The sequence below is a fragment of the Protopterus annectens genome, chromosome 7.part0 (assembly GCF_019279795.1).
Source record: "Protopterus annectens isolate FY-2018-M chromosome 7.part0, PAN1.0, whole genome shotgun sequence".
In the NCBI taxonomy this organism is placed as follows: Eukaryota; Metazoa; Chordata; order Ceratodontiformes; family Protopteridae; genus Protopterus; species Protopterus annectens.
The window spans coordinates 1,023,363,731-1,023,507,909 of NC_056739.1; positions in this window are offsets into that span (position 1 = coordinate 1,023,363,731).

Consider the following 144,179-nt stretch of genomic DNA (forward strand, 5'->3'; position numbering starts at 1 on the left):
CTCACTTATCCAAATTATAGAAAACGATAATAGAAAGAATCCACTAAGTAGGAAGGATGGGAGGAATACAAGGAGGACACCTGAGACACATATTATCATGTCTGCACAGTTAGACCTAAAGATGAAATTCTGAAATAAGTCAGAGCACTTAAACTTGTACTTTTTAATGGCATGTTTGTAAAACTGGTGTAAGATTATTCTGATTTGTTGCATGAACTAAGAAAAGGGAAGGCTGACTTCTTGGGGCCACTGAAAGCCCAAGGAATTCCTGCATAGATTAACTACCCTGCTATCTTAACTGAAGTATGGAAGAGGAAACACACAAATTCCATACAGAGGGAGAAGCACAACCTTTTGTCATGGAGACTGTGCACAGTGGAAGCTGGAGCAGCAGACACAACAGATACATTCAAATATCACACTAGAAATGGACTTGCAAAGGGCCAGAGATGATATAGAATTACAAGGGTCACACAAACCATCTGATGTAGATACACCTCTTCGAAAAATAATTAAAGAGGAAGTAAACAAAGGCATATAGAGCAATGTTGACTATGTAAGTGGGGTGGAAAAGATTCTAGGCATACCAGATGACAGAAAAAGGAGGAAAGAACACAGAAATCAGGAAATATGAAGGGAGTGTACAAATAGTTACACTAAATGTAACAGGGTACTGGTCAAAGCAGACATCCAGCATTTAGTAAATACAACAGAAGTAAGTTTAGAGATACGAGGAGCATAAGAAGAATATACAGTCAAAGAGGAGACACTGCAACAGAAGCCCCAGAGGATTCTAACATCCAGTGCTATGTGCGAGAAGGCCCAAGTAGGCCTGACTGGTCAAAGGAGGAGGGAAGGAAAGTGAAATGGAATAGTGGCATTAAGAAAAGACCAAAGGAAAAAGCCAAAGAGGAAGCCATCAAGAAATGAGCCTCCTGGCCATACAGGGAGAGATGAGAGAAAGCGAGAGACAGTTGAAGAGAAAAAATTGAGCAGTTGCACTCTGTAAATTCCATCATATGCTAGCATAGGCTCATGAATGCCTGTCAAAAAGACTGAGAGACTAAAGTTACAGAAGTGACATGACAAAAGGGTACAAATGAGACTGAAAAGGACTAATGGCATCCATGGAGAAGTGACCCTATTCAAAGGTAAAAAATATATATTTTGAATTCATTGTGCTTCAGCAGTAACACAAAGATATGGGGTAAAAGGAAGGGGCATGAACAGGTAAATAGTTGTTATATGTTTTCTTATTTTATAATGTTTATATTTTTATATAAAAGTAAGCAGTAGACAAATGTATTGTTGTACCTGAATGAAACAAACACAACTAGGTGGAATCAATGTGATCGGAATGATAATGATTCATCCAGTTAGTGTGTATGTAGTAAGTAACCTGCCAGTGGTCTTGGAGGAGACCAAACTACTAAAGGTAGATAGAGAAAGGGAAAAGTTCAAGGATCTCAAAAACAAGCTAAGACCGAGTAGGAAAAAATGGGGCTGAGGACTCCCACACATACCCATATAAGCCTTAGCATATAATCTATTTAGTTGGATAGAGAGTAAGGGGGATATGAAAAGGCAAGAGGAGAGAGAGGACAAACATGATGGTGGAAAAATATAAAAGAATGAATGGGGAGACACTAAACCAATGGGGAAACATGATATGGCATGGGGACATATGGGATAAAAGAGAATAGGACACTTTTATAGGGAAGAAAAGGTAGAAAAATGGAAGGAAAAGAAGAAAGCAGGATTTAATGAAAGAATGCAAAGGAGGACAGACAGCATTTAAAATTAATACAGGAATCTGGATTAACATCAAATAAATGGTGGGCACACACCAGACTGCAAAAGGAAAGAAAAGAGAGAAAGGAAAGCCGCATGGGGAAATGGGAGAAACAGGGGAAAGAGTAAAAGCAGAAAAATGTATGAAGACCTGGGTGGGAAAGTAGAGGAAAGGCAATGGAAAAATGAAAGAAGGGAGAAGGGTTGCATATCGAGGATGCTGAAAGGCAAAATCCTCCTCAAAATAACATCAAATATATAGAAATACATGGAGTGTGAAATCAGATATTAGGAGTGTTGCACAAATGTTATCTCATACCAAAAAAAAATTGCATAATGAAGGAAGGTAGAAAATCAGACTGAAGATGCTGGATATGTATGACAGAAGAAGCAGGCATAAAACACATGTTTTGAGATTGTGCCCAGGCACAAAAACTTCGGTCAGAGACTCTAGAAATCTGGAAGACAATATATGGAAAAGAGGGACAAAGCTGTTGGTAATTTTGCATGTGGAATATACGGAATGAAGATGGAGGCAGGCAGGAAAAATACATACGGGCAATAAAACTGATGACAATAGAGGTGAAGTGCGTAATAGGTAAAAAAAAATGGAAAAAAGGGACAAGTGCCAAAAAGGGGAGCTGGACAGGAGATGTCCAGACATTGTAAGGAAAATAATAAAGCAGTAGAAAATGAGGGCTGATGGGAGAAAAAGACAGAGAAGAAAGGAGGCAAGTGATGAGCTACTGCCAATTAAAAGGGGGGATGGGAGAGAAGTGAAAGTAACTAGAATAGTAATGAGAAAGAACACCACGCATAAGGATAAAAAAAAATATTCGACAATTAACAGCTAAAACATTCTGGCACCTACAGTCAGTGTCTAAATAATTTGTTCTGGTACTCAGATAAGTAAAGGGAAAAAAAAAAACAGACTGGTTTTGCCCTAACCAAGGACTTCCTCTCTGTATGACAGAAGATTATGATCGAGTTGTCAATCATTACTGGCTTATTATGTGTTTGAGACATGCATGCCAAAATATTCACCTCGAGAGCAAAGCTTGAGTACTGCATCTTGGCATCCAGGTTGAGAGCACATAATTAAAGATAATTTATAATTTTTTGCAGTGCATCAAGCTTTATATCCTCCATGTACTACTAGTTACTGGAAAAAAAAACTGTTTTGCTATCTTTCAAAGCTGTAAAGCACTTAGCAAGTGCTGCCAGAAAGGAAGTGTAACACAGTCCTTATGCTTACACTCACCTTACCATGATTCTCAAATGTCTAGATTTTCACAGAATGTCCAGATTTTGCCTCATATGTTTGGACTGTTACTGACAAAATATTTGGCTTTTCAACGAATCACTGAGGATTGAAGTCACTAAATAATGAGATTCATTTCAGATTCAGACTTCATGCCATGAACACCCTATGGGGTCTCCCCACAGAGTCACCATGAGTTGATTTCAATGTGGGGTCAGTTACTTGCTTTATTCTTCAGAAAATGCAGGTGAACACACATCCTATTATTCTTGCTACTTTCTAAGTTTATAAAAGGAAGTCAGGGTCATGTTACAAGTATAGACAGCAGGCAGAAACAAATCTGTTTTTATTCCGCCTTTGTCTTTGCTGTATTCATCTCTGCAAGGCAATAAATCTGTTGTATTCTGCTAACCATAAGTACAATTTTATACTGTATTTTGTACTGTTAAACTGTATTTTTGCTGTATTGCTGATTTTTTAAAACTGTTCTTGCTGATTTGTTGCCCTTTTTGTCTGCTGTAGCATAGATTTTATTCAGACCTACTGAACCTGGTTCTGTTTGTTAAACTGAGCCCTAAACCAGGCTCTCTTTTGTTGGAGAGCCCCCCCCGCACACTTGTGGCAGAAGAGTGCAGTTAGGACTCATCTGATTGAAGATTGCTGGCACAAGGCTCCGTTTTGAGCTTTTGTATTGGTTAAATTGTTTAATTCAGTTTGCTCACTATTGATACATAAGCCCTGTGTTTGCACGGCTTTGTGGTTGTTTTATTACAGCTCCACAAAGTTAGGCTTAATTGTGCTTAGCTGATCAAAGAGCACCTCAGCAGCAATTTTGCCCTTTAAACAGTCCCACCACCAAATCTACAATACTCTCATACCACTTAGAGAATCCCCGCTAGTATAGACCCTTTATAGAGCACTCCATTAGTATGGACTCTGTTTAGAGCACCCATTTATATCATACCCCTCCATTTTCTGTGAAAACAGGATTTAACCTAGCATTATGGATGGTCAGTTTCCCTCCATTTCTCTTACCAGCCTGATTGACATGGGTGTCCTGAGGCAGTGTAGCAACTGAGTCATGTACCCTGACAAACCTCTACTCCTAAATCACCCAAGGACAATTTGTGAGAGATGCATCTGCACTAAGAATCTGGAATCCTTGCTCTCTCATTCACAGAAGAGTATCACTGAACAGGTTGTCAGCTCACATACTACAACTCCTATGCAAACCGTGCACTCAACACATAAACCATCATATTCAGAGGTACTCACCAGAAACCTACCTAAATACCATAGACCTTCCAAACACAAACATGCTACAACTAATACAGCAACTACAGCACTCGATAGACATAAAAACACAAGCACCAGTGTCTCACCAAATAAACCCCTAAGGCAAAGCAAATCTAAACCAAATTTTTTAGTCATCTTAAAAAAATCTGAGCAGCACCACCACAGCTGTAGTTTTGCTGTTCCACTGTGTGAAAGAAATGAACACTGTTCAGGTGACACCACCAAAGATAAAAGTTAAAACTCTTTAATATAATATATTCATAGAAAAGCAAACTCTCTTAAAAATGATGAAAAGAAATCTCTCTGCGTAGAATGTAGACAGGAGCTCTATTAGATGAAACAAAGTCCCTTCCAACTATAACAAATGATAAGCATTTTTGAAAAACATCAGATCGTAATCTTTTTTTTAGTTCTTTTTTTAGTCATAGGTGACTTCACTGTGAGACACACAGATATCCCACTCACTAGGGTGGACAAGGAGAAGGTTATGGTAAGCTGTATTTCAGGTGCCAGGATCCATCAGATCACACAGGCACTCAAGTCTCTCAATGACAAGTACCGTTATGACTCTGTCATAGTTCATGTTGGTGTGAATGACTTGAGACGTACCTTACTGGACTATATGAAGAGAAATATGATTGAACTCTATGAATATGTGTCCCAGGTAGGTATGTCCCTAACCTTGAGCAGTATTTTACCCTCACCCAGGATGATAACAATATAAACAAAAAATAATTGACTTCAACAATTGGATTAGTTTCTGGTGTCATTCCAAGGGGATCCAGTTCCTGTCACCCTGGGATGACATGGCTGATAGACCATGCTGCTTTGCCAGATATGGTCTTCATTTACCACCTCTAGGCTTTTGGTTACTGGATAAGGCAGTTGCATCCCCGATAGTGCCTTTTTTAGGCAAGGTCTCAAGAAAAAAATTTCTGATGTGAAAATATCACTCATAAATAAATTGAAGGTTATGCAGCTAAACACTACAAATTTATAATCCGAAACTGCACTGTCTGGAAGCACTTCTCTTCCTGTAGCATGTTGACATCTGTGCAGTCACAGAAAATTAGTTCAGGGCCACAGATAGTACCCAGGGCTTTCAAGGCTACAATGCCTTCTAAGCTTTCCGACCACAAAATGAATGTGTGAGAAGGAGGAGGAGTATCTATCTTCATCAAAAATAAATACATCTCTAGACTGGTTAGACAGGAAAACTCCATGGAGTTACTCCAGCTGTAGGTAAGACCCTCCTTCAAGTCATTATTAGCTATAGGCCCCTTGAATGAACTAGGATGTCCATGCTGTTTATTTGTACCTACTTGAGTCACTCAAATTGCAACCAAACATTCTAATCATGGGCGATTTTAACTATCCCTCCATTGTCTGGGAAACTTATACAGGTACCAACATGATTGCACAAAGGTTCCTGAACTTTAACACTAATGCCCTGGAACAAATAGTGTGCAACCCCATAAGGGGCTCAAATATTCTCAACCTGGTTCTCACCAACATGGGTAACCGCTGCACCACCACAAGTATAGGACCCTCACATGTTAAATCTGATCACAAACTAGTCATATTTGAAGTAGCTATAACACCTGAACTCCTCTTAGGTGAAATCAGGCTAAACATTTTCAACAAAGCTAATTATACCCTCTTAAGGGATGGCATATATAATTTCCAAGCTTTTGTTCCCACAGATGGCATCAACAACTATACTAAGGTATGCACGAATGCCCTGTACAATACTTATACAAATGTACTGACACATCTGTACCTGATGTGATTCTCAAGAAAAAACAAGCCTCCCTGCTGGACATCTAGCATTAATAAGTTGTACAACAAGAGGAAGAAGTTGCTGTCTAAGAATAAAAGAGAGGTCCCAACACTGGAAAAACACCCTCCTCAGCTTGAACAAACAAATAAGACAACTTGTAAAATCATCTAAGGGCAACTTCAAGAAAAAAAAATTAGCACCCATAGCTAAAGATAATCATAAGACATTCTTCGGTTATATCTGTAACCAAACAGGTAGGATGCAGACATGTGCTAACTAGCTGTGGATGGCATCACACACACTGATCCTGCGAAACAGCTAACTTATTAGATGACAAGTTTGGTGAAAATTTCACCCCCCCCCCCGTCGTGCCAAACATTCCACAAAGCATTCCCTCTACATCTCCCCCACCATGCATCTCCAAAGAGCAAATCAATAATGCTCTCTCCAAGGCCAAAAACACAACTTCTATGGAACTGGATGGTATCCCAGGTTGTGTTTTAAATGGTCTAAAACATTTATCAACTTTGTTAGGTGCTCTCTTCAGCCACAGCCTGAGTACTGGATGTTCTTCGTGTTTCACTGTTGCATTTATTACATTTGGGTAATCTGCTTGCAGGTTGCCCTCAGTTGGCCTGATTAACAAAGTCTTGGGTCCTGCGTCAGTTGCTGTCCCTTCTTCCATGATGTCAGGTCATCAGGGGTATGAAACATGCAGCCAATGCCATTACATCAGCCTTTCTTGCAATGTGCTGTCCGAAGCAGAAGCAGTTCGCAAGTGCCGGTCGGCCGACTCCTGAAATTTTCATTTTCGAGTTTTAGAACCGAAGTCTTCAACTTAAAGCTAAGCACCCCGTTGGGGAAACTTTTTCTTGCTCCTTACCGATGTCAGTAAAAGTTAATAACTGCATTACTTGTGGAAAGCAAATACCTCATAAAGATTTTCATTGGTACTGTATTCCTTGCCTAGGCCCTGACCACGACGTACCTTGCTGTCGGTTTTGTGCCTTATTTAATCAGCGCACTATTCATTGTCGGTATATTTTTTGCCTCTAAATATTTCGGTTCTCGGTTTAATTATCCAGAAATGTCATCAGTTAGCCATCCGACTACCGGGATTCCAAAAAATGCAAAGATAAAGACAGAGACAGGCCGCCGAGGTCCAAAACTGCCGACGACGCTTCTCCTAAGCCAGTCGCCAATTCGCCGGTACTCAGTGAGGCGCTTTCGCAGCCCCTGATACCCGCTACTTCTGATTCGCAGGCCTCTACTGAGACCCATTCAGAGTCCGGTATGCCGCGAGATACTTCAACTATGGAAACCGCGGATGTCTCTACCTTGGATGGGTCCGGAGCTGCTGTGCAGGCACCGGCTTCTGAGGGTGTATTCAGGCCTACTGACTTGCATATTAAATCGACACCTCCTTCATTACTAAGGCCTAAATCTCAATCCATGTCTAAAAAAAATTATGCCCAGGCCACATGCTCAGGCCCCTATTCCTAAAAAAATTATAAAAATGGCTGAAGATCTAATACCTCTAATCAAGGGTAGTCAACCCCCCCCCCCCACCCCAAAAGGCCTAGGGCTGAGCTTGATTATGAATCTTCTGTTCAGGATTCTGTTTCTTCTGACTCTTCTGATGACCTGGATTTGTCCATACCTACTTATGAGGATTCTGATACAGAGGATTCTATTCCCTCTGCTTCCCCTCCTGAGGATGTTTCTTTTGGTGAAACTTTACATACTTTAAGGGAGCATTTTCACTGGGAAAGCCAGGAATTTTCTGATTCAAAAAAGAGGCTTAGGGATTTCCTTCTACCTCAGCATAAGCCTTTGGCTATACCTCCTGTACTAGACATTGTTGATGATGTTTTCTCGGAATCCAGTTTGGCCCCTGATTCCCTGCCTCCTGTTCCTAGTAAACCTGACAGATACTGCAGGGTTCCTAAGTCCCACAAGTTCCTTTTCAAAAATCCTGTTGCAGATCCAGAGGCTATTTCTCAGGGGCCCAAGGGCATTAAGGCTTCTACTGCTAAAAATCCTACCCCTTCTGATAGAGACTCCAGGGCGCTGGATAGATGGGGTAAAAAGGTTCATACTTCTGCAACCTTGGCAATCAGAGCTTTAAGCTGCCAATTTCATATGTTAAAATATCAGCAACATGTTATTGGACTGCTTAAACAGAAAATGGTGTTGATTCCTGACTGTGTGGAAAATAATGATTTACAGGACTTAATGCATTCTGCTGAACAAGTTGGAAAACATACTTTGCAATGTGGTTTTGATTCTTTAGAGGCCTCTTGCAGTGCTGCTGTTACTGGGTCTGTGCTTAGTAGGCATGCTTGGCTTAAGGAGCAATCTTTGCCTGATCATGTTAAAGCTAAATGGTTGGATGCTCCTTTAAATCAGGACAAATATCAGCAACATGTTATTGGACTGCTTAAACAGAAAATGGTGTTGATTCCTGACTGTGTGGAAAATAATGATTTACAGGACTTAATGCATTCTGCTGAACAAGTTGGAAAAAACTTGCAATGTGTTGTTTGATTCTTTAGAGGCCTCTTGCAGTGCTGTGTTACTAGCAATCTTTGCCTGATCATGTTAAAGCTAAATGGTTGGATGTTCCTTTAAATCAGGACCACATGTTTGGCAACAAGGCTGAAGAAGTTCTTAAAAAGATGGAAGATAAAGCTAAATCTATGCAAACTGTTAAAGATTTTTACAAGTGCAACCTCCTCGATTTAGTAGGCACTGGCCTACTAAAAATTGGTCCTTTCCAGTCCCTTCCAGGTCTTCTTAAGCCAAACCCAGACATAGCAAAAACCCCAGGTTTCAATCCCAGGAGACTCTCAGAACTAAGCAGTGGGGGGCCTCCACTTCCAAATCTGGAAATAACAAAACACCCCACTATGGTAAACAGTCTCAATGACTTCCTTTTAAAATTCCCAAGCACTTACCTTTTAACCACCCCTTTGGGGGGAAAGATTGCTCTTCATGTAAAAAACTGGAAACTCATAACCCAGGACAAATGGGTTTTAAATATAGTGTCCCAGGGATACAGATTTCATTTCCACATGTTGCCAACACCAGATGGGTGGCCAGTCCTGCCCCCAAATCAGTGGGCAGAGGCTCAAAAACAAGTACTTTCCCTCTTAAGCATGGGAGCTAATCAACTGGTACCAGAAGAGGAAAAGGGACAAGGTTTCTACTCCAGACTTTTTCTGGTACCCAGAAAAGACAAATCACGGCGTCCAATCCTGGACCTGTCTACTCTAAACATCTTTCTGGAGATTTCAAAATTCAAGATGCTGACTCTTCACCAATTACTTCCTATGCTAGGCAAAGACACCTGGTTGGCAAAACTAGATTTAAAAGAAGCATACCTGCACATCCCAATCAGGGAATCTTAAAGAAGATACCTACGCTTCAAAGCAGGCTGCACGTATTATCAGTTCTCTGCACTGCCCTTTGGCTTGTCTACTGTGCCCAGGGTATTCACAAAGTGCCTGGCTCCAGTTATTGCATTTTGCAGGCAAAGAAGTATGAAATATACCCATACCTGGACGATTGTCTAATTCAGGCAGAAAGCCAGGGCATACTGTTAAATCATATGGTGTTTGTAAAAAGGGTTCTAACTTGTCTGGGGTACACCATAAATGAAAAGAAATCACAACTGGTACCCTGTCAACAAATTACATTCCTGGGAGCAAGCATTAATACAACTTCCCAGATGGCTTACCTCATGCCAGAAAAGCAAATTCATTTGGTAGCCTATTTCAAACAAGTGGCCACAAAAACCCTGCTATCTGCAAGACAAATACTGCAAGCCTTGGGGTTCATGGCCTCCTGCATTCTTCTAATTCTATATGCAAGACTGCATATGAGGAAACTACAGTGGTATCTAAAAAGCCTATGGAGTCAACATTCCCACAGCCTGGAAACAATGATTCCTATCATACCTTGCCTATGCCTAGAGTTCCTCTGGTGGGCAGAGGCCTGCCACCAAAACAAGGGACTACCATTCACACTACCCCCTGCTGCCCAAACCATAACAACAGATGCATCAGACTATGCATGGGGGGCTCACCTGTCAGGGAAGTGCATTCAGGGCAAATGGAACCCAAGTCAAATGCACCTACATATCAATCAAAAAGAAATGTTAGCTGTACAGAATGCTCTGACAGCCTTCAGGGACTACATTCTTCCAGGGCAACTAATGGTAAAGACGGACAACACCATGGTTATGTGGTACATAAACAAGCAGGGAGGTACACATTCCTACCCCCTCTGCAGACTAGCCATGGTATTGTGGAACACAGCCTTGAGCTACCAAGTGCACCTACAAGCTCAATTCCTGCCAGGAAAATTAAATACACTGGCAGACAGACTAAGCAGAAACCTCATGACCCACACGAGTGGAAACTGGAACCAAGGATTTTCAACATGTTGACAACGGGGAGCCCAGACATAGATCTATTTGCCTCCCCCCAGAACTACCAGTTGGACAAGTTTTGCACAAGGACTCCCCACAAACAAGCCTGGAAAGTGGATGCTCTGTGCTTCAGCTGGAAAAACCTATCAGTCTATGCCTTCCCCCCACTGGCTCTGCTCTCCAAAGTTCTACTAAAAGTCAAACAGGACAAACCAAGGATGATCTTGATTGCTCCAGACTGGCTGTGCCAACACTGCTACCCCCTCCTGCACAGTGTGTCACACTTATCTCCATGACACCTGCCTCAGACCCCTTCCCTGCTGTCTCAGCAGGAGAACCAAATTCTGCACCCTCAGCTTCCAACATTGAACCTTGCAGCCTGGCTAATCATTTAAATTCACCCTTATCATCCCTCAGCAAACCTGTGATGGATGTCATCTTAGAGGCAAGGAGACCTAGTACTAGAAAATCTTATGCTGAAAAATGGAAAAGATTCTGTGCCTGGAACCAATCTCAAGGGATGAGCACAGCAGCGCCCAGTTTACCTCAGATTTTACAATACTTAACTGAGATGCTTCACAAGGGCCTGTCTTTTTCCTCCATTAAAATCCATGCCTCAGCCATTTCAGATCATTATAACACAGAACCTCCCCTCTTCTCTCATCCTCTGCTCAAGCAGTACCTCAGAGGAGTCAAAAACTTGAGACCACCCAGGAGAGCTCCAACCCCTGCCTGGGACCTTAACTTTGTATTGGAGAAACTCACTCTACCTCCTTTCGAGCCAGCTGCTACTGCAGACTTAAAATTTATTTCTTGGAAAACAGCTTTCTTTTTAGCAATCACTTCAGCTAGAAGGATATCTGAATTACAGGCCCTTATGGCAGTGGACCCTTTCATTATCTTTCATGCGGACAGGTGTCTCAGGACCAATCCATCCTTCATGCCCAATGTGGTATCCGGTGTGGCTCTTAATCAGTCCATTCATTTGCCAACCATCTTTCCAAATCCACAGAACAAAGGGGAACGGATTCTGCTTTCCTTGTATGTGCACAGACAACTTAGATTCTACTTGGACAGGACTAAACCTCGAAGAAAATCTGAAGAACTGCTGGTAGCATTTGCTGCAGGGGCAGAGGGGAAGGCTATTCAAAACAAACCATTTCTAAATGGATAAGCCATCACATTCATTTCTGCTATAAGCAACATGGAAAACCTATCCCTTAGGGGATCAGATCTCACTCCACCAGGGCTGCATCTACTTCTGCAGCCTTTCTCAGAGGTGTTCCTACCAGGGACATTCTAGAAGCTGCTACCTGGAGTTCTGTACATACTTTCACCAAGCATTACCATTTTCCAGTTTTCTCTAAATCCAGAGCTGGCTTTGCCACTGCTGTCTTGCAGGGCCTTATAGCTGGCCCTAATGCTATATAAACTTCTCCTCTCAACCATAGCTTTGGGAATCTACCCAAATGTAATGACTGCAACAGTGAAACACGAAGAACACAGTACAGTTGTGTACACGTACCATAAATGCAGATGTTCGAGTGTATTCACTGTTGCAGTCCTGGTTACCCTCCCTCCAGCCCCTAATTTCTTCTGGCTATACCTCTACTTTTCTTTACTATGCTTAAAAGCCTTTTTGGTGTATTTGCTTTTTGTTGGAGGTATACCTTTGTGTGTTTATGTTTATTTTCTCCCCATTAGGTGGGCACCTGACATCTGGGGCAAGAAAAACTGATGTAATGGCGTCAGATGCATGTTTTATACCCCTGATGACCTGACGTAATGGAAGAAGGGACAGCAACTGATGCAGGACCCAAGACTTTGTTAATCAGGCCGACTGAGGACAACCTGCAAGCAGATAACCCAAATGTGATGACTGCAACAGTGAATACACTCGAACATCTACATTTATGGTAAGTGTACACAACTGTACTTTTTGTCCCTGCTAAATGGAAAAACAACAACTGTCACCCCCTTCATAAAGGGGTACAGCAAAAGACCTTGGGAACTACAGAACCATAAGCTTAACCAGCCTTATCTGTAAGGCCATGGAACAAATCATCATGGACCTTATAAGTAAGGATATAGGTGATCTCCATACCCTTGATCTAAGACAGTTTAGTTTTGTCAAAGGCAAGTCATGCCTGCTATACCTGGTGGACTTCTTCAAAAACATCAACAGAGCCATAGCCAAATGCAAATCTTTGCATACAGCCTACCTTGACTTAGCCAAGGCGTTCAACACAATCCTACATTTGGGCATCATTGATAAACTCTGCTAGTTGAATATCAACCCTTATGTTGTCCAGGTGGGTGGATAACTGTCTCACAGACCGATCACACTCAGTCAAAGTTGAGGACTTTACCTCAACCAGCAGACCTGTCACCACTGGAGTTCCACAGGGGTCAGTACTGAGCCCCTATTGTTTGGGATATACTTTTCAGAAGTTCAGGCCAAAACAGATGGCTGTGGCTGACTACGTTTGCTGACAACTGCAAATTAACTGCAGTCATTGAATCCCCAAACAATGTCAATATACTTCAAGATGGGCTTACACAAACCAGTGATTGGTGACAAAAGCCATGGACTCAAACTCAATCCAAAAAAGTGCATTATCATCCCATTTGGAAAAAACAATATCCTTGCAAACTTTCATATAAATAATAATACCCTAAGTAACAACTCAGTAGTGACAGAATTGGGAACGCAAGTTGACTGTAGCCTAAACTTTGACCACCATGTGTCTACTGTGGTAAGGAAAGCATTCTACATTGCACACCTCATTAGCAAAGGCATTGCCCCAAGAGAGGAAGAAGTCATAACTCCCCTGTACTCAACCCTCATCAGGCTAATAACTGAATACAATGTTCTCTTTGGTATGTATCTTACCAGACACCTGCAACAACCCGAGAGATCTCAGAGATTTTAACCAAGAAAATTCAGGGTCTCCAGAACATGTCAGACATTGAGACACTGAAGTCACTGTCACTGTACTCAGTACCATACAAACTACTTAGAGGAGACTTGTGCTTGACCTACAGAGCAATCACAGATCCAAACTTATTAGAAATGCTGCACAACCACAAGTCAAATGGGACAAGGGCCATCTGCTCCAGGGACCTTAACCTGGCCTGCGATATAAATATGACCTAAGCAACCAAAAACAAGACCACAGGGTTCAGCCACAACTTCAGGCTAAGAAAAAACACTATCAGCAGCAGGAAAAAGTCAGCCCATCTCTAGAAAATCCATTATATTCATTTATTCACAGGTAATTCCAAGATAAAAAAAAATCAGATTGATTGCTTTCATCCCCCATATAACAGGGACTTCATCAGAATAGATATATTAGTTGAGCTGGTGAGATGCAATGTTCCTGTCATGGAGATTCCTATACTCCAAAGTCACAAGATGAGAATTCTGGGAATTACTCGGTTCGATTCTCAGCTAGAGCGTATTCTGCGTGGAGACATGCGTGAATGGGCATACCTTCGTTGAAGGTTGTGCATCAGGGCTGGTAACTCGGCACATAAAAATCAACTACCAATCATTAGTGGACCGGAGTTCCGCTGTGGAGACCTCTAACCGGGAAAAGCCGAAAGACACAACAACAACAACTATATTCTTTGGATGTAAGATGGCAAACCTTATAATTGCTGATAGTGTTCTTCCTCATCACACCTTTTTAAGTGTCTGAATAGGTTTCTTCACTTTTCCATTTGATTTAAGGTGACTGTATAGTTAGGAACTCTTCCTCTTGCTCACACATTTTAAATTATTGGATTGTCTGATACAACAACACTGTGTATTCCTTGCCTCAGCAATATGGATTTCAGTGCACTGATCATATTTGCACTGACACTATCTAACAATGTAATAACTTCTGGATATTTAGGATGTCCATGAGTATCAAAAGCACAGTGGTCATATACGGCACCTCCCTCCTCATATTTGTACATAACAGGGCAAAGTCCACTCTCTGTCCTTATCTGTCCATCTGTCTAAGGACACTTCTATTACTTGTTCCCAGCTATTTGGACCTCATATGGGAAAGGGAATCCATGTCCTCTAGGAGAGTTGCAAAGAGATGGCCGTAACTGCAGAGGGTATCTTCTGCATATTTATTAATTTACTATTTGGTAACCAGATAGGTGGGCTGCTCCAAAGATCCTTATCAGCCATGACGAAAAGTACAGAAACAAAAGCAAACATGACTTTTCCGGAAGCATACAGTACATGAGAACAAATACAAAATCAAATGTTTTTTAAAGGGTCTTGACATAAAACATATGCTTATTGCAGATCCTTTCTTTGGAACACTTCACCAAGGCTACCACTATGCCCCAAAGGAGACTTAATATGTGCGTGTTACTGGAAGTCGTTCTTTTGTATTAGCATTGATGCTGGACATACATCATATATGTACATCACTCTTCATGACTAGATATGTATTTTTATTAATCTCAACCTATGTGTATAACATAGTCAGATTTTATGATGCTAGACCACATTAGACTGCACAAATAATGTTTTCTGCATTGCTTCCTTATAAATAGCCCCTTTAGGGAACTGTAGCCTCAAATAATGAATGCTACAGCTACAGCAATACCTCAGATGAAATTCTTTATATAGATTCTAAGATGGTACAGTAACTGCATGAAAACGTTATATGAGGAATGGAAATGCAAGTGTAATATGCCAGAGAAATGCAAAGGCTGTCAGCAGTTATGTGTTACTTGCCCTTGTTAATTTGTCTGTGGCTGTATAATCAATGAAGTGTAATTAATCTGTCACCTTACCAACTCTTATGTGTCCACCAGGCTTTTGTAATGCTTTGACAAATTACTTAATTGTTGTTTCTGTTTGGGACTTCTGTCTCCAACACACTTTGCTGGAACATGCTGACTGCATCTCCTATCCTTTATTATCAGACATGTGGCTAGAATATAATGTACATTTAACATATTTTACAGACAGGATGCATTCTTATTTATTATTTGTCTGGAAGAGTAGGCGGTCAAACCCAGCATGCCTGTATACTGGCAAATATTCATGTAAAATCTATAGTTTCATTCAGATGAGCTAGAAAAGTACAAGAAGTGGCTGAATGATGTTACAATATCTATCATGATGATGATGATGATGATAAACATTATTATTATTATTATTAATATTATCTTCAGTATCTCCATATCTAACATTGGCATAGTCCAGAAAGGGACTGAAGGAAAAAATGATTAAATAGCAGCTGTCCAATAAAGTTCAGTGTTACAATCACATCTGATTCCCTTTCTCCAAACACTGTTAAGTGGGATGCTTTGATTTAAGTTCAGTATGCTATTGTCAAGGCCTGATAAGACACCTGCAAAAACAGCCATCAAGTTCAAGGCTTTCTACTGAATGCTGAACAGATTTTAATTAAAGAGGCTTAAAATGCCATGATCATTCAACATCAAAACATTCTTCAGTTTATTAATTGCTGATTATTACTGTTTTGCACTGCTTTCATTTTGAATAAGTTATCACTTATCTGCCTTCTGAGCACAAAGTGCGTTAGAAATCTAGTACCAGACCCTCTGCTCCTAATTATTCCAGGAAAAAAGGTGATCATCTTCATCCTTTGTTTTTACTTTTTTTCCTTGCTTTTCCCTTCTATCTTATTCTGAAAAGTATCCTTAAGTGAAGCTTTATGACATCCAAATACCTACACAAAGGTGCAGTACTCAGAGATGTGTATCTCTTTCAGAATGTTTATAGTTAAGCCATTCAAATTTATCATGAAACGTACTCTATATATATGATCCTCTTCTGATTATAATGTAGCATGCTAAGTAAAGGTATAACTTAACATGCTAAGTACAGATATAACTTAACATGCTAGGTACAGGTATAATTTAGCATGCTAGGTACAGGTATAATTTAGCATGCTAAATACAGGTAGTTTTTTCCCTGCTTCTACTGACTGCTCCTTCTCCATGCCTTCAACCTCTGCTTCTTGTATATACTTTAATAAGCAGCCACCTTTTGCTATATATTTACTTGTATTTTAACACCAAACTTTGTTTCTTTGAACCTTGCAAAGCATTTGAGTTTGCTAACCATTTATATACATAGACAGGTGCAACAATGAAGATAAAGAATAAGCCTTTGCAGTCTAGACTCAGACTCCTAACTGTAATATTCCACTAATCTGATCTCTGTATATGATATTAAAAAAATCCTTTAGCAGCACTTTTCCAAAGGGAGTCTCAGCATTCAAGTAACAGAATATCATTAGAAATGCTGCCCATAAAAAAATACTATTTTATGTGGACTTATGTGGACAGTGACCTAACTTTTGACCAACATGTGTCCATTGTTGTAAGAAAGTCCTTCTAAAAATGTTTTGCCAAAACACGACAGCACATCTCAGTCCTTCTACATTGCACAGCTTATAAACAAAGGGATTGTGTCTAGATCTAGGGATGTTGTTGTTCTCCTTAACTCCACCCCATTTAATCAATCAGTCATTAAGTATAATTCCTCCTTTGACATGCATCTGTCCAGAGGCCTAAACAATATGTCCTACATGGACAAACTCAGGACCTGTCACTATACACAGTTTCCTAGAGACTGCCAAGGAGGTTATCTGTGCTTGCCATATAAGGCATCCTCTGACCCAGTACTGATGGATTTGCTGAAAATCAGCAAGCCAAATGTCATCAAAATAGTCAGTCTAACAGGTATATCTCCAAATGTACACCACTGGAAAGCAGAGTCCTTGGACAAATGGAAATACTAGTGAATTTTACACCATTTATTTCCTTCTTTTTTGCTGCTTAACAGGTATATCTCACAGAGGCTACCACTGCTCTCCATCAATGTAAAACAAAGCTCATCTCTATCCATATTCAAGTGCACCATGGATCTATGGATGGAAAACAGAACATTTACCCCAGGACTGCCACATGCACTACTAATGGACAGAGACAGCTCCTAAATGCTTCTGATCCAAGTTATTCTTACTAGGGGTAATATGTAATTATAGACCACAGGGTGGGTAAAGCCACACTAACACCAAATAGGATAGGTTGATTCAAGCACCTACAGGGAAACTGGCTAGGCTTTAAATGGACCATGAGGTCAGCAAGCCTAGTATTTACCTGTGAACCTATTAACCTAACTATACCTCAGAATAACAGAGTGTAAGGCTTTTGTGAACGCGAAATGTATGAATATTATTTTTTTAATACCCATTTTTTTTAGAAGTAGAGAAAACAAAATGTTGAAAAGCATATTACTTGTAAATACTAAGGATACACACACACGCACACATGCACGTGTGTGCGCACGCACTCATGCACATTCATAGATATGCATGTACACACACACACACTCATACACACACACAAAGTTATGCACAATGCAAATCAGAAAATATACCAAACCCATTCATGTCGCATCCTTCGTTATTTAGATTAAGAATCTACACAGCAGTGTGTGTGTGTGTGTGTGTGTGTGTGTGTGTGTGTGTGTGTGTGTGTGTGTGTGTGTGTGTGTCTCACTGTGTTTTAGGTGGGGGAGGGGGGTTTGATAACCAGCAATCATGTACATGCTGTAGTTCTCTAAAAGCAAATTCTGATTAACCATTATCAGAGTAATGGCCAAACAAGAACACATATGTGAATTGCATATTTTGGCCAGACATTTGAACCTAACTAAGCTCTGGACCTCTGCAGTGAAGGATTTCAGCTGAGGTGCACCTGATACCAGAGTTAATTATACTTCATGGATATGGGGGACTGGTCCTGCACTGGGATAGGCAGCTTTGCTTCCATGAAAATATTGTTTGGAATGTTTTATGATTTTTGAGATAATTTTTCAAATGCCACCTTCAGTCTGGTAGTTTTCTAATGATCACACTTGATTTTGAGTAATCCACATTCTTAAATATAGTACCTGACAAATAATTTTAGATGTTGCATTCTCAGAAATGGCTTACTGTTACAGATCAGTCAGAAGAAAAAGGCAATCTGAAGCAGATTAAAAAAAAACTGTCTAATATCATGCATCCCTGCAATGATACTTCTGATACTAATTAATACATTTGTGAGATACACAAATGTATTAATAATCAATCAGTCATCAATAAAATAGATGCTGGCCTTACAACATACACTGAAAAGTTCATTGTTTTAAGCAAATATGTGCAATTTCACATGTACATTTGAAACATATAATTAGCTAAACAGTTCAATCAATGACTCAAAAAAAAAGTAGTGTTTTACACATTTTAGTTACTGATGAGAGGAAAGCTTTAGTAGTAATTTATGCAAATTATTATTTCATTATAGAAGTGTAATACAATAGACTAAACCAGCATGAGATAGCAAAGAACTACTGTATTTTTTTTAAACATCATAACCATAGTGAGTTAAATTATATTACATTTTCTTGATGGTAGACAGAGAATGCTGTTTTTGTTCTTCTTCTTTCGGCTTTTCCCGGTTAGGGGTCGCCACAGCAGAACTCCGGTCCGCTAATGATTAGCAGTAGATATTTACAGTGCCGAGGTGCCAGCTCGATGCCCAACCTTCAACAAAGGCACACAGATGGTAGACAGAGAATAAACATATTCAATCTGCCTTTTGACTGCATTTAACATTTTTCTTCTCTCCATCCATACCCTTCCCATTACATTTGTCCACTAGTTGCATGTCCTCCTGAATCTTTCAGAGTGGTTAGTCTCAATATTCTGGTTCATATGCCCCTTTCTCCCACTGTCCTTCTTGTTCCAGACTCACCGTCACATTTAAATGAAATAAACATGAGTATCCATATACTATTTATCATGTTTCATCTGGTCTCTAGTGAGAAGAGTTCCAGCTGTTGTAATCTCTGGTCACATTTTACCCTTCCCTTCTTTCTCGAGGCTTTTCTCTAGACTTCTTCCAACAGCCTTGTGGTCCTTTACTTGTACAGCTTCTAAAAGCCTGATCAGGACCCATTACATCAGAAGCATTACCTCTTTGCATCAGAAGTCTGAGGTAGTGAGGATGCACTCAACATTTCTGTTTGATGATGCTACTGCTCCTTCACTGTGCTCATGGAGTTCCACTTCAAATGTGATTACACTCCTACATCCTGTTACTGATCTGCTATCATCAGCTGATGCTTCACATCAGAGTTGTTATGACTTAGGCATTATTCTAGAATGCCAGACGCAGTTGTCTGTCTACCATGTGGGACAGTGTTTTCAAATCCTTCCTTAGACTCCACCCTGTCCTCAAGGGCTAACATGCTCTCTGTTCTCTCAGACATGTCTGAAATGAATACAAGAAAATTACTGAACCAAGGAAAAATCCCTGTGGTACTTCACTAGTCACTTTCCTCATGTGTGACTTTGTCCATCACACCACACTTGTCAGTGTCCTACCATTCAACCATCAGCAATGTAATTTCTTCATTGTAGGCCAATTTTTACCATTCCAGATTTCTTACCAGTTACCTGTGTAGGGCTGAATCAAAGGGTCTGATGAAGCCCAGGCAGAACATGACTACTAGAATAATCTTGTAAATTTGTCCAGTAACTCCATCATAAACTTAGACCATGTTTTTTGACCCCTTCTAGTCATGAATCTGTATTGATTGCTGCCCTGGAATTTATTATCCTCCATGAATACAAACACTTTACTCCCAGGACTAACTCCATGATTTTATAATATTTCTGTCACTTCTGTTAAACTAATATGCCTGTAGTTTCATAGATGTTGTATTCTCCATGGTATATTTGGACCTTATATCAAAAAAAAAAAAAAAAAACATTAAAAAAACCTCTGAGGCAGGAAGGAGAAGGATACGTTGGATCATTTAATTGTTACCCCTATCCATGAGGGACACAGATGCTAAACCAGGAGTGCATTTGTGGTGTCCCATCCTTTCATCCAAATTACATTTGAAAAAAGTAAGGAAAATTATGTTGAGTGAAAGATGGTTCTACAGAAAAAGCATTCTTTCTAATGCATACCCATCCCTATAATATGTTCTACTTATGTTATAAAAGAGACTGACATCTCTTGAATGGGTGCTCACACTACCATTTGAGTTGTTAATGTGTAATAAGTCTGACAGCATAGGGTGTGCTGAATCTCTATACATAAGGCAAAGGTCACCGCTTAGTAGTCTATATGATACCAGAAGGACAAAGCTTTGAAATGGTCTGCACAATTTTTGTGCTTTAGGCCATTGATTTGTTTAGTGAGAAAGCACTGTAGACACTTCGGTTGTGACAAGTGTTTGGGCAGGTACATATCAAATGGGGCATTATATTCAGTAATTAGCTTGATGAGAAACTAGTAAAGTGGAATGATTACATCCCTGGAGCTGAATGCCACACCTTTAGATATAAGCTATGTGCCGAAAAAGGGCTTCCTTACAATAATGGATATGGTGTAATCAAAGGGCAGTTTGTTGTCAACATAGGTTCCTAGATCCTTGACAACGAGATCAACTTTGTTGGCAATATTTGTCAAAGGATATGATTATATATTTCTCGGAATTTAGTTTTAGGTCAGGTTCTTGGCACCATCTATATGTTTAGAAAATGTCCTCTTGGAGGATTCTGGAGTCCACTTGGGAGTTTATGATGGTACCAGTTCTACAGCCATCTGCAAACTTGGTCAGGCATAGACCTTGAGCATTTGCTTTGACCTCCATGAAGTAAATACCAAAGAAGAGTGGCCCAAGGACCAAACCCTGTTGTACTACATTAGTGACAGTTTTTTTGGAGGAGGTACAGTCACCCGCCCTAACTTCCTGGGTTCTGTTTGTTAGCCAGTTTGCTAACCAGTGAGTTACATATGAATTTACTTTTAGCTAGGAGAGTTTATCTATGATACCAGAGTGTGGAATTGTGTCAAATGTGTCTTTGAGGTCTAGATATGTGGTGTATACTGATTTACTGTCATCTGTTGCTTCAGTAATCTTCTCATAGAAGTCAGTCAGGTTAAGTAGACAGGGTATGCCTTTGATAAATCCGAACTGGCTTGGATCAAAAGTTTGTACCATGTTGAGCATGCGTACCATGACCTCTTTCAAAGAACTGCCAGCACTTTGCGATCACCTGAATTTGTGATCGCTTTGGGTGCTGCAGTGAATGTTTAACCCCTTTAATGGAACATAGATAGTATATATCAAGCTCACTACTGATGGAATGCAAATTAACTGAAAAGTAGTGGTATGAATGCGACCTATGGAGGAAACAAAATAGCAAACAAAACACTTCTAACTATTGTTTCTTTTTTTTTTACAGGAGAGCAAGCTCCATGCACCCCATGCCCACAGCTACCTATATATACCAAAAATGAGCTCACACAACAGCTGTGAAAGGGCAATTCCTGTTCTCCCCTGTACCATAATATTCCACAAAGAAAGGCTGTGCTTTACGATTACCTGAGCTTATGATTCCTTGCACTGCTTTTCAGCCACTTTGATAACTTCAGCATTCAACCACTTCCATGCAACCCATATAAATCACACTAGACTCAGATATAACTGCAAATATAATTTTTATTCAGTTTACAAGTTGTTCAAGATTGTACAGCAAATTTTGAAAAAAATATACATTCTCACCATCAGTAGAATATGCTAGTTAATAGTTTTCTTCACTTTTAGAGTTAAAAAGTCCAAATATACTACACAATCTTGATCCAGCTAAGATAGCCTTGCTGTAAGGTCTAAAAGAACCTGTTTTCACACAGAACATTCTATTAGAGTCTTGTGATTATACCGTTTTTTACAGTTGCTCATGCTAGGCAATTGGAGACATCCTTTCTTCTTGAAAATACCTTTTCAGGCATAGTAGCCCACCTCAGCCTGAGGTACAATAAAACTCTTCATTGCAGCTCTTGTCTTCTGTTACACAGGGCTATCAGCCTCCCCTTTAAGACTCTACCAAATCTGTTATGGCTAAGAAAAGCCCACCTGTTTTACAAAAAGTAATCACATAATTGCTCCCGTAGTGACTTGTTAATCCAACATGTAGGAATTTCTCCTGCATATAGCACTACCTGAAAGCTCTTAATGGAGATGCATTGTTTTCATAATATTTACATCAAACAAACTCATTAGTGATTACCATTAACCACCATTAAAATCATTAAAAGACCTTCATCGTAAAAGTAAAAGAATAGGTTATATTTGTAATTATCAAAAGAAAAACAACTTCTACGTGGGGGAGCTTTGTCCCCAACACCCCTGGATGTGGAGCCTCCAGCCCCACACCCACTGAAATTAAATATACTAAATGCAGGGTCAAACAAGCTCAAAGAAAGGGGAAAAGCCCTGGAATTATGTATCGGTCGAGCTAATGATCTTCAACTGTTACATAATTTGACCAACTATATCACAGATGAAAAACACCAGCACTTCATGTGATGAAATGTGTGCAGTGATAAATCAAATAACACTCAGACAGATCTATATCAATCTGTGTGGATTTATATTATATTATTGACTTTTTGGAAACTTGAAATTCATATGGCTGAGACCATATTATCAAGTTTTCGAAAACTCAAACTTAAAAGAAATAAGAAATCTACATTTTTGCAGGGGGAGGGCAAGCTCTCCTGCACCATCCATGTAAGGGGACTTTGCCCCCCACACACCCTGAAAATCATGTCTCAGAACTTCAAGGTCGCACTACAGTGGGGAAAGGGTAAATTCCCATCGGAAGCACTTCCATGTTGATCACACTACAGTGGGGATCGAGGAATTTACCCTTTTGTGAAACCCCACCTCTGGCCTAGTAATCAAGGAGCCTCAGTCCTCACCACTAGCACGAGTGGGGAACGTACATTGGGAGGATGACAAGTACACACACAGTATTTCCAGATGCAGCTCTCTGTATCAAGTGTAAATTCCTTTAAGAGCACACTGAGACCACAGTCAGTCTAGGGCTGGTTTCTCCCTCTTTCTCCAGATCCCCAGTGAGACTCCCCACTGGTGCAGCTATAGAGTTGAAATCTCAGCTGAGTGACAAAGCCAAGACCTCCAGCACCCTCTCTGTCTAACAAGTGCTTCATGTCTCTGCTCAAGTAGCTGACACACATACTCCCTGAGGATTGAGTTATACACCCACACACACACACACACACACACACACACACACACACACACACACACACACACACACACACACACACACACACACACAAACACACACACACACACACCTGGGAAAGGCTGGCACACCTTACTAGCTATGTCACCTTCTTCCCAGACTATAAGGTAGTTTCCTCTGCCACCAGTCACTCCTTATCAGCTACTATAAGGCCCTAAACAAAGGGTGTCCAATCTCACTAAGTAATGTTACTGTCAATACAAATGGCAGTTTGACCACGAGCAAGGCTATTAGGAGTGGCCTACACAGTGTCACCAAATAAATATGCAAATACTCTCACAGCTTAAATATGTCTAGACAGACCAGCCACAATTAAAGGTTTAAATATATTTAATAACACATAATAAAAGAACAAGACAATACTAAATATGCATTTACAGTAACGTCAGATTTCAAAATCACAGGAAATATTTAAAACAATATTGCAGGACAGTCTCAAATAAATAAAGAAAAATGCCTAAACTAAGCTTTGCTATATTCCTGACTGTATCTAAGAGAATTACTATACTCTAAAAACTTACTTCAGAGCAAGCAATGCAGATGTGTGGTGAATGGATCTTGTCAGGTCGAAGACAAAATACAGAATGCTATCTCAAGAGACTTCACAAATTAATATCTCAAATATTACTGCTGGGATAGCTTGCAGAATGGCATAATTTCTTGTCATTTGACTTCAGTTCCCAGGCTCAAAACAACCATTGATGCCAGCTGGTAGCATTTAGCATCTACCTGTGAAAATACACAGAGAAGGGCTTTTCCCTCAGATCTAGGTAGATCCTGGAAGTCATAAAACAATTACCTTCCTACCCATTTCAAAACTAGTAATTATTTCACTTTAGAGACAATAGAGAAAGCTCCCTAGTATAGACATTGTTCCTGTAACTGCACTGAAACTAAAATATTACATTTTTTATGACCCAGTCATAAAGTACTTTAATTTCAACTATTTTTCTGAAGATTTGCAAGTTAATCTCATGTGTGACAGTTTCCCCTATTAAAATATATACATTTAAACAGTTCCAATAGTGTATATAAATTTATATTCTTTTCCAGTAGGGTACACTGTGGATACATCTTTAAGCTCTGTACTTTACAAACCCTTGTCAATACACGTCTGTACAAACCTAATTTGATAAACACATAACATACAGTTCTAATAAGTTTGCAACACAAACATCTTACATGAAGCAGGTTGAAATTCAGAAATTACACATAACCATTTACAAAATTTCAGACAGCTGTGTTGGCAGTATCTCTCTTTGTCACACTTCTATATAAATGATGTTGATATTCACAAATTACATAATTATTTACAAAATTCCAGATAGCTAGGCTGGCAATATCTCCTTTCATGACACCTTTAACACTACCAAACCTTCTATATAATTTCTAACACTATTCATATTTAATACTAAAATTCCTATATCATCCCTTTTTTGTATGTTTTACTTCCAGATCTTATTTTCCCTGCCTTCTCTCTAATCACCCACCAACTGATTTTTTACTTATTTTGTTCTTGTTCTTTGTTCCAATTTCTCCCTCGCCTTCCTCTTCACTTTCTAAAACTGAAAATCTGTTTGCTTCCTGTGTATCAATAACCACAATTTGAACTGTCATTTCTTCTGTAAGTACCTTTTATAGGTTGATAGGTAAACACTAGACTAGCTGCATTTGTGGGCCAGTTTAAGTCAAGACAGTTTCCCTTTTTGGGGTCAAATTAACCTATCTCATTTGGTTAAAGATTGGCCTTACCCATCCCATGGTAGATAATTATATGTTACCCCCTAATGAGAATAACTGGGATCGTACCATAGATAATTTGAGGGGACTCACCCATGCATGGGATAAAGCATTTAGGAGCTGCCTATGTCCATTAATAGTTCAGGTCCAAGATGTACTTAGATATTGATATGGATGAACTTTCTTGTGTCTGGATGAGGATTCATTTCCGGAGCAGCAGTATCCTGTGCTAGATATATCTGCCCCTCCAAACCACTCTGTTGATGTGGCAGAAGAGGTTTAGATCCCTAGACTATTTCTGATGCCATTTGACTTGCTGATGTGCATAAAATCCATTAGTCTTGGTTTGAAGGATGCCATATATGCCAGACACAGGTCACCCCTTAGCAGTTTGTAGGATACTTTGCATAGGACAAGGCTTTGAGTCGGTCCATATAGGGCATATTGTTTAGGCCTTGTATTCTTTTAGTAAGGTATCTTTGTGGGCATTCCAGTTGTTTCATGTGTCTGGACAGATCCATGCCAAAAAGGGTATTATATCCAATAGCTGGCATAATGAGGGTTGAGTAGAGGGGGACAATGAAATCTATAGATCTAGACACAATCCCTTTATTTATAAGCTGAGCAATAGGATTTTTTTACAACAATGGACACATGTTGGTCAAAAGTTACATTACTGTCCACATAAGTTCCCTTATCCCAAACAACTAGGTCAGCTGCTAGGAATGTATTGTTAATGTGGTAGTCCCCAGGGTAGATGACTTCCCAAAGGATACAGTAATTTATTTTTTGACATTTAGTATCAGTCCATGATTTTGGTACTAGTTATATATTTGTGACAAACTTTGCTACAGGAAGGCTAAGTCATTTGGTTATTCATTGGATGCTCCTAGCTTACAGTCATTTGCAAACATAATCAAAAAGACCCCTTTTTTATTGGCTTTTACTTCAGAAAACTAGATGCCAAACAGAAGATGTCCCAGCCTAGAATCCTGGGAGAATCCTGGGGACTCTACTGGTGATTGATCTTTTTCTGAAAGCAACTTCCCCCTGTTTTGATTTCCTGTATCCTATCTGTGAATCTGTTGGCAATTCAGTGGGTGACATAGGTGTTTATTTCCAATTTATTTAGCCTTTTCCTTATCCCTGAGTGGGGAATTGTGTCAAAAGCTTTGACCAGGCCAAGGTATCTGGTGTGTGCTGTTTTGCCTTCATCCATTGCTTTGGTGGCCTTTTCAAAAAATCTACCAGGTTAAGTAAGCATGACCTGCCCTTGATGAATCCAAACAGAGATGGATGTAGCATATAAGACTGGTCAGACCAATGGGTCTGTAATTTCCTGGGTCTGTGGATAGTCTTCCCTTATGCAGGGGAATGACTGTAGCTGTTCTCCATGAGCTTGGTACAAAACCGGTATGAAGCTGAGATTGAACAGTGTTGTTACAGGTATGGCTAAATCATGCTTCATGCTATGTAAGATGCATCCAGTGATATTGTCAGGACCCGTGAATGCAATATTTTTAACTTTTGACAGCATTTTTAGGACTTGGTCTTGTGTGATACCTGGAGGCGAGCCAGTTTCAGGTATATCTTGGCAGAGAAATGGGGTAAAGTTGGAGCTAAATTTATCTGCCAGTATGTTCGCTATATCTTCAGTCTCAGTGTTGGTATCATCATTCACAATCCTCTCAGTGCATTGCTGCATTGAGCTTTTGAGATTATGAACAGAACTAAAATGCCTTGGGAATCTATTTTATCCTCAAACCTAGCTTTTGTGGTTTTATTAAGATCCTGAGTTGCTTGTTTATTTCTGTGACAAGGGCTCTAAAATTACACTTCTTACTTTTTGTCAAAATTTGTTTCCCTTTATTATAAAGCTTGTTGATATTATAATCCCACCATGTAGGTTATTTCTGTGGTTTGCTCTGCCCTTGTTCCTACAGGGTACAGCTGTATCTGTGCAGCTGTTTACATGTTGGTATAGTGTGCTGGTGTACATTTCTGTATATTCAGTGCAGTTAACTATGTTTTCTGGGGATCTGAAGCTTGCCAGTGTATCACTTAGGAGTAGGTAGTTTGTCTTAAAGAAATTTCTAAAGGTATCTTGGGGTGAAGGGGTCTCTGGTTTCAATTTTTATTTTGAAGGTGACTGCCTTATGGTTAAATTTAACAAGTGATGAAGATACATAAGAGACTGTGCAAGATATTCCCATATCAGTAAGGACAACATCCAAAATGTAATTCCCCCAGTGGGTGCTCTAATTGTTTCAGGGCATTTGTATTGACAAAGTGCAGGAATCTCTGTGCTAGTGCACTAGTGGTGGTGTAGGTTTCTCTGTCAAGAGCTAGATAGTTTAGATCATCTAGGAAAATGGTATTGGGTTTAATACTGAGTGATTCTAGTTCCTGTAGATAGGTGTTGTGGCTTTCTTTTGACATATTTGGAGTTCTATAGCTAGTTACTATATGATATGGGACCTTTCTGATGGCTATTTGGACATCAAGAAGGTCTAGGGCATCATGCTGCTTTGTGAGCCTTGCTGCTAGTCTCTTCTGGATGTAGACTGAGAGATCTCCACCTTTTTCCCCTCCTGCACACTAGTTGGTCTAAATGTGTGGAAGGTGTTATAGCCCTGCACAGCCACAATGCTCTCTGCTATTTTAAACCATGTCTCAGTCACAATACAAATGTCAATGTTCTCCAGGGTCAGAAAGGCTTATAGGGAATGGAGTTTCTTGTTTAGGCTCCCAGCACTGATCAGTAACTCCTTCACATTTTCCTTAGTCTTTTTCATCATGTTTGTAGATTTATCAAGTTGAAAGTTCATAAAAAAGACACTATGCAGGTGGGTAATGTCTTTGCCTATAATCAAAACCATAGAGGGGACAGATGCTGGCCATCCCCAGCAAAGCAGTGCTGGTTGTCAATCATAACCCTCCAGGCTGACAAATAGTGGACCACCTTTTAATGCGCCAAAAACTAAAACAATTATTAAAGTGAATTATTTTTTGCTCATGCTGCAGCTTCATCCTTGGAGAAAGTATAATGCTGTTCAAAGCTAGGGTTATACCTACCTTGGAATTATAGTGCTCCAACATGTTTCCCTTCATATAGTCCTGGTACTTAATGTCTTCTTTTTTCATCGTTTAGCCTTTCTTCGCAATCCCCTCCTCCACACCATTTTCTCTTTCAACATCTTCTGTAATATTTCCTGTTTGCTTTTCTTCTGAGCTTTCCTCTTCATCTACTCTTTCATCTTCTAATATGGGGCAGTCAAACTAGAAGTGACCAAATTCTTTACATTTTCTACAAAAAGGCTTAGTTTTTTCTGTATGTCCCCCTGTCCCTACACTGACCACAGCTTCATTTGTTACAGTCTTGTACTTAATGATTTTCATCCCCGCAGAACTATCATGCTTTGAGTTGACCCCAGTGCCTAACAAATTAACTCTTACCATTCATGAATATTGAAAGTATGTTGAATTTTCCAATCCTTAACATTCAGTGGTACCCACACGTCCCAACCCTGGGTCCACATATTTCTTCACATATTTTTTTTAATTTCATGTACTTTACCACATAATGAAAAAAAACATTTTTAACTCAAGCTCACCCATTTCTGAAGTCCAGAATTTCATATTTATTTCCTTTTTAGTTGCAGTCCCAACTTCTGAAATAAATAGTCTTTCCATGCATTCTTTTTTTCACTTTCAGTCATAAATTTCAAATGTCACTTCACAAAAAAATTCAGCTCTCAAATGAATTGAAGCCCTTATGTCTTTAGTGTTAAAACCTTGGGGCAAAATAATACTGTCCATAATGCCATACCTGTTCAAACTGCCATAACTTTTACTTTTTATTCTTACCATTGGTCATCTTCTCTGTGGCTGTTGGGAAACTGCAGCTGTTTGTCTCCTCTCAGGTCCTTCCTCAATTCTTCCTTGCCTTGTTGCATAACTTCTTTTTTCTTGTAACAAAACACCCTGTAACAGAGGTAAACCCTGAAAACTGGCTGCTCCGCCTGCCAAGGATAACAACATTGCTTTTCCTTCACCAGCAGTATTTTGTGTTTCAGTCTCTCAGTTTCTTCTGCCTGTAACACTATCTCTGCAATGTCACTCCAGCTATCTTCTTCTTGTTCTTCCTTTGGCTCTGACTGATTCATCAAATTCATTAGCACTTGTATCTCCAGTCTTCTGTTTTCCAGCTCCCTAACACTTATTTCGTCTCCTTTTCCTTCCTTCAGTACTTTTTCTCCTGTTCCTCTCTCAGGTCTGCTATACTCTCTTCCATCATGGCATTCCAGAAACTGCAATAGCAGCCTCCAGTGTGACCTAGCAGCTCAAGTGAGTGTTTTACTTCCTCTCCTCCAAAGAGTGGAGGTTGCTTTAGTATTTAAACACTTTTCCATCTTTCTTTCATTATTTACATATTTATTATATTTATACTTTATACATCACAATAAGGCACTTACTTGTTTATCTCCCTAAATACATTTAAAACCCATTTTATCCCCATCCTTTCCAACATGACCATTTTTTATATCATGTATCACTTCCTTTTGTTATACAGAGATTCTTCACGTCTTTTTTCCCCATAAACAACAAATAGCAATGAGTAACGTTTTATCCCGTTTTTCAATTTCTTTTTTAATCTCAACCTTAGATTTTCCATAAAACACTATGTCCATATCAGTGTTTTTAAATAATTTCCAATTATAAACATATTTGAATAATGTCCAAAAACCTTCATTTTTCTTATAGTCCATAAAACAATGTTATGTTGTGATATGTCTTCAGTGTTAGAACTATTAGACATTTTTTATTCTGTTATTTTATATTTTATGTTACTTTTCACCAGCAGTTTGTCCAATAAAAAATGCCAGAGAAAACCACTTGTTTCAAAAAGACTTAAATATTTCCAGCTTTTTCCTTATTGCTTTTTTGTATTGACCACCCCCATGTTTCCAAAGGATCACTATAATAGTTTGCTCTCATTATTTTTATACCATTCTTTCCTTTCCATCTCTATTTCATTTATATTCATTTTTCATGTCTTTAGTTTACTTTCATATTTTTCTCTTCCAAACCATTTTTCTCCTTTCCTTCCCTTTCCTTACCCACATCTATCCATGTACCTTTATATTTTTTCAAATAAAAAAAAAAATCCTAGTAATGTCTTTTTTTAGACACTTTTTTAGCAACCAAAATAAATTTGTTGACACTGAGAAGACAACTGGATTTATTCTACCCAAAAATCCTTTTCTTTTACATTGCAAATTATCCCTCATTTGAATGGATTCAGACTTGTTCCCCACAAAAAAATATTCCCAATAATTAAGTTTCTATAAAGCTTGGAATTTTGTACATACCACCCAAGTATGCTAGCTTTCCTAAAATATATGTGTTAAACATATATACCTTTTTTATGGGGACAACTGAAACACCTTCTGCCAGTCAGTCAACGTTCATATTTTTATGAACTTCTGTTACTACTTGTTCCCTTCCAAACTTACCCCCTAGAACTTCAGTTTCAGGTCTGGTAAAAATAATTCCTGCCATTCTTACCACATCTACAACTCTTTTTGACCTATTTAACTATAATCCTACTGTGCCTAAAATTTGTTCTGTTCAGTAAATTATCTCTTTCAACCAATGTTTGTTCTTGGCTACTGAGACCACATCATCTGTGCAGGTTAACATTAATGGTAACCATCCATTCCTTAACTACTTGTCTATCACCCTCAAACCTTGATCTACATGTTTGTATAACTGCATTCATTACCATCACAAACTGCCTCATGCTCAATGGACAACCTAGCTTTATCTTTCCAGTCTTATCTTCTTTCCTGCCCAACCATTCACCATCACAGGCACACAAGAGTTGTCATAAATTGCCCTTACTGTCCTCCCTTTTTCTCCTACTTTGTATTCTTTAAAAATGCTCAACATTTCCCTGTGATCAATACTTTTAAATGCTTTAGCCATATCACATACTGTTACTTCTCCTTCTCCTTCCCTTTTATTTGTCCACTTAACCACTTTTTAACCATCATTGGCATTTCATTTACCCTTTTACCTTTAACCCCATACACCCCTTCATCCAAGTCTTCTTTCTGAATGATCTTCATAAATATATTGCAGTTGGTATTTCCCAATGTAATTGGTGGTCTCCAATTTTTAATTTCTTCACTTTCCCCTTTTTTTCCACAAATATTTCATCACCTCTTTGCAAATCTCTCCTTCTTTTATACCTTACTCCATCCATTCATTCAATATTTCCAGAAAAATATCCTTTTCATCATCTGACATTTCATTATAAAAACTATACCCTAATCAATCTGGGTTTGGTGCAGATTAGTCTTTGCCTTCCTTTATACTATCCTTTAACTCTTTCCCTTCAATTCTTTATTTCATTTCTTCCACAAACTCATTTTTCATCATCTTTACTTTCCATACACCCCCTGTCTCATTTTTTCTCATGCATATTCTATACACAGCTTATACCTATATCCATAATTTTTTTCTTGTTTAAATTTTAACTGCCCTTTTTCATCCTTTATTACATTTTCTGATTACATCTCATTTTCTTACCCATTTCAAATAATACTTTTGTCTAAATATAATTTTTTTCTACTTTTTTTAATCATATGCTTATAATGTCTGTTCTTCTTCTTCAACACATTTCCCTGCCGCTTTCTCTGCTGTTCTTCCGCAAATTTCTTTTTGCTTATTATTGTTAATCTTTTCCTTCTTCATTTGCTCTCCCTCTCTAATTTTAAGTATATTTATGTAAATTTTTCTTTCTACACCATACACCACTTTGTCCAACTAACAAAATAGCTTCATTTTATATAGTATTCCTACAGTTCCCTCTCTTTTTTAAGACATTCCATTCCTGCAATTTTTCCTGTCAGTCTTTTTAACCCTTTTCCTTTTATTATATTTTCCTTTGTTCCTATTATTGTCCATATAGCCTTAAGATTTGAAAATGTTCCTTCTCTAATCCCATCTTTGATTTCTTTCATGTCATCTCTAAATGAAATATAGTCAACCTTTGTTTAAGTAAACCCTCTAATAAGTATATTCTCTATCTTTACCTAGTCTTAATCTACCATTATTTTCCCTTTCACCTTTCTTTAATTAGTCTCCCACCACCATAATAGACATATTTGCTATCACATAACTTTGAATTTCCTCAAACATTTTTTCTTTCACTTACATTTGTATACACATATACTACTACTATTCTAAACACGTTCTACCCCTTTCTTAAATCACACACTAAAGCTCTGCCTGCTTTTACCACCAGTATATCTGATATTTTAATCTCTTCATTTTTAAAATAATACTGCAATACCCAAACATGCATCACTCCATTATTGAAATACAATAAAAGAAATTCCATTTTAATTCACCTGTGGACTACCTACTATTTTCTATTTGATTATTTTGTTGCACATATTTTACAGTTATATTTTACAATTCGATTTTTATTAAGTGAACTAAGTTCTTAACATAATTCAGGAAGTGAACACCACACCCTCCATACTACAAAGTTTCTTCTTGGTTTGGCCTAGATATTTACCAACATGGATTCTGTGAGGGCAAGGTGTGTTTGTCAAACCTAATGCATGTTTACCAAACTATTTAGTAAACTGTGGATCTAGGGCTGCAAGTGGCTGTAATCTACTTGGACCTCACCAAGGCATTTGAGTCAGTCCCTCACAATGAGATTATGCATATAATAAGTAAAGACAATATCAATATTCAGTGGGTATCTAAATAGAACATTTAGAGTTATAATACAGGATGCTACATCTAGGGATATACCTTTTACTGTGGGTGTACCACAAGGGTCAGTCTAGGCATATGCCTTTTACTGTGGCTGTACCACAAGGGTCAGTCTAGGGATATACCTTTTACTATGGGTGTACCACAAGAGTCAGTCTAGGGATATACATTTTACTGTGGGTGTACCACAAGGGTCAGTCTAGGGATATACCTTTTAATATGGGTGTACCACAATGGTCAGTGCTAGGACCAATGTTGTTTACATTATTCATGTCAGATTATCTAGTAGATACTGGAATATGGATTAGCAAGTTTGCTGATGACATGAAAATTGGAACAATGATCAAGTTATGTTGCAGACATTTGTGAATGCTTTGTAATTATGGTGATTGAAAACAAATATACTTTGATGCCAGTAAAACAAAAGTATTGTACTTTGGCAAAAACAATTCCTGTTGCCCACATGTCATGAATAACAGTATGTTTGAAAATAAGAAGGTTAAGGATTTGGATGTTAGTGTAGGTAGGGAACTTTTGTATGGGGGTGATGTACAAGTGCCAAGTAGAATGTATTACATAACAATAACACATATGATATAAAGTATAACTGGTAAGGGAAGAATAGCTTCTACTGCTTATCTACAAGGCGGCAGTAAGCAGAGCCAGATCATGGTTTAGTCTATTAGACCAGGGACCCCCTCCCTGCAGTCATTCCAGTGTCCCATTACTCAGCTATCTCTCCACAGTCACCGTAAACACAGTCCAAACCTGTCAGTCTGCATAGTATTTACTTTTTTCTTTTACAATGATTACAGAGATTTGGATTTAATTTAAAACTGTTATTTCAAATTGTATAGCACAAACACTGATGGACATTTGCTAAAGAAAGCAGCCTCACATTGAAAACAGACTTAGCACGAGTAACTGTAAACTTCTCTTCCTTTGAAACTCACACTCATTGAAAATGCATTGAAACTCACATTTATTGAAAATGCATCTGGTCAGTGGTGGATTAATTGTATCTTGGGCCTTGCTCTGTTTTCTAACCATGGGCTCTCACATACATTTTTAGGACTATGCATAAATGCATGTGTTGTTTGGCTCACTTTCCTGACTATTTTAAATTATACTTATTGCATTATACAGCAATATTTGTTAGAGTGAATTTTAAATTTGTAGTTTTTAATATTTTTTAGCAAGCAGTAAGCAGTGAAACAAAATGCATGAACTAATAATGACAAATGTACCCATTCAAGAACATTTCAACCATAAAAGGCCACTCAAACTTCAGTTGTTATAATCTACCAATATTCACACTCAATAATTACAGCTACTTTGTTGATTATGCACACATCACTAGCTGATTGCGATAAAAAATGGCCATGCAAAGTATTCTGATCTGTTTTACACAAATGCACACTAGTTCTGCAAAAACAGGCTAATGACTTTTTAAAGATTTTTATCCACAGACATCCTCCAAACTTAGCAATTATAGATACAGTGTTGATTGCATCCTACTCAGATGTTTGTGTAAAATAATTAACAGCAATAACAATGACTAAAGTCACATATTTCAAATTTGTTTCACATAAAAACACACTAGCCAAAGCATTCCAACTTAATTCACATATACTCACACACACACACACACACACACACACACACACACACACACACACACACACACACACACACACACACACACACACACACACACACACACACACACACTCATTAGTCCTGCAAAGCCAGACTGAAGGCTGTTTAAGTGAGCAGATGATATGAGCAAAAGGTATTTTCATCCAGAAAGAGACCCCCCTACTCCCACCAGCAGTTATAGCCACTTTGTAGACTGTGTACACCCCTTATTGTTGTGAAGAAATGTATTATATTCACTTTAGTTGTAGCTTTGTATAAACTAAAAAATGCATCTATATCACATTATCGAAATCTTACTACATCGAATCACTAAAGGTCGACCTCTAGTGATCGATGTAGTAAAACATTGAATAACACTTAAAAAACAAAAAGCAAACAAAAATAAAAACTAACGTAGTCAGGGGGGCAAGCCCCCCTGCACCACCATATGGGGGGGCTGCACCCCCCACAAACCCCCTACTTAAATATTCCAACTCCAAAACCTCACTACATTGAGGTAAATGGAAATCTCCCCTACAGAGATTTCCATTTACCTGCACGATGTTCTCCACTTTCGATGTTGTGGTGCCGACAATATCAGCTTCAATATTGTTGCCTTTCGACATCGTGAAGTAGACCCCTAAATAACACTGTATAAAGATCGCTAGCATCAGATCATAAGATACAGCCATGTGTAGCAGAATTTAAACAAAAAAGCATTTATGAGAGTGTAAGAAATATTAACTACCTGATAACATATACTAATTCTATATTCATAATCTCTGTAGAAGTAAAAGTCATCTGCATAACTCCTTATTAAAGAGAATTATTGCTAATGAATGGGGTTGCTGTTGGTAAACAACTTTGCATTTCAGTACTTAATCTACAAATACAGTGCCTGCTGCCCTTGAAGAATAAATTGCCTATGTTACATTAAAATTTGGTGAGCTGGTGATATTGTCCTAACATTTTCTAAACTAGATCAGTTATGCAGAAGGGAATGGCTTGCAAAGAATGACAACAGGTTCACAGTTAATAGGCATGCAGTCCTGGAGACCATTAAGGAGCCTAACCCAGTTTCCCATTTGCTCCAAAGCACTGTCTAGTTATGTGACTTGCTCAGAGTCAAACACTATTTAAGTGAAGATTCAAAGATTCAAACCTTGCACTCTGTTCACACAGTTGGACCTTTAGTCCTCTGCACTAACTGTCAGTGTAACAGTTTTCAACTAAATGATACAATTCTTCACAATCTGATCTAGTAGAGACTGCAGCAATAACTACATAATAGATGTTAGATCTCATCATTACTCTAAATAATACAAACTATATGACCAGGATATGTGACCTGACCATTTGCAGGTATGTACTGGAGGCCATGACAAAGGTACTGCAAAAATATATTACTAAAATGCAACAGGTTCAGATGAATTTAGTTTGTTTTTTTACTGCAATGAATAACACAAAACAACTAAAGACAATATAAGTACTGCAGCAGCGTTTGTTCAACAACCCACAAGTTATACAAAAATCAGAAATATTACTCTATGCAACTTACTATTTTGGGGGGAGAAGGCTTACATGCTTGCATGACACCTACATCTCATATATGATCTCCCTATGTATTCTGTCATTAAGAATTGCTATCCCATCTGACATCACACAGTTCAGGTTTGACATACTTGAATGGTTAATACCACTATATTGTTGCAGCATACATCTCCAGAATCAACAGATCCAGATAATGAACAATTTGACTTCCGATGTGCAGCATTTCCATTAGGTTTGGATCTGAAATTCCTCTGTAGGCCAGGCACGTCTCCTCTAAGTAGTCTGTATACTACTGAGTACAGTGACAGTGATTTTGGTCTGTCAATATATGACATGTGCTGGAGACCCTGAATTTTCTTGGTTAGACATCTCTGAGGTCTCTCAAGTTACTGCAGGTGCCTGGTAAAGTGCATACCAAAGGTAGCATTGTACTGAGTTATTGGGCTGATGAGGGTCAAACACAGTGGTGTTATCACCTCTTTCACTCTTGAGGCAATGCCTTTACTAATGAGGTGTGTGGGGTAGAATGCCTTCCTTACCACAGTAGACACATGGTGGTCAAAGTTTAGGGTACAGTCAACTTGCATTCCCAAGTCTGTCACTACTGAGTTGTTACTTAGGGTATTATTATTTATATGATAGTCTGCAGGGGTGTTGTTTTTACTGAAGTGGATAATAATGCATTTTTAGCACTGAGTTTGAGTTCATGGCTTTAGCACCAATCACTGGTTTGTGTAAATCCCTCTTGAAGTATATTGACATTGTTTGGGGATTCAGTGATTGCACCTAATTAGCAGTCATCAGCAGACTTAGTCAGCCTCAGCCCATCTGTTTTGGCCTGAAATTCTGAGAAGTATATTCCAAACAATAGGGGCCCAGCACTGACTCTTGTGGAACCCCACTGGTGATAGGTCTGCTGGCTGAGGTAAATTCCCCAACTTTGACTGAGTGTGATCTGTTGTTGAGCCAGTTAGCAACCCACCTGATGACATAAGGGTTGATATTCAACTGGTAGAGTTTGGCAATGATGCCTGAATGTGGGATTGTGTCAAAGCCTTGGCTGTAGTCAAAGATTTGTCTTCGTATGACTCTGGTGATGTTTTTGAAGAAGTCCACCAGTTTTAACAGGCATGACCTGCCTTTGACAAAACCAAACTGTGTGACATAAAAGGTTTGGAGATCACCTATAGCCTTATTTATTTATAGGTTCATGATGATTTGCTCCATAGCCTTACAGATAAGACTGGTTAAGCTTATGGGTCTATAGTTCCCATGGTCTGTTGCTGTACCTGCTTTATGAAGGGGGATGATGGTTGCTGTTTTCCATTCAGCAGGGATAAAAACAGTACTAAGGCTGTGGTTAAAGAGAGTACTTAATGGAGTTGATAACTCATGTTTTAGACCATTTAAAACACAACCTAGGATACCATCCAGTCCTGTAGAGGCTGTGTTTTGTCTTTGGAGTGAACATTAATGACTAAGGGAAGATGTAAAGGGAATTCCTTGTGGAATGTTTGGAGGAGACAGGGAGGTAAAATCTTCCCCAAACTTGTTGGCTAATAGGTTAGCTATTTTCAAAGGATCAGTGTGTACGATGCCATCCACAGCTAGTTCAGCACATGTCTGGGTCCTACCTTTTAGGTTATGGATATAGCTGAAGAATGCCTTATGGTCATCCTTAGCTATGTTGCAATTTTACAAGTTGTCTCATTTGTTTGCTGAAGCAGAGGAGGGAGTTCTTCCAGTGACGGGACCTCTCTTTTTCATTCTTAGACAGTAACGTCTTCCTCTTGTTGTATAACTTATTAATTAATTAATACTAGATATCCACTAGGGAGGTTTGTTTTTTCTTGAGGATTTTGTTTTGATCCTATCAGGTACAGCTCTGTTGATACATTTGTCTAAGTGTTTGTACAGGGCATTTGTGCATACCTTAGTATAGTTGTCAATGCCATCTGTGGGAACAAGAGCATGGAAATTATTTATGCCACCCCTTAGGAGGGTATAATTAGCTTTGGTGAAAATTTTTAACCTGATTTTACCTAAAAGAGGTTTTGGTGTTATAGCTACTTCAAATGTGACTGATTTGTGATCAGATTTAACCAGTGAGGGTCCTATACTTGTGGTGGTGCAATGGTCACCCATATTGGTGAGGACGAGGTCAAGAATATTTGAGCCCCTTGTGGGGTTGCCTACTATTTGTTCTAGGGCATTAGTGTTAAAGTCCAGAAATCTTTGTGCAAGTCTGTTGGTACTCGTATAAGTTTCCTAGTCAATGGAGGGATAGTTAAAATTGCCCATGACTAGAGTGTTTGGTTGTAATTTGATTGGCTCAGGTAGGTCCAAATAAATAGTGTGGGTATCTTGGTTCATTGAAGGAGGCCTATAGTTTACAGTGACTTGAAGGTGGAAGGTCTTACCCACAGTTAGTTAAACTTGGAGTAACTCCATGGAGTTTTCCTGTCTAACCAGTCTAGAGGTGTATTTATCTTTGATGAAGATAGAGTCTCCTCCTCCTTTGGTTCACACAAATTCATTTTGCGGTCTGAAAGTGTGGAAGGCATTGCAGCCTTGCAAGGCTGGGGTACTCTGTGTGGCCCTGAACCAAGTTTCTGTGCACAGACATCAACATAAACATTCTCCAGGGAGAGGAGTGCTTCCAGAGAGTGCAGTTTCTGAACAAAACAAAACATTCTCAGTTTGCAAACAGACTTAGCTTGACAAAATGCATTTGGCAATTCATTAAACTACAAGAAACATGCTGGGATTCATATTCAAATAGCATATAGTGAAGTACTAGTAAGTCCTAAGTGCAAGAATTCAAAAGACAAATATGTATCATATATTAACAGCAAGCAACAGCCCACTGGGCACAATTGTCCCTTTTCAGGAGCCGCCCAGGAGTACTGTCTGGTGAAGTAACCTGGGATAGTCACATACAAGACAAATGAAGGCTGAGGGAATCAAACCATGTACTAGAGGAAGCAGTTCTTTAACAGCTCATAGCCTTACTCATCTGTACTGAGTGCTAGATAAGCTGCTGTGGCCCAAACACAATGCATTTCAAACCCATGTGCCTGCAAAGAATAAATAAATAAATAAATAAATAAATTAAAATGTATTCGCACTTCAAATAACTCACAGACTTTGTTATGCCTGATTTATTCATAATACACTGTCAGCATTCAATAAAACAAGGAAATGAAAGATCATACCCAAAGAACTTGTCTCACATGAAGATGCTTCAATTTACTATAATCAGTTTCAATCCTTTACACCATAACTACTCTGATTCAAAAGTATTTACTAAGCCTACAATACAGAGGACTATTGAGGAGTCTGTCCTAAATTACCAGTTGCCCAAACACTGACTGGTTAAATGATTTGCTGAACAACAGGGCATAAATATAAGACAAAATCAGAGATGTTCTGCAAATCTGGGGACAGATAAGAGCAGACTATCCTAAATTGATTTAGAAAACTTAACAGAGCAACAGGTTTTGCATTAACATGTAAATATATGGACCTCTATGACTGTCATTGGCAGACTATGCTTCTCAATGATTTACAAAAGAAGAAGAAGAATCTTAAAAGAGACCTGGCTGTTGGTATGGAGGACTAAGGCTCTTACCGCCCACACTTAACTCCAAGCAAGTCAATTAACAAGCCAGCACCCGTAACAGGGATGATATACACACACACACACACACACACACACACACACACACACACACACACACACACACACACACACACACACACACACACACACACACACACACACACACACACACACACACACACACATACACACACACACACACACACACACACACACACACACACACACACACACACACACACACACACAAACACACACACACCCACCACTTATGTGTACTCACTTTCTGCAATTAAGTTTCTTGTGTGTTATAAGCTACAGAAATGTGCCTCATGTGTGCCTCAAGTAAATCTCTCTCCTGCAGTGGTGAATTTTCTCTGCAGTTTCAAATTTCCTGCACTATAATCGCTTGGGGGGCATGCTGCTTCTGCTGCAAATCTCAGCATGTCTGTTTAAATCTTTCCTGAGATACACAAGCTGACATCAATTGGGAGATATACTGTTTGTGCTACAAATCTCAGCACTGGCATCTTAAATCTCTCCTGAGATGTACATAATGTTCTGACAGAGGGTTTCTGGACAGTACGATTATTTTTTTACTTAAAGCCAGGCCAGGTCTCGCAGTTGGCACCACACCCTAGGCAGCTGCCTAGGTCACCTTGTGCTGGATCTGGTTCTGTTAGTAAGACCTATAATTGAAAACAGTGCAGCTCCCTGTGTGTATAATTATTCTCAGTACTAGAGGCTGGAAAGGATCCAAAGATATTTTACAAAACAAATCACAAGTTAAGTACCTGTGTTATGAGAACAGGCTAAAAAAGTTGTTATTATATCTGGTTATATATAAACTGGTAAGAGGAGATTTAATTTTGATCTATAAGTGTGTGAATGCTGACACCATGGCAGCAGCACTAAGGACTGAATTTAGGGCTTATGCTATGGGAATCAGAAAGAATTGTTTATTTGTAAACAACCCTCCTTAAAACAGTATTAAAATGATAAGATCATTTCATGGAAGAAATGATGCACTTTTCTCTGCTTACATCTCAAGCAGTTTGCAAAGCTAAAAGTTCATATGTTTATAGGTATATACTGGGAAATCAGACCATTTACCATCTACCTACTATAATTTCCATTCCTCACTCACCTTATCCATAAGGGAGAGAGAGTGAGGCCAGGGATGAGTTTATGGTTGCCTTTTAACTCATTCAGGTAATTTTTGTGAAGAATTAAGGGGAAAGCTTTGTTTTATAAGAAAGGAAGTTGATTTAATAGGTAGAGGAGTTTCTGGGAGAAATACTTCTCATGCCAACACAATATGTTGATGCTATGATGTGGATTTAGGTTCCTAGATTGTGAATTTGTGATATCACCAGCTTTATAAATGTATAGGGGAGTAGTAAGGCTGAATCCTATAGTTTTAGACCAAACAAAGGTCACCCCACAGAAGTTTGTAAGAGACAAAGCAGTGAAAGAAACATTTTAATCACTTTTTGTAACATAGTGAGCTTATGCATGTGATTTATTTTGTGAGGAAATGTTGAGGTCTTTTTTGTTCAGTGACATATCTGGTTTTATATATACCAAACAGGGCATACCCTGGGCATTATATTTAAGCATGGGCCTGATGATGGTAAAGTACAGAGGAACAATGACTTATTTTAACCAATAGGATATCCCTTTAGTAATGAGCGGGCTAAGTAAAGGGATTTCAGTATATGGTGTTCAAAGGAGAGTTTGTTGTAGCAGATGTTCCCAGATCTCTACTGCCACTAGCTATTTTGAAGAAGGTACCATTTATGTGGTAGATGAAGGAGTATTGCCATTTCTTCGTAGTATGTGGTTCTGGCAACATTAATTAGAGAGGGGGTAGACCCTTTTGAAGGTTATGTATGGCTTCCAATGAGATAACAACAGCTCAAAGCACAGATAGCCAGAGGCACTTGAAATCTTCTTTGACACCACTGAAGTAGAAGCTGAGGAGAGCAGACTATCAAGCCTGAATGAGTGGACTATGTCTCAAAGCCAGCTCTAGCCACATAGTTTGGTACAGGTTTATATCTAGCTATGACAGTTTATCTATAAGTAAGGGATAATATTGAAAGATCTAACCATATATTAGTAGACAGTGGGCACAGATTTCCCTTTTTCCACTGCCCGTTTGAACTTCTGTAAGAAATCTGCCAGGTTTACTAAATAGGATCTAGCTTTCACAAAGCCATATTAGTTTGGGTCAAAGTCTACTAAGCTACCAGAAGTTTCATGACTATACATTCCATTATTTTGCATACAATACTACTAACAGTAATTGGTTTATAGTTTCCAGAGTCAGTGGAATGGCCTGCCTAGTAGAGGCGCACCACAACAGCTGTTCTTCAGGCCTAGGCCTAGGGATATAACCCCTTGAAAAACTAAGACTGAATAGTCTGTGAAGGGGTCAGTGAGCCAGTGCTTTACATTGATAAGGAAACAAAATAGTGGGCTATCTGGACCCCACAGAGTTTTAGGAAGGGCTTGTAAAACTTGCCCAGGGGTAATCATAGGGGAGTTGGTATGGACTGAGTGGCAAGCAGGTAAAAACTAAGAAGAGAAGAAAGGACAGAAGATTGAGCTAACTTATCCAGTAGTCTCTTTCTGAGATAGTTGGTATAAGGGTGGACACTGGCATTGGGTTTGAGCTCAGTGCTGTCATTGGGTTTGAGCTTGGTGCTGTCATTGGGTTTGAGCTCGGTGCTGTCATTGGGTTTGAGCTCGGTGCTGTCATTGGGTTTGATGCTGTCATTGGGTTTGAGCTCGGTGCTGTCATTGGGTTTGAGCTCGGTGCTGTCATTGGGTTTGAGCTCGGTGCTGTCATTGGGTTTGAGCTCGGTGCAGTCATTGGGTTTGAGCTCGGTGCTGTCATTGGGTTTGAGCTCGGTGCTGTCATTGGGTTTGAGCTCGGTGCTGTCATTGGGTTTGAGCTCGGTGCAGTCATTGGGTTTGAGCTCGGTGCTGTCATTGGGTTTGAGCTCGGTGCTGTCATTGGGTTTGAGCTCGGTGCAGTCATTGGGTTTGAGCTCGGTGCAGTCATTGGGTTTGAGCTCGGTGCTGTCATTGGGTTTGAGCTCGGTGCAGTCATTGGGTTTGAGCTCGGTGCTGTCATTGGGTTTGAGCTCGGTGCAGTCATTGGGTTTGAGCTCAGTGCTGTCATTGGGTTTGAGCTCAGTGCTGTCATTGGGTTTGAGCTCGGTGCTGTCATTGGGTTTGAGCTGGGTGCTGTCTTTGGGTTTTGGGTTTGAGCTCGGTGCTGTCATTGGGTTTGAGCTCAGTGCTGTGTTGAGTGTTGATTCTTATCTTCATGATGTAGTTAGAAATGCTTGTAACAACCTATGAACATGTGGAGCCCATGGGCCTGTGATTAGAGCTTCCTATGATGATTGTGTTTGATTCAGTTCTAAGGCATTGTAATAAGTGTCAACCATCATGGGCAGTGGGGGCAATCGAGGTTCTTCTGTAGTTGACAGTGATGTGGTAGTTGGACTTACCTATAGATACCAGAATATGCAGAAATTCAAAGTCTTTATATTGTTGAATTATTCTCAAGGTGATTGTTTTACTAAATACGGATATTCTGATTCCAGCAGTACAGTTACCCTCAATGGAGGGCCTAAACAAGTGGTAAGCATTATACTCAGACAGAGAGTATATGTTGCCAATCACCTTAGGCCATGTTTCAGTAACTATACAAATATGAACATTTTTAAGGGACACAAGGGCTTCTGCCATAGGTGACTTTTTTAGGCATCCATTGTTTGCAGGGCCACTGTGATATTTGACTGAAATTTGTCAGGTATGTAGGCTTAGGAGATTGATTTTGCCCGAAAAGGCACTATGAGGGTAGAGAATGTATTGGGCCATATACAGACACCCTGAGGATAGAGGTGCAGGCTATCCCTAGCAAAGCACATGGATTGTCAACCATCACTGTCCTCTTGAATGGCACCAGTTACTTTGCCAGTTGTTGAATTCTACTATGTTATGCTGATGTCTTGGCACTGCTCAGGGTTATGGTAGATGCAACTCAAGACCAGCTGCTTACTAGCCTATGATTTATATGAGGAGAGCTCACTTGTTTCCCTCTTCATATCATGCCAGGTCATCCAAGGTCATTCACCCCCACATATCCAACAACCAGGTTTATTTGAAGTGTAGGGACCTAAGTGCCATGTAGACACTGTTTGGTACCCGAGAGACAGCCAACTGTTATCCTATCTTTGCCCTGGCTTGTGGGTGGAGCATCACTGTGTCTTATATTAAGTTTGCTATGACAAGGACATTGTCATGTATGCCAGTATGCTCTGGCTACCTTAGGATGTTCTACATACTGCTTTGATGACCCATGCCAGTTATGGTAGAAATAGCAGGTTTGGAAGGAGCCGTGTGAATATGTTGTTGAGGTCTAAGTATCCTTCTTCAGTGCTAAAATAATGCAATTGCAACATCCATTAAATAATCAACATTTCAATCACATAATTTAGTAGCCTCAGGCAGTTCATGCACCGTCTCACTGTCCCTACTGCTAAGAGGCTGGCAACAGAGGGGATACAGGCAGACTGTGGTCCCATCATGTTTAATATATTAACAGGGGAGTTGGCACATTTAGGCTAATAGTAATGTATTAGCTATGATGTAGTAGAAATCACTAAGATAATCACTAAGAACTTGGTTAACATTGCACGCTGGACTGTATTGGGATACATTAGGTAAATTATGGAAGTATCACCAAAAATATACATAAGTCAACAGAAATTTTAATGTTCTCAGCACAATGTTTACAACCCATATAACCATATGGTTAATTAAGATAGATACAGTTCATCTCAAACCCACTGTTTTTAAAATGCAGTTAATATATATTAAACATAGATTATAAATGGAAGCCAGTCACTTCTCTGGTAATCTAGTGATCATGTCTGTGTACAAAATGGTGGTCTTGGAGCCAAATTAACTAGCAATCAAAGCACAGCAGAACTAAGCACAGAACTACACAATAGTAGTACATAAAATCAAAGAAAAATAACGCACCCAGTCAAGAATGCTGATAGGCCAGCAGCTGTTTTAGCAGTTAACAATGCTTGTCTCTATCACCAGAAAAGCAATGATCACCCTGTGAATAAACTAATTAGCAGCAAGGGACACAATTAAAATACAGCACACAAGTTAACAGTGCCAACCAAAGCAGTGTTAGTGTTAGAACAGTGCCTGCTCCCTTCTCTGATAGGTACTATGATGATCTCTGCAATCCATATCAGCAAATCACACAGATCATGCCTCAAGCAATAATATTGCCTGAAAGGGTGGAAATTATAGGGAGATAGTAGATGTCCAGGAACAGTGTGCTTCAGCCCAATGCCACCAGAAAAAGTCCTTCCTGTTTCGGAAGGTCTATTATTTACCTGCAACAACCATCATGGAGGGAAATTTTGTGCTTACAAAATGGGCTACCTTTTAAATTATTTTCTGCAGTTTTTATTGTTACACTATATATATATATATATATATATATATATATATATATATATATATATATACACACACATGGGTTTACTACCGGAGATCGAAATTACACTATTTCGAAATCCGGTAGTAGATGCCCACTAACGTGAAAGTGCACTTCACCGAAAGTGCACTTGCATGAACACCACTTGAGCAAATGGTTATGGACCTTAGGGTTAGGGCTCGGGTTAAGGATAGTGGATAGCTAGTAGGGCTATCCACTATCCTTAACCCAAGCCCTAACCCTAAGGTCCGTGACTACCGCACCACAGTGGAGGACATTGCCTGTTCATTCTAGTGGTGTTCATGAAAGTGCACTTTCAGTGAAGTGCACTTTCACTTTAGTGGGCATGTATCCGGTAGTAGTAGACCCTTATATATATATATATATATATATATATATATATATATATATATATATATATATGGTTTACAATCAAAATGTGGAAATGTAGTTCAAAGAAAACACTTTAGTCGAACATGTGTTTTACCACTGCCCATAATGTTGAACTGAAAATATACAACTCCATACTAGCAAAAGTAAATGCACATTCGTTAATATGAAGCCAACACTTTGCATTGAGATTGCAGTACAGTACAGATCGGGAAATGTTCTCTGTCCCTCACTGTAGTGTAATCTTGGAATTATGCAGGGGATGTGGGGTGAAGGGGGGCTTGCCTCCTGCAAAAATGTTACCAGTAACACGGACTTTTAACATTGTTATTTCTGGTGTTCAAATCTCGATTCCCTGGTTACCATTTCCAACATTTGGATAATTCGGTAATACCAAATGCAGATAAACAATTTGATCATTTTTGTGGAAAAAATGCTTTGATTTTCCACATTTTTATTGTAAACCTCTCTCTCTCTCTCTCTCTCTATATATATATATATATATATATATATATATATATATATATATGATATTTTTGGGGATGTAAACAATTCCTCTACCTCATATTTCAAAGCTAGTGAAGGATATGTAATTGTTGTTAAAGAAAGTATTTTAGTTACAAAATATAAGTTATGTAACTATTTAGTAAAATGACTTTAAACATACACACACACACACACACACACACACACACACACACACACACCATACAGATACACACATACATACAAACAGGCAGGCAGAAAGGCAGAGATAAGCAGTATTGTGGAAAAAAATCTCAAATATTTCATCGCATATGCACAATACAGTGATCAAAATACTGAAAATAGATGTCCACAATTGCTGATTTATGCAAAAACAAACCCCTGCACTCCCTCAAGTAGGAGCTTGTGACTCCCACATACTCCTGATATTTAATGAAATCTTCATCAAGAATGCTGTTTCTCAGAAAAAAGGCAAATACATGTTTTTGCATACATCTAGCATTTTAATCTAGTATTTTCTTTCTCTTTTCTTCAATGAATTCATAGGAAACATATATTTTAAACCATGGTGCTTGAATTAACGTAACATGATTACGAGAAATAAAACCCATTATTGAAAATGCATACGTTTATTAATGGGAACTCATTTGCAAAATAAAGACTAAACAGATTCAAAGATGTATGTTCCAGTGTTCAGAGCATAACGTGGCATAGTGATTACCATAGAAACAGCCTCTGTCCAATCACTAATCATCGATTATAAGGTAACATTCATAACATGTCATTTGTTGTCTCTTTTGAAGTTCTACAAAATAAACAAGAGAGACCTCCTCGTTCTTTACTGATGATGCCAGACAGCTACTAATCAATTTCTTTAATACAGCTGACTGTTAAGCACTGTATCAGCAATAGTGTAGATCAGTGCTTTCTATTATATATCAATAATACACCACTAAACTGTAAAACAGTTACAGTTTTATCTATTGCTCTAAATGTTATAATAAATGTAAGCTATAAGAAATAATGCTATTTATTCATGTATCTAAACAGTCACACAGAATCGGAAGACAAGCAGCAAACATTTTTCCAGTCATCTCTACACAAATATTGCTTTTAAAGGTGTAGTGTCAGATTCTAAGGTACGTTATTTATCTAAGTTAAGCTAAATCACATTCATGGAAAGATCCTGTATAGATCTTCTGAGATATCCATCTATACATCCATACTTCTTCCCTCCATCTATCCCTCCATCCATCCATCCATCCATCCATCCATCCATCCATCCATCCATCCATTTTCTAAAAATCCACTTTAGCCACATGCTCAGTGGTGCCTATCCCAACGGCTAATGGGTACAAGCATATCTCTCAAATGCTATGAAGTTTGCCCAGAGATTTAGGCTTGCCCCTCCTAGATTAGCTGATGTGGTTCATAAAGTTAGACCTATTTAGGGAAACCTACATCACTAAATAACTGAATTAACCCTATAAAAAGATTCAGTGCCATTAATTAATATTCTAGTTTGTAACATTGTTTATATTTAATCACTGTATGTATATTTTAATTAAACCTACTCCATTTCTTTGTACCTTAACATTCATATACTCATGCACTGTAATGTAATAACTGTAGATCTTCACTTTCCCTGGCCTCTGTTCATTCAGATTATCCAGATCAACAAATATAAATAACTCCACCCATCCAACCACCCATGCATCCATCCATCTATGCAGACATACCTGCATACATGCATACATTCACAGACACACACACACACACACACACACACACACACACACACACACACACACACACACACACACACACACACACACACACACACACACACACACACACACACACACACACACTCATGACTCAAAATGATGGCTGGCTTGCATTTAGCATACATATCCTCCTCCATACCTGCTACCTAATATACAGCCATATAAACAGAGGTCGCTACCATTTTATTGTGTGCTATCTCTATGCTTGTACTTCTCCAAAATGACGCTCAAGGTTCACCATTTACTTGCTGCATACACTTATTACCTGCTGCTTGCACTTGTTACACCTCATAAGGTGCACTATTACTTGCTGCATAAGGTGCACTATTACTTGCTGCTTGCACTTGTTACACCTCATAAGGTGCACTATTTACTTGCTGCTTGTACTTGTTACATCTCCTCAGGTGCACTATTACTTGCTGCTTGCACTTGTTACACCTCAAAAGGTGCACTATTACTTGCTGCTTGCACTTGTTACACCTCATAAGGTGCACTATTTACTTGCTGCTTGTACTTGTTACATCTCCTCAGATGCACTATTACTTGCTGCTTGCACTTGTTACACCTCCTTAGGTGCACTATTATTTGCTGCTTGCACTTGTTACATCTCCTCGGGTGCACTATTTACTTGCTGCTTGCACTTGTTACACCTCCTCAGGTGCACTATTTACGTGCTGCTTGCACTTGTTACACCTCTTCAGTATCTACACCGTGGTACTAAGACACTGTCAGTTATTGGACTTCACCTTCAGACTAGTGCCGCTGTGAATGTCTGATCATTTACCACTGGGAAACAATTACCCTTGGTATAAACCAACATCTTCAGAATACACTGACTGTAACGGCATGAGTGGAATTACATAAGTAAGAAGACTACCCCATCTGTGATCCAATGCTACAGTTTCAAATCTTCATTAGCTGCTGAATAAGGTGAGATATTTTTATGTCAATTTACATTTATTCTCACCTTTAAGGTAATGTGTAAATGTTAGGAGCTCTCTAATTTAATTTTTGCCCAGCGGTTCTTAGAATTCATAAATTCCAATGCTCTGGATCAACTAATCCTTAGTCCCACCAGGGGCTCCAATATCCTAGACCTGGTCATTACCAACATGGGAAATCGATGCTCCACACCTATGGTTACCTCCTCGTTGGTCAGGTCTGACCATAAGCTAATCACCCTTGATATCCACATCCCATACCCATTCCCCAGTAAGGAAACCTTCATAAAAAACTTCTCCAAAGTCAACTTCATGCTACTCAAGTCAGAAGTGGCAAACTTCATTACACCCATGCAGACTGGAACTGAAAGTTCGACTGCTGAATCCTACACTAAGGCACTGTATGAGCACATCCACTCGTGCATAAATCGTGCCATCCCAATAGAACCAAGATGCCCTCCTCCAAAAAAAAGCAAGCCAATCTGGTGGTCCCTTGCTATAAACAAACTGTACAACAAAAGGAAGAAACTGTTGCAGAAAATAGGAAAATCCCAGGATGCAAAAAAACTCCCTTACCAGCCTTAGTAAGAAGCTGAGATCCCTCATAAAATCCTCCAAAGCTAGTTACAAAAATAAAATTGCCAAAGATTCCAAGCACAACCACAAGGCATGCTATAGTTATGTCAAGAATCTAAATGGCAATGCTCAGATCTGCTCTGAGCTACAACAGAATGGCATTAAATATACTGATCCCAAGGATATTGCCAATATCCTGGCAGATCAATTCAGTGCAAACTTCACCCCCCTCTCACCCCCTAAAGGGCCCATCTCAATACCTATCGATTGCCAAATTCCGGTAATAATGGCCACACAGGTAAAAAACACACTTTCCAAAGCTAAGAATACAGCATCCATGGGACCAGACGACATCCCAGGCTGTGTACTACATCAACTACAAAATGGACTGGCACCTCACCTAAGTGCCATGTTTAATCATAGCCTCACCTCAGGTTTCATGCCCACTGAATGGTGCACAGCTACAGTTATCCCACTCCACAAGGGGGGATCCACCTTGGATCCCAGGAACTAGCGCTCCATCAGTCTGATGAGCCTGATTTGCAAGGCCATTGAACATATTATCATGGAAATTATAAACAAAGACATTGGCAACCTTCAAACACTGGACCCCATGCAGTTTGGGTTCATGAAGGGCCGATTTTGTCTCCTGAACCTGATTGCCTTCTTTGAATCAGTCTCCAGAGCCGTAGACAAGGGTAAGATGGTCCACACAGCCTATCTGGACCTCACCAAGGCCTTCAACATCATCCCCCATTCTGGAATCATAGATAAACTTACTAAGCTGGGCATTAATCCCTACATCACTCGATGGGTTGCCAACTGGCTTACTGACAGAACCCACACTGTAAAAGTTGCCGACTCCAAATCCAGCTCCAGACAAGTGACAAGTGGAGTACCTCAGGGTTCAGTCCTGGCACCGCTCTTGTTTAGCATCTACTTCTCTGAAGTACAGGCCAACACTAAGGGACTCTGGCTAACAAATTTTGCAGATGACAGCAAACTGGGAGCCATTATTGAATCCCCAAATTATGTGGATATTCTACTAAAGGGCCTTACAGAAACAGATGCTTGGTGCCAGAGCCATGGCTTGGTGCCAAGAAAAGTATAGTCATCCCCTTTAGGAAAAAACATGTAATCGTGAATTACCATATAGGTGGCAGTACACTAAACACCGAAAGTGTGATAAGAGACTTAGGGACACAGGTGGACAGTGGTCTCACCTTCAATAACCACATTGTCACAACAGTCAGGTTGCATTTTTCTGCACTGTTTTCATCATATATCTTTTGGTTGAGAAAAGAAGGCAAGACAAGGAATGCTAGCTAAACCACACTGACAATGCAGCACTGGAAAATAAAAGAAGTTGAGATATATTCTGCCTGTATTCAAAAGAAAGGAGGCAACATTGTAGTGTGTATTCTACATGCTGTGTGTGTGTGTGTGTGTGTGTGTGTGTGTCCTTGTACACAAATATCAATGTGCATATGCGTGTGTTTGTGCATATGTGTGTGTATCCTTGTGCACATGAATGATATGTATATCTATGTGCATACGGTGTGTTTGTGTGTGTGTGTGTGTGTGTGTGTGTGTGTGTGTGTGTGTGTGTGTGTGTGTGTGTGTGTGTGTGTGTAGATTTGAAATTTACAGGAGGCCAGACATTCAAGTTGCTATTTCCTCTGTTAGGTAGACACAAAATATTAAAATGAAAATTTTTCCTTGGTTATCCTATAGCAATTGTACAGAGACCTCTGTGCATCACTTTTAAAAGCCCACATTACATTATTATTATTATTATTATTATTATTATTATTATTATTATTTTAATACTGTAACAGACTGTTAAAACTAGACGTGACTATAATATAGTAGCAGTTCACATAGAAAAAGGTATGACTGCAGACATATCATCCACAAATACAGAAAATAAAAGCACACATGCGAAGATAATTGAACACTCAGAATCTTGAATGCCACTTGTATGCCAAAGTAAACACTATAAAGTTGTGAAAATTCAAAAAATAAACACTAATAAGTAGAGTAAAGACAGAAATGAGCATATTATGTGGATAAATATAAACTATCAAACTCACTCAAATATATATTGTTTTAGTGAGCATAAAATACTGGCAAATAGTAAACAGAGTTTTGAAGCAGTATAGAACTCATTAGGAAGTCTCTTACATGAAGCATAATGCAGAAACAAACTTCGGTGCATGCATACATCAATAGCACATCATTTCTATTCATTTGAATCTGACTTCAGTCATCTGGTATTTAAAACTGCAATACATCTGTCAGATAACTGCAGCTTCTTCAAAAAGAATAAAAGACTGGTGGGACTGTAACTATAGTGGCTCACAGTATGCTACATACACAGTTTGTATATATACTTGGGCAGAAGAAATGCTGATATTACTTGAAAACTGAGTGCTATCTGATTCTTGAGATTATAAATTTTAGTAATAGAGACCCTGGGCAGGGTCCACATGTGGAAAGTCCATTGGGTAGATAACTATATTCATTATTAATATTATTATTAGACACCTTAAACTTTATCATGTCATAATTTCCTACACATTCTTAGTTGAATAACATTTTGTACTTCATTTAGGATTTGAGTTCTCAGTACTTCAAACGTTTTGGAGTGTTATATTTAAAATTGTTTGTGCATTCACAATTATGATACATAACTATAAATAAGATCCATACTGTAATGTTAATGATTTACGTGCAGAAGGTAAAGAAGTTAAAGCAACACACCTTGTCATAGTCTATAGTTAGTGCCATGAATTCATGTCATAAGCAGCACACAGATTTATCTCTTTGAATCTTATTGTAAATGAAGGCATTCAGAAATGATTACAGAATAATTTGGCTCATTGTATAGTTTTTGTAGGTTTATATGCCAAATCTTTATGAAAACCAATAACATGAGGTAAAATAATACAAAATACTATTACAGTCTTTCATTAACTTCATTTCTCTAATGCATGTAAGTAAAGTTTAGATGGTGGCTGTCCTTTTATGCTAGATTCTTGGTCACTAGTTTTCATTTCTGTCAATAATTACATCAGCTTCTACCATGAATCTGTTTACTATTTCAAATTATGCAAATCTAAATATTTTCTAAATGTGCCAGTGGTACACTAAATACATAATTAATATTGATGATAGTAAAGTATAATTAAGTGTATTTTATGTCACATAGAAGTAAATCATTTCCCATGATTCAGTGTTCAGCAACAAAAGTATTTTGAAACGTTTTCACTCATAACTGAATTCAGTTTAAAACAGCTATGTAAAATCAGTTGTTCAAATAATCTACTGTGTTACAGCATGATTATTTGTCCCTACAGTTTTAAATGATTTTATTGAAAGTGTTTTACAGTATCTTATCCCAAATTTGGATATTTTCTTTAATACAATGTTATTGAGTTATTTCATTTTATAAAGATCCTTCAGCCAGACTTTAAAAAGTACTGCATAAGAAATATTATGACATATTCTTTATTTAAACATTTTAACAATGATGTTTCTGTTGCCTTCCATCTGTAAGTTAAAAATAGTTAAGAATTATGCTTTTTGGAATATTTATTGATTGAAAGTGAAACAGAACTTCAACTTAAATTGCAATTTTTAAAGTTGCATATCGTAGATTGCAAAACAATACATAAATCTATCCACAATTCCTTTTCACATTTTAGCACATGGGGTTGGAGTGTCACTTCAACAATGACAATCATCTAGAGCCCAGGTTCACCTTTTCTTCCCTTTATTCAGAAAACAGTATTTTGTCTACACTATGACATTGGTCTGTTTTTACTCTATTATACTGACATTGACTCAGTGGAGTTTTAACACTTTCTCAGGTCAAATGAGCAATTATTATTTTATTGTATCATATTAACCTTATGAATCATAAAAATGTGTTTTGATAGACTATTAAAATGTCAGCAAAAGATATCGTTCAGCATTAACATTGCTGCTGAGATGTTTATGTAATACAAGTATAAAAAACTTATGAAAAACCCACTCTTACACATTTTACAGATGAATTGTGATGTTTACCACACATTTGAATATCCAACATTTCAAAGGCATGTCCAAGTTCATTGCAGCTATGCCTATAAAACATATTTCTGGAAATGTACTCAAATCTTTGTATGCATATAAATCATCTGCTACACACACACACACACACACACACACACACACACACACACACACACACACACACACACACACACACACACACACACACACACACACACACACACACACACACGTCTGTAGTACATCTTTAATAGTATAACCAATACAATCATATTAATTTTGTTAATTTCTGTTGTATTCCATACATGGACGGAATAATAGAATTCCAGTTTAGAATTCTTGTTTTTATCTTTGCCTTAATTATTTTACATTAAATTATAGTTCATCTTTTTACATTAATATTAACTGCATTTATTAAATCACATTATTAACAGTTTGAAAACATTTCTTGAAAATTTCATCCGTTTATTGTTTTTTAATTTTCTCAATGGCTTGAAATAACTATTATAAGCTAGAAGGAAGAAGCCAAACAATTAAAAAGTGGTTTTGCAAGCTGAATACAAAAAGAAAAAGTATTTAACGAGTGAGCTCGCTGGTTAAGCTTTATTTGTATCTGACAATTGTGGATTCATTATATGACCATGCCAAGTGTCAGAATATCATTAGTTACTTCAGTGATTAAATTAAATTGAATATAATGTGATCTATAATAAATACTAAATAAAATTAGTTATTTTTACTTTACCTGTATTTCTGAACAAAGTTTCTTTCCTGGATTCTGCTACTTAGTTAAAGCTTACGCTCACAAAATGGCATTTAAAAGTATATTCATGTCATTAATGCTTATTTTTCTGTACAGGCTTATTGAGTTGTTCTCTTTTATAAAGGTACTTCAACTTTACTAAAGTTGCTACGAGAGCAGTTGCCTAGATACGCCAACCAGAGATACAAGTTTGAAGTGCCATCAGCAAAAGAAGCAAAGCTTTTCAATCACTGCTTTTCAAAATACCTCATCATCTTTAACAAGTGTGCACCAATGCAGAATGAAAGGGCAGCAACATGTGTAAAAAAAAGAAAGCTGCAGGCAGCAAGTTATATATATAGAAAAGAAAAACAAGATAGTTGTATGCATTTGATTTAAGACAGACTTCAAAGAAAAAATGCACTTTAATAGAAGAAAAACATTGCAAATTAAGTAGTAAAGAATATTTTAAAATGTTTTACGAAATGAAGAGCATATATATTAACTAAATTTAGTGAGAAAAAAATGCATCATTTTTCATGTTCTACTGAAATTTATACTGCAATATATAGACAAAGATTGATTCGACATGTCAGGATATGCTTCAGTTCTGTTAAAAACTTCTTCATAGATCCCAGTCTTTGAATAAGATCTTTAGGAACAAATAAGCACTCAAACATTAATTGATTATCTCACAACCTAAAAGGTGAAATATCTGCATCTTCTTTTAGTATATTGGTCACTATTCCATAAACAAAGAAGCATGCATAGATAAATAAACATAAAGACAGTGGTAATGCTTTCTCTGTTTTGAGCAGTTTCATAACTTGTCATCCCGGTCAGTTAAACTAATTGTCAACATGTACCATTTCAGTGCAGAGCAAGTATCATCCTCACTAACCTTTCTATAACTGCAGATCTCCCTAAAATGTGACTTGAGGAAAACCATCACATTTGTGTCTCAATTTTCTACCTTCTGGCTATCTGCTAGGTTTCATGTTATTTTAATTACTGTTTTACTGTTTAAACATACTAGATATAAATGTACATTTCTGAGGAGTGATTAACTGACTTGCTCAAGATTTATGCAGTTTGCTAGTGAAGGTGGAGGACACCAAACCTGTGGCAAGATGATTTTTTTTCTGATAATCTTAACCCTCACTGCTAAACTATCTCATACTTTCTGGCTGTAGCTATGTGTTTTACTTTTGCTGTCCTATCCTCAATGTCTATTAAATGTTCTCATTTTATTCTCATTAAAGAAATATGATATCTCATCTCCTTCATTCAAGACTTTATCATCATTTCTTCTTTATTTGCATTATTTAATTTAATTTTGTTTTATTTATTCATTTATTTTGTCTTCTAGAGCTTACCTCTTTCTTTCATTTTTCTCTCCACAGTCTATCTGCCTCATCTTTAGGTAGAGCGTTTATTTCCTCGAAGAAAGATAATAGCTAGAATTTATCACTGAATGCTAGCCTTTTTCTTCTACCATCTCTGTCTAACTCCATTCACTATTACCTCTTTCCCATCCTTATTACCCAACTTAGTCTGCCTTACCCTCCTTTTATGTCACTGACATACACATACCCATCTTCATAATCATTTTTTTAACTAAAACACGGTTCCTCTGCCAATAAAGCATTCTGTTATTTCACAAATGTTTGGTCTAAAAGCAAAATAAGGGAATATGGAATATTTTATTTCTCACTGACTTCAACAACAGAATAAATCCAACATCATCACACTATTTTTATCTTTTATTTTTTTAACTAAACATCAAAGAAACTTGTTCCTTTCTTCACATTTTATCTGCTCCATGGATGTACTGATTTTAATATCACCAGTGTGTGCATGTGTGCATGCGCGCGCGCGCGGTGTGTGTGTGTGTGTGTGTGTGTGTGTGTGTGTGTGTGTGTGTGTGTGTGTGCATATGTATTGTCAAATGTGTGTTTGCAGTCAGGCTCCTGGTATGCCAACAAATTGAACATTTAAGCTGGTAAGTGAATTTTAGTCACTGATGAGTATATGCCAAAATGGGTAATAGCAGAATTTAATGAAAAGTTCCTTTCTTCTGCTACCTTTCTGTCTCACTCATGCATCTAAGCTCAATGACCTTTCTCAGCCTACCAGTCCATAGAGTATGAAGACGTAACTTTGAATGGTAATGTATATGAAAATCTGAGTGAAGCCTTAAAGAAACCTGATCTAAAACATTAGGTCTCAGAAGCTGAGTCTATTGTAGTGTTGGTTACTTATACAGCTTGTGTAATTTATCCACAAATAGGCCTGAAAAGAATATATCCCCACCATGATCAATCATTCACCTCTCCTTCTCAGATGGTCAGGTGGAAGAGTCAGACTACTTCAGGAAATGTTTAATTATTTATTATTTATTTGTTTATTTATAAATAAAAAATAAATAAATAAAAATTTGTCTTTGTTGACCAGGAAAGTCCAACTGGGCAGAGAACATTTTCAGTGAAGGCCCAGATGGAAAAGCGCCATCACAGTACTTTATATTAACTAGAGAATTTGACATTTTTTAGATAAACAACAATTACATTTCTCATTAATAAAAAAGAACATAATTACAAGACAGGTGTATATGTCTATATATATATATATATATATATATATATATATATATATATATATATATATATATATATATCTATATATATATCTATATATATATATATATATCTATATATATATATATATATATACATATATATATATATATATATATATATATATATATATATATATATACACACACATACACAATAAAGTATTTACATCAACAGTTATAAGTCTGTACAGCTCTTGTAGCTCCAGCATCTTGCAGGAGGTAAATGGACTGATACTGTTTGTTTGTGTCTTTCGGCTTTTCCCGGTTAGGGGTCGCCACAGCGGAACTCCGGTCCGCTAGTGATTGGTAGTGGATTTTTACGTACCGGGTTACCAGCCCTGATGCACAACCTTCAACGAAGGCACGCCCCATTCACGTATACCTCCACACAGAAGACGCTCTAGCTGAGAATCGAACGGGACAACATCTTGCTATGAGGCGACAACGCTACCGCAGCACCACGACTGATACTGTAAGAAAGGAAAATGTAAAGAAATTTAGTATTCTTACATTTCAGTAAGCAAAGGTTTGCAAGTAGTAGAAGTAAGTTCTAAACTTATGTAGGAAGGGAGATTTTCATGTTGTATAGGTTTACAAAGTGTTCTAGAAATATAATGAAGTAAGTTAAAAATTATATAGGGGAGGGGAGTTATTAATAGTGTATAGGAGGACAGTAGTGATAGCATATGAGTGAGAGAGCCGCGTATAGGATTAGTTCTGTTTATACTGCCTATTCCAAATTGGTGTAGCTAGAAGGTTTATAATTTAGGTAATTTGGGGATGCATGAGAGGGACAGATTGGTGGATGGGGCAGTTAGAAAAAGTGCAAGATGAGAAGTGTTGTTTAAGAGGGGGTGAATTGATTCAAGTGAAGTTTGGAAAGTTGTTAGGGGTGTAGAGATTCAAGCAGAAGAGGGCAGAAAGTTAGTGATAAGTAAGAGGAAGTTTGTGCTTTCAATAGATGTCTTCATCTGGTCATGAACATGAGCATGTTCAAATACTCAGACAATATTTAAAACTTGATAAAACAACAAAAAAAGCAGAAACAAGCTGGTAAAAAATGGCACGGACAATTTATTTACTGTAAGCGCTTTCAGCCAAGCACATGCTCAGCCTTCATCAGACATAAAACAATTACCACAGCTCTCTATTTATATGAACAACGCACCTTATTTAGTAATTAATTAATTAACCAATCACAGTAATAAATCAATAAAAATATCCAAAAATATATGAAAAATATATACAAAAGCAGTTGTACCATATTTATTTGTTTGTAATCCATTTGTGTTATGTTAGTTAATATGGTCTTCTTAATGAATGTAAGGTTAGAGTCATGAAACCAGACAAGGGAGGAGGTCTGGTTTTCATGGACGAATACCTTTATGAAAATAAGATGCTAAATCACCTACAGTCTGATACTTATTTGAGATCTAGTGTGAATGAAATTCATGCAGCCTATAAGAAAATTAGGGGTGTTTTGGATGATTTATTTTTAGAAGGTAGCATTGATTGTAATATTTTTCATTTTTTGTCTTTGCCAGCACCAAAGATTCCCACCATTTTTGGCACACCTAAAATCCATAAAAATTTAAATGATCCCCCATTAAGGCCTATAGTGGATGGAAGAGGATCAATTACTTATGCTTGTGCCAAATACATCAATGGTATTCTTAAACCATACATCCAAGGGGAATCTCAGATTTGTAAAGATTCCTGGGATTTTCTGGAGAACTTCAACAAAATTGAGTTCAATTTGGATGTTGTGTTTTTAGTAGTAGACGTGAAAGATCTTTATACAGTCATTCCCCACCAATTAGGTATTGACTGGACAAGGAATTTTATGTTGGCAAAAAATGCTACCAATACACAGATGTACATAGTTGAGACTCTATCAGAGTTGGTATTAACAAATAACTTTTTGGTGTTTAAGGACCAGTTTTTTCTCCAAAACACTGTGGGTGCAGTTTTGCTAACAGCGTCATGGCGTTTTGGGAACGTAACTGGTTGTTCAATAACGAATTGTATCAACAACATGTCACTTGGTATACTAGATACCAAGATGACATGTGTTTCATTTGGAAGGGTCCTCAAAACCTGAGTCCAGACTTTATAGATAGTATCTCTAGAATGACTGAGTTTCTAGAGTTTACTTATTCTGTAGGAGTGGATGAAATGAACTTTTTAGATGTAAAAATCTGTAAAGATAAAGTTAATAACAAATTTAAATCCTTAATTTACAGAAAGCCAACTTACTCAAATAGTTATCTTCATTTTACCAGCTGTCACCCCTTCCATCAAAAAAGAAGTGTAGTTAAAGGACAATTTGTTAGGGCTGCTAGCATGATCTCAGATGAGATTGATTTCATTAAGGAGTGTGACAACATTGGAAAAATGTTTTTAAGCCGAGGCTATCCTGATAGTATAATAAAAGGGATGATGCAGGAAGTACAGGATAAAAGGAATAATGGGCATTTCTTGCCTCTGTTGGGTGGTGGCATGATGGGTAGATCAAGTAAGGTTACCACTAACACGAGTTCATCTGTATTCTCTAGTATTAATTTTTTGTTCACATATAGTGTGGACTATAAAATTATTAGGGAAATACTAGTTAAGAATTGGAGTATTATTTCAGAGGACAGAGCTTTGGTTAAAGTCTTAGGCACATATCCAAAATTTATATACAGAAGGGGTATTAACCTTAAAAATCTTGTTGAAACAACTACCCGTAAATCTAAAGATAAAATAGTGGGAATGCGAAAATGTGGTATGTGCCCTCAATGCAAATTTATTCACCCTGGTAATAAAATTGATGTTAATAGGAAAAATTATTTTATTAATGGTAATTACAACTGTGACACAAAGGGAGTTGTATATGTGGCTCTATGTGAGAAATGTCCTTCCTTCTATATAGGCAAAACTGAGAGAAAAATAAAGAAAAGAGTTTATGAACATCTTTATGCCATAGGTAGGAGGGATTTGACAAATGCACTTGCCAGGCACATTTTAGAGTTCCCCGACCACTCTTTTTTATTCAGTGTTGTGTATCAGATCAAAAATGACATAAGGGGAGGCCCTTGGCAGTTGCATTTAGCAGAGCAAAAACTATTTTGGCAGATTAGAACATGTGCGCATCTCCCCCCAGGGTTGAATGATTATGGCTCTATCAAGTGCATTCTGAAATTAAAAGCTCTTCTTAGATAAATACTTTTAAATTGAAGGGTTTATTCCACTTCTTACAATATCTGTATTAATGTATAGTGAGATGTCCCCTCTTTTAAATAGTAGTGTCTGTTAGTTAAAGCCTTGAAGCATTTGTACCATATTTATTTGATTGTAATCCATTTGTGTTATGTTAGTTAATATGGTCTATTTTATGACTAGTTTTTTAGGAAATTAATATGTTATATATATATATAGGTTTTTGCATCCGAAAGAATGCTAGTGAAATAGTGTGATTTTTATATAATTTACCTTTTCCTCTTTGAGAATGGTTATAATGTAGTATTTTGTATATATTTTTCATATATTTTTAGATATTTTTATTGATTTATTACTGTGATTGGTTAATTAATTAATTAATTACTAAATAAGGTGCGTTGTTCATATAAATAGAGAGCTGTGGTAATTGTTTTATGTCTGATGAAGGCTGAGCATCTGCTTGGCTGAAAGCGCTTACAGTAAATAAATTGTCCGTGCCGTTTTTTACCAGCTTGTTTCCACTTTTTTTGTTGTTTTATGAACATGAGCATGACCAAGACTGGATTTTATAGCTTGGGAGTTTATTAGTCATTCTTCCTTGGGTAGGGATGATGCTCCAAAGTTTGGAGGTGTAACAGAACTATAGTAAGTCCCCCAATTAATTATTTGCTTTAGTAGTGCTTAGAAAAAATAATCACCAGAATGGAGGACCGTGGGCGGGGGGGGTGTAGGGCAATAATATGTTTTTAATGCAGGGCATTTTTCAGGATAATATATCAGTTTGTATGCCATAACTAGATGAGAGTTATGTTATGTAGTTGTTAAGCTCTAGTTTGTTAACACCTATATGAATTTCTCTTAAATCATTATATACTACGCTCTCCTTAAGTTTAGCTCACTTGCTTGGTATCATGTTTTTGGCTGTACTAATTTTCTGATAAGCAATTATTCCTCCTCAGGAAAGCAAACCTTAGGATTAGGGTTAGTACACATGAGTAAGGAGCCTCCTGCACCATGTTATTAATGTGTGTTAACTATAACCCTAACCCTGACACTGCCACAATGCCAGTTCTACATATTAGCTTACCAAGACACACACTTCACATATAGCAATAAATACAAAAAACATTACAGCTATCACCTAAACTAGTCTTTACTCTAATCTTAACCGAAATACTCACACATGCGCACACATACATCACCAAACAAGCATAAGCGCGCACACGCCCCCCCCCCACACACACACACACACCTTCCTACAACTAATGCATTTCTCAAAGGTTCAGTCTGAACACAAAATCTCGCTTATCTGTACACAGCCATCAAACACACACAACAAAGGAACAGCTGATGCTCCAAGTTCTGACATTTCTGACATTCAAACATCAGTGCTTCTCACTAAAAAAGGATATGTTGACTAAAGGCATAGCTGAGAGAGATCACTGGAGACTCTGCTTTATACTCAGGGATGCTTGCTTTACAGTGATGTTAATCATAAAAAATAGTATGACAGCTTACAGATCATAGTCTTTGTCAAGGTCAAAAAGTTTGAGGCAAAAGTCCCTGATGCAGATTTCCCCGTTCAGGTCCCAACCTGTTTATCTCTTCATTACCTTTCCTCTCTCCAGCACAGGAGGCAACATCTCAGATATTTAGTCTTAGTCTGACTCTCTACAGATCCCAACATGTATGTCTCTCAACAGTACTCCCTTGTCTATGCCAATGAGGTCAGTGTCTCTCTGCATCCCCCATCTGTCTCACTGCACTCCAGTCAAAGTGTGTGGAATTCTGCTCCCATGTGATCCCAAAACTGCAGCCCCACATATCTGAAAGCAGTTACTAGTGAATCCTATATCACATGATTTCCCCCCAACTCTGCCCTGCAGGAGTGAGCATCATGAATCAGCCAGATCCCACCTCGGCTGGCACACATATTCTTTGGCATAGGGCTATTTTCCCAGTTGTGATGATATCTGGCAATACCTCCAAACCAGGTTCAGAAAAGAAGGCATAGCACTGTATTTGCTTAACACCATGAGCAATTCTCAATGGCATGAACTCTCGTCCTAGAGTAAAACTAACTGGAGTGATGTGTTGAGTGGAAATAACTGCAGAAGAAATGTGGCAAGTTTGAAAGAGAAATTATCTGAGTGTAAAAAAAAAAAATCAAGAAAAATGTTAACATCAGGATCTAGGTACACATGATCAGGAGATGTATTTCCCTAAGAACAAAATACTTGATTAAGATTAGGGACCAAAATATAAGAAATGGAAAAGAGGTTGAACTGTAACTTTGAAAACTGAAATAAACATGCTGGATAAACAAATTAAAACACAGTGTGAGACAAGATCAAGAAAAAAATTGAAGAATATTTATATAAAATTATGGATCATAATAGAAAAACATTTTATAGGTACATAAGATATGGTAGGAGTAAAGACATGCAAATTGATAAACTGTATGTAGAATCTAAAATGTATTCTCATACACAACAGCTTATAGACTTATTTACAAAATCTTATGCAAGTCAGTTTGGCTCCACAAAGGGGCGATAAATTGTCCTAGTAACATTCAAGTAACTTCAGATACTGAAATTAAATTAGATTAGATTGAATAAGAACTACGCAAACTGGACCCAAACTAAGCATAAGGGGGAGACGGAATTAGTAATAATGACCTGAGAACACTTCGGCAAGAACGTGCAGTACCATTATATCTGTTATTCCCATTTAAGCATAAGGAAATTCTTCAAGATTGGAGACATGCACTTGCTAAACCTGTCTTTTAAGGGAAAGAACAGGACAAACACTGAGTCATACAGACCCATAAATTTACTTTCTTATTGAGAAAAATAATGGAGAAGGTTATTTGGTATAAATTATTGTCAGAATTGGAAAGAGTGGGACATGAAACCATATATCAGCTTGCACGTGTTGAAAACAGATCTATAACCAGCTATAAGATGATGTTTAAAAATAAAATAGCTTCTAAATAAAAAAAAGTGTGCTGCAATGTCATTTTTTTAGACTTAACTTCAGCTTTTGATAGGGTCACACACAAAACACTGATGAATAAATTAGTACAACTAGGTATTAATGTAATCTAGATAAGCTGGATAGCTGCATGAATTACAAACAGGGCATAGCAAATTTACTGCAGCTGCACAGTCCCACATGTTTCTCTGACTTAGGGTGTATCTTTCAGATCTCTTTTTCATCTGAGGTGTTTTACAGTCTCCATGTAGATGAGCCTGAAAATTTGTAAACTAATTATATGTGTTACAGCTAGGGCATGTCTGTAAAAGAACTTGACTAAATTGACCATTTGGGCACATAAGAATAATATGCTGATAAATACATAAAAAAATAAGCATATGAGATGTGGGAGACATGGATGAAAAGGTGAATATTTAATACAGCACACAGTGATTGAAACTGTAGATTAATTTAATTACCTTGGTATATGGGTAGACCCATCTTTGAGTTTTTCTAATCATATCAAGCAGTTGGTTAGTGATAGTTATAGAACTACAGGTTGTATAAAAAGATTTATAAAGTCAAGGAAATTAGAAATGATGAAATAATTTTTGTAACTTACATTAGACCCAAACTAGAGTATGGGATAACAATATGGAAACCTTATAAGAAAAGAAGTATAAGTAAATTGGAAAGAGTACAGCAGAAATATACCAAGGGCATCTGTTGATGTAAAAAATTAAGTTATTATGAAAGACTAAAATATCTGAACTTGTACAGTGCCTCATAAAGATACTTAAAAGGGCACCTTATATAGATAATTGGGGCATTTAGAGGCAACTATCCCTGGAAATGCTTAGGATTATCAAAAATATTAAAAAATCATCATTCAACATATGTAGAAGATTGTGTATGAATGAGAAGTATACTAATTGGTTCTCTGAGAGAGAAACTGATACATGGAATAAACTACCATACTATATTAAAACAAGCGCAAGTTTAGATATTTTAAGAACAGCCTGGATACTTACTACTGGAATGACTGTTTTGCTATATTGTTGGGCTAGACAAGCATTGCCTGTGCTTAAGATATTTGTATATATAAATGAGTATGTGCATGTATGTACGTATGTAGAGTCATCATTTCATTTGTCAGCTCTAAGGCATTTAATTTTCCATATGGTTCTGGGAAGTAGTTTGAATAAGTACATTCCTATTTCTGAGTTTCAGTTTCTCTATATTATTTTAAAGTTTCCTCTCATGGTCTCTCATGCTTGAGTTGAGTCTGTTGTTTAATGTATTTTGCATTGCTTCAAGCATCTCAGTATACAGTTTCTGCATCTCTGTGGCTCGGGGACATAGTAGCCATGATTATTTTCTTTTAGGAAGGCATGTTCTGACATCAGTTTTTATATTTCTCTGTCTCCAATTCACTGCATTTTAAATTAACCATGTCAATCTGTATCTTCAGTTCTGCTACATTATACGTAAACACTGTAATTCTAGTTTCCAGATTTTTCCACTTAATGGTTATATGCTTGCCTTTATCTTTCATGGGTTAAAGCTATTTGAACCTCTTCATTTGTTCCCCAAGCTGTTTCTCAGTTGGAGATTCGGTTGCTGAGGTTTCATCTACAGAAATACTTTCCTTTCCTTTCTTTGTATAAGCTTGCCAAGATGCAGGTATCAATTTTGTACATAATACTCACTCATTCCCTTATAGCACAATTATAAGGCATTTAAATTACTGGTATTGCTGCTCTATTATTTATTTGCACATAGTTATATTGAGCTCCCCACTGTTCATAGATTCATAGATTGCTACTAGGCTAACAATCCAGGAGGCATTTCTAAGCCAAGCTGAGTTTTCCCACAAGAATAATTATGTCCTATATCCAAATAGAACACTGAGGGCTGGGCATTTACAAGCTACCTCTCTCTCTATAAGGGACACGTGTACAAGGCCCAGTGTAAATTTCCTATTCCCCATCCAGTAGTCTAGGTTGTACTTAAACTGGGTAATAGACAAACTCAGCTTTGCATGGATGGGAAGCCTGTTCCATAGGAGGGGCAGTCTCTGGGACACATATCTATTTCTCCACCATGTCCTGTTTAAGTCATAGACAAAATTCAGGTCCCTAGACCTTTTATTTCTGGTACAGTTTGACTTACGAATGTGCAGAAGATTTATAACTATAGGGTTTGTGGATGCCTTATAAGTCAGGCATAGATCACCTCTCAGCAATCTATAGGAGACTGAGTAGAAGGAAAGGGCATTAAGGCACTCTACATAAATCAGTTTGTTACCCCTTGTATTCTTTTTGTAAGAAACCTCTGAGGTCACTCTAGTTGCTGCAGATGCCTGGTCAGGTACATACCAAAGGAAGCATTGTACTCTATGATTGGTCTGAAAAGGGCAGAGTACATGGGAGGATAATGACCTTTTTAGACCTAGATGCCATGCCCTTACTTATAAGCTGTGCAACATCAAAGGATTTCCTCACCACTGTGGCCATGTGTTGGACGAAGATAAGGCTACTGACTACATGTGTACACAGAACACTGGCAACTGGGTTGACTCTTAGGGGTGTATTATCAACATAGTAATTAGTTGAGATAGATGACTTCCCAAAGGGTACAATTATGTGGAGACAGCCTTTTTGAAGAATGCTAGTGTCTGCAGGGGAGTTTATGATAACCCCAAGCTTGCAATCATCTGCAAACTTAGTCAGCAAAAAGCCTTCAGCATTTTCTTCCACTTCAGAGAAATGGGGCAGGCCCAAGACTGAGCCCTGGGGGACTCCATTATTGACTGACCTCACCGATTTTGACCTCCTGGGTCCTATCAGTGAGCCAGTTAACTATCCAGTGGGTGATAAAAGGGTTTATACCTACTTTAGTGGGCTTGTCTATAATCCCTAAATACAGTATTGTGTCAAAAGCCTTGGCGGACTGAGCTAAGCTGTGTGCACAGTCTTGCCCTCGTCCATTGCTTTGGTGACCCTCTCAGAGAAGTCCATCAGATATAATAGGCATGACCTTCCTTTAACAAAGCCAAACTGAGATGGGTCCGGCATTTGCAAGTTACCTGTGTCCACTGGTCCATGGTGATTCTTTCCATGGCCTTACATATGAGGTTAGTCAGACTTATGGGCCTGAAGGTACCCAGATCGGTGGTTGGACCTCTTTTGTGCAGAGGAATGACTGCAGCTATCTTCCATTCCTTGGGCACAAAAACCTGACAGTAGGCCTCAGCTGAAAAGTGATTCAAGTGGACGAGAGAGGTCATGTTCCATGCTATTTAATAAGCATCCTGGGATGTTACTGGGTCCCATCAATACAGTGCTTTCAGGCTTGGAAAGTACAATGAAGACCTGCTTTTTAGTAATGGTTGGAGAGTGTGGTATGCAGTATTTCTTTTGGACTATCTGGGGCATGGGGGGATTTGGGCTGAACCTGTCAACCAAAACTTTGGCAATGGCCTCCAGGTCAGGGTGGGTTATGCTATTTGCAGTAAGTTCTGCACATTTTTGTGTATTTCCCTTGAGGTTATGGACATAGCTGTAGATAGCACTGTGGTTGTACATTGCCTGAGAAACTATTTTTTCTTCCAATTTAGCCTCTGAAGTATTAACTAACCCTCTTAGCTGCCTGTTTAGATTGGTCAAGTTTTTTTAGTATGTTGGGCTATGTTTCTAAACTCCTAAGCTTGGCCAAGATCTTTTTCTTTTGTTGTATAATCAATTGCTATCATGATTCCAACAGGGTGGCTTGCCTTTTGAGTTTGTCCTATTCTTAATACAAGTGAGCACTGCTCACTCTATACAGCTACCAATATAGCTGTACTGGGATTTTGTAAATAACTTATCATATGCTACTGGGTTTGAGGGTGCTTGGAATTTAATCAAGGTGTCACTCAGTAGAGAAAGGTTAGGTTTGGAATAGCTCCTAAATTTGTTTTTGGTTTTGCTGGGTACCTGTATTTAATTTTTATTTCAAGAATTCTGCCTTATGGTCAGGTCTGATGAGTGAGGGCACTACATTGGGTGAAGAGCATCGCTCCCCCATGTCTGCGAGTACAAGGTCAAGGATGTTTGTACCCCTGGTAAGAGAATGGACCAACTTTTCCAGGGTGTTGGTATTAATAAAGTTTAGGAATCACTAAGCATGTGCATTACAAGTGCTGTAGGATTCCCAGACTATAGAGGGCTAGCTGGGATCTCCCATGAAGATCATATTTGGTTGAACAGTAAAGAACACTAGTGCATTCAGGTAGGTAGTATGGGTTTCCTGGGATGTGGAAGGGGACCTCTAATTTTTTAAGGATATGATACAAGGCCCTGTTTATGGTGAGTTGCACATGTATGATTTCCAGTGGGTCATACAATTTAACTAGTTTGGATGTGAGGTTGGTTTTAATATAGACTGACACTCCTCTACCTTAAGTTCCCTCCTGCACAGTAGATGATCTAAAGGTGTGAAAGACATTATTAACTTGCACTGCAAGGTATGCTCCATGACTTTAAACCATGTCTCCAGTATTACACAGATATCTACACTCTACAGGGAGAGGAACACTTCCGGGGAGTGGAGTTTTATGTTAAGGTTTCCTAGCAATGAGTAATACCACCTTCAGATATTCCTTTGTAGGTTCAGTTAAGTTTGGAGGTTTAACAGTTTGGCATTGCCTAAGACCTACCAAGTACAAACCTACTGCATGCACTGCAGACCCAACAGAATCCACTACACATAATAATACACAACAGTGTCTCAGCCAATAAGTCCTTAATGCAAAACACCTCAAAACCAAATGTCTTGGTCATAGGCAACTCGATAGTGAGGCACACTAATGTCCCCCTCGCCAGTTTGGACAAGGAGAAGGTCGAGGTCAGCTGCCTGTCAGGTGCCAGAATTTGTCAGATCATGCATGCACTCAAGTCTCTCAACAACACGTACCATTATGACTCTGTTATAGCCCATGCTGGAGTGAATGACTGAACATACAGGACTATATTTATATGACTGAGCTCTCAGATTATGTTCATAGGCAGGTATGTCCCTAGCCCTAAGCAGCATTCTACCTTCACCCAGGATGATGCCTCCATATAAACAAAAAAAAAATGATTGACTTTAACAATTGGCTTAGCTTCTGATGTCAGTCCAGGGGGATCCAGTGTCTGTCAGCATGGGAAGATACGGTCGACAGACCACACTGCTTTACCAAAGATGGTCTTTACCTGTCGCTTCTTGGCTTTCAGTTACTGGCAAAGGTACTTGCTTCCCCAATAGTGCCTTTTTAGGCAATGCCATAACAAAAAAATTTCCAAAGTAGAAAAAAATCTACTAGAGACAAGCTCAAGTTTATGCTGCTTAATGCTAGGAGTTTAAATTGGAAATTGGAGTCACTGGAAGCACTCCTTACCTTGGAAGATGCTGCTGTCTGTGCATTCAGAGAAACATGGTTCAAGGCCGCAAAGAGCACCCTGGCCATGCAAGGCTACAATGCCTTCCACATGTTCAACCCTCAAAACAAGCACGAAAGAACCAAAGGTGGAGGTGTATCCATCTTCATTAAAGACAAATACACCTCAAGACTAGTCAAGCAGTATGACTCCCTAGAGCTACTCTAAGTCCAACTAACTATAGGTAACCCTCCCCTTCAATATCATTGTTAGCTATAGGTCCCCCACCATGAAGCACAAGAACCACTCTGCCTACCTGTATCTACTTGAGTCATTCATTATACAGCCAAACACATTAATTATGGATGATTTCAACTATCCTTCCATCGACTGGAAGTCATATATTAGCACAAACATGCTCTCCCTAAGATTCCTGGACTTTGTTAATACAAATGCTCTGGAACAGATAGTCTGCACCCACACAAGGGGCTTGAATGGCCTAAACGTAGTACTCACCAACATAGGGGGTTTCTGCACTATCCCGTGTGTGTTGCCCTCCCTGGTAAGGTCTAATTATAAATCAGTCTCATTCAAAATAACAATCATACCTGACCCTCCCTCAAGAGGAAAAAGGCTGAAAAATTTCTCCAAACTATAGCCTCCTAAGCGATGGCATAAATAAATTCAACCCCCCCACCCCCCCCGCTACCACTGTCAACAATGACTGCTATACAGAGATGTACACAAATGGCCTGTATAAACACCTATACAAATGTATAGACTTGGCTATACCTGAACAGATCAAATAAAGGTCCTCACAAAAAAAGAACAAGCCACCCTGGTGGGCATTGAGCATAAATAGGTTATACAACAAGAGAAAGAAACTAATGTCTAAGAACAAGAGGGAACTGACTCAGCAGAGGAAGGACACCCTCCAAAGCTTGAACAAGCAAATTAGATATCTTGTAAAGTCCTCTAAACCCAATTATGAAGCTAAACTAGCATCCCTAGCTAAGAATAATCACAAGGCGTTCTTTAGATATGTCAGAAACCTAAAAGTGAAGGCCCAGCTTTGTGCCAAACTAGTAGTGGACGGTACCACTCATACTGACCCTGAGGACATTGCTAACCTGCTAACTGGACAGATCTGGCACAAACTTCACCCCCTGTCTCCACCAGACATACCCCAAAACATACCCATCACCAGTCTTCTAACTAGTACCTCCAAAGAGCAGGTCACAACTGCACTCTCCATGGCCAAAAACACAGCCTCTATGGGACCAGTTAACATCCCAGGCTGCCCACTAAATGCTCTAAAACAGGAGAACCACTTGGCACTCTCTTCAACCACAGTCCAAGTACTGCCTTTGTCCCAGCAGAGTGCACAAAGGAGGTCCATTAACTGACCTTGGGAACTATGGACCCATAAGCCTAACCAGCTTTATCTGCAAGGCCATGGAGAGAATCATCATGGACCTTATCAACAAAGACATAAGTGACCTTCAAACTCTTGACCTGATCCAATTTGGCTTTGTTAAGCCTGGTGGAGAGAATTTTGAGGATGTCGCCAAAGTCCTGTATGAAAGCATAACAGTACATACAACCTATCTTGACTTAGCCAAGACAGTTGGCACAATCCCCCACTCAGGCATCATTGAGAAACTCATCCAACTGGAGATTAACCCATATGTCACTAGATGGGTAGCCATCTGGCTTACTGACAGAACATATACAGTCAAAGTTTGGGATTCCACCTCTACCAGCAAACCAGTTACCAGTGATGTACCACAAGGATCTGTGCTGGGCCTCAAACTGTGTGGAATCTATTTGTCAGAAGTCCAGGTGAAAATAGCTGCCCCATGGCTTACCAAGTTTGCCAATGACTGTAAACTGTGTACAATCATTGAGGCCCCCAACAATGTTGACATGTTATAAAAGAGGCTTACACAAACAAATAACTGGTGCTAAAGCCATGGACTTAAACTAAGCACAAAAAAATGCATCATCAACCCTTTCGGCAAAGGGGAAGTCCCTGAAAATTACAATATTAACAGTAACCCCCCCCCCCCCCTTAGCTCAAATCTTGTTGTGAGAATTTTGGGAACATAGGTTGATAGCAACCTTAACTTTGATCAACATGTGTCCACGGTGGTAAGGAAGGCCTTCTATGTTGTACATCTCATAAGTAAGGGCATCACACCCAGAGCTAAGGATGTTATATCTCCTCTGTACTCATCCCTCATCAGGCCGTTAATAGAGTACAATGCTCCCTTCTGTATGTACCTCAACAGACATCTGGAGCAGCTGGAGAGACCTCAGAGGCTTCTGACCAAGAAAATTCAGGTCCTTCAACACATGACCTACATGGACAGACTGAAGGCCCTGTCAGTGTACTCTGTCTTATAGGCTGCTGAGAGGTGACCTGTGCCTGGCCTACAGAGCAGTCTCAGACCGGGTCCTAATGGAAATGCTGCACACCCGCAATTCAAATGGAACAAGATTCACTCGCTCTAGGGATTTTAATCTAGTCTGCAACATTAACAGGATATGCTGGAGAGATGGCTATGGCTCCAGTGACTGCCACTCCTCTGGAACAAACTCCCAATTCACATAAAACAGAGTTTCCTCAATATCTACCTGACATCATCAAATTTTCACTTTATCGAACTTGAAAATCATGAGACAACTCCACCAAAAAAATACTTTATCAAATAGTCACATCACCAGAATTTTACTCCCGGAAAACAGTCATCAAGTGTGTGTGTGTGTGTGTGTGTGTGTGTGTGTGTGTGTGTGTGTGTGTGTGTGTGTGTGTGTGTGTGTGTGTGTGTGTGTATACTAAGTACTAATATAGGTTCTGGTTCGTTTGCAGCAATGATCTGGAAAAAGTGGTTATCAGAGAACATACAGATGAATAACATTTCCTAGGTTACTGGGATATAAAGTGTCCCTTGTATGCATGCGATTAATTTCAAAGATATCTGGCCATTTTTCATGTAGCATTAGCTGTAGGCTCTAGTCTTATTTGAACCAAATGGTAAAATCATTACATGTCTCCTTCTTGTCAGTAGTGTAAAACTTAAAACTATCTCTGTGTCACTGTCACTGTCAAACCCTTGAAAATGTCTACTTCTTCCTGGTGATAGATGGCCCTGTGAAGTAAATTTCTTCCGTCTTTTTTCAATATGGGAGCAACATAGTTGTATGGGCAGATTTATGTAAGCTCCAGTTAGAGACTGGATATAATAATTAATTATCTGTATGTTGTACTGTAATATATCCTGATGTAATCCGAAATCAGTATTTATTAAGCATTCTTAGTTTGCCTTTTGCAGGCTATGAATGCACATTATCAGTGGCCCAGTCTATAAAATACTCTTGAACTCTAAAATTTGTGTTAACAGTTATTAGCAATGATGTACATCATAAGACTGTTTGCAAATGGTCTCCTAACTATTCTGATACATTCATTTTCTTCAGCATTTGTGTGCGTGTGTGTGTGTGTGTGTGTGTGTGTGTGTGTGTGTGTGTGTGTGTGTGTGTGTGTGTGTGTGTGTGTGTGTGTGTGTGTGTGTATGTGTGTGCGCGTGCGCGCACGCATGCACACAGGCACCAGCACGTATGTGTATTTGTGTGTGTTTATTTGCATGACTGTACATTTAGGAGCTCACAATAAAATCTCCATGAAAACATTTTGCTCAAGGTATGTACATCTTGTTCCAAAACAAAGTTCACTGTCTGTCTAGTTCTTTCTCTGAAAGACTATACATGATGTCAACAGCCTTGAAGTCTGCTAAAAAATCCAAATAAACACTCTGATGTCTCTCTTCTTTCCCATTTAACAAGCTGTGAGAAAACATTTGAGACATGAATTCTCAAATACTATCATGCCATCGTTTTTTTTTTCATAAAAGCAACTGTATGCTTGTATTTTATGTTGATAACTTGCAGATTTAGGTATTTCTAAAGCAAAACATACTGAAAGTACTCTTGAGGGGGTTGAGCTACTTCCTTCATTAATATTCTGCTTATAGTAAGAAAGAAACAACAAATCCAGCAAAGCTGGTTCCCACACTACAAAAGTAATGCACTGATCCCTTCATCTTTTTCTCAATTTTTTTCATTCATTGTTACCACTGTCAGAAAATTCCTGTTTTTGTTGGGCAGTAGCTTTTCTAATATGTGCTGCTTTAAGCACAGTTCAAAACTGAATAGCCAAAAAAATCTTCAGCCAGAAATGTGTACAATACTTTGTTAATTTTATCTAGCCTTGTATGAGGGGAGAAACATATTGCAATTCTTTCCAAATGAAGATTATTTCAAATGCATCAAGAATTACCTATACGCATTTGTAGCTTTATAGTCATGCCTCCAATAAAAAAGGAATATTTTATTCATATCGGACTCAAACATGCATTAAGTGATAAATAATCCGAATTAATATTTCATACTTTTTGGAGAACCACCATCACTGTTTAAGTGAATAATATAATAATGTAGTTGTCACCCTGTCAGCATTATTGTGCATGCTTCTTAATACTACAGTGCTTAACAGACATATTCTTTTCTGAACATTTGAAGTTATTTCTTTTACTTTGTGTGTGGCATAAATTTGTAATTCTGTCATAAGTTCTTAAAACAGCTGCATATGTGTAAAACTAACAGAGAATATAACAGCCTGGGAATTATGTGAAAATTAATATTTATGCAATGTAATATGTATACAGAAGGCAAAAATTAGAATTAATGACATTTTTGCACCTTTTTGTTTATTGGGAAGGTTTGGTAACATGAAGATGTCCACTGAATTATTCAAACTTGATTGTACAACTGCCTTCCCCCTAGTACTGTGGCATGTTGGTCCAACTGCACTGGGGGCATGTATGAGCAGTGCATCACAACATAAATCCTAAAAGTTATAGTGAGCAGTGTTGACCAATTATTGTGTCATAATTACTGTAGGCATCAGCATATGCAGAATCAGATTTTGTTGGCTGCTTCTAGTGTGAACTGATGTCACTGTAAAATGGCAGTTACTATCTGGTCTCTCGTGTGCAACCCATGCAGAATCAATGCTTGCATGCATATTATTAATGATATCATATAGACCAGGATATTAGCATGTGAAGCCAATAAAGAACTCAAGCCCCAAATGCAAATAAGCAAAACTTTCTTTGTAGTTATGCTTGTTGGATAATTTTATTTAAAATAATGTTAATTTCATAATATACTGCGGTGGAGGTGCTGCGGTAGCGTTGTCGCCTCATAGCAAGACGTTGTCTCGTTCGATTCTCAGCTAAAGCGTCTTCTGTGTGGAGGCATGCATGAATGGGCGTGCCTTCATTGAAGGCTGTGCATCTGGTAACCCGGTACGTAAAAATTCACTACCAATCATTAGTGGACCGGAGTTCTGCTGTGGCGACCCCCTAACCGGGAAAAGCCAAAAGACACAAAAGAAGTTAATTTCATAATATGAAAGATAAAAACAGCCCAAAATGTGAAAGAATTGCTAACATTATACTACTGAAAATATCCTGGTTAATAAGTTAAACACTGCAAACTCTGATTTGGCGCTAGAAATACTGGACTCAGGAAACATCTTCATTAAGGGGTAAGAGAGATTTAGCATTGCACAAAATGTGCATTACATCATAGTATGGCAGGGATGATTGACTGATCACCACATCCAATAGTGCTTATACATGTCATGAAAAGGGATGCGTAATATTGAACAAATATGGTTGCTTAAGTTCATAGGTTCATTGGTTCATAGGAGATTACTAGGCTAACAGCTCAAAAGCTCTAGAGCCTGTGCAAGCCTAGCCATTATTATCTGAATTTTACCTGATTTTTGATCCCTAAGGGCTAGATGATGACTTTGGTTAGTTTCTATAACTCTGACTGCTACTGTCCATTATGAACTTGGGCTCCACGCCAGGAGTAAATTTATGATTCCCCATCCATTGATCTAAATTGCATTTGAAGATGGTCAGGGAAGCACCCTGGTTTACGTAAATAAGAAGCCTGTTCCAGTGAAGGGGTAATCTCTGAATCACATATCTGTCTCTCCAGCATGTTTTGTTCTTATCACAGCCCTAAATGCCCTTGTAAGGCCATTTTAAGCTTAACCAATTCCTGTTGATGAGAATCAAACCTTGTACCTCTTGCCTGTGAAGTAAATATCTTAACCATTATGCCAACTACCAAGTCTGAATGAGTCATAGCAATGCATATCAGCTACAGGCTATTTTCTTCAAAGTAGATCTATCAGTGGTTCAGAACACAGGCCACATCCAGACATTACAGGACATGTGACCGACACAAGCTTCTCGATCCAGCTAAAAGTGATCCGTCACTCCTCCAAAGACAGGCATTCTAAATGTCTTTAGAGAAGTCAGACTAGTAACAGAAAGGTTGATAATGATCTGTATGTTATTTTCAGTGCTGTATGCAGTAAAATAAACTTGATACATGGGAGGGTCACACTAAGGAACTAAGGAATGACCAAACACAAATCAGCATTAAAATATAAAAATATATATATATATATATATATATATATATATATATATATATATATATATATGTGTGTGTGTGTGTGTGTGTGTGTGTGTGTGTGTGTGTGTGTGTATGTGTGGTAATATTGAATTTCTATGTATGGATGTATGTGTGTGTATGCGTGTCTATATATATATATATATATATATATATATATATATATATATATATATATATGGTTTCACTTCATAATCTCGAAATGCTGAAATCTCAAATTTCAGCATTCCGAGACCATGAAGCTGAAAATGCAGAATGCCGAAAGTGCATAAGAGTGAATTTGAATATCTCAAATCCACGCTTATGCATTTTTGGTAAGTTGCGTGAAGTGTTTGGGTGGTATGGTGTTTGGAATTGAAGGTGAGTGAGTGTATGTGTGCATTTTTGTACATTGTATGCATGGGTAAGGGTAGGGAGGTGTAAGTATGAGTGTGAGTGTTGGATTTGTTGGTGTTTGTGTATGTGTGATGTGTATTTGTGTGTGAGCGAGTGTAGAATGCCATGGTGTGATTTTTTTGTTTGTCATTATGTATGATCTCAGAGTTGGTATATATAAGTAGGGGGGGTGCAGGCAGCCTTGCCCCACTACTTACACGTAGTGTAGGGTTGTGTGGTTTGTGTGCTGTGGGTAGAATTGTGTGTGTGTTAGGTGGTATATGGTGTATGTATGTTCATGATTGTGTGATTCATGATTGTGGGTTTGGGATTGTGAATGGTTCAGCTTCATAGTTTCAAAATGCTGAAATTCGAGATTATGAAGTGAAAACATATATATATATATATATATATATATATATATATATATATATATATATATATATATATATATATATATAGGTTTACTATCAAAATTATGATCGGACTTTGTTTGATTTACGTTAATCCAAATGCCCATTTCGATAGTATTGAAGGAATGAAAAAAAAAATGTTGAAATGCACAATAGCGAATGCACTACAGCATTCGTTGTTGTGCATTTCAACATTTTAATGGAGATTGCACTATAGTGCAGATCAGGACAGTATCAGCAGCTGGGGGGTGCAGGGGGCTTCTTTACTGTGTTTTGCAGGACACTACACTTTGCAGAAGTGTGGAGAATGTTCGCAAAATATTGAATTTGCCATTCTTCACTTCTGCATTCGACATGTTTTGCAATCGTTTTTTTTTTCACTTCTTTAGTTCGGGACTACAATAACTCACACAAGGTACAATTGCACAAGTGATAGTAAACTATATATATATATATATATATATATATATATATATATATATATATATATATATATATATATATATATATATATATATATATATATATACATATATATTTGCATGCATCTCTCTCTCTCTCTCTCTCTATATATACATATATATATATATATATATATATATATATATATATATATATATTTCAAAAACTTCTTAAAACAAAAGAAATGAAGGAGCAAGTGGAATTAGCTTTCATTCTTTTATTCTGTGACAAGAACTTTTTCAAAATGACAAGTGTATGTGAAAACCACAATAAGTATCTAATAGTGGGTGTTGACAAACTAATCTTTCCAGTAGGAGTACAGTAATATACATCATGTGCCAATCAGTAGTCAAAAGAACTTATTGAATGCAACATGGCAAGGGATCAGTTCATCCGTATTTCACGCTTAGTGATGATGATCATCTCATTGAAGAATGTAATATTCTTGAGCTTTTATTATTGGATATAAACTATCCTTCTCATCTCCTGGATGCACGTATTAAAGAAGTTGCTGAGGCTAGACCTTTAAAATTCCCTCCCATCATTAAAAAGGGTTTCCTCCCTAAAAAATCTACAACGGTTTTGGCTGTAAATGGATGCACTTCTTCTACATTTGTTAGCACCAATTCTTCTTCAGTTTCGCATTCAGAACTTGGCCCACTTCTGTATCCACAGATGTTCTACATCAGATAACAACCAATGATTTTTTTGATGCAGGACCACATCCCACTTTTGGTCCTATGGCAGCTCCTCACCAAGTAAGAACCTCTTCTTCTTCATTGGCAGAACCACGTCTCTCCTCTTGTCCTATAGCAGTTCCTTCTTCAGACACACCTTCCTCCATATCTTTGACGATGTCTTCACAGTCAGATATATGTGATTGGACTGTGACTTTTCCTGTCCCTATCCGCAGGGACTCTGATGAAATTAAGAACGTTTTACTCAATAATTGGGACATTCTGACAAACAGTCAGGAGGTTGCTAATAAACTGGGTGATGCACCTGTTTTCTTATATAAAAGAACTAAATCACTTAGGGCTTCTTTTGAAAACAGGGACAGTCCTTTTTTACCCAATGCCTCAGTTTTGAATGAATCTGTAATAGGAATGTTCCCTTGCAGTTCATGTGTTACTTGTCCATATATTCATACAGGTAGTTCATATGTATTCAAACATAATAATTTTAAAGTTACATTTAATGGCCACTATGATTGTAAATCTGAATGAGTGGTATATGCTGGTGTGTGTAATTCATGCCCATTGTTTTATATTGGCAAAACCTTGAGAAAATTGTCTTTGAGGATTAAAGAACATTTGTTGGCCATCAGAAAGAAGGACATTAGGAACGCTTTAGCCAAACACAGTTTGTCATGTACATAGTTTAATGGTTTTACTTTTTTAATTGTACAAAGAATTGAAGCTTTTATGGGTGATACTAACACACTACTTGAAGTAAAGGAGTTGTTGTGGCAACTCATATTCAATGCAGATGCTCGGCCAGGTTTGAATGAGAATCTGAATGTTAAGTATGTTCTTAGATGGCAACACTAGTTTTACAGTTAGCAGAATTTTAATGATTGACATTTTCACTATCTATTCCCGTAGGTTTCCTTTTCTGTGAGTTCAGAATGTTTTTTTGACTACTGATTGGCACATGATGTATATTACTGTACTCCTACTGGACAGATTTGTTTGTCAGCACCCACTATTAGATATTTATTGTGGTTTTCACATACACTTGTCATTTTGAAAAAGTTCTTGTCACAAAATAAAAGAACAGAAGTTAATTCCACTTGCTCCTTGGTTTCTTTTGTTTTAAGAAGTTTTTGAAGTATAGATTTACATATTCTTCCAGTTTGAAATCTGACAGTTTTAGTGCGTTTCATATATCTATATATATATATATATATATATATATATATATATATATATATATATATATACACACACACACACACACACACACACACACACACACACACACACACACACACACACACACACTCACAGAAAGAGGAAAAAGTGGCTGTGCACTAAGCTCTGATGCAAAAATGACAGAAGGATGTAGTTCAAGCCCCATCTCAGGAGTTTGAATTCATATTCCAATGCTGGCACTGCAAATGCAGCATTAGGATGGTGCTAACCTTCTAAAGTGCTGTCCTTAGAAGTTGCCATTAAACCAAGGTCTTTTTCTTTTTTAATTTCTCCAAGTCTTGTTTTGGTTTCTAATAACATCCCAGGAATGGACCCCATTCCTAAGTCAAAGTATGATTAAAGTTCATGAAATTAGTGTTGTTTCAATCTTTGTTGTTAGCCAGAAGTGCTCTTCACAGCATCCACAATGTGCTTAAATTAATTACTGCAAAAGTGCCTCAGCACAGAAAGTCTTTTAATGAAGTTAGTTTGAAAGTTGAGATGTACAGAGATAGTACTTTTTTAGTTGAGAATAATGATGTTAATGATGCGTACGTGCAAAACAATGCTAGTGATGATGTTATAAATGATCCAATGGAAGGTGCTAGTTCTGATTTTAATGCATTTGCCATTTCTGGGTCCCCTTTTCAACAAGTACATCAAGCAAAGAAAAAAGGGAAAGGGAGAGGGAAAGGCAAGAAAACCTAGAAGGCACGTTTGCAGTATTATTTATTTTATTTATTTTATTTTACATTTGTTAACCGGGCTGGTCTAGCTGGATACATATCCGTTTTCAGTAGAGGCCCGAGGAGAAAAGCTCCAATACACAATAGAAGTACATAATTAAATTGCAAGATTCAAAGTATTGTTACAACAAGAGAATACAGCTTACATATGCAGGAATGAAAATTTACATAGATGTTATATAAGACAAAAGGACAGACAGGAAATTATACAAAAACATTGATTTCGTTACAGATACTGGAAAATAGACTGAAATCAGAGATTTTTCCTTATTACTAAAAGGAAAGAGAAATTTTAGAGATCTGCAATTAGGGAAATGGGCTAGGGAAGTGGAACTAGAAGTTATGAGATATGTAGTTAGTCAGGTTCACGACATGGGCAGTAATTCATTTAAGCAGTTTCCCTTTAAATGACCACCATATTAGCTTGCTAAAAATGGGTTTACTTTTATACCATCAAGCAGGACAAAACTGTTTTAAAAATGTTAAATTATATGTGAGAAAACTTAGCTTACATTTTATTTTAAACAAAGTGAAACTATTATGTGACTTTTCAGTGAAATGTTTTAGAAAAAGAAGTTTATACAATCCTACGTTATTAGCAGGAATTGCAAGCATTCTCTGAAACACGTGAACGGGATATAAGAAAAATGATAAGTGCTCCCTTACAGTGAAAGTTTTATAACTTAAGTAATGAAAAAAGAAAAGCAATGTCAAACCTTAGTAAAGAAGAAAGTATATGTATTTTGAGGGCTGACAAAGGTTATAATGCATGTAACTGATTGTAACAGTAAAATAACTGCCATTTTAAATTATGAAAATTGTTATGAAAATGTTTCAGTAAATTTTATTAATGAATGCTTCTTAGAAAATTGATTTACATTTAATAGATACCGTGCATCGAGGACAAATTGATTTAGCATTATAGGAGTACTTCAAAGTTGATTTTCCTAAAATACCACATTTATTTGGGATTCCTAAACTGCACAAGGGTCTAAGAGAGTGTATCAGAATTAGAAAAACGTATCACTGACGTTACTAATAGTACAAATTTTCTAACATTTATGAAAAGTGAACAAGGAAGTATAGTGAACCTTTTGGATATAGAGTTAAGAATGCATGTTGAAGACGTAGTAGTCTATATAGAAAAAAAGTATTTTGTAAATAAATATTTAAATGCAAAATGTCAACATCCAGAGTTTATGAAATGTAATTAAAGGGCAGTTTGCTCATCTAAGCAGAGCTACAAATTGTAACATTAGATTTGAAAAATAAGTTATTTTCCTTAAAAAGTTATTTAAAGGAAAATGTTATCAGGATTGTATTTTGGAAAAGATTATACTAGAAGTTAAAAGGTTATGAGAGACAAGATTTGCACCCATTATGGGAGTAGGTTTTAATAAGACAGAAGGACATTTGAATCAAGAAAATAATATGAGAGCATTTCCCTGCCTATTTCTCCTGACTCAGAAAAATTTGACAATCATTACATAATGACTGCAAATAATATTGGGAAACAGAGAATTAACTATAGTTATTGGTGAACAAGCAAGATTTACATACAAGAAGTGTTTTAATTTTAAAACTTTATATGAAAGACATCAGGTTGTAAAAAAATGATAAAAATAAAAATGGCATGTTTAAATGAAACAGCTGTAAACACTGTAGGTATGTAACTGAATGTTCAAACATTATATTAAGACATTCGTACAAAGAAATTTGGGCAACAGGAAGATAACCTGCAATTCAAGTATGGTGATTTATTTAGCTATGCGTGAAACATACAACAGTTTCTATATAGGTAAAACAACTAGAAACCTGTCAAAGTGAATTTATGAACATGTATTGACAATTAAAAATAAAGACTTATCTAATGCCTTTGCAAACATACACTATCATGTTCAGATTATCAGACATGTTCTTTTTTGTATTTGCTCATGTAGTTCAAGAAATAAATTCTGGTGATTTAAACAATAAATTAGAAGTCAAGGAGGTTAACTGGCAGTTGTTATTAAATGCAAATAAAAGTCCTGGTCTAAATGAAAGCATAAATATAAAATGTTTACTTAAATCACAATGTCTGTGAAATTTATTTTAACTCATTCCCTCCAAGGGAGGTCAGGAAGTTTGCACTGTAATTTCCAATGAGCGGAGCCTAAGCCTTTTGACAGAATCAAATTATGTCCTCACAGGTTGAACAAATGTTCATATCTCTAGAACTTTAGGGGTTAGGAAAGAAGTATAAATAACAAACCCTTCAGCACAAACTATTGGTATAGCGGTAGTGCTCTTTGGCTTCTGGGTCTTAAACCAAATTTTATAAAAGTCACAGTAAACATAGCAACTATTACATTTGTAATATTTTGTAAACAACTTACAATATCTTAGCAACCACTCAAGTTACGCACATACTGTCTACAGCATTATTTTCATTTAGCTGAGAGCTTCCATGTGAGGCTAAGGAGTTCTGTCTGTCTCACCTGGTTGCTGTGATATTTAGAAAAATGTAAAAATGATATTTTCATAAATTAATATCATAAATATAACAGTTAATATCTATTTACCTGCACTAGACAGAGGTCAAATATTAATGCAGTTGAGTTTGCCATTGTGTGAGCTTTAATATGAAATCTTTTAAAACCTTGTACATAGCATGGTTTTGGAATTATTGATGCAAATATGAACAAACAATATTTGATGCCTAGAGGAGTTAACTGCAAATGCACTTGGAGGTGTCACTCGGATGTAATGAGTTAAATATAAATAATACAAGCGTGTATATGCACATAGTTTTATGTATGTTGCTTTAAATTTTATAGAAGTTTTTTTAAATTTGAAATCACGTGTTGAATTGTTTAATTATTCAATTAACTTAGAGTATAAATTAAGTAAAACTGTTTTGTATAGTTCTGATGAAGTTCATTAAATGTTTGAACAAATGCACTTAGCTTTGCAGAATGGTTTATAGTGTTAATTTTTTTTGATTTTTCAGTTGGTTAATATAACAGCTGTTATTATCAAGTAATTCCTGCAACTGCATTCATTTTTAAGTTGTGGGTTTCAGTATTGCATTGACCCTTTTGTGAGGTTTTATGATTGTAAATTCTTTTTTTACAAGACCCATTGCTCCTATTACTATTGGAAATGTCTCGGTATCCTTCTTCCATATTGCCCTCATTTCTGCCTGCAAATCCTGGTATTTTATGACTTTGTGTCTCTCTGTATGTAAGACACTATAATAGCTGGGGTAGCAATTTCAATGGTCAATGCTACTTTTGTCTTCTTTTCATGGACTACTATATCTGGTTTTCTCGCATCTGTTTTTGAACTGTTGGTAATAGGCGAACCCATGTGAGATAAACTTCATCATAATGGTTTTCCTCCAGGTGCTCCAGTTTCTGCCCATATTATAAAGATATTTGTCTGGAGCATTTCTCCCTGGGTCTCCACTGAAAATTGGCTTCATTCCAAGTCGGACTTTCCTGGTTAACAAATGATAAAATAAAATAAATAAAATATAAATAAATAAATAATGTTTTGTGGCTCATGTTTCCAGTGTTTTTCAGCTACCTCAATATTATAATGTTTGCACAATTCCCAATGCAGCAGTCTTGCCACATTATTATGCCTTTCAGTATACAGTCCTTCTTTCATTAGTATATCACAACCAGCAACAAGGTATGCAATTGTTTCCAATTCTGTTTTACAAAACCTACATTTGTCTGTTTCTCCCATATTCCTTGCCTTCTCATCTGGTCCTTCACCTTATATTCTTTCTATTCTTCTTTGGCACATTAAGCTGCTACCTGATTTTTATCTACTTCTGGTTTGATTTCCATTCCCACTCGAAGCCAATTTGCTTCTGCTAAACTAAGCAGGGAAGTCATTTTAGCCTTATTCTTCTCATATTTCAAAACTTCCACTACATTTAAGTCTTGTGAAGTCAGGAGATATGTATGTAGTCCCACAATTGCAGATCTATACATGTAATCAATTTTGTGGAGGCCAATACCTCCATCAAAACAGAGAATATATAGTCTTGGTATACAATGATGTTTATAAATCATTTGATAAACATGAAGTATCCTTCTTGCTTTCCTGTCCAACCTATCCAACACCTTTTGGGGCCAATCAGTCACTCCAAGACTGTAAGTTAAGAGATGAAGAGCAAATTGGTTTATAACTTGAACTTTGTTCCTAGATGTCAATGCTGTTTTCAGTATTCATTTTAGTCTTCTAAAATATTCCTTTCTAAGTTTTATTTATATTTGTTCATGTTTTAGTGTTGATCATTCATTTCCCAAATATACTCCCTCTCGCTCAAGTTCTTTATATCACATTCCTGTTACAAACTGATGTTTTCTTGGTGCTGCAGCTTTCCTACTTTAAAGGTTACTTTGCGCATTTATCAAGCCCAAATTACATTCTTATATCATCTGAAAATGTTTTGACCCCTTGTAGCTGTGCTTTCAGTTCTATAGCTGATGAGCTATACAATTTTAAATCATCTACAAACAGAAGATGAGAAGTCATTACACTTTGTTTTTTCTGGGAGCCAAATTGTAGACATGATCTAATTTGTTAAGTAGACAGCTTAATGGGTTAAGGGCAAGACAAAAGAACAGGAGTGACAGAGAGTTAACCTGGAATATACCTTTTTGAATGTTTATCCCTGGAATAATTTGTCCTTTATCATGGCTTAACTGCAAAGTGGTTTGCCACTGACTGGGAAAATGCCATTCAACCAAGGTTTGTCTCTTTTTTTAATTTCTCCAAGTCTTTTCGGTTTCTAATACCATGACAAGACTGGACCCCATTCCTAAGTCAAAGTATGATTAAAGTTTAGGAAATTATTATTGTTTCAATCTTTGATGTTAGTCAGAAGTGCTCTTCACAGTACCCGCAGTGTGTCCAGTAATGACATATTCTGCTATTTGTACAGAGTTACATGTATCAGTCCCATGTGCCTGTACTGGTGGAAGCATAGATGGATGCAAAAAGACCCAATGGCAGTTTTGAATGAGAGCATGGATTATTTTATAAATATTCCAGCAAACATCTAACAACAGACAAAACATTTTGCCCTACTTCAATAAATCAAAACATGAAAACAACTTTTAGAAAACACATACAAATAAAATAATTCACCCAATTTTTTTCTTAGCAAAGCAACTCTTAAGTTCCTCACTCACTTTCTTATTTAGAACATCCATAAAGGGGGCACTCCATGAATCTGTCATAAACAGTGCAAACATAATTTATCTAACCTGCTCATTTCACATTGTATCTCACTTAAAGTAGCAGTATTCATGTCATCTATATGTGCATCTGAAGTCTTTAGGCTACTGGTGTTTCCATTTTTTAACCATATCTGCTTCAGCAGGCATTCAGAGAGGCTATCATTTTAAATGATCATCCCTTGTCTACTGTTTCCCTCTGTCTTTCATTTTTGTCATTATCTTCCATTATTTATCTCCTTTATTACTTCACTTATAGATAAATGACTGCGCTCTCTGATAAATCATCTCCTGTGTCAACTAATGAATAAAATTCCACCCTCTGCTGAAGCCAATTAGACAAGGCTATACTGTCTGAATATTTAATGTATGTTATCCCAGGATTCCATTGCAAACTTTTACCCTTTATAAATACTTATTTGTCATACAAACAGAAATGGGTCCAAATTAAATGAATAGCCCCTACCATTTGCCTACTTAAATATTTTAACTTAGGTAGTTCAACTGCAGTAATTATCCTTTATTATCTAAGGTACGGTCACCTCTCACCCACTTATCTTTAAAAACTTTCAACCATATCAGTTCATATTTTATTAGTCCCTAACATATGGATGTTTCATTTTACAGAACAATTCTGCCTTACTACAGTAAACTTCCTCCTTTTGCTATGTTAAACTATATGCCTTATAAACTGTATTAGTGATGACCTTTAGTGCTTTTCTCTACTATACAAGTTTAGGTTTCCCTGTAGATTAAAACATTAACTGCTTCTTCAATACACATTCACAAGAAACACAGTAAGGAGTACATGATTAATAATCATAAATTGTTTTTATGACTGCATTATCTCTGCAACAAGGTCATGTCATTTCTTTACCCTACCCCCAGTTCACACCCACCCACACATCATCTGACTTTATATCACCGTCTCCACTGTATATCTGTTTTTACTACATCCACATACATCAAACTCCACCCCTACTACATTTATCCAATCTCATTCTATTTCCATTACTACCATATTACATCTTCAAAGAACACTCTTCCAGAATTATTAGAATCACTTTTACTTATTGCCCCACAGAGTCAATCCATTTTCCACTCCTTTCAATTTACTCTCCATCTTATATCCTTATAGCAATCCCTTCTATATCTCTATTTACCACTCCATATCTTCCTGCACAATGGCCACTTTGCCATCTACCTCATTATCTCTTTTCACCCTTACTATATATTTCTACTATCCCTTACACATATTGCATTGCTGCACTTAGCTAAGGTCTACATGGTTAGAGGCAGCTTCACTATCACAACTACTAACATCTCTCCCAGCATCTTCAATATAAACTTCTCAAAGTCTCCAAAACTGAAATACTACATATTTACCCTAAAGCCAAAATGTTTAGATTCCAAACTTCTATCACCACAAATCCTATCAGAAATATAATCTATCTACATCTCGCTCATTACCCAGTCAGGTGGCATATACCCTACTTTATTTATTTATTGACATTTGTTAACCAGGTTGGTCTAACTGGGCCAGAAGCCCATTTTCAGTGGAGACCCGAGGAGAAAAGCTCCAGAGTATTACATAAATAAATTCACAGTAAAACAGAATGATATATTCTAAGTTAACATAGTAGTTAGAGTAAAATAGTACAACAAGGAAATTATAAAAAACTAAAAAGGATAGAACATCAAAAAATACAGTTTCAAAAAAATACAATTGAAAGGAAGTGGCATCATTGTGTACGGTATGTATTTACAGCTAATGTCTAGGAAGGAACAAAAATAGAGGTTGAAGGAGTTGAAGAACTCTAAGAGTTTCAGTAATAACAAAAAATATAATACAATATATCGAATACAATGAATACATACACAATTACATTGTAAAAAAAAAGTAGTGGATACTGAGATGTGACATTACCAGCATAGAGAAACTACAGTTTAAAGGGAGTTTGAATGGAAAAAGTAGCTGTAAGGTTAATCACAGAGGGAGAGAAGTGGGTTGGAAGATATAAGATAAGGCCTGAAGGATGGGAGTGGCTAGGTAGGATCCTGGCAAGGACAGATTCCTGAGCTCAAGAAAAAGTGTTTTAGTTGCTTTTTGAACTGAGTAGTATTAGAAGTGTTTCTAATGGAGTTAGGAAGTTTGTTCCAGGCTAAAGACATATTGTAGCTGTAGAGAAGTTCACCTATATTTCTGTTGGGTTTATGTATGTCAAGGAGTTGTTGGTCAGAGCTAATGAGCTATCTGGTGAGGGTGTAGAAGGAGACTAGAGTACAGAGGGAGGGGCAAGCAGTAGGTTTGTATAGGATGGAGTGGATGATTTGTAGTTGTGCTATAAGAAGTTGGTGGTCGAATTCAGGTCATTGCAGTTGCTTTAATGCAATGGTGAGATATGTAAGGTTGGCTTGTTGCAAATCTGGTGATTTTATTATAGGTTTATTCTAGTTGTGAGATTAATGTGGATTGTAGGTTTGTGAGTATGGGAGTGGCATAAAGGAGGCTTGGTATTATGAATGCTCTAGGTAGGGATAGTTTAACTTCAGGAATAAGGTATTTTTGTTTTGATACAGTAATACTAATTGTTGATGTATTTTTTGATCCCCTAGTGAATATGCTGGTCAAATTTAAGCTGGTTATCTATTATGGTGCAGAAGAATTTTGTATAAGGGTCACCTTTGATGATAGTGTTATCTGGTGAGGAGATGGAAAAGGAAAGATTTTTGGTCAGAGAATAATTTTGGTAAGAAGAGTAAGAGTTTAGTTTTTTGGGGTTTTAGATAAGCTGGTTTTCATTAAGCCATTTTGCAATGGAGTTAAATGTGTTTTGAGTAAGTAGGTGGATTGGACACTTTAAATTGGCCCTAGGCATGAGTGTGTGTGTGTGTGTCTTCTGAGGAAGGTTAGGCACTGGATTGGCAACTCAACACTGTAAAACTCTGCTGCCAATCAAGAGCAGCCAGGTGATCTGCTCTGGTGACTCCTGACCGGGAAAAGCCAAAAGAAGAAGAAGTAAGAGAATGGAGATTAGATATGTTATTAGAGGAGGTGATGAGGGTGAAGTCATCTGCATATCGGATAAGAGTAGAGTGGTTGCAGGCAGAGTCAAGATTGTTGGTAAAAATATTGAATTGAAGAGGGCCAAGGATAGAACCCTGAGGGACCCCTGTTTTTACAGGCAAGAAGGGGGTGCAAGAAGTGAGCCATTGGACAGATTGTAGTCCATTAGAAAGGTAGCTGGAGAGCCACTGCACAGTAGCAGGAGAGAGGTTGAGTTCAGTTAGTCTTGTTAGTAGTTTAGAGTGAGGCACTGTTTGAAATGTTTGGATAGGTCAAGGAAGAGATAGGACACAAGTTGGTTATTATCTCTGGCCTCACCAACTGTATGAGTAAAGGATAAGAGGGCTGTAGCAGTGCTGTGGTTAGACTGGAAACCATGTTGAGTAGGGGTTAGGAGGTTTTTCTGTATTAGGTATTTAAGGAGTTGAGGAGAGGGATACATTTTTCTAGAATTTTAGAAAGAGGTGATAGGACAGCTATAAGTCGAAAGTTAGAGGGATCTGTGGAGTTACCTCCTATGTGCTGTGGAATAGTATAGAAGGCTTTCCAGGTGTTAGGAACTGTGCTTTCTTGAATAGATCTATTTATTAGTATAGCGATGGGAAATGTTATGGAGTCAGCAGCAAGCTTGAGAAAGAGGGGAGGTTGTTTATCAGCAGATGGGGAACAAGGTTTAAGTTTACAAAGAAGAGATTTAATATAGGAGGTGGGAACAGGTTTAAGATAAAAAGGATTATTGTTAATAAAGGTAGAAGAGGGAGAATAGTTGGAGGGACTGGAGTTATGGTCAGAGTGCGTTAGTTTGCAGATGGTGTCAATGAATTAGTTATTGAGCAGGGTGGCGGTCTCTAGTGGTGTGTTATTAAGGAAGGGATTTGGGGTTGAGGGGTTTGCGGGGTGTAGGATATTGTTAATGGTGGACCAGAATTTTTTTTAGTTGGAGAGATGATTGGATTGTGCTGTATTGTAAAAGTTGTTCTTATCTTGAGAAATGTGTTTTTTGTAATATTTCTGATTTCCTTATAGCTTTGTAGTAGGGTTGGGGATTTAGTTTTCTGCTAAGTTTTCCAGATACTATCCCTTTTTGCGTAAGGGAGCATGTTTCTTTTGATAGCCAAGGTGTATAGTAGGTTTTTATCCTAATTTTTCTTTGGGGAGCAAGTGAGTCTATGATGCCAAGGACAATCTGGTTAAATACTTCCACATCTTCACTAAGGGGAGGGTAGTGGAGGAAGAACCAGAGGTTCTCTGGTTCGATCCTCGGCAGGGGTGCCTTCTGTGTGGAGTCTGCATGTCCTCCCTGTGGTCGTGTGGGTTTCCTCCGGGTGCTCCAGTTTCCTCCCACATCCCAAAGACATGCTATAGGTGGATTGGACACTCTAAATTGGCCCTAGGTGTGAGTGTGTGCATGTGTGTGCCTTCTGTGGAAGGTTGGGCGCCAGGCTGGCAACTCGACACTGTAAAACTACACTGCCAATCATGAGTGGACAGATCATCCGCTGTGATGACCCCTAACCGGGAAAAGCCGAAAGAAGAAGAAGTGGAGGAAGAACCAGTTTATGGATGCTAGTTTAGAGTTAAAGGTATCAGTGTCAGATGAGATAATTTACGTCAGTCACTGTATATGTGGGATCTAATTATTAGAATAGAGTGTCTTTGAATGTGAATGGGTAGGTAATCACTAAGGGAGTTGGGCAGGGTGTAGGGGTTGTGGTAGAGATTAGGGTTTGTAGTAAGTATCCAGTCAACGATAGAACTGGCACCAGTAGTTTTATTAATACGAGTGGGGGATGTGATGAGTTGTTTAAAGCCATGAAGATTAATACACATATTGGGGGAGTCAGACATGAGTTTTGACCAGTCAATGCTAACATCTCCCAAAATGATAGTTTCATAAGAAATGTTGCCAGTCAGCCATAAAAATTTATTTTCAAGGACAGGAATGTTATTTCCTGGTGGGATGTAAATTGAGACTGCAGCAAACTTTTTGTGGGAGTTCAGGTGACAATTTAGTACAATTAGTTCAGCAGAGTGAAAACTTGGTAGTAGTGTTTGTAAGGGGGAGAGATTAAGTAGATCAGAAAAGAGGATTGCTATGCCACCACCTTCTCTTGTCTCGCTATCTAATCAAAATATGTTGTAACCTGGGGGTAACATTTCATTATTAGCTAATATGTTGTAACCTGGGGTAAAATTTCATTATTAGCTATGTGCAGTTTTAACCAAGTTTCAGTTAAAGTTAAAATATGAGGAGATTGTTCAGCTATCCAGGAGTGCAAGTCAGTGGATTTATTGGGAAGGTTTTCTATGTTAATTGAGAACAGATCCAAGTTTTTGCAAGTGGAGCAGTGTGGAGTAGGCAGGGGTGTGTTTGAGGGAGGAAGGGGTGGGGAGGGGTGCATGCTGGGGTTGAATAAAGGAAGTGAGGGTCCTGGGTTGGGGTGTATGTCTCCAGCTCAGAGGAGAGACATATTAGAGGATGGATGATGTGGTAAAACATTGCTATTACCCTCTTTGGATATTTTAACTTATCAGTACTCCAACTAGGTAGGACAAAAATAAATATCAATTGTGGATCCATCCTCAACTGGGTTCCTGTAAAAGACTCCAGTAAATTTACTAATGGCAGGACTCTGCCTAATATTTGAAGTGACCATCTACCCTGCCTATACTCACAGAGCTATACCACACATATTCAAAGAGCATCAATACAAAACGACTCCTAACCTATCCAACTTGTACCCCTAGTCCTTCGCAGACATATTTAAAGGCATGAACTGTTCTGTATTAAAAACACCAATCTAGATAAAGCAGTAAACCTCTTGAATAACACATTTCTAGATTGCCTTAACAGTGTTATCCCATTAGCAAAAACTGAACCAAATCCAACCAATTCCCATGGTTAACAAAACTTAACAAATGAATTACGTCTGACAGGGACAAAGCATGGGAAGAATGATTTAAGAACAAGACTAACCCTACACTACATAACTTTAGGCAACTCTGAAATCTGGCAAATAAAAACAAACTAGCAACCAAGGTTAAAAAACTATTCTACACTCAACTACAACCCAGTCACAAAAATAAACCTAAGAAAGTCTGGTCAACTATTAACTTACTATTAAATAAAAGTTACTAAAAACAGCTCACTCCTTGCTCAGATAAATCTCCCTTGCAAACCATCAGCATATTTAATAATTGCTTTATTTACAGCATAACCAGTCTTACCTCTAAAACGTCCCCCAGCACCTCTTCCTCCACTCTTAATCCTCAAAACTCTATTTTTACTATACTCTCTTCTCAACATAGCACTAATCTCTCACAACTGTTTTCCCTTCATCTCACTCCAACCAATCAAACTTTACTAACTGTCCTACCTTCACAGTCCAACCTGTTTCATCCAACCTTACCTCTACAGATAATTTTCCTAGTAAATACTTAAAAATTGCTGTATAGTCCATAGCGTATCAATAGATACATCTCACATTCTTACATCCCAGTTCTCTGGAAAAAAATGTATTAATTGATCCTTATCATAAAGGAAATAACTCCACTGATATAACTATCATACCATTTCTACCCTCTCCCCCTCTCTCAAAACTTCTAAAAAATGTGTACATCTACAATTATTCCAATATCTACTCCAACAGCAAAAACTAACCTCAACTCAACATGGCTTTAGAACAACAGCCTTCATCACTTTTTTGAACACCGTCAGTATTGCAAGAAACTCTGGCAAGCTGGTCTCAGCACAATTTCTTGATCTGTCAAAGGCATTTGATAATGTTTCCCACACTAAACTTGAAGAAGTTTGTAGGGTTTAAGCTGTTGAAGAGTAACATTGGTATTTCCCTTCCCTCTCTCCGATGGCTTTCTAGTTATCTATCTAATAGACAGCAATCAATAAAATGGCAAGGCTCCTTCTCATTATATTTACCAAAGGTGACTGGACTTCCCCAAGGATCTTTCATCAACAACCTCCGTAGTTCTTCCTGCTATGGTTCCTTAATTCAGTATGCAGTCAACTCTACCATTATATGTTCTTCCAATAATCTAGAACACCTTCAGCAGACAACCCAAGAGGCTTTCACATCCATTGAATCCTGGCTTAACAATTCTCATTTGATACTTAACTCTAGGAAAATAAAATTTCTTCTCTTTACTCATAAAACACTTATACTAGATTAAGGAAAGTGTGGGATTCTCTGTCAAAATAACACAGAAACTGAAAATGTCCCCCATACTAAACTCTTAGATGCAACTATAACGAAAAAAATAAAATCTGATCTTCATATCCAGAATAACATCAACACACACACACACACACACACACACACACACACACACACACACACACCAGAAATTGGGGATTTACAGGTGAAATTCTTTTCTAAATGCATCTTCCAAAACTACCGCTCAGCACTACATTTGACTTATACTACATACGACTTACCGTCACTACTTTATGGAGCTCCTACTCTCACCAATCTCCATGTCTCATTAGAAGCAAAGCTTGCATCATGTTATAATAAATTTGTTAAATTTGCAACGATTGTAATGTAGTATACCCATCACTGCACTGCCCTATAAGCTGTCAAATGTCTGGAACTCCCATACCATTTTAGCTTTCTGCAACTCATTACTGCCCACAAAATCATATATGGATCTACTGTCTGTCCAGCACTCATATTCATACTCCACAGCTACCTACCTACCTAAGACATCCCTTAAATCAGAGGACAAACAACTTATCTCTGTAGATAAACCTAATAAATCAGCAGCACAGTCTGTTTTAAAATGTTGACTTACCAGAACATCGACTTTCAAATCAGTGAGATGACAATGCTGAAACTTCACAATGCCAAACTCCTGGAACATTGCAATTTCACTCCAGGAAACTAACAACTTGACCACCATGGTGAACTTTGCCCTTTCTCCACTGTAGTGCGATCTCGGAGTTCATAAATTTAAGTTAGGGGGTGTGAGGGTGCATCTGCTTCCATTTGTAATGTTATAATTGGTGGTCAAGTGGTTAGTGTCTCTGAGTGAAATTAGGTTGCTCCTGGAGTTCAGCATTGTGAAGTTTCAGCATTGTCATCTTGTTGATTTGAAAGTTGACAGTCGATGTTCCGGTAAGTCAATATTTTAAAGTAGACCTATATTAACAGATTTTTTTCTTACAGACATTTCAGCATATGCAGTATATAGCTGAAAAATGCAAGCATACCTTTTCAAAATCAGTAGTCTACTGTGCAGATAAATCCCCCCAAAAATATATTCTTCTGTGTTATCCACATCCACATAAACAGGTCTCCTCACTTTAAAATTCCCTAGCTACACAGTTCCCTTTTTATGATGTAGATTCAGGGCCGTGAGCATGAGGAAAATGCAAATCAGGTATGAGCTCATTACAATTGCTGAATCCCAAACTCTTGGCTCCATGTCCTAGCTGTAAACATAGTGCAGGTACTCCCTCAGTTTTTGTTGCTAGTGGATTGCAACTATGAATGATTGCAGGTAGGGAGAAGGAAAACACAACAGCAATTCAGACTCCTCTACCTCCAGTGGGTGTATACACCAGGGTAGACTTACAAAGCATAGAAGCAATTGTACCAAGGTTTTAAATGCAAATAAAACTCAAAGGTCTCTCTTTCCTTGAAGGATGCTACCCTGCAGAATCTCTACCTGAAAACATTAAACTGAAGCCAGCCCACTACAAATTGCCAAGGTAAAAAGTTAATACTGTACTCCATTTTAAATTGTAAGTTGCTGATCTGGGTCTAAAGCGTCTATAATTTGTCCCCCATAACAATTTGGCTTACTCACAATTCTAAGTGAAAGTAGTTTACCCCCTGCCTTCTAATGACAGTGTTTCTAACCTTAAAACCCTGAAAATTATATAATACTACAGCAAATACCCTAAAAATTAAATTAAACTACAGCTACTCTACAGCTATTAAAATAAAGAGCTTGATATACTTACCTTACAGCTCTAGAAAGCCTTAGGAAACCTTCTAGTCTGCATAAGCCTTAACTCCTCCATTGCTACGTATGCGAGGTTTCTTATCCACCTACTGGAACCGCCATTTTCAAATTCCTGGTGCTACTAGACCCAGTCGGCAGCCTTCTCTCCCACATGATATGTTGTTTGCTCAGCAAAGTGTTTTTGTTTAATTATGCTTCTCTGCACTAAGCCACCTACGGCTACAACCTTCAGATTTCTGTAGTTGGGTACTGTTAATGTACTGAATTCCCTGTTAGTTCCTATCTCTATACAAGCATGACAGTGAAACTGAGTGTACTAATCACTTTCTCTGATCTAAGCCATTATGTTTAAAACGGCAAGTGTATACGAGATAGAATGCGGATATTAGTCATATAATCAAGCATTGTGCCTTTTTTATTGAATTTATCTTCTCCGTATATAAACTGGCTGCTTATCAGATAGTGGTTTAGTGCACAGGGTTGGTTAACTGAAAACATAGAAATAAAGCGTGCTGCATGTGGAACAGTAGACTGAATATTAAAACAGGATAGATTAATTTGTAAAAATAGAAATAAAGCGTGTTGCATGTGGTAAAGTAGACTGAACGTTAAAGCATAGCACGGATTTACTTATGTTTCTGCCCCATATTATTTATTGAAGTAAATGAAGTGTCCACGGTGCTCATAGCTTCACGGAGCTTGTAGCTTACTGTATCTATTGTAGTTAAAGGGAATGGTTGCTGCTCTGTGCAATAGATTTTGTGCTAGATAGGAAATTGACTAATGTAAATCCCGTTTCTGCAACCAACTATATGCTGAAAGTACAAATGTTATTCTGATGTCGCTATAGCAGAACTCTATCTAAGGTAACCAATAAACCTGGTAATTCCTGCTCCCTGTGAACTGTAAAATGTATTGCATTGCCTCCTAAGCTAGCTACTTATTTTATCTTACTTTGCTCTTATTTGTAGGTAGTCCCCCTCAAATAACAAAACTAAAAGGGCTCTCTTACCTTGAAGGATGCTACCCTGCAGTACCTCTGCCTGAAAACATTAAACTTAAGCCAGCCCACTACAAACTGCCAAGGTTAAAAGTTAATACTGTACTCCATTTTAAATTGTACATTGCTGATCTGGGTCTAAAGCAACTATAGTTTGTCACCCATAACAGTTTGGCTTACTCACAATTCTAAGTAAAAGTAGTTTATCCCCTACTCTCTAATGACAGTGTTTCTAACCTCAAAACCCTGAAAATTATATAATACAACAGCAAATACCCTAAAAATTAAATTAAACTGCAGCTAACCTACAGCTATTAAAATAAAGAGCTTGATAGACTTACCTTATGACTCTATGAAGCCTTAGGAAACCTTGTAGTCTGCATAAGCCCTGCTCCACTCACCCTCGCTGCACTTGGGCTCGATCTGCACCCCACCCTGCCCCCAATTCCCACCTGCCCCCAGTACCACTAAATTTATAGTCATATAGCCACACCCCCTGTTATTAGAACCTATCAGCTTACATCTGGCATACTTTCTCCCACCCCACTCCACCACCTCTAAACCTACCACTCAATCTTCTGGAGTTGTATCACCCAGGTAATACAGTTCCTTAACTCACATGCTCCATCACAAATAATGATATACTCCTCTTTACTACCCATTTTGCTCACCTCATATCTCCTTACCTTATATGAAAACCAGTTTCTCAATGGATTTCAATACCCGAAAGGCCACACTATCACCCCAGCTGTAAGTCCTTCCACCTTTCACCAATCATACAGCACTGTGTCCAGCCCCACACCCTGCTCACTCTATCAACATACCAATCCCAGACACATTAGTTCTAGATCTAAACACTATCATAAACTTATAAATAAATTCCTGAAGTTCATCACTAGGTTTAAACCTAACCTCACACTTGGTGGTGATATCCATCCCAACCCTGGCCCATCCACTTCGATTAAACCTACCCCCTCTACTTGCAATCCAAGTTATAAACCTACAATTAATAGGCCAACAAACTCTCTCCTGGCCTGTCACCTCAACATTAGAAGTATTAACAACAAAGTCCATGAACTCAATGCATTCCTAGCTGTCCACTCCCTTGAGAGTCTCTGTTTATTTAAAACCTGGTTAAAACCTAACACTACAGACAACAAAGTGTTACCACCTGGATATAACATACACAGGCTGAATCGTGCTTCCAGGAAGGGGGGTGGGGTAGCTACTCTCTATAAATCTGTGTTGAACATCACCATTGAAGCTATACAACCACCTCAAATTAACAATTCAGAGATTCTTGCCACCAAATTGCAACTTAATAAAAATAAATGTATCAATATCACCTGTATGTACATTCCCCTAGGCAACAATATAGCTACACTTGAAGATACCCTTCACATGTCACTACCCTCAAGAAACTCTACTACTCGGAAATTTTAACACAAACTGGAACACCTGTTCCTCAGAATCCCCAACCACCCATGTTAACCTGCATGCATTTTCACAAATCATGACAACCCCTACCAGGAGAGGTAAACCTAACCAAAAAGAAAGCATACTTGATTGCATACTTATAAATAGTCACCCCCAATTGTACACCTCTGGGATCCTCCCTGATGACCTAAGCAATCACCTTCTCACCTATATTATTAAGCACAAAGCCATCAACCCCAAACAGCCCTTACTCAGAATGGTAAGAAACAAAAAATACTTTAACCCCACCAAATTCCAACAAGAGCTAAACTCATGTAAATGGTCAATTTTAAGACACCTCCAGTGGCGGATCCAGGAATCTGTGAAAGGGGGGGGGGGGCGCAGTCTGGTCAGTCAACTACCAGGGTGGGAGTGAGAAAATGGGACACTTTTTTTTTTGGGGGGGTGGTATAAAGATCACCTTAAGATGCTCTGACGTGTAAAAAGAGGGCAATATACATTCAGTTGACCGATAAATTTATGGATGATCTCTTAATACAAAGTTCCTGCTCATAATTAACACTAAAAGGTATTTTAAGATACCAAATATAACTGTAGTACAGTAAACAAATGTAGTAGACAGCTGGGGTAGTGGATAGGCTGTGTTTTATCCCCTTCTACACTCAGAGACAATAGGACACCCTGAAGTAACTGCAAACATTCACAGAGCTGAGGAATTTACTCATAAATTAGCCACTATAGACAAAATCCCTACTGCAGATTAGGTGGTACCACTGTAGCTGGGATGTGTGCATGTTGCTGATTATCCTTGCTTGCTTAGTGGCTATTAAAACATTTTACACCAATATCAATATCACTTTTTTCACATTCAAACTTTTCACCACATTTGACAGGGGATAAAAGGTATTTATAGTGACTGTGTCACATTTACAGATTAGCTAGGAGTCATATGATGTTATCCTATGTGCTAAGAACACACCTTTCCTACTTAACTTCAATGCCTTCTACTTTTGAAAGTCCTTGTGGCTGGTGGAGGGTTGTCTATATTTCTCCAGAACTCCATCATATCTAGGCTTATATAGCAAAATAATGACCTAGAAATACTCCATGTACTGTTAATGTAAATAAGATAATCTGCTACATGCTAGCCAATTACCAAACTCCTTTCATCTCACCAACGCGTGAAGCATACATAAACTGAGGTCACCATACATCTCAACCTGCAGACATCAAAAATATAGATAAAGGGTCTTGGAAAGCAAATATATCCAACCAAAAATCTGGAACCTAACATCATAACTTCCAACTTAACTATGAGTGTAGGATGGTATCACTCAGAAACAAAGTTTATAAAAAAGTTGAGTGCTAAAATGACTCCAAATATAGCACAGTTTACTCAAACATGTGACATAACCTAATAATTAAGATAAGCAGTATTTCCATATCTCCGTAAACAAGCACCCTGAAAGATAGGTCTGGTAGAATTTACAAAAGTCAGAATCCCTTTTTCCCCAATGTACATCTAAATTAATTTGCAATAACTATAAGAATATAGTAACAATAAAGAAATTAGAGTTCATATAGTTGATTTCAGAAATCCGCACAATTAAACAATCAGTTTTTTTAAAGGAATGATTTAATTATGTAACAAAAACATGTACATCTTGAATGAATCAAAATGTTTCCATAGCATGCAAGCCTCCTCTGAATGTTTAAAAGTCATAATGAATGATTTGGTCCTTCTGCTACAATTTAGAGGCAACCTTTTTTTCACCTTTTATCACTCATTCATCAAGCATGTCTGCATTAGTTTTAACTGCATGAACAAAAGTGGATAAAACTTCTCAAGCCAACATAAACATTTAAATTTAAAAAAAAAATACTACTTTACAGTTTTCAGACTTTTACTGTATAATAAAGTCAACACATTATTTTGCACAACAAGATGTATTTATTCCAAAAGCGTACAAGGTATAATCTATGTACCACATGGGATTAGATGTTGCAACTCTTTTGCATCCCCCATAAAACAGACATCTTTGCACAAAGCTCTTTAGGAATACTGATATTCATTCATGCCCCACATTTTACATTTTACATTTTACAAACTCACTACACATACTCTGCAAGAAAAGTATTTAGAAAAGTTGAAGTTTTGATGGTAATTATGTAGTTACTAATCCAATACAACAAACTTTCCCTAAAGTTTTAAACTCAGTGTGCCCTTCTCATACATAGAGTAGTCCACAAAACAAATACATTTAAGATCAATTTGTTTGCTGTCAGCTCCATTCCTTCCAAAATGGCAGCCATCAAGCAGGCAGGTAGACTTTGTGGATTAAACCAAGTTATAAACAGAGAGAAGACAAAACAATATCCATAAGGGAACACAGCCTAAATAAAGAACACCCCCACATATCCTTAACTAAATGGACCATTCTAAGTGACTTCCCCTACACAGGAGCATCATCATAGCAACGAGACACCAATGTGTTTTAGACAGTTTTGTTATGAGCTCGTTGAGTCATGTAGTTTCCAAAAAATTCTTAATAAAAAAGTGTATTTGTTTCACTACATTATTGTCCCTGTGAAAAAAAATGGCAAATGTCCAGAGATTTTCTAACAAAAAAAATTCCTAAGTTTTCTTTAATAGTTGCAAATACAATTTTGTTGTATCTGAAACACATAAATGTTATATGAAACAGCATAAGCATTAAGCTCTGCAAAAATAAGTGTTTATTTTGGCAAAAAAAATGAAGTTCTCTCTTTTGCACTAACCATGGGTATTATTTGTCCTGCAAAATCTCACATTTCTACTTTGTGCATTTAAAAAGGTGGCAACTCTAATTAATATTCACTTAGAAAGGTGACAGGACAGGAGAATTTATAAGTCTGTAACTGTAATGATTTGAATTATGTATTGACTATAACCCTCACTCATTCTGCCACACATTCTCAAATTTATGAGGTACAACCCAAAATTTACAGGCAAAACCAAGAACACTTGAGAGGTTATGTTACTTAGAACACTGATTCAGTTGCTGCTAAAGAACATGTGGATGTTGCTGCACTTTGCCACTCAAAGCCATAAAGAGATACTGCGCGTTTCACTATTTAACAGTTAGTATGCCTGAATATACCCTTGAATGTGAGACAGGACTACTATAAGCACTAGTGCCCCAGCACTTGTCAGAACTTTTGCATCTCTACTTACTACAAGAAACAGATGTGACAGAGCTTTTAGTGAAGGCAGTATGAGGGTTAAACAATAACATTATTACACCCAATAAAATTTTCTGCTTCAGCTCCCTTTCACCTTTACTGACATCACAGTAGGCACAGGGTTTAATCTGGGAGTCAAAACAATTCCTCACCTATACAAAAGGCTGATTATGGCTACATCCTTTCAGTTATCTTACCTCAAGTCCCTAGATAAGGATGTCAAAACCATGTTGCTCAGTGAAAGGACAGAGACGGAAGGCTAAATGTACAAGATAACAACTAAAGGGGGCAGTTGCTCCAACAACTTGGGCTCCCTTCAATCAAGCAGTTTTTGGCCACCCACTGCAATGTGGGAGTCCAAATGATGAATGGACCCTGGTATCAGATAGGGTGGGGGCAAAGCCTGGGACAGAGTGACTGGCATTTGCATTTTCTTTGCATGGCTACTGCTTAGTTTTCAGGAGATGACTGCTGATTTATTGGCCTCATTGATGTTCATCGTGTTACACTGCTGCAGTCATTACACTTGGGTTATCCTGCTGTCAGGCGGTTCCCCAGCCGGCCTGAGCTCCAAAGTCTTGGTCCGGCATTGGTTGCTGTCACTTCCTCGCTGACGTCAGTGCGACAGGGGTATATAAAATGCAGCCGACGCCATTTTCTTCAGTCTTTCTTGCCGTGCGGTGCCTGAAGCAAAAGCAGTTCGCAAGTGCCGGTCGGCCGACTCCTGAGATTTTCATTCCGAATCCAGAACCGAAGTCTTCTACAAAGCTAAGTACCCCATTGGAGAAACTTTTTCTTGCCTCAGACCAATGTCAGTAAAAGTTAATAACTGTATTTCTTGTGGGAAGCAAATACCTCATAAGGATTTCCATTATTATTGTATCCCATGCCTAGGCCCAGACCACGACGTCACTGGTTGTTAGTTTTGTGCTAGGTTTAACAAGCGCACCATTAAACGTCGGTTTGATTTTGCCCAACATTACTTTGGCAGAAAATTTAATTATACCATGCCGTTGGAATTTCCGATGACCGCAATTCATAAAAAGCGCAAAGACAGACATCCGAGGCCCAAAACTGACAAAGCCTCTTCTAGGCCAGTCGCCAGTTCTCCAGTTTTCAGCGAGGTGCCTTCGCAGACCCTGACGATCACTTCCACAGAACCACAGGTGGCCACCAACTCCCTAGTGGAGATGGCTGGGCCATCGGACACACAAGTTTTACAGACTACCGAAACCGACCCTGCTGAGGGATCCGGAGTACATGAGCAACCCCCTGCTTCAGAGAGTGTCTTCAGACCTACTCAGCTAAGCATAAAACCCACTTCTAAGTCTAAGCCACCTTTAAAAACAAGGAAACAAATACAGTCTCCAGGACAGGCCTCCATGCCTAAGAAACAAATGCTCAAAATGGCCAAAGACCTAATCACTCTGATCAGGGGGTCCCATCCCCCACCTGAAAAAAGGCCTAGACAGGATGCAGACTATGACTCATCCGACCAGGTGTCCATTTCCTCAGATTCATCCTCAGACCTAGGTTATTCTTTACCCCCTTATGAGGATTCTGATGCTGAGGAATCAATTCCATCAGCCTCTCCACCAGAGGATTACTCTTTTGGAGAAACTTTACACATCATGAGGGAGCATTTCCATTGGGAAGGCCAGATTATTCAGAATCCAAGAAAAGGCTCAGAGAATTCCTACTATTGCCTCAACACAGACCCCTTGCTATTCCACCAGTGTTAGATATTGTGGATGATGTGTATACTGAATCCAGCTTAAATCCTGACTCCTTACCACCAGCTCCAGTTAAACCAGACAGGTATTACAGAGTCCCTGACTCACACAAATTTCCATATGAAAGCCCAGTGGCAGACCCAGAAACTATTTCTCAGGGACCCAAAGGGGTTAAGGCCTCATCAGCAAGAACCCAGTCCCCTCTGACAGAGACTCCAGAGCATTAGACAGATGGGGAAAAAGTATATACGTCTGCAACTTTAGCAACGAGAGCTTTAAATTGCCAATTTCACATGCCAAAATATCACCAATTTTTGATGTCTCAGTTGAAACAAAAAATGCTTTCAGATACAGATCCTCCTAATTTTAAGGAAATGCAGGATTTATTGCATGCTGCAGAACAAGTGGGAAAACCTACTTTGCAATGTGGTTTTGATTCTTTAGAGGCCTCCTGTAGAGCAGCAGTTACAGGTTCTGTCATTAGAAGACATGCATGGTTAAAAGAACATATGTTATCAGATCATGTTAAAGCTAAACTACTGGATGCACCTTTGCAGCATGATGTCTTATTTGGAGTTAAGGCAGAAGAGGTATTAAAGAAAATGGAGGATAAGGCAAAATCTATGCAAACAGTGAAGGATTTCTTACAGGTACAGCCTCCTCGATTTAGCAGAAACTGGCCAACTAAGAATTGGTACTTTCCAGTTACGGACAGACCTCAAAGGGGCAGATACAGACATCCAAGAGGTAGAGGACAGCCACAAGGTCCTTACAGACCTCGACAATGTGGTGCATCAGGCCAGAAAGAAGGGGAAGACAGACAACAACCTTACAAAACACAGTCCCAATGACATCCCACTACAGCTGCCAAACATCTCTCTCTTGGCAGCCCCCTTGGGAGGAAAACTGGCTCTTTTCTATCACAATTGGCATATGATCACCAAAGACAAATGGGTTCTCAATATCGTATCTCAAGGTTACAGGTTACACTTTCACACTTTGCCAAGGTTAAAAGGAATGCCAAATCTGCCACCAAATCAGTGGGCAGAGGCTCAAAAACAAATTACAGCTCTCATGAATATGGGAGCTATTCAAAAGGTACCTCCATAGGAACAAGGATTTTACTCAAGACTCTTTCTGGTACCCATAAAAGACAAAACCTGGAGGCCCATTTTGGATCTTTCTTCTGTAAAGACTTACCTGGATGTTCCGAAATTCACAATGTTGACATTACAGCAGCTTCTTCCCATGCTGGGCAAGCAAGCTTGACTTGTGACCTTGGACCTCAAGAAGGCATACCTGCATGTCCCTATCAGACAAAACTGCAGAACATACCTCAGATTCATGGCTGGCCCAATGCAATATCAATTCTCTGCACTGACCTTTGGCTTATCTACTGCGCCCAGGGTCTTCACAAAGTGCCCGGCACCAGTAATTGCATTTTGCAGACAGAAAGGAATTCAAATTTACCCGTACCTGGACGACTGCCTGATTCAAGCAGAGAGCAAAGACATTCTCCTAAAGCATCTGGCGTTTGTAAAAAAGTTAAGTTGCCTGAGGTACACAGTAAACGAAAAGAAATCAGAACTAGTGCCCTCACAACAGATAATATTCCTGGGTGCCAACTTGAACACAATGGCCCCGATGGCTTATCTCACGCCAGACAAGCAAGGACAACTCACTCAATACTTTCAATTGATGGCAACGAAGACCCAACTCCCTGCAAGAAAACTTCTGCAGGCCTTGGGCTACATGGCATCTTGCATACTACTAATTCCATATGCCAGACTGCATATGAGTAAACTACAATGGTACCTAAAGAGTGTATGGTCTCAACACTGTCAAAGTTTGGAAACAGTTATACCACTAATACCTTGCCTTCAGAAGGAGTTTTGATGGTGGGCTCAGGCTTGTCACCTCAACAAGGGTCAGCCTTTCACTCAACCCACAGCCAGGCAAACACTGACAACACATGCATCGGATTACGCCTGGGGAGCACACATGGCAGAAAAATGTATTCAGGGCAAGTGGCCCATAGAACAAAGGCATCTTCACATCAACCAAAAAGAGATGCTAGCTGTACAAAATGGCCTTATAGCTTTCAAGGACCTGCTACATCCAGGACAACTTCTACTAAAGACAAACACCACAGTTATGTGGTACATAAACAAGCAAGGGGGAACCCATTCCTACCCCCTCTGCAGACAAGCCATGACCTTGTGGAACACAGCCATAAACTGTCAAGTTCATCTACAAGCACAATTCCTGCCAGGAAACAAAAACACACTGGCAGACGACTTAAGCAGAAATATCATGGATCCCCATGAATGGGAATTGAATCCACAAATATTCAGAATGATAACACAAAAATGGTGGAGCCCGGACATAGATCTGTTTGCATCCCCAATGAATTGCCAGCTACAAAAAATTTACACAAGGAGTTACCATCCACAAGCATGGAAGGTGGATGCCCTCTCATTCAGCTGGAAAAACCTACAAGTATACGCTTTCCCACCTTTGCCTCTTCGTCCAAAAGTTCTCATAAAAGCCAGGCAAGAGAAGCCAAATATGATCCTGATTGCACCAGAATGGCCACGCCAGCCCTGGTACCCAATCTTAAAAAACTTAGCACAAGGACCACCCTGGATTTTACCTCAAATACCACATCTGCTGTCTCAGAACAAGAATCAGATACTCCACAGCCAGCTAAAGACCTTAAACCTAGCTGCATGGAAGATACCTTAGCCAAACAAGCACTGCCTCTCTCCAAAGCAGTTATGGACATCATCCTGGAGGCCAGAAGGCCCAGTACCAGGAAAGCCTATTCAGATAAATGGAAGAGATCCTGTGCCTGGAACCAGGCTCACAGCCTAGATCCTCTTGTGCCAAACATTCCTCAGATATTACAATATTTGACTGAGATGCTGGACAAAGGCCTTTCCTTTTCATCCATAAAGATACACGCCTCTGCCATCTCTGCCCACTACAACACAGATCCACCAATTTTCTCTCATCCTTTACTGAAACAGTACCTTAGAGGGGCAAAAAACATAAGACCACCCCGTAGAGCACCAACTCCAACGTGGGACCTCAACTTTGTTTTGGAAAAAAATAACCTTACCTCCTTTTGAGCCAGTTAGCACAGCAGAATTAAAATATATCTCTTGGAAAACTGCTCTGCTCCTGTCACTAACATCAGCACGAAGAGTTTCAGAATTACAGGCACTAATGGTAGTGGAACCATTCCTTATTTTCCATCAGGACCGGGTGTCGTTAAGAACTAACCCTACTTTTATGCCTAAGGTGGTTTCTAGTGTGTCTGTGAACCAAACTATTCACTTGTCAACTTTTTATCCAAAACCACAGAATAAAGGGGAGAGACTACTGCACTTTTTGGACATTCACAGGCATTTGCGCTTCTACTTGGACAAAACCAAAGCTTTCAGAAAATCTGAGCAATTATTAGTAGCATATGCTGCAGGAGCACAGGGAAAAGCCATTTCAAAACAGACTATTTCCAAATGGATAGAACATTGCATACATTTCTTCTATACACACCATGGAAAACCTGTGCCTACCAGCAATAGATCTCACTCCACCAGGGCAACAGCCACCTCAATGGCCTACCTCAGAGGAGTACCTACCAAGGATATTTTGGAAGCAGCAACATGGAGCTCTGTGCATACTTTCACCAAGCATTACCACCTGCCTCTATATTCCAAACCCAGAGCTGGCTTCGCCTCTGCAGTGCTGCAGGGCCTTATAGCCACCCCAGATGCATTATAGTACCAGCCACCCTACCTCAGCTTTGGGATTCTACCCAAGTGTAATGACTGCAGCAGTGTAACATGATGAACATAGTACAGTTTTGTACCTACCATAAATGTAGATGTTCGAGTGTTCACACTGCTGCAGTCCAGGTTACCCTCCCTCCTTCCCCTCTATATTGCTGGTGCGTACCTAGGTCATCTGCCCTTTACTACCTATGGGGAGTATATGCTGGTAAGTGTAAGTTGTTGTTTGCTTGTCTTACTTATGTTTTATTAGCAATTTGAATTGCCTACCTATTTGGGGGCACTTGACATCTGGGGCAAGAAAAACTGAAGAAAATGGCATCGGCTGCATCTTATATACCCCTGTAGCACTGACGTCAGGGAGGAAGCGACAGCAACCAACACCGTACCAAGACCTTGGAACTCAGGCCAGCTGGGGAACCGCCTGTTGGCAGGATAACCTAAGTATAATGAGTGCAGCAGTGTGAACACTCGAACATCTACATTTATGGTAGGTACAAAACTGTACTTTTTTCTTCTCCAAGCTCTGCCCTTAGCACACATCTGGCTGTTTTGATCAGCTTCATGGGTAATAGTAGGCTAGCTGCTCTTGCAGACCATTTTAAGCCTAACCAATTTCCCTTTCAAAAGGGAGAATCAAATCCTGTTTCTGAGATAAACACCCTAACCATTATGCCAACCACAACCTCATGCTTAAGCAATTTAGTTTTTAACACACATCTAATCCTAACCTTTACCGGTTCAATAAATTCACGGCTATTTCATTCCCAATACAAGGGTGTGTCTGCTGTAATTGGGCAAATGCAGTACAATCATGTTTTATTTCCATCCTAAGACAATTACAACTGAAAGAACTACATACACACAAAGTTGCGCATGTGTACATACGTATAGGTAATGCAACAAAGCACATATACACATTCTGTATGGCAGAGTAGCATGTACAATTCTATACACACACCACCAACGAAAGTAGAACTGGTGCCCTCAACAGTGCTACAGGAATTAAAAAAAATGTCAAAGTCATCTGCAATGCGTTTATCTACATCAACCATTTATTCTACCACACATACTTTCACTTCACATTACAAAGTGCCTTAAACACCCTAGATTACAAGGATATTAATATGCAATCACACACATCTAATTCATCCATCCTGTAAAAATCACACCTGCTGAATTATTCAACTACCACACCTCCACAGTTTGGGACAGTATAAAGTCTGCAATTTCAGCCTATGACACACAGACACGGACTCAAACAACCTTAAAATGCACACAATACTTAGTACGCTACAACTCCCAGCAGGTTGCACCCACGTAAAAGTAAATGCGTACTTGCTTTCTCAAACAGTGCAGCACCCCCAAAGCACATTTCAAGGAGCAACCGATCAAGCTATATTTCAAAAGCAGGATTCGCAGCTGCAGACTTTTTCAAATAGAGGGGAGGCAGCGTGTTATTTACTATGGTTATTGTGATTACTACCACTATGCAGGAAACAGGACTTAGACGGGGATTTGAGCTCTGGTACACCTCTCATCAGTAAACAAGTCTTCCTACCTGTTGCCCTCTTTCCAGAGGATTTCTACCAACTTGACTCCACTGTATGGAAGCTTTGTGCAACAGTTTCTTTGGAAAACACGAAGAACAAGCCCCGCTCTGCACCGTTAGTCCCAAATTGAGGTTATTCAGAATTTCTGGAACTGCAAACTAGTTTTGCAGTACAACGCCACACAGTGTTATATAATATTGGAACAAATAGCTGCCCTTACTTCCCAGCCTTTGCTCTACAGGTATACATGGGAGCGTGTTGTCTTTTATCAGCTGTCAAAAGAATTAGCGCATTACCTTAGCAGATCACGCGTCCATCTAGTTTTTATTTTAAAATTGAACGAGCTTGTCTTCCGACAATAGCTTACCCAACGATTCCTGTCAGCTGTCACCAATGTGCCTAAATTACAAGAGGAGATGCAGTTGGAGGAGGACCGTTATGTTAATAAAAAAAAAAAAATCATCATCTGACACCAACCTCCAATCACATCTCGGATGTACTTGGCGCATTGGTGACAGGATTCTTCAGGAAAGATGCACCTGATTTTCAAAAAAAAAAAAAGAAGAAAGTTTTAAAAGGGGCGAGCGCGAAAGAAGAAAGTTGAAAAAGGGGCCGGCGCGCACCCCTGTGCCCATGCCTAAATCCGCCACTGACCTCCCCTTAGCTGGAGCAGTCGCATAACAACAAATTCCTAGAAATCCTTGATTCTCATGCACCCATTCATTCAACAAGAACTAAGGCAGAAACTGCCTCATGGCTTTCCAAAGAGTCTAAACTAAAAACTACCCTTAGAAACATGGCATGGGCATTATGACATACTACTAAAGACCCCCAAGATCACATTAAATATAGGCAATCAAGGAACGACACTAAAAAATCCATTCTACAAGACAAAAAAACCTACTACTATAATCTACAGGAAATAAATCAAAATAACCCTAAGAAGTTCTGGGCAGGTTTAAATAAACTATTGCATCCTGGACAAACTTCCACCCCGATCCCTGCAGCCACCATTGATAAACCTTCTGAGGAAGTCTCAGACAATTTTAACTGATTCTTTACTGAGACAATTCAAGCCCTAGCTAGCCAACTACCTCCCAGCTCCCGTGGCCCTGAGGGTACCACCCCTAGAAACCAACTCTCATTCAGATCCAACCAGTTGCCACTACACTTATCCATACTTTGATCAAAAAATTATAGCCAACTACACTCTCCACTGATCAACTCCCTGCCTAGTATCTACAAAAAGCAGCTGATGCCATTGTTTACCCCATCTTGATACTAATCAATCAAACTATAGCAGAAGCCAAAATTCCCACCATCTGGAAAATATCCTATGTAATCCCACTTCACAAAGGAGGTAGCTCAACTGAACTACCTAGTTATAGGCTAATAGCTATATTATCCCCACTTGCAAAAATTATGGAGAAATGTATTCCTAGACAACTGATGCACCACCTAATTCAGAATAACCTTATGGCAGACTCCCAGCATGGCTTCCGGCCTCACCACAGCACTACTTCAGCCCTCCTAGCCTTCTCCAACACCATAAATCTTATACTTTGGGTCCCCATCACATTGTCAACACTTCAAAGTGCCGAAATTCATATGGCCGAGACCATATGATCGACATGTGAAATGCCGACAGTGCAGAACCAGCATCTCCGTACCGTGCAGAATGGAAAGATTTCCATCCCTGCACTGTAGTGCAATCTCGGAGTGGGTATATTTAAGTTACGGGGGGGTGGAGGGCGGAGCCCCCACAGAGGGTGCAGGGGGGGCCTGCCCCCCTGCTAGCAGTGTTTAGGTAAGTGTTTGTTGTTTTTTTGTTTTGTTTTTCATATGTTCGACATTTCGAATGTTGATCATAAGGTCTCGGCCATATGAATTTTGGCATTTTGAAGTGTTGAACATATGAAGTATTTCTATACATATATACATTTGGAGTGAGTAAGGATTGCTAAGCATGTTGGCATATAATCTGCAAACAAAAATATTTGTATTTCTTTTGTATTTTTCATTTTATTGCAGCACTCTGCTCCCCACTGTGGTATCTGGCCACTCTTACTAATTTACAAATAAAACTTGTAGCATGTATTCATGTAAGCCCATGATTTTCTTTTCGTTTATGATACAACTACTCCTCTTTCTGCCTGGGAGTGTCAGGCGCAATGTTATGCATGCAGTACTAGGCATAATGCTGAAAGGTAATTTCACACATCTGTGTTCTGGCTAAAGTATTGTGTATTTCATATCAGACTTTATTATCACAGAGTAGTAATAAAATCTAGTCTATGTTAGTTTGCCGAAATGCGATTTCAGCGAACACCTAAACATCAACCGCACTTCAGCGAAAATCATTTCAGTCATTTGCTGAATTTACCAAGGGCCAGTACATACTTGCCCTGCAGCACAATGGACTAACATGTAAGTAAATTGAACCCACTCTGAGATCACACAACAGTGGAGAAAAGGGAAAAGTTGAGTAGATGCCCACCTACTTTTTTCCCTTGGTAAATTCATCAAATTGCTGAAACGATTTTCATTGAAATGCGGTCGATGTTTAGGTGTTCGCTGAAATTGCATTTCAGTGAACTAATATTTTATTTATTTATTTATTTTATTTTACATTTGTTGGCTGGGATAGTCTGACTGGATACTTGTCCATTTTAAGTGGAGGCCCGGGGAGAAAAGCTCCATACATGCATACATACATACATACATACATACATACATACATACATACAGAAAAACTATTACATTAAACAAGTTAAAGCACTGTTGCAGATACAATACATAGGATAAAAGTCATTCATTCTGTCATGTATAAATCTGATTTATTACAGAGCAACAATAAGGAAGCAATGTAGGGGTGCCCAAAAGACCTCTTTAGTACATGTTTATATTGCCAGAGTTAGTCAGGATTAGAGCAAGGACACAGCCATTGCCTTTTAAAGTATTGTTTTAGATTTTTTTGAATTGGGTTAGAACAGGTTCTGAAGTAAGATCAGCAGGAAGTGAGTTCCATATTTTGCCAACAGAGTTTGGACTAGTAATTTGTTGGACGAGCAAAGTGTCTTGAGGTTGCTGTAAGGGGTGATAATTTTTGTAAGTACGGATGTGTTTTCAGGTTGGTAGAGAATTTTATGTGCTATTATTAGCTAATTGTACTGAAGTTGGATAGGCAATTCTAGATTCTTTAGGTTCAGACAGTGGTGTGTTCTGTATGCTGCTCCAGTGGAAAATCTAGCAATATGATTAAAGCAGCTACAGAGTTTATTATGGTCAGACTTACTCAATTTCGTGAAGAGAGGGGATGCATAAAGGAGGGTGGAAAGTAGATGAGTATGGGCAAGTACCGTCCTAGCTAGTGGAGTGAGGAAAGTTTGATCTTGTATAGTGAGCCAAGTTTTTTATTAACTTTTTTAATAGTTTGATTAATATGCATATCAAACTTGAGGTTATTATCAACTGTTACACCTAAGAGTTTGTACAGGGATCTGGGACAATGACAGTGCCATTGTTAGATTTTATAGTAAAGGTTGGAGCGGAGGCTTTACGAGTGGGGTAGAAAAGCAGGAGACGTTGATTACAGAGCCAATTTTTGACAGTATTAAAAACATTTTGGGATAGAGTCTGCCGACTTAAAGGGGAGGTGGCAGAGCAAAGCAAAGTGGAGACATCCACATATTGAATGCAGGTGGTTGTTGGGATGACTGTGTACAAGTCATAAATAAAGATAGAAAATAATAGGGGTCCTAATATAGAGCCCTGAGGGAACCCAAGTGTAATAGGTAGAAGGGAAGATAGTTTGTTCTGCCATAGTACAGCCTGTTGTCTACCACTCAGATAAGATTTGAAATATTGGATAGCCTGGACATATAGGGGAATAGTTTTAAGTGTGTGTATGAGTAGCTGGTGGTTGACCATGTCAAATAGAGATCAAGAAAGTGGGCAGAAGAAAGCTTATTGTTGTTTCAGTTTTGATTAATAACATTAGAGAAGGAGAGGAATGCCGTGGTTGTACTGCGGAATGGTCTGAAACCATGCTGTGAGTTAGCCAGGAGATTGTGCTGAATAAGATGGCTTAAGAGTTGTTTATGGATGCACTTCTCTATAATTTTAGGCAGGGGTGACAAAATAGCTATAGGTCTGTAATTTGACAGTTCAGTGGAACTGCCCCCTTTGTGGATTGGAATAACATGGGATGTCTTCTAGATGGAGGGGATAGTGGCTTGTGATATAGTTCTATTGATCAGGATAGAGATCAGGTATGCTATGGCATCTGCAGATTTTTGTAGATACTCAGCTGGGGGGAGATCCACTGCAAGGGTGGTAGGTTTTAGTTTCTTGATTAGGGCATGGATAAGAGATGTGGAAACTGGTTGAAAGTTAAAGGGGAATTGAGAACTAGGTGCGGCATCATTAGGACCTGGGCAAATGGGAGTTAGTTGCTTAGCTAGTGAATGGATAGTTTCAGTGAAGAAACTATTAAAGGAACTGGCATCATCTTCCTATGGTTTTTGGATGGTAGCCAAGGGTGTAGGAGTTGTGCATTTGCCTGGGTGAATAAGTTTATTTATGCCTGCCCAAAACTTTTGCAGATTGTTTTGATGCTTCTGTTGTAAATGCCAATAAAAGTTTTTTTATCGAGGGTGGTAGATTCTTTAGTGTTGTTCCTTAGCTGTCTCTGTCTAAGTTGATCTAAGGGGGATTTTGTGGTACACCAAGTGGTCCAAGCTTTGTTTCTAAGTAAGATCATTTGTCTGGTTTCTTTTGAAAGTCATGGAGCAACTTTTGCTTTAGTTCTTATAGAACATGCAGGTGCATGGGTATTAAGGATGGCTAGGAATTTGGTGTTGAAATATAATATAGCTTCTTCAAGTGGTAGATATTTTAGGACTGCCCAATTGCATGCTTTGAGTTCATTTTGGAAATTAGTGAGGTTAAAGTTTTTGTTGTTTCTAATTGTTTTGTAAGTAGGTTGGTGGGGGATGTCAGTCTTATGCCTGATTATATAGGTAAGAAAATGGTCACTTATGTCTTCAGGTCGGGTATCGTCGGCCCTATACATGTGGGGATGGCTATTAATGAGTATCCAGTCTAGGATACTATATTTGTTGTTAGGTTTACTGATCCTAGTAGGGGAGGATAGGATCTGAGTAAATCCATACAGATTTACATGGATGGTTGGAGATTCTGAGGGACAAATATTCCAGTCGATGTTGAAGTCTCCTAGAACAATGGTTTCTTGAGGGTAGTTACTAGACAACCAAGAGAGAATATCTTCTAGGGTGTTTGCATTATTACATGTGGGAATGTAGACACAGGCTATTTTAATACTTTTGTTTTTATTAATTTGAAGCTTGGTAATGAGAATTTCAGCATTATCAACACGGGGTGGTTGTGTGGAATCAGAGGTCACATCTAGAGTAGTTTTGTATAGTACATATACTCCTCCTCCCTTCCTAGTGGTATGGTCTAACCTTAGTATGTTATAACCTGGGGGTAAAACCTCATTATCTGCCATTGATGCTTTTAGGCAGAATTCAGTAAGACAAAGTATATCCGGAGAATGTGTATCTAAGAGTGCATGCAGTTGGTGGACTTTATTATTTAAGCTTCTAATATTTAGGTGACTGACCTGAAGTGAGTTTGAAGGTCTATTTAAAGTTCATACATTAGTGGAAATAGAATTGGGGACAGGATAGACTAGTGAGGCTGGACCAGGGTTTGGATAAATGTCCCCATCCCTTGTGAGGTTGCCATGTAGTGTAATTGTGAACTTCAGGAATTTAAATATTGTCTTAGGTAATTCTTGGTTTTGGAGTTGATATATCTGGATCTAATGGGTTGGTGGTATTTTGTATCCAATGAGTTAGTCATAAGGGGGATTATTAAGTGGTCTAATTTCATTTGTATTATTGGAGTAGTGGTTTGGCTTCTTGGGTAGTGGTAGCCTAGGTAGGACAGATTTGCGTAGGTGGTGAGAAGATATGAATTTATCATCAAGGGTAGTACAGTAGCATTAATTTGAAAGGTTTCATGGCCAATAATAGAGGCATTGTCTAGATATAGATCCATAAATCAATTTACTGTGTTTATTGGGCCACTATTCAACTCTAGTTCCTCAGCAGACAGTTTCGAAGGAACCAAAAAGATTAAAAGTATATTGCACCCCAATTAAAATCTCTGAATAACAATCCCAGGAAGCAAATAGAACCAGTCAAATACAACATTTAATTTAGAAAGCACTTCCAATTGATGTAATTATTTAACCCTTTATGTACATTGCCTCAACTTCCCAATATATGTGGTTTAATTGAACATGAACAAAATTATCATATTATTTCCACTCTTAAACATCTATTAGATTTACTGCCTCCTGCTGTCTCTTGTACATCAACATGGCTCCTGGTCATCCGCCTGATGTTGCTTGAGTTGTGGAAATACCTCACCATCCAGGGATGAATGATCTGATATACCTCCTTAGCTGTCCCCTCCAGGATCAGGGTCTGCCTGTGGTACCAAGGTCATCTGGCCTACTATTAGAGTTCCACCCTACATGCCTGCAAGCCATAAATTAGAGAGTCACCTCTGATATACACTGCCAGAGACTCCAGGCAAATGCATTTAATACTGGTGAACCTGGACATCTTTGTTGTAAGTGTGGACCAGTTGTTAAGCACATTCTGCAATTAATTTAAAATATAGCATTACATAATGAACTCACATGGAAGACTAGAGGCCAATATATATAAAAGTAATCCTTCACATACAGGTAAATTGCATTTGCTGATGTTTAACATAGTGTACAGGACATGCAGTATAATTTTTTTGTATATACAGAATTGTGCTGATATGTTACAGTATAGTTTGTAGGATACATTCTGCAGAGACTGGTTGCTGAGAAAACTGAAACCTTTCCAGAATGTTCTAATAATTACTTCAGCACTTTCTTAACATTTATACTCATCACTCTCTCCATGTTGAAACCACACTAATAATTATAGATGTCTTTTTTTTGACAAATTGTAGTCTTTCTGCCCAAAACTGCATACATATTTTAAGTCAGCATTTAATGATTTTATGTCGTCTGCTCATACTTCTCAAATTCTTAGCGCAAAAAATCTGGACAAAGCCTAAAATAATGGGGGGGGGTAAAAAAATAGTGAAATATTTTAAATATTACTGTTATAAAGTTGCTAGAATAACAGAATTTGTGTTAGCACACATTTTCTAGAGGATATAAAGTCTGAAAATCAAATGTATATTATTATTTAGTGAATTTGGTCTTCAGTGATTTGGCAGAAAACCACTAATTTTAGGAGGAAAAATAAAATATGTGGCAAAAATCTGGACATTCTGCAAAAATATGGACAGTTGAGAGGTATGCCTCTGTTTCACATTCATTTTTTGGCTTGGCTAGTTTCCAAATCAGAAATGCAATTGGTAGCAGCCAGAGATTTGCTTTCTAGTGGGACTGGCAGCTGTTGTGAAGGTGAGGTCAGTTTGCGAGTATGACTAGCAACTGAGATGAATTGCCCAGTATGATGACAACTGCTGTGAATGAGAATTGACAGTTGTGGTGCAGTTGGGATTAGCTTTCTGGTGAGACCGAATGTGAGATTAGCTTTCTAGGGTGAGTTGCAGCAGCCACAAAGGAGAGATAAACTTTGTAGTGTGACTGGCAGACATCATGAAAGTGAAATTGACTTTCTAGTGTAGATGGTATCTATCATGAAGGTTAGATTAGCTTTTGAATGTGTACTTTGCAGCTGCCACAAAGGTGAGGTTAGTTTTCTGTTGTAACTTGTGACTGCCACAAAGGTGATATTAGCTTTCTGTTGTAATTTGTGGCTGTCACAAAGGTGAGGTTAGCTTTCTGCTGTAACTTGTGGCTCTCACAAAGGTGATATTAGCTTTCTGTTGTAACTTGTGGCTGTCACAAAGGTGAGGTTAGCTTTCTAGTACACTGACAGCTGCTGGGAAGATGAAATTATCTTTCCAGTGTCACTGGCAGTTGCTGTGAATGTGAGATTAGCCTTCTTGTAACTGGCATCTGCCACACAGGTGAAATTAGCTTTGTAGTGTGACTGTCAGCTTCCATGAAGGTAAGGTTAGCTTTTAAATGTGACTGAGAACTGTAGTACAATTCCTAGTATGACTGATAGCTACCTTGAAGGTCATATTATCTTTCTAGTGTGAATAGCAGCTGTTGCAAAGGTGGGATTAGCCTTCCAGTGACCAAGGCTGTCAGCTGCTGTAAAAGGGAGATTAGATTTCTAGTACAACATGTATTTTACATGACGGTGAGATTAACTTTCTGCTGTGACTGACTGTTGCTATAAATGTGAGATTAGCTTTCTAGTGTAACTGGCTATTACCACAAAGGTGAGATTAGCTTTGTAATGTGACTGCCAGCTGCCATAAAGTTCAAAATTAGTGTGAATGGTAGATATCTTAAAGGTGGGAAGGTGAGATTACTATTTTAGTGTGACTGGCAGTTGTCACAAAGGTGGGATTAGATTTCAAGTGTGACTAACAGCTGTCTTGAAAGGGAGAGTAACATTCTAATAGGACCGTTAGCTGTCAAGAAGGCAAGATTAGTTTTTTGGTGTGACAGGCAGCTGTTGTAAAGTTAAGATTAGCTTTTTATTTTGACTGGCAGCTGTCATGAAGGTGACATTAGTATTACATTGTGATTGTCAGCTGTCATAAAGGTAAGAATAGTTTTGTGGTGTGATTAACAGCTATCATAAAAGCAGTAGTAGTGGTAGTGATAATGTATGTGGTAGTGATAATGTATATGTAATGTATGTGGTAGTAATAATGTATGTGTAATGTATGTGGTAGTTATAATGTATATGTAACGTATGTGGTAGTGATAATGTATATGTAACGTATGTGGTAGTGATAATGTATTCCAAGTGACACATCTGAACTAGTAGAGCAATGATGATTTGAAGACAAAACCTGTATAGCAGGTAAAGATGTCCATCAGGACCCTGATCTTTGTGTGACTTTAGAGAATCTGTAATGTACATTTTCTGCTAATGATCTGATGTTTGCTTTTTATCATTCTTATAAGGATTATTTCCCTGAGGCAGGGAAGGGTTTACTATTCTGCATCAGGTGCCAGATCACAGAATCATAGAATGTACAAGGCAACTAGGCCATGTGGTCATTTATGCCTTGCCACTGCTAGGGTTACCACCTGTCCCACTTTGCGAGGGACAGTCCCTTTTTGGACAATTGTGTCCTGCCAAAAAAAATGTAAAAATGTGAAATGTCCTGAGATTTTAAGACAAAATTATTTCCTATATTTTATGTAATAGTTGCATAAAACAGTTACTCTGTATCTGAAACACCTAAATGTTATAAGAGACAGAATAAGCAACTAAAATGCTACAAGAGTAAGCTTTTATTTAGGCAAAAAAGTGAAGTTATGTCCTTTTTACTGGCCATGGGCATGATTTGGCTTGCAAAATCTGATGTTTGTACTAAAAATTTCCCACTTTGGGTATTTGAAAAGGTGGCAACCCTACTGTCCACCCTTATACCTTGCCCCCTTTTTCATGGATAGGCCAGCTATATCCAGGGTGAATTTATGAATACCGATCCAATTGCCTAATTCCTTCTTATGGAAGATAGTGTGCCACATTCCTTGATCTAGAGGGGAAGTTTGTTACAGAAAAGAGGTTAATGAATAAAAATTAGTGAAACTAAGATAAGAAATCTATAATATTTGATAGCATGCATACAACATAATGTAGAAACAACATGTCAGACTGCATTACCAGCATGGGATAAAGGCTGATCTACCGCCATAAGGTTATCATAGTGAGAACATGGTGCCACCTTCACTGAGCAGAGTGACATAACAAATTTGCTGGCTGAGAAATTCAGCTGACAAAGGCAGCTCAAACTTCACCCCCACACTCCTTCTCATGCATGAAAAAAACAACTAGCATAACCCCCCCCCCCCCAACTATTAACAGGGATCAGATCCTAGCAGCTCTCACTAAGGCCAAAAACACAGCCTCAGTGGGCCCTGACAATATCCGGGCAATATAGCTTGAAAAGTTATGTGACCACTTGAGTCACTTTTCACATATAGCCTCAATACAAATATATATATATATACTTATACATAGGCACAAACACACACACACACACACACACACACACACACACACACACACACAGACGCGCGCGCGCACACACACACACACACACACACATATATATATATTGCACAAACATAATTTTATTTTATCTAACACTCTTTTTATAAGTAGCTCAGTATTTTGTCTGTCAAACATACAAATGCAGGACAGAAGGCATAATCAAAGAGAGGAGAAAGTCAAATAAGGTTAACTGTATCATATCATCTGGACACTTGAATTTGCTAATTTATAAATCTTGTATAATTTAAAACATAAATCTTTTATTAACAACGCGGAAGGAAAACAAGTAGCATGAGTACACAGCAGTCCTCGGTGTACCATTCATTCTCAAGCAGTGCAGTCATATTCTATAACTACATAGTATTTCTAAGATACTCAGAAATAAATTTGATAGTGGGCATGTATGATTTCATTTACAGAAAATAATTACATAAATATGCCAGACTTTTCAAAAGAAAACTCTTCTGAGGTTTTGTGGTGAAAGCAAACACAAGGCATATACTGTGCAGAATTCTGAAGTCAATCAGTTTCTTGAATACATTAGTGCTAATGAAAAGAACATTGTTAATATACTGGGCCACCTACAGATTGTCTCAAGAATTTTCAAAGTGTAACTGGGCATCTTTGTATTAAGCAAGAAGTGTAATTCGTTTTACTATGTATTTTTTAAGTGCCAGGGATTCCTTGGCGTTCTTTGCTGATATAAAGCTCCTCTGGCATGTAGCAAAACTGGGAAATGTTTGAACTGCATCCCACATGAGGTGCTACTGACTAAATCATGAGTTGAACTCAGAGTGCCTGCATTAATTTGAGTCCATGTTGACCTTCAATGATCGTGAGAAAATATTCTGTTACATTATGTTTGAAGTTTGCAGCATTTGACTACAGAGACTGCACGTGCCATAGCAATGTGTATAGCACTAACATGCTTACTCCCATTTTGTTACATTGTGGCACACTTTGTTAAAATGAGGCAGCATCTAGGTCCTGCCAAAAAGTATTTCACTAGAAAGTGATCACTAAATGTAAACAGTGAGTCACTTGGACACCTGCAGTCACAGCTGATGGGCAAAACAAACTTTTGGTTTTCAAGAAATGCGGCACAGACTTTTAATAATTACAGAGTAGAATGTTGTATGTTGAAATGCTGAAGTGCATTTGTATCTGATATTGTATTTGGCAATTGTATCACAATGACACTTCTTTCTATAGCCTGGGTTTGATTTGTTCCATCTCTGCTGACAAACCGTGTTGGTCTGAGCAAGCCACTTAACCAGATACTCCTTCTGGGTCCTCCATGAAAATAGGCATTGTCCCTATTGTGATAGCCCCCCCACCCAAAACAAAATGACCACTTTATAAATGCTGGGGTTTTGCATAGAATTACTTTGCCATTGCCTTCCTGTCTTCATTGTATACATATTTTATTGACTTTCTTTAAAAAAAAAAAAAAAAAAAACAACCTTTAGTGAAGAGGAAACCTAAACAAGGCATTTCAAAAATGCCACAGTTTCATTACTATTATAAACATTTGCTACAGAATGAACACACAATGCTGAAGGGGAAAGTGAAAAGAGAATAAAATGTATACTGCTTACTAATTTGAACATCCGTATTTAAACTTTATTTTGTAGTGCATAACAGACATGGTAGACCATTCTTTCTGTCTTATCCTCATTGCAATGTAAAATATTCTCTTAAGAGATCAAATGAATTTTAAAGTGAAAGTGTTTTATTGTATTTTGCTCACATGTAAAAAAAGGAAACTGAGTTAAACAGAGTACCTACTAAATATTGTAGTCTTTTAATTTCTAAGTTAATTGCCATTTTTATACAAGCACATTTGAAGATGCAGGTGCATGACTTCTAACTCTATGCATCAGAGTAGAATGCATGGATGGTTAAGGAATGGTCTGTCACCACACATATTAGAATAGGTCTACTTTAGATAATCGAAACGCCACTTACCTGACTTTTAAAATGCCAAGACAAAAGCACCAAAAATCCACTTAAATGAACACTTACATTACCAGCAAAAAACTACAAGTAAGTAACCACTTGTTCACCATGGTCAACTTTGCCCCATTCCCCACTGTAGTGTGATCTCGGATTTGGTATATCTAGTTAAGGGGTGGGTGGGATACACATAGGGGGTTACATGGGTGGGTTTCATGTGGTTTAGTTTTCATGTTTTGTTGTGGTGTGACTAAATGGTTACTTACCTGTATTTTTTTGTTGGTGATGTGTTTGTTTAAGTGGATTTGCAGTGCTTTTGTCTCTGCATTTTAAAAGTTGGGTAAGTGGCATTTCAATTATCTAAAGCAGATCCATTAGAATACACTAAATAAATGGCGATGGTATTGCCTGTGGCTTCATATGTCAGAGTGTGCTGGATGAATTGCTGTGGCATGGTCTTGGACTTTGTGCATAAGAAAAGGTTAGATGGACTGAAATGCCATAGTCTGTAAATCCACACAGTACAGGATGTTAGATGAACTGTTATGGAATCATCTGTGGGTTCATGTGTCAGAGAATTCTAGCAGAAAGTTTATGCTATAGCCTGTGAATCCAAGCATCAGGCAATGTTAGATGAATAGTTAGAGCCATTTTTAGAAGGTATGTGCTGACACAACCTGGACTGTGCCAGTACATATCCAGAGTTTGTCAGTATAATGTGTATTGCAAAATGTAGAAGCCTTTGTTATACAGTGTTGATAGACTGCATCATGGCTCCAGGACAAACATTGATTTCATATATAGTACCATAGTCATCTTTTCCAATGCAACTACATTTCTACCAGCATCTACCCATTTTTAATTTGTGTTTCTCTCTCTCTCTCTTTCTCTCTTTTCTGCTTGTATGAAATAAAAAGCAAAGGCCAATGTCAAACATTTGTAATAGTGAGCAGACTTTTTCTGAATATTGCATCCTCATTCTGTAAACTACAACAAATAGCCAGTTATAAATAAATAAATAAAAATAATTTGAAATGTGTAAGACAGCTAATTCTATGTTCCTATAACTAAAACAGGATGGTATACAGAATATTAAAAACAATTTGACATGTTTAGTGCTTCATTTGACAACTATAACTTGTCAACAAATGTGACATCAATAGAGACAAAAAATCTAGTATTGGCATTTAAAGACAAACGGTATACAAGTAGGTACTGATATAGTAAATCCCCTCAATGCCCATGTCTTTTTACTTTTTGAAGTCTCTGTCGGTATCTTCAAGCCAACAAAACCAAAACACACTTGCTGTAGACATGCTATGAACTGTTTGACCACACATTAGAAACACAAGGCTTACCACACAGCCTGATGCCCGTAAATATTAGGATGGCTGCAAAATATCCCAAAACAATATCCAAGAAAAGAGTAAAAAGTTTACACAGAAAAAAACATTCAGTAATACCATCAAGAAAGACTCAACCAAGTGAGAGTCTTCATTGTGCTAATTAAACCTTCTGTAATGGAGGTTCATCAGATCTATGCCAATAAACCCTTAAGGATTTATAGTGTTTCATCTACATGCCTTAAAATGCCCATGATTTTTATTTTCTGAAATGTTTATGGATACATTCAGGCCAATAATGCCAAACTCCACTAGCTGTAGTTATGCCACATTTTGGACTTTTCAGTCTGCAAATCTCTTTTCTGGCCCACAATCAATACTTCCCCTGCCAGTCTTTGCCTGTGTTACATGTTTATGTGTCTGCCCCTACTGTCTATACCTCCCTTACACATCATCCTCCTGCTTCCCTCCCTTCTACCCTTCTACTGTAAATATAAAAAGGACACCTATCCTAAAAAGAAAAAGAATTCCCTCCTTCAAAACCCCATGCAGTTTTCCCCTTAATATACTGATCTTGTTCATATTCCGCTGCTTGCTTCTGTCTATTTCTGACTTTTCCATCAGTCTCATTTCCTTCCCATTTATAATATAAACACAGTCGAACCATTATGTGGGCTGTGAGCTATGACTGGAGCAGCACTTCCATGCATGTGTGAATGCACATTCCTGGCAGTACACCACCTATCAGTGTAGTCTACATCGCTGCATGACTGAAGGTTGTGATCGGCTTACACATCCAGAAGTAGTTATGGCAAGGTTATAGTATATTGACCATTATGCATACTAAGTCCCTACCAGGTTGTATCATACCGTTATGATCATGCTGTTTCTTGCTTTTTTTAATTTCTCCAAATCTTTTGAGTTTCTAATACCATGACAGGAATGGACCCCATTCCTAAGTCAAAGTAGGATTAAAGTTCATGAAATTAGTATTGTTTCAATCTTTGATGTCATCCAAAAGTGCTCTTCACAGCACCTGGAATGTACAATTTGTACAGGGTTCCATGGATTGGTAACATATCTAAATATGATTGTAGATTCTTTTTCATAAAACCCATTGCTCCTACTACTATTGGAACTGTCTGGGTATCTTTCTTCCACATTGCTCTCATTTCTGCCTGCAGATCCTAATATATTATGTCTGTATGCAAGACATTGTAGTCACTGGGTGTGGCAATTTCAATGATCAATGCTACTTTTGTCTTCTTTTCTTGGACTACTATATCCATTTTTCTAGCATCTATCTTTTGAACTGCTGGTAATGGATGATCCCATGTGACATAAACTTCATCATTTTCTATGATGCTTTGTGGCTCATGTTTCCAGTGTTTTTCAGCCACTTCAATACCATAATGTTTGCACAATCCCCATTGCAACAGTCTCACCACATTAGTATGCCTTTCAGTATACAGTCCTTCTGCCATTAATGTGTTGCAACCAGCAACAAGGCATGTGACTGTTTCCAATTCAGTTTTTCAAAACCTACATTTGTCTGTTTCTCCCACATGTTCAATGGACTTTGTAAACCAGCGTGTATGTAGCCCACTATCTTGGACTGCCAATATTAACCTTTCATCTCTTGGTATGAATTCACTTCTCCTTAACCATTCCTGCAGTTGTTCCTGATCAACATGAGGTTCTTTAAGAAGTTTTCTATACTTGCAACTATATTTATACTTTTTTCACATTTCTTGCCTTCTCATCTGGTACTTCACCTTATATTCTTTCTTTTGTTTTTTGGCACATTCAGTTGCTGCCTGGTTTCTATATACTTCTGGTTTGATTTCCATTCCTGCTTGACGTTGATATGCTTCTGCTAAATTAAGCAGACAAGTCATCTTAGATTTATTCTCCTCGTGTTTCAAAACTTTCACTACATTTGGATCTTGTGAGGTCAGTAGATATGCGTGGAGTCCCAGATTGCAGATATATACATGTAATCAAGTTCAAGGAGGCCCATCTGTCCTTTAGAATGGGGAATATATAATCTTGGTATACACTAATTTTTATAAAATATTTGGCGAGCATGAAGCATTCTTCTTATTTTAATATCTAATCTATCCAACATGTTTTGGGCCCAGTCAATCACTCCAAAACTGTAAGTTAGGACAGGAAGAGCAAATTGGTTTATAGCTTAGATTTTGTTACTGGATGCCATTGCTGTTTTCAGGATTAATTTAAGTCTTCTAATATATTCCTTACTGAGTTGTATTCTCATTTGTATATGTTTTATTGCTGATCATTCATCAGTTCCCAAATATTTATACAATCCCTCTTGCTGAAGTTCTTTTATAGCCCATTCGTGTCCCAAACTGATGTTTTCCTGGTGCTGCAGTTTTCCTGCTTTAAAGGTTACTTTTGCACATTTATCAAGACCAAATGACATTTTAATATCATCTGAAAAGGTTTTGACAACCTGCAACTGTGCTTTCCATTCCTCATCTGATGAGCTATACAATTTTAAATTATTGGCAAAGAGAAGATGAGAAGTCTCTAGACTGTTGTTTTCTGGGAGCCAAATTGTAGCCATGGCCTAAGCTGTTAAGTAAGCAGCTTAATGGGTCAGTGGCAAGGCAGAATATCAAGGGTGATAGAGAGTTATCCTGCAATATCCCCCTTTGAATTTTTAGCCCTGGGATAATAATCTGTCCTTTATCATGGCTTAATTGCAGAATGGTCTGCCATTGTTTCATGGTCACTGTAATGTAGTCAATCAGTGTAGGGTGTGTCTTGTAGATTTTTAAGCACTCTTTTATCCATGAATGTGGGATACTATCAAATGCTTTTTTGTAGTCAGTCCATGCCATACTTAGATTCTTCCCCTTTTTACAGTTCTGCACTATAACTTTATGTAACAACAAATGATCCTTTGTTCCATATGACTTTTTATTGCCCTTTTGTTCTACTGCCATACATGAGTTTTCTTCTAAATGACTATAAACTCTGTCGGCATCAATTCACATGTATAGTTTATACGTCATTGGAAGGCAAGTTATTGTTCTATACTTTTTAGGGTAGCTTGCAGGTTCACTCTTAAGTAAGAGCATTGTTTTGCCTATTGTTAGCCAGTGTGGTGTCTGTTCGGGGTGTGCATATAAATAGTTCTTACTCATGACTAAATCCTCATGCAAATATGTTAATACTTTTAATCAAAAGTTAGGTACTGCATCTGGCCCTGGGGTTTTCCAATTAGAGGCTTTTCTTAACTTTGTTTCAATCTCTCTGGCTGTTATTTCATCCCATTTCATATCCTGTACCTTTAACCCTCTTATTCTTTCTTTTACTTCTTCTATCCATTTAGGATCTTTGTTATGTTCCACAGGATCTTGATAGATAGTTCTCCAAAGTGTATCTACTTCCTCTTTTTTGGCAGTCTTTCAATTCCTTTTATCTTATTTCCCAGTTCTCTATAAAACTTTTTAGATCATCAATGAATTGTTTGTTTTGTACTTTTCCCTTATATTTATCTGTGTATCTTCTAAGTTTTCCCATTTGTGTTAAAATTTTTAGTTTGTTATTTGCGATAGTGCATGATAGATCCTGGTCTGTTCTAATACTGTGCATTGCTTTAATCACATCTATCTTTCTTAGTATTTTTGTTGATCTATTCCCTCTTCTGTAATCTTCTAACAGTGACACTTCTTGTCTTAATTGCTTTATAGTTTTCTCTATTCGATACTTCCATGATGGTATTCGATTTCTCCCTCACTACCCTGTATTCTTGTGGTAGAACTTTATCAGTTATTAATTTAGCAGTACAGTAATATATCCTGTTTACTTCTGTTATATCACATGGATCCCTATGGACAATCCTAATTACTGAATTAATTTGTTTGTTCAGACTTCTTACTTTTTGGGTTTTATTGACCTGGTCTATAAAATCAAGCAACTCTTCTCTTAGCTCATTTTCTTCCAAACTGAGGGTACATCCCTTGTTTTCCATGTCCTGCAGGCATTCTATAGAAAGTTCTATAGCATCTTCCTGTGGCACATTCTCTTCAATTTCATCCTGTGCCATCTGTTGCTCTGTCATATGGGAACTCACTGGCCTATCACTCCTCAATATTGACTGCATCAGAGTTTATACAGTTTCTTGTTCCTTTCCTTGCTGTCTAGCTTCAAGTGAACATTTATACTGGTTTTCTGTAGAAGGCTCCAAAATATCTTGATATGGCACCTGACCAATTGCTTCCTGTTCCGCTGGTTTCTCCTTAATTTGATATCCATTCCTTTATCCTGTGGTGGTGCTTTCTGTATTGGATTTTCGGCACTGAATCCTTCTCTTTGCAGGTTCTCCATAACCTCAATGTCTATTTCTTTGACTTCTCCATTACTAATCTCTTCTTCTATTTTTTCTCTTAGTGTTCTTATTTTTGTATTGTAAAGTTTTCCATATCCAGATTCTTTTGCCTGTATTTCTCTTCAAATATCCTTGGTGCTGCTCTTTTTGTATTGGTTAGTTTTGCCTTTTCCTTTGCATAAATATTACACCATATTAAATCTCTTTTCCTTTCCCATATCCATATTTCTTCTAAAATGTCTCCTGATCTTCCTGCTTCTCCTTAATCTTGGGACTCACTCTATCATGCTGTGATGTAACCTGTGTTAGACCTTCTACATTAAATCCTTCACTTCGCAGGCACTCCATAACTTCAACTTCTATTTATTTAACTTCTGCTTTACTAATCTTCTTTTCCACATTTCATCTTTGTGATATTAATTTTTTTATTGTGAAATTTTCCATATCTGGATGCCTTTGCCTTTATTTCTCTTCAAATATCTTTGGGGCTGCCTTCTCTATATTAGTTAACTTGGTGTTATCCTTTGCATAAATATTGCACCATATCAGATCTCTTTCTTTCTCATGCCCATATTTCTTTTTTATATTTTTCAAATATCTCTAGGTTTTGTTGTTTATATTTTCACACTTCCTCAGATGCTTCTTTTTCCAAACAGATTAAAGTTTCTTAATCTATATATTGCTTTTCAAAAATCTGTTGTATGAATGTATATATGAATCTGTTGTATGAATGAACACAAATATTTATTTGAAGCATCTGACAGTTTTTCCTGTGGAAGTATTTTTCTTACCTCTAATTTCTCTCTTAATCATTTTGTATATTTTATGTCTGGAATTTCTGGGTTTTTTACATAATAGTAACAATACATAATTTCTTCCTTCTACAACAGGGGAGCCATCCTCTCCCTGGGCCTGGCATGGCCCCATTGTGGGAATGTTTCCGTATTTTGAGGGTTCTACATTGTCATTTTTTCCAGTCCTGGCACCAGTGCACCTACCAGGATTGGTTACTTTTTTATCTTGGGTCTTGTGTGCCCAGTTATCTTTTTTTTGTTTTTGACTTACTTCTGTCCATGATATATGCTATATAAATACAGTCTATATATTAGTGTCACCTTGGTGAGATTTCTTGCAGTGTGGCCATGTTAATTTATTTTTTGTATCATTGTGGTTGTATCACCGTCATATTTTAATAATGTATTCATTACCTTACTTTTATAAATAAATGCATATTGTAGTACCAATCTACTTGTTGAAATAAAAGAACAATCATAGGATCATAGGATATGGATAGGATCATAGGAATTGCAAAACTAATACGTTCTGAGGCCATTGCTGCCTTGTCAGTACCCACGTTTATACCTTACCTTTCTTTTTTTTTTTCAAGGAAGGACAGGCCAGTCATAAATTTATGAATACCCATGCAGATGTCTAGCTCCTTTTTAAAAGCAGATTGTGTGTCACACTGCTTAACTTGGAGATGAAGTTTGTTCCAGAGAAGTAGTATTTGCTGTGTAATAAATCTGTCCCTCCACTTTAACTTATTTGTTTGAGTAGATTCAGATATCTGACCCTAGTGTTAGTAGAACCGTTTGATTTTAGGAAGTATATGAGCTCTTGGACCACTGGATCCTTCATAGTCCTGCAACTGAGAACAAACTCAAAAAATAAGCCACACTGGTGGAATCCTAACATCAGTAGGTTGTACAACAAAAGAAAGAAAGTCCTGGCCAAAGTTAGGAAATACAATACTTGATAAAAACTCTCTCATCAATCTAAATGAACAACTAGGAGGGTACATCAAGTCCACCAAGGGCAATGCTGAGGTAAAAATAGCCTCCTAAGGCAAGGACAACCATAAGTCTTTCTTAAGTTATGTCCTCAACCTCAACAGCAGTTGATAACAATGTACTGAACTAATTGTGTACGTAGCTGCCTATACAGAAATGAACAGCATAGCAAATCTACAACAAATTCAGCTCCAGTTTTACTGCCCGCTCTTCCCCCAGCCACCTGTCAGGAAATAACATCACCCCCCCCCCCAAATATTACCAAGCAGCAGGTCCTAAATGCACTCAGTTATGATCATGGAAGTTAGGACAGAAGATTCTCCTTCCACAAATAGACTGGCCACCAGCAGAATGTCTCAGGAATCTGTGCTGCGTCTGCTCCTTCTTGGCATGTACTTCTCAGAAATAATTTCCAACATCAAGGGCCTCTGGCTGACAAGTTTTCTGATGATTGCAAACTAGGAGCAGTTATAGAAACCTCCCGAAGACACTAATATCATCCCGGAAAGGCTAACATGGACAAATAACTGATAACAGAACCATGGTTAAAACCTCAATGCTAAGAAAAGCATAGTAATACTCTTTGTAAAATTAGCTACTCCAAAAAATCCCTCATTGATAACACACCCCTAAGACTAGACACAGCAGACATCTGTATAGATGGGTTTTGACTAACATGTCTAAAGTAGTAAGAAAATCATTCTATGTTGATCAACATGTTGATCAATTTGGTGCTACTGTGTTGGAGTGTTCATTGTTCAGTGCGTCTAGATTAAACCTGTTTTTTACCATCTTTGGCAGCTTGTACTTGTGCTTCCTTTTTTATTGAAGGCATTCTATGTTGATCAACTTATAAGCAAGGGATGGCTTTTAGGTCCAAGAAAGTCATCATTCCACTTTATTCCACCATCATCAGAGCTAGCACTGAGTACAATGCTCCCTTCAGTATGTACCTCACCAGGTGCATGCGATGACTGGAATGTCCACATGGGTTCCTCACAAAAAGAATGCAAGGAGTAAGCAACATGTCCTATTTGGACCACCTTGAAGCCTATCCCTATAGTCTGTCTCCTACATATTGTTGTGGGGCAGTCTAGGGTTGGTATACAAGGCTTTCTTAGATCCTGTTTTGATGGACCTTTTGAATATCTGCAAAACAAAAAGCATCAGAACTACCCGACCCAGAGACTTAAATCTTGTTTGCAACATTAATTGGACTTGTTGGGGGGGGGGTATGTGTCTCAGAGAATACCCCTTCCCTGGAACAGACTTCACATTCAGGTGAAGCAGAGTTTATTCCTAACCTTATTCAGGAGTAACGTGGACCAGTGGATAGGAAACTGGAAATTCACCCCTGGTCTGACTCCTGTATCTCTAATGAAAAGTGGCAACCTGTAAATGATTGACCACCCATGACCTAACTTACATGTAACCTTTAAAATAATCTTAAGGGATACATTTGGGAAACATGGCTATGCTTGAAAAGGTCCTTGTGGTCATTAGCCTAGTATACACCTCTGAACCTATGAATCAAGTGACCCTAAGGAGTCTCTACATGGTACTGAATGCAAAGATAAAGTCTCCAGTCCCTCTCTCTTAGTAAATCAGGCTTTTTAAGCCCAAGATCTTTTTAGTTAAAACTTCTACGTTCTTTCCAATTGCTAGATATATTTAGTAAGGGACATCCCAAAGGTGATGTTATACTCAATGATGGGTCTGATCAGTGTGAAATAGAAGGAGGTGAGGATTTTTTTGATCTAGAGGAAATACATTTTACTATGAGCTGTGCGAAGCAAAAGAATTTTCTAACCACCATCGCAATGTGATGGCTAAATGTGAGGATCTATCTGCCCTGATACCCAAGTTTCTCACTACTTTTTCATTTTGAAGTGATGTGTTATCTATACTATAAGCTGGAGCTAGAGGCTGCATACTTGCACATTTTTGTATTAAGTTTTTTTTGTACACCAGCTACAGATAAGTGTAGGCTCCTGTTGGAGTGCCTGTATGTCAGGGAGACTTAACAATGACTCCCAGCTTACAATCATCTGCAAACTTTGCTAACCAGAGATCCTGATTTGATATATGAAGATCTGTAATGTAGATACTGAATAACAGAAGTCCCAGCAGAGTTTCCTGAGGAACTCTACTGGTCACCTTCATACTCTTGGAGGATGTACCCCCTACTTTTACAGTGTGAGTCCTGACCCTAAGCCAGTTGGATATCCATATAACCACATACTGGTCAATTTGGAGCTCCTTCAGTTTATTATTTAGCATGTGGTATGGTATTAAATACCTTGGTGAGGTGAAGGTAAAGTGTGAGAATAGCTTGCCTGTAGTTTACGGCATGAGTAGCTCTCAGTATAATTTACTAGATTCATCAGACATGATCTACCCTTGACAAATCCAAACTTCTGGGGGTCAAATGTGATATGATTTTTGATATCATAGTTAATAAGGTCAGTTCTGATATGTTCTGTAGCTTTGCATATAAGACTCGTTAGACTGATGGACCTGCAGTTCCTGGTTTTAGTTGTGTGACCACCCTTGTATATTGGAATCATAACAGCTGTATGCGACACCTGTGGAATAAAGTCCGTTGTTAGGCTAAGGTTAAAGAGGTCGATGAGTTGGTTCACCAGTGCTTGTTTAGTGCTATTAATTAAGCAATGGAGTGTGTTGTCAGGCCTCAAAGATGAGGTATTCTTTGTTTTGCAGATTACTTTTAATGTTTGCTGTTTCATAATGGGTATTGGCTGGATTCTGTCTGCAAGTAAGCCTGGAATAGATGTCTCTGCAGTAAACTTGGCATTACATTTTTTGCCATTATTTGTCAACGTCCACTGGATCAGAGTAACTACCACCATTATGAATAAGCTTTGAGTAGTGCTGAGTTTTATTTCTTGTTTTCCAGACATAACTGAAGATAGATTTATAATTGCATTTGGTATTGTAGTTAGTCTGGGTTTACAGGATTCCTTCATTTTCTGATGTCCTTCATTTGGTTTCTTATCCAGGTTTTTGATGTTTTCTTTAATTTGAGGTGTCTTTTGTTGTGCTATACAGGTTGAATCTTCTTCCTTTTATTATATGGTTTATAAATGCTTGTGGACCACTACACTGCTTTGCTTTTTCTTGGATCTAATTGGGACTGCCAAGTTAATATATTTGCCCAGATGTTAGTAGAACTTGCTTGCTTAACTCTTTGCAGTATCCATATTTTGGGGTCACCATGGATTTGCAAATGATTTATGCATCTGAAGTCCTTAAATTCTGCAATATGTCACTAATAGAATGCATACATGTTTGAACACATTTTCAAAACAACTGTCCATTGCCTAACCCTGAATGTTTTTCAAATGCCAAATAAGTGAGTGTATAGGATGATGCCACTACATGTGGCATATGATGGCACTGCGTTTCAGTAAATATTAAGTGCCACTAATCTTGAACACACTGTTCTGTAAAAGAAACTCAGTGAAATTAGTAGCATTTCTATCCTCGTTAGAAATTCAGTGTAAGAGATTAACATCAAGTGTCATGCTTCCATTCCTTCTTAATGCTCCATTAGATAATTGAAGAAAATGCAAAAAAATTATTTGCACCACGCACATAACTTTAAGTGTTTGAAACTAGTTGCTTAAGTATCTTATCCAAACAGTTGGCCTTTACATCTGTGAAAAAAAAAACATATGTACATGCATTACACATTTACTAAAGAGCAAAACAGTGTATTGCTAAGATTTTATACATTTTAGAAATGCCAAATATTGTTTTCAATAGGTAGTTTAACAATCAAATAATTATTTTTATCTGATGGACTCCTTATACTAAGATTTTATTATTAAGAAATTTATCGGCATTAAAACTCCACTACATATTACGAAATGCAGCCTCATAAGTTGTAATGTCATGTGTGTTAACTAAACATATGATGCTGTACTTATAATTCATATTAACAACTGCTAGCACCCTCATCAGCCAATTTAATTATAATATCAGAAAATTTAATAAGTGCTTTTAAATCAACCATCTATAGAAACTCAGAAATGGTCATATCATGAAAATTTTCCTAAAATCTAAATAGGTGATATCCAATTCACATGCCTTTAAGTGCACAGAGACCATAGAATGTTTATACAGCAGAAATTCTGAGAAATATCCATAATTAATGCACATTCTAGTAGCAGAATTCATATGTATAAAACTGATGTTTGTTGCAGAGCTTCATAAATCCTTGAGAGTATCGGTATTACTAGTTTCACAAGCTGGAATACATTTCAGACTATAACTCAATAGTCTGGTTTGTGTATCAGACGTATGCAAGGAAATATTAGTTTAATATCACTGAACTCTTAAGTTATTATTAGAACACTGCATCTTAATTTGTTATGTAAAGCTGGAGGACTGAATATGAATTTGAAATATAAAGCTTATATTTAGAGTCATCTGCATATTTTATCCGGATATAATCTTTTGATTTTATCCTAACAGCAATATTCATGACTAAAAGTGGTATTAGGGCATGCCTGTAATACACACCACACTTGATATCTGACTACTTTGTAATCTTTCCTGCTACTTTGACTTGTCATTTTCTTCCATAGCTGCTTTTTCATTTGTTTTTGTTCTTTCTTTCTTTTTTGTCCAGCTGCGAATAGCTCTCAACCTTCCATCTCTAAAATGAAGAGCACCACCTCTCATAATGTGGAACAAACGGGCAAAATGTGGAACACTTTCTAACAGCTTATTAACAACTTTAACTTGGAGGCTCATAGGATGGTTAAAATGTCATATTTTTACTTATGGAATAATTATTTTAATTAAATAATATATTCAGTTTTATTTGCAGTGGATATCAGTTAAAAATTGCTAAAACTGAATGGGTGACAGAACCCTTCAATGTGGAACTTTGAGGAACATGCAAGCAATAATGCCTGACAGGGTGTGTGTTAATATAGCAATAACCCACGCCTGGGTGTGGGTAATGCTGGATTTACCCACTGTTGGTGTGGTTTGGTCACGAGGGCGTTTAACATAGCGAGACAGTGTGTAAAAAGCAACAGAGATCTTGCGTTCTCCATTGCTGTAAAAAAAGAGTTATACTAATGGAAAAAGTCCGGGCAACTGGACCTTTTTCCATTACTATAACTCTGATTTACAACGTGCACGCTGACCAATCAGCGTGCACGTTTTGGAATATTAATGGGGGGTCATTGTATAATGTGTAATAATGTCCACCCAGGGGTGTTATGAGGCCTGACGCTGCAGGCATCACCCTGGATGGGCATTAATTGCACATTAACACACACCCTGGAGGACATTACTACATTTAGAGAATGGGCCCTCTCTAAAGTTTTTGTGTTTTACTTGCTTATTTATTTTTTTTAAGTACTATATATATTTTTTTATATATATTTTTAATGTAAAATAGTTCCTCCGCCTAATGTTTCAAACTTTCTGTAGTATAAATTAATGGTGTTGGGAGGAAGCATTTTACATCAAACATATATAAAAAAATATAGTGCTTAAAAAATAATAACCAAGTAAAACACAACAATTTTACATAGAGTCTAGTCTCTCTCTCATACACACATACACACTCTCTTCTGCTTTCACACACATACACACACACACACACACACACACACACACACACACACACACACACACACACACACACACACACACACACACACACACACACACACACACACACACACATACATACACACAAAGTCTCGCTCTTTTTTTTTTTGGTTTTACATTTTACGCTTGCTAAACAGCAGAACTGGTGCTTAGCAAGTGTAAAACAAGGGCGGCCATTAGTTTTTTTCAGTCTTAGCTGCACGGCAGCTTGATATGCTGCAGTGAAGCAGTGGACTCGATTGTCAGTGGGCATTACTTGTACATTAATACTCTGCTGGAGAATGTTCGTTCTCCAATCATGGTGTTGATGTACAGTTTGCCCATTCTCTAAGAGCTTTTCATGACCCCAAATGAGGAACTTACCTCATTATGAGTTACACTTGAGAGGTGTTCAGCTGGGAAATTCCATTTCCAGTGGAGCTCTAAGAAGAAAGCTGTAAGACACTGTAAAAACATGTATAATAAACATGAAAATGTTTGCACATAAGATGTAATATACAGAAAATTATAAACAAGAAACATTCAATAAAGAGAAGCACTTACCATGTGACAGAGCTTCCACTATGGGTAGATGAAAGCGAATGCACCAAAGATCAGAATCCCTGAACTGCATTCTCTTAAAAAAGTGCTTTTGCAAAAATTTTTCAAAGTACTTTTGCAAGGTGAAGAACCAAAGTAAAGCACCAAAATGAAGACACTGGTTCCTCAGACCTCTTTTTTATTTAAACAGTGAATAATCCAAAAAAAAAAAAAACGTTTAGCACCTTCATCAAGTAACATTGACTTCATCAGAACAGTTAAAGACTGAGCCCACTAAGTTTAAATACTACACAAACCAAATCTGATAGGACACAAATTCTGTCAATCAATTAATACATTTAAAAAGGTTTTTTTTCACAGTGAATTGTCTCATGCTAAACCTAAATTTCATTAAATATACAATATGTACGTAATATTTATAAAATACAAATAGATTTTCATATATATATATGAATATATATATATATATATATATATATAAATTCATAAAAATATCTAAAATTGTATGTTTTGAAAATCTATCTAAAATAAGTAGACAAGTAAAGATTTCCTTTGTGTAAAAAGTGGTTAAACTTTGGCTGCATTTTCTTTCAAAACTGGTGTTATAGAAACAAAGTCATTAAGACCTGGATATATATTAGCAGCCAACCGTAGTTGCCACATCATTCCTTTTTTATTGAAAATGTTTTTTCCAATCACTTCCTCTTAAGTTCATTTGTACCTCATCTATAATGGCAAACCTAAAGCCTGAAAAGTTGCCACATACCTTGCTGTGTCTATAGAGGGCATTGGTTTCCTTTTTAGTTTTTATATTATAAAAATGTTCATATATCTTTGATTTCAATGCCCTCTCAGGTTTACCCATATAGAAGCCAGTGCAGGCATTACACTTAGCAAGGTAAACTATTCTTTTAGTGACACAATTACCCTTTTTAAAATAAATTTTGTGATTAGCATAGTTAGCTAGACTAACATGTCATTCTTAAAGTATAAATTTACACTGATTACATCTCCCACATGTTTTGGTCCCCACTTCTCCATTCTCATCCCTACTTGAAGGATGACCCTCTGATATGATTTTTAAATTTTTTCCAATTTTAGTGGAAAAGGAGGGTTGGTCCCCTACCATTTTGTATATGTCATTACTAGCCTTAAATATGTTCTAGTTTTTATATAAAACATTCTTGATACCTTTATAACAAGGATTGTATTCTATAACATGTCTGAACAAAGTTACATGAATTAGATTATACATTGATTCCTGTGACACAAGCACCAATGGTATCTGCTAACTTTCTACCTGATAAAGGTTTGTATTTAACACCCCATCCATCAAAAATTTCTTTAAGGGTATTTTCCACCAAGTTAACAGGGTAACCTTGTTCTAAAAACATTGATTTCAAGATGCAAAATTCTTGATCTAAATCTTCCTTATGTGAGGTCATCTTAGCTATTCTGATGGCCTGCCCTTTGACAATACCTTTTTTCTGAAAAAAGTGGGTGATAACAGTCAAAGTTTAGATAAGAATTGCAAAAAGTATGTTTTCAAAATACCTTAGACCTAAAACAGTTAGAGTCTTTGATAATCAAGGTATCCAAATAACTCATCTCAAAAGGGTCAAAGTGATAAGTAAATTAAAAAAACTGGTACTGTTGTTCAGATATTCTATAAACCCAGGAATTTTATCTATTTCACCCTTCCACAGGATAAAAATATCATCCAGGTATCCATTGTAAATAAGAATATAATTATAAAAATTGCTTTTAAAGACATGTTCTAACACCCAACCCAACATAACAATATTTGTGTATACTGGAGTGCACGCCGCTCCCATGGCAACTCCAGTTATTTGTTTGAAATTTTGTCCCTCAAAATAAATATAATTATTTTCCAAGATGAGCGCCATGATTTCACAAACTAACTTTACTCTACCCTGACTAAAGGCGGAACAAAAATAAAGAACTTCTTCAAAATATTTTAAACCCTCATCTTTAGCTATACTAGGAAACAAATCTTGAACATCTATAGTAAGAAAAACTAAATCTGGGGACTATAGCTCCGGGGTGATTTTGGCTAAGAAATACCAAGAATCTTTGACCAAATGAGGAACACTTTCCACCACGTTTCACTGTCCTATCTACAAATACTGCCAAATTGTGTGTCTTGGACCCACTGCCTGCCACAATGGGCCTGAAAGGTGGACTATTTACATTTTTATGTACTTTAGGAATGCCGAAAATGGCAGGTACTCTAGGATGTATATCAGTCAAAAAATGTTGTGTGTCCAAATCAATTCTTTTTTCCAACACATATTCTTCAAGAAAGCTGTCTATCCTTTGATAGGAAATGTGTATTTGATTAATGGACACTTGTAAATATTTGTCCTCATTGAATAGTATAGATTGCATAACATTCGTAAAATCTTCAGAATTGTAAACCACAATACCCCATCCTTTGTCAGGAGTCATAATACAAATCTGTTTGTCATCCTTAATTCACTCAACACATTTTTTTCTTTTAAGTTTAAATTGTTATATAACTTCTTATTGCTCACCCACAACTGGTAAATATCCTCCTTAACAGCTCTTTCAAAACTAGCAACCAAATGATGTAGTGGGGGGTTGTAAATACTGTTTTTCTTGAATAATTCCATATTGTATTAACACTGTTAGAAAATAGCACTTTAAAGTTTAATTTCCTAGTATACATGTGTATATCTACAAGAACCTCAGCTATACTCAGTATTTTGCTGGGTACAAATTTAAAGCCTTTTAAAAACAAAGAAAAAAATTCTTCATTGATAATTATGTCACTGTAATTATATATATTAAATCCTTTAAAATTCTGAACCTAAGTCAAGCATTTCAAGTCTGTCTTTGATGATAAAATTCTGAGTCAATATGTTTAGAGGGAGGCATCCTGCCTATTGTTTTATGACCAGAGCTAATGGCTAGAATTTGCATGTATAAATGTTCTTTATTGCCCTGGTTTCTGACCAGGTGTAAAGAATGTAAATGTAGTTTCTGTTAGCCTGGGAACACCAGAGAAGTGTGAAGAATGATGTCTTGTGAAGCATCTCTGTGTTATCAATTTAAAGAGAGAGAATTAGAGATCTCAGAGCATTTTGTCTTGAGGACATCCAACATCATCAGCACTGCCTGTTTCTATATGCAACTTATTTAGAATTGCATTTTCTCTTAGATATAGCTAGGAAATAGGAAGATTAGACTAGTTTGTTTTTCTGTGATGTCAGAACTTTTGCTACTGTATTATTTCAAGTATTTCCCTGTGATCGCCGAACTCTTGACTAGCACTGTGTAGTAACAAGTATTATCTTGGGTTTTTATTATTTATTTATTTATTTACATTTTGTAATAAATAAATAAATAAATAATAAATAAATGTTATTATTTATTATTACATATTTTTAAACCTTTCAACTGTGGCTGTTTTATGTAGAGTTAATTTAAGCTCTAAGAGTACATTGCATGTATATAGTGATGCTGTACCAAGTCATTCCAAAAAAGTCTTGACTGGTTGCACTTACCAGTTGGATAATAATATTACATGGTAATAATTGGACACCCTTCATAAGGGCCTTTGAGTAGCTGATAAATATTAGCTTGGTGGTGGCAGTGATTACTACCGTATAGTCTGGGTAAAAGGGACACAGCTGGACAACTTGTGCTAGCCTTCCCCAGGAGTGTCTGTGTGGTTGTAAAAACTCATCTCAAAGCATGTGTGTGTCAGCTACTTGGGCAGGGACATGAAGCACTGGTTGGATAGAGAGGGTGCTTGAGGTTTTAGCTTGCCCACTAGGCTGAGATCTGGACCCTATAGCTGTGCCAGTGGAAAATCTTATTGGGGACTTGGAGAGAAAGGGAAAAATCATCCCCAGACTGACTGTGATCTTTGTGTGCTCTTAAGGGAAATTGTACTTTACTGTGTGTGTATTTATTATCCTTTCCCTATATGGACACCCCTCACTGGTGTTAGTGGTGAGGACTGAGGCTCCTTCATTGTTGGCCCAGGGCACGGGTGTCACAACATCTGTATACAATAAAGACTAATTTAAGCATGTGAGATGATTAATAACTGTGTACAGAATAACATAAAAAGTGTGACAAGATTAAAAAGGCTTCTGTTATGGCAGCATATGGACAGCAAAATGCAAGCAGTGAATATGTTTTTAGTCCCTTTACTTTTATAATTATACAGGTCAGGCATATTTTTATCAACCAAAGGAGAAGTTGTGGACAGTAATTAATAAAGAGTTAAAAGATTTTATTTGGGAGGGGGAGAGGGCAAGGGTCAAGTGGGATAAGATGATCCTTCTAATAGAATAAGGTGGTTTAGGATTACCTTATTTGAAGGGATATTTTATACCTAATTTGAAGGGATATTTTAGAGGTACACAGTTAAGGCTCATTTACATAAAATAAACAGTAAGATATAATTCAAAGCAGAATGGGATGATGCTGATGAAGCAGGGGGAATTCAAGACATAAGGAGAGAGTGGAATTTTGGATGCATTTCCTTAAGGATTATAACAGCCATACAGAATATTATATTCATAAAGCAGCACAAAGTATGCTAAGAACTAAGCCAACATGAGAATTGGGAAAGGAGATTTTTGCAAATAGGAATGACTGGTATTAGGAGTACAGAGAAAAGGCAAAAAGGGGATGGATTTTACTGGAGAAATCTGGTAAAGAAACTGAGGCATTGGGAGCAAATAACAAAACAAAACAGAGGAAATGTAATAGAATGGGAAGAGGCCAAGAAGACATTTGGACTGCAGGCTAGAAAATGTTGTCACTATTAAGGACTGATAGAGTATAGAGAAGGAGAAAGAGAAATAGAAAGGGGGATTCTAAATAAAACAGTTGCTCTGGAAGAGTTTTTAGTTCAATTTGGAACAGAAGCTGCTATTAAAAGGGAGTGATTAGTAAGGCATATAACCTATTGCACTATATGTATAGGAATCAGTCAGAGGAGGTTAGAAAAGACTGGGAATAGAGATTGGATAAGCAATTCACAAAGAAACAATGGGAGGACATATATATATATATATATATATATATATATATATATATATATATATATATAAAACAATGGGAGGACATATATATATATATATATATATATATATATATATATATATATATATATATATATATATATATATATATATCCCAAATATGCAACAAAATCTAGAAGATTTAGGACTTTTGCTTGGAAGTGTTTTCATGTGTATTTTTATATCTCAAGCAGACTGCAAATATTTTTTTTTTCATGTAGATACTAAATATTGGAAATGTGATGGGAAAAATATAGGTAACTGGGAACATATGCTTTTGAAGTATAATGAGGTGGCAGACTTCAAATATTCCTTACTAAGTACTCTGTCAGAAATATTGGGGGAGAAATGGGAGTAACTAAGGAAAGCAAAGGATTTGTGAGCTGGAATACAGGACCTGAATTGCCCAGACATATGGGGTTGGCCTAATGATTAAGGCGTTTGCCTTACAGACACAAGGTACAAGGTACAAGGAACAACGGGTCCATCAGTCTAACGGGTTTTATATGCAAAGCCATAGAACATATCATAACTGACCTAATTAACTATGATATCATAAATCATAAATCATATATATATATATATATATATATATATATATATATATATATATATATATATATATATATATATATAATCCGCTGTGTGTGTGTGTGTGCCTTGTTACCGGCCTCTACCTCCTGAGGTATGTATTAAGCTGTTATTCATTGTTCCTAATAGACTGTTAAATGTATTTAAGTTGAATTGTGTGATTTAATAGTAACTGATGTAACTCTTTTTTGCTACATAGCTACATAATGCAGTATTGAATGGCATGAATATTGTAGCTACTTGTTTCTTTAAAGCTAAGTTGTGTCTCTATAGCTAAATGTGTTTGGTAACCAGACTTTAGTATGACAAGCTCTTTGCAGAGCTGTTCATTAGAGTGAAAACTGAGAGCCTTCTGTATATTTTTTGAGAAGCAGGATATTCAACATTCAACATTTTTTGACTCTCAGTCATAAGGCACTGTTGCAGTAAAATGCTAATGTGTTATAATGATTTATGCTATATGTAAAGATATGTGAAGATTTTACTAACATAGTTTAGGGTTTCCTCGGGTAGTCTAATGTTGTTTAAGCTACACAGCTGCTTCTGACTGCCTCTGAAATCAAGCTCTCTATCCCTCCCAGGTCTTCCCCTGCACAGCGTAAGGCAGAAAAGAACTTTGCCCTTTTCGAGCGACTACTCTACTTTTGCCCACAACCTGTAAAAACAAAACAGGTCATTATCTGGTCATTTTAGTATAGACTTTAAAGTAAAGTATTATTTAAGGGTCCTCAGCACTAGCACAAATCTCCCTAGGCTTACCCAAACAAAAAATCCAAGCTTGTTTGCATATACTCCACTTAAACTACAGAACACACTCTAAAACTAAGGCAAACTGCTATAAAATTGTAAAAACAAGCTCCCAAAGCATAGGCATTGAACCTGGTGTTTGTTTAGATGAGATTACTCACCTGCAAGTTAATTATTCAGGAGTTACATCTTGAAACCTGGGCTCTAGTGGCTTAGTGTAAACCCCGTTCCGCGAGCACTCGCTTTGCTCGTGCTCGCTCCGCTCCCCACCCTGCCCCCTATTCTCACCCGCCCCCAGTACTCGTACTTTTATAACCTCAAACCACTCCCCCTACTGTCCACTAACTTCCTGTACCTCACTACCGCCCTCTAAGATCAAACGGAATATGACACCACCCAGGAAGCTTATCATACCAACTCTTTTTCCCCTCCTACTTGTCCCTTACCTAGCTACCCTATATGAAACCTGGTCTTACATAGGCTTCCACCACCCAGGCTACCAAACCAACCCTCACCCATAATTAACAACAGAGGCCATGACTCAACTCCCTACTCACCCACCTTGTTAGAACTCGAACGCTATGTAATTATCAAACCTACCAATATTAGGCCAAATGATAAACATTACTACAAACTTCTACTCAAAGCCCTCAAATTCATTACCACTATGAATCACAGACTAGCCACAGATGGTGATATCCACCCCAACCCTGGCCCTTCCCCTCCACTCAATTGTAATTCCACCCTATCCTCCCCTCCACTTCTCAATCTAAACTCTAGACCCTTTAACTCTCTTCTGACCTGTCATCTAAACATCAGAAGTGTAAACAATAAGATTCACAACCTACATGCCCTTTTAGCTACTTGTTCCCCAGACCTACTATGTCTCACAGAAACCTGGCTTAAACCAAGTATGAAAGACACACAGATAATCCCACCAGGGTATGATATACTAAGAGCAGACCGAATAACTCGTAAAGGTGGCGGTGTAGCCATACTCTACAAAAATACATTACAAATCTCCCTTGCCTCTAACAAACAATGCCGAAATTCTACTTGTAAAACTTCAACCAAACAAACATAAAAGCATAAATATAGCATGTATTTACATCCCCCAGGCAACAATAATAACAAAACCTTAGAGGACTTTCTCCACTGGTTAACTCAAACTCACCCCAGGAATCCATAGTGTTAGGTGACTTCAACATCGATTGGAATTCCTTCTCATCTAGCTCCCCATCTAGCAGCATAAATCTACATGGCTTTTCTTAGCTCATATCCACTCCTACCAGACTAGGTAAACCCCAAAACAAAGACAGCATCCTGGACTGGATCCTTACTAATAAAGATCCTGACCAGTACTCAGCAGGTACTCACCCAGAGGACATGAGTGATCACTTACTCACCTATGTTATCAAATTCAAGAAAATCACCCCCCTTCTTACAACCATAAAAAAAATCAGGAATAATAATAAATTCAACGCCTCCATTTTTCAAACAGAACTTAAAGCCCACAACTGGACAATACTAAAGTCTCTTCCTCTTGAAGAGGCAGTTATCTACTTCAACACCACCTTCCTCAAGATTCTAGATTCCCATGCTCCAATACGGTCCATTAGAACTAAAACCAAAACCGCACCATGGCTCTCTAAGGAAACAAAATCCAAAATCCTATCTAGAAACAAGATGTGGGTCACATGGCGTACCTCTAAAGACCCACACTCCCACAAACCTTCCGGCAACTTAGAAATTAAACTAAAAGAATGATCTTAAATGATAAAAAAAACTTCTTCCTCCACCTCCAACACAAACACCTTAATAATCCAAAAAATTCTGGGCAGGCTTAAACAAGCTCCTGCACCCAGGCCAGGCAACCACCCCCACTCCAACAACTTGCAAACAACAGTGCCCTGTAAACATTGCTAACACATTCAATAGTTTCTTCACAGAAACTATACAATCCCTGGCCACACAATTCAAACAAACAACCAGCCCACTCCACTACCCATGCCAGCAGAATACTACAACTACATCAGATCATCTATTTACCTTGATCCAGTACCCATATCCTTTATAACATCTCTTCTTAAAAACTAAAACCCACTAAGCTAGCAGCTGACCTTCTCCCAGCTGAGTTTCTGCAAAAAGCAGCTGAGGCCATTTCCTATCCGTCTCCATAATCATAAACCGTACCTTGTCAGAAGCCTTCATCCCTCCATATGGAAAATGTCCCACATTATTCCTCTCCATAAAGGTGGTAGCTCACTAGAGCTAACCAACTACAGACCTATAGCTATACTCTCACCCCTGGCCAAAATTATGGAAAAGTGTGTCCACAAACAACTGATGGAACACCTCACCAAAAATAAAATTCTAGCTAACTCCCAACATGGCTTCAGGCCAAATCACAGTACCACATCAGCCCTACTATCCTTTTCTAATACCATCAATAACTTCAGAAACAATAATAAACTATCATCTGCTCTTTTCTTAGACCTCTCCAAGGCCTTTGATATGGTGAACCACATTCAACTCCTCCATACATTAAAAACTATCACTCAGCAATTCCACGCTGAAATGGTTCCAATCCTACCTGTCCAATAGGCAACAGGCTGTTCTATGGCAGGACAAATTATCTACATGCCTACCTGTTACACTTGGAGTTTCCCAAGGATCTATTCTTGGCCCTCTTCTCTTCACCATCTTTGTTAATGACCTGCCCACAATCACCCCCCATGCCACATGCATTCAATATGCAGATGATTCGACTATCATCAGCATTGCCTCCAACCTGGCAGACCTCACTGCTTCAACCCAAGACACCTTCAACCTAATAGAAAAATGGTTCTCAAGTCGACAACTAGTTCTCAACCCCAACAAAACAAAACTACTTACTTTCTCACCCACTAACAAGACTCTTCACCAGACCTTCTCTATTACATCCTCCAATGGAATCACTATATCACCAGAAGCTCACACAAAGCTATTAGGTGTTACCATTGATAACTCCCTTAAATTTGACACCCATTTCAATCTTACCATCAAAACCGTCAATAAAAAGCTTGGCTCTCTTTATAAAGTAAAACACTTTCTCACTCCTCACGCTAAAATTACAATTGCCAGCACACACCTACTATCAACTCTTTTCTATGCCTCCCCTCTTTACAAACCTAAACAAGACAACCCTTAACAAACTTGCTTCTTGTTACAATCACATAGCTAGATTTGCCACAAATTCCACCTTTAGAACGCACCACTGCACTAACTTGAAGCAACTAGGGTGGTTAGAGTTTTCCAGCCAACTCCATTTCAACTAACTCAAAATGGCTCACCAGATACTGTATCACCCAGAGAAAACACCAGCTCTGAAAAACATCATTAACCCCTATATTAACCTGCAATCTTTACGCTCCTCCAATAAGATCTTAGCTCAAACTACCAAAGCCAATAATTCTGCTGGGGATTCTCTATTCTCAAACTTTGTAGGTAAAATGTGGAACTCCCTACCGACCATGCTCACCTCAGAACCCTCACTCCTACAATTCAAAAAGCTTAAACCCCATCTCAATACTCTCTGGCAATGTCCCTGTTCCAAACCTGATTAACCACTATCATTTACCCTTCTCTTACCTCACTATCCTTAACCGCTTTTTAACAAGGCTCGCCTTTGTAACTGACCTATGTTTTTATATGCTGCTGTTGTTTTTTTTCCCAAGATATGATGTATCTTTATATTGTATTTAGAACTCAACTATCTTCCTTTTTTTGCATTAACAATGTTCATATGTCTGTTATGTACTTGGAGCTTTTCTCCCCGGGCCTCCGCTGAAAATGGACATGTATCCAGTCGGACTCTCCCAGTTAACAAATGTAAAATAAATAAATAATAAATAAATATATATATATATATATATATATATATAAAACTCAGCAACAAAAAGATAAAGGAGGCTCCTTTATCTGTTTGTTGCTGTTATTTATCTATGCTTGGAGGACTGGTTTACCTACACCATTTTGATAATTCTCGTTTTTATATATATATAATAGATATATATATATATGTACACACACACACACACACACACACACACATTTTTGCCATGTTGTAAAATAAATGTTTTTGATGTGCTTCTAACAGTGGCTCCCAATCATTGGGAGGATACAGCAATGACAGATTCCGCTGTATTTATCACAGTATTTATCACATCTGCAGTCTCCTGCCAATGATACCCCAATGTCCAGGCAGTATATCAAAGGCTTTATTACCTAGAGAGCATTATATGCCAGATGTATGCTCCCCACTCAAGTGTAGGCCATAAAGTTGATGTACGTATGCTCTCAGTTCAGAACTTCATTGCTGGCAGTTCAAATGCTGTTGTCATACATCATTCTGAATGTTCTTCACTGTGCTGGTTTTAACAAGCCTGCATTTTTAGAGAAGTACCCCATTGGGGTTCTTTTTTCTTTTCCTTTTATTGTTTACTGGGTTGCATGTCATCCAAGAAAGGTTAATGTCAGCGTGGGAGGTAGATTCCCCATTAAGACCACCACAATAGCTGCCTGTTTTGCTTAGATGCATCCCATGACCACACACAGTGTTCCATTTGTCAGGCTTTTTTTCCCAAGACTTTGCATAGTCATCTTTCTTTACTTTCCATTTAACTTGAGAACCAGTGTTTCAAGTTTTTGGTCTAGGGCACCATGGCAGAATCTGCTCACCCCGAGGTACAGCTGCTGCTTATAAAGAAGACCAAGAAGTCTAGGCCTGAGTCTGCTGCTGTCCAGCCTCCACCAAACATCTAACTTGAAGTGAGTGAGAACCCAGAGGACAGCCAAATCTTACCTTCAGTTTCCTCTGCTGTGACCTCCTCGGAGACTGGCACAGAACCTGCTTCTCACAAGTCCTTGGAGGCCTTGTAAACATTTGCAGACATTAAGGGGGAACCACAGTTGATAATTTCTGATGGGACTAAGGGGATTCCTCAAATCCTTGTATGGAAGAGGTGCCAAGTACCTCAACTGAATCTAGGCAGGTGTCTGAACGTCTATGTTTTGTCAGAGTGGACATCTGTATTAAAAAAAGACAAAAGTCTAAGCATGTGACATCTTCTCCTAGGGATCTACAAAAGGAATGGCATGGCTTTACTCAATTTTTCTTTAATGCTTTGATGGCACTGAAGCCTCCTCATAGAGTTTCAGTTCCTGCTCCTCTTTGGTCTTCTACTCCTAAGGCAGCTAGGGACCCAGAGTTTTCAGATTATCATTCTGATTCTGAGATTGACTTCTGGCTGATTCCTCCCAATTACCTTCACCTTTAGATTATGGATCTGAGGAGGAGGAATCTGTCAGTCCTGATTCTCCTTTGCTGGAAGTTTTCTTTGGTGACACAGTCCTGTGCACGATGGAGCATTTTAAGTGGGATTTCTCCCGAGTGTCTGATGTCCAGAAGAGATATTATGAGTTGTTGGGCTCTCCTTAAGCTTCAGCTGTCACTCCTTTGTTGGCTCCTCTGTTAGATACCTTTTCTGCTGCTTCCTTGACACCAGATTTTCAGCCTTGAGCTCCTAAGAAACCTAAAAGATTCTATAAGGTTACAGATGCCTGCAAGCTCCTGTATGAATGCCCTTCCTCTGATTGT